The sequence below is a fragment of the Dama dama genome, chromosome 23, assembly GCF_033118175.1.
Source record: "Dama dama isolate Ldn47 chromosome 23, ASM3311817v1, whole genome shotgun sequence".
NCBI lineage: Eukaryota > Metazoa > Chordata > Mammalia > Artiodactyla > Cervidae > Dama > Dama dama.
The window spans coordinates 48,656,081-48,800,259 of NC_083703.1; the positions used below are offsets into that span (position 1 = coordinate 48,656,081).

At 40.5% G+C, this 144,179-nt stretch overlaps 1 protein-coding gene and 1 non-coding gene across 4 annotated transcripts; one reads left to right on the forward strand and one right to left on the reverse strand.

The window, feature by feature from the left end:
- Nucleotides 1-16,310: 16,310 nt before the first annotated feature.
- Nucleotides 16,311-72,155, reverse strand: FERMT1 (FERM domain containing kindlin 1). Of its 3 annotated transcripts, none has more exons than XM_061126662.1 (15): nucleotides 72,141-72,155; nucleotides 63,558-63,726; nucleotides 61,028-61,261; nucleotides 58,000-58,146; nucleotides 56,380-56,593; nucleotides 54,497-54,599; nucleotides 41,722-41,829; nucleotides 41,211-41,342; nucleotides 39,632-39,681; nucleotides 27,018-27,142; nucleotides 25,954-26,060; nucleotides 24,587-24,808; nucleotides 23,636-23,760; nucleotides 22,406-22,547; nucleotides 16,311-18,953 (listed from the first exon to the last, which is right to left on the reverse strand). In XM_061126662.1, exons 2-15 carry the CDS (start codon nucleotides 63,706-63,708, stop codon nucleotides 18,780-18,782), a joined length of 2,034 nt encoding a protein of 677 aa, XP_060982645.1. In that variant the 5' UTR covers nucleotides 63,709-63,726; nucleotides 72,141-72,155; the 3' UTR covers nucleotides 16,311-18,779. The 3 variants fall into 3 exon arrangements, with proteins under 3 accessions (XP_060982645.1, XP_060982643.1, XP_060982644.1); XM_061126660.1 differs by lacking the exon at nucleotides 72,141-72,155 and adding an exon at nucleotides 71,910-71,928; XM_061126661.1 differs by lacking the exon at nucleotides 72,141-72,155 and adding an exon at nucleotides 71,390-71,511.
- A 756-nt stretch (nucleotides 72,156-72,911) lies between these two features.
- LOC133045293 (U6 spliceosomal RNA) lies at nucleotides 72,912-73,019 on the forward strand. Its single transcript, XR_009690173.1, has one exon. It is a non-coding gene; the product is annotated as a U6 spliceosomal RNA (small nuclear RNA).
- The last annotated feature ends 71,160 nt before the right edge of the window (nucleotides 73,020-144,179 follow it).

Sequence of the window (144,179 nt, forward strand, 5' to 3'; positions counted from 1 at the left end):
CTAGACAGACCTTTGTTGGCAAAGTCATGTCTCTGCTTTTTAATATGCTGTCTAGGTTGGTCATAGTTTTTCTTCCAAGGAGCAAGCTTCTTTTAATTTCATGGCTGCAGTCACCATCTGCAGTGATTTTGGAGCCTCCAAAAATAGTCTGTCACTGTTTCCATTGTTCCCCATCTATTTATTTGCCATGAAGTGACGGGACCAGATGCCACGATCTTTTCTGAATGTTGAGTTTTAAGTCAACTTTTTCATTCTCTCTTTCACTTTCATCAAGAGGCTCTTTAGTTCTTCTTTGCTTTCTGCCATAAGGGTGCTGTCATCTGCATATCTGAGGTCATTGATATTTCTCCTGGCAATCTTGATTCCAGCTTGTGCTTCATCCAGCCCGGCATTTTACATGATAGTACTCTGCATACAAGTTAAATAAACAGGGTGACAATATGCTGCCTTGATGTACTCCTTTTCCTATTTGGAACCAGTCTGTTTTTCCATGTCCGGTTCTAACTGTTGCTTCTTGACCTGCATACAGATTTCTCAGGAGGCAGGTAAGGTGGTCTGGTATTTCTATCTCTCAAAGAATTTTCCACAGTTTGTTGTGATACACACACAAAAAATTGGAGAATAGATACATAAATCATGGTATAGTCATATGATGGGCTATAGCGCTTAACTCTGAAGAACATCCCAGCCAGAGGGCCCAGAAATGTACAAAGAAATGGAGTTTTGACAAGGCTTGGTGTTATTGAGGGAAGGGGCAACCTAGTATGGCAGGAGGATTGCAAGAGCCAGGAAGGAGGCTTGTAGGGAGAGAGTTGGAAGGTTTTTTGGGTCATTTTTTAAAAGGCTCTGTGGTAGCTGTTAGTGCTATTAGCCACATATTTCAGGTTCTCTCCCTCTGGCCACTTGGTAAGATTTTACTCCTGGCCCTTTGTGGTTAAGTGGGACCATGTTTCCATGTTTTCTTCCAGTCAGTGGATTGTAACAGGAAGCAATGTGTCACTTCTAGGCAATGCATTTAACTACTATAGTGAGAACTTTCAGGGAGTTCTCTCTTCCTCTCTTGCAGTTGGCACTGTTTGGGAGGTGGTTGCTCCATCAGCCTGGCCCCTAGGAAGACCAGAATTCTCTTGAGGTTGAACATATGTATGCGTAGTGTGAGAAATAAACTTTGTAGTTTTAGGTTGCTTGTTACTTCTGCAGCATATTTTTTATCTATCTTGGTTGATACAGACCTTGGTTACGATGTCAGTTTCATTTGTTCATTAATTCGTTCAACACACTGAGCTTCTGCTCTACACTAACCTCTATTCAAAATGCTGGACCAGATATAGTCTCTTCTTTTGGAAACTTTCATCCTGTTGGGGAGTATAGTAGACATGCGAATTCATGGATAAGGTAATTACATATTGCAGTAAGAGCTGTAAAGATCACTGTTACATTCCTTTACAATGTAAAGGAATCAGGGAGAAGAGTGGAGATGGTCATCAAGAGGGGTTGCTTCATTTGAACTGAGACCCAAGGATGAGAGGGATCTGTCATGCCAAGAGCCACAAGAATAATGTTCCAGGGAAAAGCCTTCAGGAAAGGGCCTGCTGGATTTGAGTCACAGAAAGCAGATCTTTGTGTCTGTAGGAATGTAGGGGAGGGGAGAGGAAGGCAGGGACAGTATCTTGCAAATAAATTGCACATGACCTGCTTGGTGTGTTGAAAGGTCACTGTCTTTGCTTTGTTGTAGATAAGAGCAAAGCTGTTAGGGAACTGTTGACCAAAATGCTCTCTGTGGCCAGGGTTAGGGTTACAATGATAACTGCTTGCTTGAGTTGTCTCAGAACAGGAGGTCCCAAGAAGGAACTTGATGCTGCCATTGGAAGACTAACCAGTAGAATTCAGGAGGGGCCAAAAGGAGGGAGAAGATGACCAATCTCCTAGAATCCTTGTTGCCAGAATCCATCTTGGCTGAGAGATGTGCACACTACTAGGAAGGACCCCGAGTCAGACTATGGGCCAAGCAAGATGATTGGCCAGAGACAACCTGGAAACTAACCCCATCACCATAAAACCTGAGACTGAGCCACGTGGCAGAGCAGTTCTCCTGGCTTCCATTACTCTGCTGCTTTCCGCCTGGGCTCTCCTTTCCAATTAAGTCTCTAGCTTTGTCAGCATGTGTGTCTCCTTGGATAAAAGTCCGGTCTTGAGCCCTAGAAGGGGTCCCCCTTCCTGCAACAAAGCTAAGGAGTTACATTAGTAGGGTGTTGAGTGTGTCCAAGGGGGAAGTGATGATATTGGTTTGAGAGTGTTGATAATAAAAGTGGAGGCAAGTATACATATTTGATATGTATGAAGTAGAATCCACAGAATTTGTTAGTGGATTGAAAATGAGGAATGGTAGGCTGAATAATGGCCCTCAAAGATATCCATGTCTTAATCCCTGGAACCTACAGATGTTACTTTATATAGCAAAAGGAACTTTGCAAGTGTGGTTAAGGTAATAGATCTTGAAGATGAGATTATCCTGGATTATGTGGATGGGCCCTGAATGTAATCACAAGTATCTTTATTTATTTATTTAGAAGATGGAGGCAGAGAGAGATTCTGCTGCAAAGAAGAAGGCAAAGTGGAGACTGAAGAAAGATACTACACTGCTGGCTTGAGGAATGCAGCTTTAGAGGCTGGAAAAGGCAAGGGAGTGGAGCCTCTCCTAAGTGCTCTGGAGGAGCACGGTCTAGCTGACACTTTGATTTTGGCTCAGTGAATCTGACTTCAGAATTCTCATCTCAAGAATTCTGAGAGAACACATGTATATGTTATTTTTTTTTATTGTGGTAAAATTTACACAACTTAAAATTTATCATTTTAACTATTCATTAAGTGTACAAACCAGTAGCATTAAATACATTCACAGTGTTGTATAACCATCACCACTATCTTTGGCTTAAAAAACCTTCATCATCTCAATAAAAACTCTGAACCCATTAAATAATAACTCCTCATTCCCCCCTCTCCCCAACTCATGGTAACTTCTATTCTACTTTTTTGTCTCCATATTTGTCTATTCTAGATACTTCCTGTAAGCGGAGTTATACAATATTTGTCCTTCTATTCTGGCTTATTTCACTAAAGCATAATGTCTTCAAGGTCCATCATGTTGTAACATATATCAAAATTTTACTCCTTTTTAAAAAAATTTCATTCCTTTTTATAGCTGAATATTACATGTGTTGTTTTAAATCACTGAGGTTGTGGCAATTTGTTATAGTAGCTGTCGGAAACTGATACATGAGGGGGTGAAAAGGTGTTAAGGATGACCCGCAGGTGGTGCTAGTGGTAAAGGGCCTGTCTGCAAATGTAGGAGATGTAAGAGATGTGGGGTCTATCGCTGGGTCGGGAAGATCCCCTGGAGGAGGGTATGGCAACCCACTCTAGTATTTTTGCCTAGAGAATCCCCTAGACAGAGGAGCCTGGAGGGCTACAGTCCATAGGGTCACACAGAGTCAGACGCGACTGAAGCGACTTAGCCTGCACGCAGGCTTTTGGCCTGAGGACTGAATGGATTGAGATGCCATTTACAGGGAAAGAGAAGACTCAGAGAACAACAGATTCAGGGTAGGAAAATCACAGGCTCTGTTCGGGCCATACTAACTTTGAGATGTCTGCTGGACTTCCAGAGCTGTTGAGGAGATAAGTGGACATCCGACTATGGAATTCTGAGGGGAGGGCAGAGCAGGAGAGCTACACTCTGGAGGTGTCACCACATAGAGATGGTGCTTAAAGCCAGCAGCATGGTTGAGGCTTCCCAGGGAATGTGTGCAGAGAGAAAAGGAGGGGACTCAGTTACCAGCACGTGAAGGTGGAGGCAACCTAGCCGGCTGAGAAAGATCAGCAAGGGAGGGGAGGAAAACTCAGGAGTTCGGTATTATCCAAGTTTTGGTGAGGAGGGCACGAGCAGTCAGACTTGGAGAGACCGAATAAGGGGAGGATATGACCTGGGCGAGAGCAGAGTTTGGGGTGGGGAGAAAGGGACAGAAGCCAGAGAGAAAAAGTTAAGGTGCAAGAAAGAAGTTTTTAGCCTTCTTAACGCTTGGAAGAAATTTTACTGTGAGAAGGAGCAGGAAAATGGGGTAAGGTGGAGTTCAAAACTTTTTAAAGTTGGAAATATTGTTGTAGTTTTCAATGACTGCCTAGCAAGTACCCTATAAAGGGTGGCTTTAAGCAATAATCCTTATATTCTATTCCGTAATTATTGTGGGCTTGGTCAGAGCTTGGCTGGATGATTCTCTTGCTCCAGTTTGTATTGACTGGAGTCATTGGTAGTATTCAGCTGCTGAAGAGGTTGGTTTTGAGGGTTCAAGATGGCTTCACTCACAGGTCTGGCATCTGGTGGGTATGGGCTCCACTCGCATGTCAGCTGGAGTGCCTGCTTGTGGCCTCTCTAGTATGATGGCCTCAGAGCTCCAAGAGGGAGCATCCCATGACAAGATAGAAGCTACCTGGCCTTTCATGACTAATGTTTAGGAGTCAAAGACGATCACTTCAGCTGTACTCTATTGATCAATCTAGCCAGAAGCCCAACCAGATTAAGGGTTGGGACATAGTTCCTGCCCTTTGGTGGAAGGACAGTCAGAGAATTTGCAGCTATGTTTTAAACCCCCACAGATCAGAATATGTTTGCAGGCTGGGTGGGAGTGTACCATGAGATGGGGAGAGGTGAATGATGTGAAAGAGAGAAGAGCAAACTTTAGGAATCAAGTCCTTCACAGGTCACAAGGGGACAATACTCAAAGGCTCGAGATGGAGCACTGTTCTCACCAGGACAGGGGGGAGGAAGAATGTGGTGAGGAAGGATGTGGAGTGAAAAGATGAGACTGCTCCCCTCTGATGACTTCACTGTGCCCAGTAATGTATAAGTCATTACATTACAAATCATGAGCTAAGGGTAGGTGCTGAGGAGGATTGAGAAAAGAGAAGCTGTACAGAACAGTAATTTCAGAAAGTGGCAACATTAGGTTTTTGTTTGAAAAGCAGATTTTAACAGTGCTACCTTTCTTTATTGCCAAAAAGAATATAGATAATACTCTTTGGGACCCCATGGACTGTGGCCCACCAGCCTCTTCTGTCCATGGAATTTTCCAGACAAGAATACTGGAGTAGATTGCCATTTCCTACTCCAGGGGCTCTTCCTGACCCAGGGATTGAACCTGTGTCTCCTGCGTTTGGCAGGCAGATTCTTTACCACTGCACTACCTGAGAAGCCTTAAGTATCTGATGATCAATCCTGAAAAATATATTAATAACAAAACCATTTTACTGGTGATTATTAATTATGCCAAGTATGTATGTAAACTAGGAGAGATACGCTAAATTCTAGGAGGTTGATGACCAATTCTTATTCACCACATTTGATGGGAGGCATTTGCTGTTTCTGTTTTATTGCTTGGGGGAATTATGATTAATTTCATAAATTAAGTCTGAGGAAGAACCTAAGATTAGAACTCTGAGGTCATTTCTTTTTTTTTAGGAGTATGGAGAAAATGAAAAATACCTGCCTGTTTTATTTAAGAGGATGTTTGGATCACCAACTCCTGAGTGTAATTAAAAAAAAAAAAATCTGGCAAGAGTTTGTCTTGAGTGAAGTTACTTGGTAAGTGGTGTACTTTTGTGAATGATGCTTTCATAGTTGAAAATATTTGTGTTTCTTGTTGTGGAATTGCTTTTAGAAGGACATTATATGCAGAGTACATCATGAGAAACGCTGGGCTGGAGGAAGCACAAGCTGGAATCAAGATTGCCAGGAGAAATACCAATAACCTCAGATATGCAGATGACACCACCCTTATGGCAGAAAGTGAAGAGGAACTAAAAAGCCTCTTGATGAAAGTGAAAGAGGAGAGTGAAAAAGTTGGCTTAAAGCTCAACATTCAGAAAACTAAAGTCATGGCATCTGGTTCCATTAGTTCATGGGAAATAGATGGGGAAACAGTGGAAATAGTGTTAAACTTTGGACTCCAAAATCACTGCAGATGGTGATTGCAGCCATGAAATTAAAAGATGCTTACTCCTTGAAAGGAAAGTTATGACCAACCTAGACAGCATATTAAAAAGCAGAGACATTACTTTGCCAACAAAGGTCCATCTAGTCAAGGCTATGGTTTTTCCAGTGGTCATGTATGGATGTGAGAGTTGGACTATCAAGAAAGCTAAGTGCGAAGAATTGATGCTTTTGAACTGTGGTGTTGGAGAAGACTCTTGAGAGTCCCTTGGACTGCAAGGAGATCCAACCAGTCCATCCTGAAGAAGATTAGTCCTGGGGGTTCATTGAAAGGACTGATGCTAAAGCTGAAGCTCCAATACTTTAGCCACCTCATGCGAAGAGTTGACTCATTGGAAAAGACCCTGATGCTGGGAGGGATTGGGGGCAGGAGGAGAAGGGAAAGACAGAGGATGAGATGGCTGGATGGCATCACCGACTCGATGGACATGAGTATGAGTAAACTCCAGGAGTTGGTTATGGACAGGGAGGCCTGACATGCTGCGGTTCATGGGGTCGCAAAGAGTCGGACACGACTGAGTGATTGAACTGAACTGAACTGATGATATGCACAGAAAACAATCAACAGGATTACTTTTATTTACTAGTGCATTCACAAAAATATTTTATCAAAATGTCATAACTCACCTTGTTTAGTTTTAGATATTTCCAAAAGCTGAATCCCCATGAAAACAATGAAGATTCATCCACAGTCAGGATATCCCAAATAAGGTGAATGAGGCTTTGCTAAGAATTTCCAAAGGGGAGTTTTGAGGATGCACCATTGCAAAGGTCCACACATACTTCATAGAATCACATCGTACCAGGAGTGACTGATATTAGGCTCACCCAAACCAAACTCGTCTGTGTCCACTGATTATTATCTATGCCTTCTCTCCCTCCAGTATTCTTTATATTTATTAATCAACTGGGTTTCTATCCCCCCAACTAGCAAAGTTAGCAACTGTAGGTCAAGCTTGATTCTCTGCTCCACGACTCTACAAATGTACTTGTTTACTTACTGTTTACCACAATTAGCTGCGAATATATTCAGCTGAAAGTTGTGGAAAACCTACATGATAGGGGCTTAAACACATTTGTTTATTTTTTCTCACATAACAGAAAGCCCAGAATTAGGCAGCTGTTGGTGTACCTTCAGCTGTCTCATAATGGCATGCACTCCCTCTGTTTTTAGGCTCCACCATTTTTAGGGTATCCTTTCATCCTGAGACTCGTTTCCTTCAGGTTTCAAGAGGGCCGCTGTACCTCCAGGCATCATATCCACATTCAATACAGGAAAAACGGGAATGGTAAAGCCAGATGCATATCCCTTTTATCAGGATAGAGAAAGCTTTCCTAGAAATCTCCACAGTATACTTTTCTTTAGGCTTCATTGGCCAGAACTGGTCACTTGGCCATTCCTAACTGCAAAGGCTACTGGAAAGTGTGGAAGAGGATAGTTAGATTGGTACAGACCAATAAAGATTCATTCTTGGGGCTGGACACATTCATTCAGCCAAATTCAAGTTCTGTCCCAAGGGAGAAAGGAAAATGGTGTTGGCAGGTAAATAATAGTGTTGGTCACAATTGCAAAGTCTGCTGATTTTAGTTCTGAGATAGCTCACACATCTATCTCTCTCCACTGGTTTAGCTCTAGTCCTGTGTCTTTTAACTCGGCCATCGGAAATGACTCTCCCAACTTCAGTGTGGCCCTCCTTATCCATCCTCCATCAGCTGCCAGACTTATATTTATAAAATGAAAATCTGATTATGGCCTCTCATGTATAAGAACATTCACTGGCTCTCTCTGCTAGTGGCTGCTCTGTCAAGCTTGGCCCAATTTCCAACCTTCTCCTCACCTGGCAAACTCTTACTCATCCTTCAAAGCCAATGCAATGTCCCATGCTCTGGGAAATCCTTTGCTCCTGATCTATCAAAACTAATTTTTCTCTCATTTTTGTTATCATATGTCTTTTTTATATATCAAAAATAGTACCTGTTATACAGCATTACAAAACTGCTCAGAGTCCTGTCTATTGCTAGATTATAAACTCTGTTCAGGAGATTCCTCTTCATAGCTGACATAGTATGGAGCTTGTAGCAGGTGTTTATGGCAGAAGGAGCTACTTTGTCTCCCAACAACTATTCTTACTGTTATAAAAAAAAAAAAACCCTATTTTAAAAAATATTTATTTCTTTATTTGGTTGCACCGGGTCTTAGTTATGGTACACATGGCCTTTTTAGTTGCACATGCGAACTCTTAGTTGTGGCAGGTGGGATCTAGTTTCCTGACCAGGGATCATACCCTGGCTCCCTGTACTGGGAATGTAAACTCTTAGCCACTGGACCATTAGGGAAGTCCCAGAATGCTGATTTTGAATTGAGTTCATGGTTACTTTGAATAAAGACCAAATATCTCAATCTCCCTTGTAGCTAATTGAAGCTGTGTGACATAATGCCTGAAGCTAAAGCAGCCACCAAAGAGATGACACCAAAGTCACACCATGAGATGGCAGAGTAAAGGGTTAAAAGGATGTAGGTCCCTGACATGGTACATACATAATGCCTTTTTGGTCTAGGCTTGCCTTGAGAGTTTTAGGTGGAAGAGAAAAAAACTTCTTGCTTGTTTATGAGTCACTATTATTTTGGGTTTTCTGTCACTTATAGCTTAACAATTCTAACTGAAATATGCAAAAATTGTGTGCGTGTGTGATTTAACTACATTGGCTGAATTATGATTAACTGGACCCTAGCAAGGCTTGAAAACTCTCAGCCCAGTGGCTGCATCACATTCTCAGATACATGGGACACATATTCACGTATCTTAAAGATATGTGCATATTAGACAGGGCAAGCTTCACGAAGCCCTGTGGTTTCACATGACTGGCTGTGACCATGCACATTGTCTGCCCCTGAACACACTTGCATTTATAGCCCCTTATCCTAGAGTATGGTTTCCCAATGACTCAGTGGTAAAGAATCCGCCTGCCAATATAGGAGACACAGGTTCGATCCTTGGATCAGGAAGATCCCCTGGAGAAGGAAGTGACAACCCGCCCCAGTATTCTTGCCTGGGAAATCCCACAAACAGAGGAGCCTGGTGGGCTACAGTCCATGGGGTCACAAAGTCAGACATGACCTAGTGACTAAACAACAACAACAACATCCTAGAGTGGACTCTGCTGGGTTACAAACAACTGATCAGTCAACAGCTTCTTGCAGAGTGTTTGACTGCCCATTTGTTCTCCTGATGTTTACTGGTTTCAAATAACCATCTATAAAGGGAGGCAAAGGTTAGAATAAAAACATTTCACTCAGCCTCTGAAAATGGCGCTCAGTCCCTGAGGAAGGGTCACCTCTCCCTGGTGGAATTGGCATCAATCATTTACAAGCAATGGCAGGAGCTGGGCCAGCCCTGTGTGAGGGTGGGAGTGGGAGTGGGAGTGGGTAGGGTTGTCTCTGGTCACCGTTGGGTGTTTGCTCTATTGGGAAGAAGGCAGAATTCTTTTCCCCTCCTAAACTCCACCTCTGTCCCATTTGCAGTCAAATGTCACATTGAACAAGTAGGTCAGCAGTTAGGTCTAAGATTTTTTAGAAGAAATTTTCATCATTTTGTTGTTGGATGTAACTGGGAGGAAAAAATGTCTACAGAGTTTTGTAGGTCTGACCTAATATGTTCTGGGAAAAATCACCTCAGGGGTATATTATTATGTATAAAGACAGTCTAGGGCTCTCTGCCCACAAGGACTGGCTGTTCACATGGGAATATCAAGAGCTGTACTAAAGTCAGAGGTCTGGGTTCCACATTTTAGCTGGGTGACTTTGATTAGTTGCTTAACCTCTCTGTACACAGTTATGGTGAGTGCTGGAGTCTGCTCAGCCCTGTCAGAGGGCCAGGTGTTTGAATCTCTTCCCAACTCTGATGTTATCTTGGGTCATGTTGGCTGTGGTGGACATCTTTAAACCAGGGAAACTGGCAAATTGGGGCTCCCTCCTGCCCATGGAGTTATTAAAAATTTACCAGGACTCCCTGTACTTTTCCAAGTCTGTGTAATGGGGCTGATAATACCTATCTCACTCAGAGGATGAATGGAATGACCTTGTGGGAAGCACAAGTGATAGCCCCTAATACCTGTTAGTTTCCTAATTCTTTTAGTCATGGATCATTAGCAATGTTACTGTTGAGACTGCTCTTTGGGGAAGCAGAAGCTGACTTCACTGGCTCTAAGACAGCTGAGCCATTTAACCTCTCAGTATTCCTTTGGCCCCTGGGGCATATTTGACTGCCTTGGCAGCTTGTCATCCTATCCTGAAATTTGAGTTATGTAACAATAGGGCCTGGAGAAGGAAATGGCAATCCACTTCAGTACTCTTGCCTAGAAAATTCCATGGATGGAGGAGCCTGGTGGGCAACAGTCCATGGGGTTGCAAAGAGTCAGACACAACTGAGCGACTTCACTTTCACTTTCAACAACAGGGCCTGACACAGATAATGAGGTTGTGTTGGCAGAGTGATGACAGAGTTTTGAGACAAAGGCAAATGTATGGTAGAAAGGCTTGGAGTGTTACACTGGAGTGGGGGATGCACCTTGACCTGACTGAGGAGGTGGGGGGAATGGAGAATAATCACTGAAACCTGGGATAGAAGGGGCTACAAGAAACCACACAGTCCTACACCCTTGCCTTTCAACTGAGGAGACACATGCTCTTAGATTAAGGCTTAATCTTCCTCTACTGTTGTTTTTCCAATTTCCTTTTTGACCAGGCTGATGCTTTTAGCTTTTGATTATGGTGAAAAAAACGACCAAATTCAGACTCTGTAGGCCAATTTTCTAAATGGGATCAGAAAAGCAAGTGGGAAAATATCTTAAAATAGAATATAAACTGGTGTTGCCACTGTGGAAAATAGTACGGAGGTTCCTAAAAAAAATGATAAATAGTATAAATAGAATTACCAGATGATCAAGCAATTCCACTTCTGGGTATTTATCTGAAGGAAATGAAAGCCACCAACTTGAAGAGGTATCTGTACCTTCATGTTCACTGCGGCATCATTCACAATAGCTAAGACACGGAAACAATTCAAGTGTCCACTGACAGATGAATGGATAAAAATAATGTAGTATATCTACACAGTGGAATATTAGTCATAAAAGAAGGAAATGCTGCTATTTGTAACAACATGGCTGGACCTGGATGGTTTTATGGCAAGTGAAATAAGTCAGACAGAAAAAGATATTAATAAATACTGTATAATCATACTTAAATGTGGAATCTACAAAAACTGAACCCCTAGAAACAGAACAAATTGGTGGTTTCCAGAGGTGGGAGTGGAGGATGGAAGAAATGGGTGAAGATGCGGGGGAGAAAAGGAAAAAAAAAAAAGAAAATGTCTTAAAAGATGAAGCATTATGTTCCATTCTGTGGCCCAGGTGATTATCCGGGGGATCTGTTCTCACAGTGGATGACAGGAGTACAAAAGGGCAGTCAAACTGTACAAGCACACGAGGGCCTCTGCTCACATCAATCACCAACATCCGATTAACCAAAGGAAGTCATATGGCCAAGTCCACACAATGGGGCAAGAGGTATGCACTACCAACACCTGGGAGGGGGGCAAGTATCCAAATTATTACACAAACTTCTTTGAAAATAAATACATAAATATTTTATAACTGAAAGAATGTTCTCATTAAAAATAATAATGTTGGAACTTCCCTCATGGTCCAGTGGTTAAGTCTCTGCATTCCCAATGCAGGGGCTGAGGATTTGATCCCTGGTCAGGGAACTAAGATCCCATATGCCACACAGCATGACCAAAAAATAAAGATTTAAAAATATAAAAAAATAATATTTTTATCTTTGAATTGCATTTTATAGTTTTTTCATTAATATTTATTTGCTTGCACCAGGTCTTAGTTGTGGCATGTGTGATCTTTAGTTGATGCATGTGGGATCTTTAGTTGATGCATGTGGGATCTAGTTCCCTGACCAGGGATTGAACCCTGGCCTTCTGAGTGGGGAATATGGAATCTTAGACACTGGACCACCAGGGAAATCTGTGTTTTATAGTTTTTGAAACATCTTTGCAGTCATTCTGTCATATATTCTTTCCAGTAACCCAGTAATATGGTGGGGAAAGCAGCACCCCCATTTTTAAAGATGTGAAAATTCTGGCTACATTATTTTCCTAGAACTGCCATAAAATTTTACCATAGGCCTGGTGGCTTCAAATAGAAATTTGTTCTTTTGCAGTTCTGGAATCTAAATGTCTAAAATTAAGATGTCAGCTGGACTGTGATCTCTCTGAAGGGTCTTGGGAATAATGTGTTCTTGCTCTTGTGGTTGCCAGCAGTCCTTGACTTGCAGTTGCATGTGTGCGTGCGTGATAAGTTACTTCAGTCATGTCCAACTCTCTGCGACCCTATGAACTGCCAGGCTCCTCTGTCCACGGGATTCTCCAGGGAAGAATACTGAAGTGGGTTGCCATTCCCAACCCAGGGATCAAACCTGCATCTCTTATGTCTCCTACATTGGCAAGTGGCTTCTTTACCGCTAGTGCCACCTGAGAAGTTCTGGCTTGCAGCTACACCACTCTAATCTCTGCCTCAGTCATCACAGGGCCTTCTTTCTCCCTGTCTCTGCCTGGCTCTTCTCTTCTTATAAAGCACCCAGTCATACCGGATTTAGGGGCCACCCTAAATTCATCCTAACCTGATTACATCTTCAAAGACCTTATTTCCAATTAAGGTTCCATTCACTGGTTCTGGGTAAACATGGAGTTTTGGGGGAAAACTAGTCAACCCATACCCTGGCAATCAGGTTTTATGGTATTTGTGTCCATAATTCCTCAGTGTTTGATGTCCTCTCCGCCAAATCCATGCCATGTGTCTTAGGCCAGAGCTTCTCAGACTTTGCTGTGCACACATATCACTTGAAGGTCTTGTTAAAATTCAGGAGGTCAGGGTGGGCCTCGGAGCTGGGACAAGGATGAGATAAGGAGGCCCTGGTGGTGAGTACCTCCTTAAATGTGCCCTGGGTGACTTGCTTGCTTCACCCTGTTCCCGGCCCTGTGGATTTGGTATCTCTAACCAATGCTGTGGCTCCAATAATACACTTTCACCAGTATTCTTGCCCGGAGAATCCCCACGGACAGGGGAGTCTGGCAGGCTACAGTATATGGGGTTGCACAGTTGGACACAACTGAAGTGACTTAGCACTTATGAACACAAGCTGCAGTGTATGTGGGTTTAATGCTCAGTATCTGACCCTCAATAGCAAAGAGCGTGCTTTTCCATTTTGAAGCTGAGTGTGTGGGCTAAGTCCTAGAAAAGAAACACTGATTCTACTGTGTTTTTAATGCTGGTTATGTGGACTGACCTGGCTGCTAATATTGATTTTTGGGGAACTCTGCAGGTATCTAGAGCCCATTTGTAAGCCCCTCATCAGACCTCCATCCCTAAGCCTCACCTGTTCCTGGAGGACCTCACTATTTCAGCACTGGCTTCCCCACTCTCCACTATGTTGCCTGAAAGAGCGTCCTTGTTCTCTCCCAATAGTCACAGTGGGCACAAGTCAGGGCTTCCTTTATAAGGCAGATGCCCAAATCAGCCATTCCACCAGCAACCTCTATGTGTGGGGCCCTGGCCCCCAGGCTCTGTTGCATTCCCCATCCCCTCTTTTCTCAAAGACATACAGTTCTTTCCCCCTTCCGGAACCTCATTTGCCATCCTTGCTTCGCTGTTATGGGCCCTATTTGGTGCCAACAAGGACACAGGCTTGGGGCTTTGGACCCTGCTCTCCCCTGAGGCCCTGGGTCCCCTCACAAAGGGCTCTCCCCCTCCCCTGGCACATTCCTGCCTCTGGGGATCTCAGAGAGCAGCCAGAGGCTTGCCGCCCAACTTTCATGGGAGGAGGAGAGAAACAACATTCTGCTGGGCCCTGGACAGCACTGTCATTTGAGGTCCCCTGTAAAGGAGGGCCTGTGGGATTTTCCCTCTGTAACCACTGGAGAAACCAAGGCCGGCAAGGTCACACAGCGGCGAGTCAGAAGGAAGGAAATTCATTTAGTTGAAAATCTCTTTTGACAGTTGTTAGTGAGGAGCATGAGCAAATTTGAAGAGAAACCTTACATTCCCATTCTGTTTACATGTGTTCAGAAGGGCTGCTCTGAGGCAACTGGGTCTTCATGCAACACGGATGTCTGGGCATATGTGGGGAGGCTCCTGGAGGTGCTCTCTAAATCTTCTGACCTAGTGTCATGCGAAGTGGCTTCTGGGAGCTCTAGGCTCCAGGGTGGCTTATTGGAATTTGACCTTTCACTCAGAGAACTTCCACTCTGAAGAAATCTGAGAATCCATCACCCCAAGGCCAGCAGGAGTTGAAGGCAGTGCAGGCATTTGTAAGGAGGGAGAACCCACAGGCTGGTTTTGTTCTCTTTGCTGGGGCTCAATATTTCCCCTTGGCTTCAGGGAGGAACCTGCTATTGAGAAAGGGGATGGGGAAACTTGAATACAAGGAGGGGCCACGTGCGGACTGTCAGCTTTTCTAGGATTTTCAGGGTCCAATGGCTCTTGGAGGAAAGGGGCATGAAGAGGCAAAAGGGGGTGAAAAAGAAGAGGAGGCAGCTCTCTCCCACCCCTACCATCTAGAGAGATTTTGGGGTGATAGGGATGAGGAGGAAGCAGAAAACCACATGCTGTGTGGTAAAATAATGAAAATCATATATATGTCATTATCTCACATGATTTATCTCCTGTGATTTAAAAATCATGTGTTTGTGTGGGAAAATAATGAAGAATGTATTTCATGTATATTTCATTATTTCACATGATTTTGCTGCCTCTTCTCTTCCTCCTGTTACCCTGGAATCTCTTAGGGAGGTTGGAGGGGTGGAAAGGAGCCTCCTTTTGTGTTTCACTCTTTGCTGAATGTACTGAAGTGAAAAAAAAGTCTTTGCTTACAGGTGAATTAAAAAAAGTTGTTTAAAAATTTTAAGCAATTTCAGGATGTCTTGCTTCTAATGCCTGCAACTCAAAGATAAGTTTTCAAATGAGAGACTCAGCTGCTTACTTTTTTGACCTTGGGACTGAAAACAAAACTTTCCCAGAATCAAAATACTTGTCAGGCAACTTACATCTCTGACTCCCAGACTTTTCTGATACCCCTGCAACTCCCCAACTCCTCAGAGGCAACCAATCCTCTTGCTTCCCTGGCCCTCCCCCACCGGTGTATGAAACGGGGACATTGAACTCAGGAGAGGCCTGCATTGGGGCTGAGGCTGGGGTAGGCATTTCAGTGCTGAGCAGGTTTTGGGGGATTTGCTGGGCTAAGCTCAATGGTGTCTGCAGTTAAGACCTGCCTCTCAATCTTGTTCCATTGCTTACTCTTGGTGTGACCTTGGGCAAGTTACTTTATCTTCTGAGCCTGGTTTCTCCTTTGTGAAATGAGAAGGCAAGTCATTCCTGCCCCTTATGGGTTGATGTGAGAATTGCACAAAGGGTGTACCTGAAACCATACTCAATATCTTATAATACCTATAATGGAAAAGAATCTGTACCTGAAACTAGTACAGTATTGTAAATCAACTGCAGTTAAAAAAACAGAACTGCATGAAAGGATGTCTACAAACTCCACATCCCTAATCCTTATGGACCATCTAAATGAAAGATGTGCCCTTGACTACTGCTGCTAAGTCACTTCAGTCGTGTCTGACTCTGTGCGACCCCATAGATGGCAGCCCACCAGGCTCCCCCATCCCTGGGATTCTCCAGGCAAGAATACTGGAGTGGGTTGCCATTTCCTCCTCCAATGCATGAAAGTGAAAAATGAAAGTGAAGTCGCTCAGTCGTGTCCGACTTTTAGTGACCCCATGGACTGCAGCCTACCAGGCTCCGCCATCCATGGGATTTTCCAGGCAAGAGTACTGGAATGGGGTACCATTGCCTTCTCCGGTGCCCTTGACGTTTGACCATAAATCAGAGGCCTTCTGATGCCTCTGGTCATTTTTGCTCTATGGTCCTTTTTCCAAAAGGTAGACCTGGATAAAAAAAAGCTCACTATATGTCAGAAAATCTGGTGATGATCAATTGGTTTCAAAAAAGAAGTTGAAACCAATGATTAACTAACATTTCTAAGTCAATCTCACTGCAGAGAATATGCTCAAATCTTGGAATTGTGAGCAAAAGCATATGTTAAATCTGAAAGTTGCACTTCTCTTTCAAAGTGGAGAAAATATTCACCTTTTTAGAGTCAATAGACTGGAGATGACACAACTAGACCATATTCAAATCTGTAGAAAACTTTTAAAAAGTCATATAAAATAACAAAACAATGCAGATTTCCCCATGTACCATAGATAAGGAAGCAAACAAGGTTGAAAGCCGCACATTAATTTCAAATTTCATCATAGGAAGTCAGGTGACCTTTGCACCCAATGTAAAAAAATCCATAAGTTGCTCTTTAGAATAGTAGTGTTTATGATTTTCTTATTACACTTGCTTTTTCCTCTGGGATGTTGCTGTGTAGTCATGGAAGAAATGCTCCCTTAAAAGTCTGGTTAAAACCAGTCAACTCTTTTGAGTGTTTACATGGAAATATCAGACAACTAGGAAAAGCTGAGGAAGAAAGTTGAACCAAAGGTCTAGCTTTGGTAAATTAGACAGAGCTGTATTTGACAGTAGACAGGTAAACTGTGACATCAAGGAGTACTGTTTTAATGTAGGGCCCAGCTAGGTTCTAAAATAATGGGGGCCCAGGACTATAGAGAAATGACCACCAAGTTCAACACAGTTCACTTGGCACTGGTTTCTGTATAGAATGTTTCAAACTCAGTTCTTTATGACATGGACCAGATTAGTCAAGTGCTTGAGGCACAATTAATCTTTAAGCTAGGGCTCAGAAGTTCAGGTATTGCCTGAAGATTCTTCACTAACATTTCACTTCTAAGGTGAGGCTGGAAGAAGAACTTCCAGTGACAATTTCTGCCTCAGGGCCGAAGAGTCCCCAGCCAAGGCTGTCTTGAGGTGGCCCCCAGAATTGCAAAGATCTGTCTTCTCAAATAGCTCTGTTGGAAAATAAAGCAACAGTGGATGTCTTCGGGCATCTGAGTCCAGCCAGGCCCCCTGAGGTTTGCATCCTAAAAGAACGTCAAAGTGGAAAGGAAGTCTCGGCCTTAACCTTGCAACCCATATCCTTTGTGTGACAGAAGAATATTTATAAAAACATAATAAAATACATCTCATATTTCCTTCTATCCCCAGTACTGCTTTTTACTTTCTTAAAACTGACTCATCCCAACAGTGACAAACCAAAACAGAAAATGACAATTGAGGCAGCTGTTAATTGGCCCATGTTCATGTCTCATGGCAGAGATGACAAAGCAAAAAGCAGAGGAAAGAAAAAGTTTGTTATCAGCTTTTGATTTACAAAAGTCAAAAGCCTTTAGGGGAAAGGCCATGAGTCATGTTGTTGTTCAGTTGCTAAGTCATGTCTGACCCTTTGTGACCTCATGGACTACAGCACGCTAGGCTCTTCTGTTCTCCACTGTCTCCCAGAATTTGCTTAAATTCATGTTCATTGAGTTGGTGATGCTATCTAGTCATCTCCTGGAGTAGGAAATGGCAACCTGCTCCAGTATTCTTCCTTGGAAAATTCCATGGATGGAGGAGCCTGGTGGGTCACAGTCCATGGGGTCACAAAGAGTCGGACACAACTGAGCAACTGAGCACATATGGTCATGTAAACAGACACAAATCTAGGAGAACACTGTTGAGTGATTACAGCAAGGCTTCCCTACCCCACCCACCCACCAGCCAAAGGCCCAGGAGACAGAAGTCTCCAGGGGTGCCAAGAGCTCTTAAATTTGGTGGGCTTTGGGGATGGGCTGTCCTGCTGTTCTCTCCCTGACTGGCTGCGATGGAAACTTTGCTGGAAGCCTCGATGCATGAGGTGGTTTTATGAAGAGAGAACTGGACCCATCTTCTTGAGCCCCAACCCAGAGTAGAAGCTTTGGAGACATGAAGCAGTTTTGAGGAGTTAGGATTCCCAGAACCCATGTGTTATCACGTCTTTAGAAGGACTTAAAGGTGGCTGGAATGGAATGGGACTTGCAGCAGGGTGGGGGCCGGTAACCTGTGTCCAAGACAAGATGGGTCAATGATCACCTTGGCAGATGTCACTCTGGACTCATGACACCAAGGGCCACTACTCTGACACCTTGTCACCAACTAGTACCAGGTAACCCCACCTTCTCCCAGACCTTGATTCCCAGGACATAAGTATATTCAGGGCTCCCTCTACCATTGTCACAAGATGACAGTTAATAGCACTTCTGTTAAGGAAAGACCTATTTCTTTTCATATCTGAGTTTGGGGAATAAGATTTTTGCTTACTACATGTGCTACCTGGCTTTCCTCTGACTTAACAGCAAAGCAGATAAACACACGAGCAGCTTCCAACCCGTAGGCGAAGGCTCTTCAAGTCACAGAACTGTAGCTACAGGCAGGGCCTTAGAGCAACGCCAAGCATGGTGCTCTCTCCCACCCCACATTTTAAGTTAACTGAGGCTCCTTCCACCACAGGTGGCAGAGGGAAGAGTTGGGGGAGGGATGAGTTAGGCAGGGTGTCTGAAATAAGGAGAGGGTCTGGGTGTCCATGGGAATATATGCTGTCAGCCTGGAGCGTACACTATTTTGGGCCATGGACCCAGTTCCGGGGAGGCTGCCCTGTGTAGGCCCAGCAGGCCTGCTTTGCTCACTCCTGGCCACCGGTCAACTTGTGGAACAGGTCCTCGTCAAGCATTTCATTCTGGTCCTTGGAGCGGGTGGACAGGAAAATGTAGCCTCCGATGTACTCATGCACGACTTTGCAATCCGCACTCAGGCAGGTGAATGCAATGGAGACGTTCTGGTCAAACTCAATAGCCACCTGGAAGGGGAAGGCACAGGTACGCTTAAAACTGACAAGGATGGATCGAAAAGAAGCCGCTTGGCTGGAGATGGTCCAGAGCTGAGGACTGCTGAGGTGCTGACAGATGTTTCCCCAAACCCCACAAAACCCCACTGCTTGCATCAAAGCTTACAGAAAATCATCTCTGCTCTCCGTGCGCCCTCTTGTGGTGTCAGCTTTGCCACACACCTGGCAAAACACTACGACCTAATGCAAAGATATTTCCTGTCTGTCTCTCTTCAGATGAAAGAACTGTCTAAACACTCTATGTGTGGAGGGACAGGATGCTTTGCAGAGTTTTGAGTGGAGAGGAAATGGCTCATGTGAATTTTTCTATGGCCACAGCCCTCAGTCTTCCCAGCTGGAAGTCATAAACTCTACACTAGAAGAAATTGAAGCTTCACAGGTTCTCTACCTTGGCTGCCCACTGTAATCAGCTGAGGACCTTTAAGAATTGATGATCTACATAGAAACATTCTAATCCAGGATGCTTCATTTCTCCCAATTTCTTCTTTCCATCATCCACCCAACAGTGGGCAAGTACGGGCACATGTGTCACGTAGATGTGACTTACAATTTCACTTCCAAAGGTCCCTTTCAGAAGATGGCCTTCCAATGAATTTTAACACAAAGTGTGCAAAATGTGTTAGTTTACAAACTGTACTTTTGTCATACATTGGCTACTCTTTAATATCTAGAGACTAGATATTATACAATTGGGACATATTATCCAGTATTTACAAAGAATATACAGTAAAGCTAAAATGCATGTAACTTATACAACAATGGATATGTTGAAATGTTCTTGTACACAAAGCAAAACATCTTTGCGAAGTTCATTCTCTATTTGCAACATCTAAGCCTTTTAGATGTCCTGAGGTGACAACACATGATAAAAAGTAGAGCTAGTGAATTAATCAATTTGTAAATATTTTTGTTATAATTGATAAAAAAGTAGCATCTTGGACATGGACTTATTAATCCATCTCTGAGAAATGTATGTCAGGACTTGTTCATTAGGTTGGCAGCAGAGAGGCAGGAAGAAGTATCAGTGGAGGGATATATGTGTATGTGTTCATACTTATATTTTGCTTCATGTCTCATTTTTAATGGAATATTAAAGGAATGTAGTATTTTAATCATGACTCTGCCAACATCTTTATCTAGAGGTCTGTTGCCATTTTTTACTTTTATGAAATTTTTGTCCCAAGAAAGGCAGGACTACATTTTTTCCTTCTAGACTGAGTTGGTGTAGTGTATCCTTGGTTATCAAATACTCACATAGCTTTGGGACTTTGAAATGGTAAATATTCACGTTGTGTGAAAAAGCATGATATGTAACTGTGTGATCTTAATTATATAAAAATAGATGCTTAGATTTATAGATACACAAATGAAACCTAGAAGGACACATCAAATGGTAAACTGCTTGTGATTATGGATGACTTTGTATTTTGCCTCTTGTGTTTTTTGGTTTCCTATTATGCACATGATAACTTTTAAGAAACGTTATTTTAAAAACCTTAAAAAAAAGAGTTGCTGACCTCGGCAATTCCCAGAGTTTGATTTTTTTTCCAAATGGTGTTACTGAGGTATAACTGATATATAATAAACAAACCTATTTAAGGTGTACAGTTGGGTTATTTTTTTAAATTGTAGTTGATTTACAATGCCATGCTAATTTCTGCTGTACACCAAAGTGATTCAGATATATATATACAGGGTTGGCCAAACTGTTCGTTCATTCTGTAACATCTTCTGGAAAAACCCAAATGAATTTTTTGGCCAACCAAATATATATATATATGTATACACATATATATATATTTACAATAAACTTTGCTATTATGGTTTATCATGGGATATTAAATATAGTTCTTTGTGCTATACAGCAGGACCTTGTTTATCCATTCTATATACAAAAGCTTACATCTGCTAAACCCAACCTCCCACTCCATCCCTCCCTCAACTGTCTCCCCTGTGGCAAACATCAGTCTGTTCTCTATGTCTGTGAGCCTGTTTCTGTTTTGTAAATAGGTTCATTTGTACCATATTTTAGATTCTGTATCATATGGTATAACCATATAAGTGATATCATATGGTATTTATCTTCCTCTTTTTGATTCGTTTCTCTTAGTATGAGAATCTGTAGGTGCATCCATGTTGCTGCAAATGGCATTATTCTGTTCTTTCTCACAGCTGAGTAGTATCCCATTGCATCTATGTACCACATCTTCTCTATCCATTCATCTGTTGTTGGACATTTAGGTTGTTTCCATGTCTTGGCTATTGTGAATAGTGCTGTTTTAAACATAGAGGTCCACATATCTTTTTGAATTAGAGTTCTGTCTGGACATATGCCCAGGCGTGGGATTTCTGGATCATATGGTAATTTTGATTTCAGTTTTCTGAGGAACCTCCATACTGTTTTCCAGAGTGGCTGTACCAACTTACACCAACAGTGTAGGAAGTTTCCCTTTTCTCCACACCCTCTCCAGCATTTAGTGTTTGCTGATTTTTCTGACTGGTGTGAGGTGGTACCTCATTGTAGTTTTGATTTCCATTTCCCAGAGGTGGATTTATATGGCCTTGAGGATATAGCAAGGCTTTCAAGCCGCTCCTTAGAGGCCATCTAATCTCAGACCTTCATTCTACAAAAGAGTTAAGACTGTCAACAGCTGTGCTGAGAGGAATCCATGGTTCTTAAAAAAATGTGAGTCACTTAACCTCCCTCTACATTGACAGCTTTCTACCGGAAAAATGGGAATGCCAAAGGAATGAGGAAAAGATCCTCTATCATCATCAGAAGAATGTTTTAAATCATTAGGACACTCAAGTGTCTCTGACTCAGTCCAGCACAGCCTGCGATATAGTTGTGGCCTGGTTCCTAGGGCAGAGATGATTGGGGCTGACGGCTCCTGAAGTCAGAGGCTGAATTCTCCCCTGTCACCTCTGTGTACCATGCTGGCTTCTTTGGTACTTTTCCCCTTTGGGACTAGAATGATCTCCATGTGGGCAGTTGAGCCTGGGAGTCCTCAACCAGTTATACCTCTTGGCAGTCAGTCAGATGAGGCCTGTTTTGGATTTATTCTGTATGATACATACAACTCAGGTGGCTTCTGCTAAGTAATTATCAACCTAAATCTTATATAATCATACATGAGTTGAAGGAGATTAAACTACTCCATAATTTTAGAGTCTGTCTGTATGGAGACCAAGCCAACTTATGTTAATTCAAAAGCATTTGGCCTATACTTGTTAGGGAACTGCCGAGGACTGCATGTAATTATTTTAGCAGAGAATTACCACATGCTTGTGGTTTCTAAATGCTAGGTATAAGAATACCTTCTGAAAACCAGAATAAGCTGCAGTTCTGAGGGAACACAGGTTTAATAGGTTCAACACTGAATATATCCAGACTTTCACTTTACCTGCCGGATTTCCCAGTTTACATTCCACTGTTTCATATTTGTAAATCTCCATGTTGTAATTGGGATCCCAGTGGTTGCATCGATTCTAATCAACCTATTATATGAAATTCCCAGAATGTCATCTTTTTTGCTTCCTTTAAATCTGAAAAAATTTAATTAAAAGATGTAACTGCTTCCTGTGACATGATGTTTATTCACACACAACTTCTTAAAAATAATACCAACATTTCTAAATCATTTCTGAAGAGTAGGTAATGAGGGATTAACTTTCTGCAAAGGGCATTATTATTGTGATAGAGAGAATATGAAGGCTGGAGAGAATTAGGATATCCCGCTGACATTATTTAAACAAAATTGCCATCAGAGGAAAGCAAAATAAGAGGTAGTCAAGTCAGTTAGTTCAAATTAGTACCAACTGTGTATGCCAGGCACCCTTCTAGGCACTGCTTAGGCACAGCGACCTAAGCAGACAGACAGAATATTCCTAACCTCATTGAGCTTATATTCTAGTTGGGGGAGAAGGTCATGAATAAGTGAAATACATATGTCAGATAAGATCATGAAGGAGAATAAAGCACAGAAGTGAGACAGGGAATAATGGCAAGGAGGTTGTTACAATTTTAAATAGCGTGTCAGGGAGATCTTAGAGAGAAGGAAGATTTGATTGAAAGAACTGGTGTCTGTGAGGGCGTGAGTTATGTGGATACCTGGAGAAAAAGTATCTTAGGCGGAGGGCACAGTGCAAAGGCCTGAGCTCTCCTTCCCCCACCAGCCCCCTCAGGCTCAAATTCCTGCCAGGAAGCCAGCGTGGCTCCCTGCCAGGAGGCCAGGGCAGCATGAATGAGGGGAGAGGAAGTGAAATTCCAGAGTTAAGGTCCTGCAGGGTCGCTGTAAGGATCTGGCCTTTACCCTGAGTGTGACAGAATGCCTTTAGATGGGGTGAGAAGAGGCCTGACAGGATTTGACTTAAAAGGATCACACAGGCTGCTAAATTGAAAACTTAGGGGACAAACAGGAGAAGCAGAGAGATCAGGTAGGCACTCTGAACAGAGGTATGGAAGATTGTTATGAGCAGCCAAAAGCGATGGCCATTTGTGAACAGACAGTATTCTAAAATTAAAAAAAGAGAGAGAGAATTTTATATTCTAGACCAAATGAGAACAAACTGGATTCCAAGGAAGCCACTTAGAATTGAACAGAAAGTAAGAGGCAGGTGAGCATTATAATCACCTGACAAGGTAGTAGGTGAGGCCGAATTCAGGTAGAGACTGCCATGCCTGGATGAACCGCAGCTTGGCTTCGACCAGGGGCATCTGGGCCACGTTCTGGTGGGCTTCCAGAATGCAGGCTGCCAGCTAAGCAGAAGAGGGAGACGTCAAATTCCCTTTAGCAGACACTGACTCTCTACAGCAAGCATCCTGTTGGCTTCAGGTCTCCAGTGAGAAGAACGAACACAAGACACAACTGCAGCTTCACAAAGCCAATTCCTTTCCATTCACTCACTCATTCATTCATTCTCTCTCTTTTTCTATAATACATACAAATCACTGGGGAGAAGCAGGATGATCAGGTAATATGTAGGCCTGCTTTTTTTCTGGGGTCTGTGGAGTCTCCATGGACAATGGTTCTACTCTAATCAGTTTACTGCGTAACTTTCAACCCATTCTTATTTAATTTGTGGGGACTAAATCATTCTTTTAAAATTTTTATTCCGGGAATATTGCCATGTGCAGTTAGCAGTGTAGTCATTGCTATCAAAATTAACAATAATTTGGGACTTCCCTGTTGGCCCAGTGATTAAGAATCTGCCCTCCAATGCAGGGAACATGGGTTCAACATCTGGTCAAGGAACTTAGATCTCACATGCCGCAGAGCAACTAAACCTGTGTGCCACAGTGACTGAGCCTGCATGCTCTAGAGCCTGTGTGTTGCAATTAGAGAGAAGCCCACACGCCACAATGAAGACCCCTCATGCTGCAATTAAGACCCAATGCAGCCAAATAAGTAAATATTTAAAAAATTAACAATAATTTCTTAATATCATCTGACACCCAGTTCATAGTTAAATTTCCCCATTAGCTGATTTTTCATGATGATGATCTCAATCAATTTAATTCCTTATTCTATTTCAGAAAATACAGAATGTACTGCAAATAATCACCGCAGCCAGATTAGCAGTACCTGTTTAGACTTGTGCTTTTTTGCACACCGAGGTGACACAAAACATTCTGGGTTCAAGTCCATGTTTTCGAGACCAGAAGCCACCTGAGATGCTGAGTTCCGGTTTTTCATCTTCAGAAAAGAAAGGATGTTGAGGACCTCTGGCTGGTAGGAGCTGTCTGCCATGGTTTTGCCCTTTGATGCCAAGATGCAGGCAGCCATCCATTGGGCATACTGACTCTCCTGCAAGAAATACCAGAGGGCTGAGAAGCAAGTTCAAGTGTAAAGCTGCCATGTTGGGAACAGAGCAGGATTTGGACTATCATTCCAGATGATGTGGGGTGGCATGCATTTGAACTGTTGTTAATCACCTAATTTAACATCATATGAGAGCTTTTGAGTCCTGTGTTGAGTTTTTAGATACCAAGGGGCTAAGGAACAGGAATGTGGACTTTCAGAAATTCTGTGTGGAGAACTTCACATTTAAAGATGAACCAAGGACACAAAGGAGCACAGACAGGTGAAAACTCAAACTACTGGGGAGCGTCCTTGATGTGTATTCTCATTTTCATATCAAGCCTTATCTCTATGACAGAAGACAGTGAGGAAAAGTCATTAACTGACTTCTCATTTCTCTTCTATTTCTCCCCCGGCCTGTCCTCAGCAAAGCTTCTAATCCTATGATAGGAATCAGGTCCATTGGTGGATGTGAACCAGCTAGTTGTGGCTTCTACTGTTCTTTAATGTCTGTGCTCATTTGCTACCTCAGGGAGCAAAGGGGGAGTGGTCCCAGAAGCCAAGGGGATGTGGGTAAAGAGGGAAATTAATTCTTCAGGGCAACAGTAGGTGTGGTTCACTGAATCACTGGCCTCAAGTCATCATCTTTCTTGTATCCACATCTCTAGCCGTGTAATTTTACAGTCCCTCCCATCAGAGCCAGAGTGTAATTTCCCATCTTTTGACTTTCAGCCTGGCCATGGATGTGCTTTAATCAACGGAGTGTGGGTGGAAATGACAGCGTACCTACCAACTGACTCCAAGCTTAAGCGTTAGGAGGTCTCACACATTCCCAGTTTCCTTCTGGCACTTCTGCCATCACTATGAGAAGAGCCGCCCCAGGCAGCCTGGGGCCCAAAGTAAAGCCCATGAGCTCAGCCAGTGGAAAAGAGCCAGCTGAGCCAGGTGGATGGCTTGGAGCAGATCTGTCCAGCTGCCCACAGCCTGAATCATCCAATCCCTAGTCATCTGGCAGAATGCTTATTGGTATGTGTCTTTATGATTTTTGTGATTGTTACAAAGCAGGAGCTGACTGATGAGTGCTCTGATTTGAGAAAACAACTGAGATGGTTTGTCTTGAGGCTTAATAAAAGTGAAGTGATTTTACTTACATGGTCACATCTCAGATACACTTCGTTCATACCATCAGCAACTGGGATTAGTAATTTGATTCCAAATTTTCTCCCTGCTACATTTACATCTGGCACAACTTCACAACCTGAATGATAGAAGGCAGGGAAAGAACTGAGTTCTGAGAAATCTCTTAGACAAATATCACATGTGCATCTAAAAACAAAGAATCTGAACATAAACTCCTCAGATTTGACTCTCTTCTGAAAAACTGAAGAGGAGGCTGATAACATTAATTAAAGCAGGGGTCCCCAACCTCTGGTATCTAACACCTGATAAGCTGAGGTGGAGATGATGTAACAATAATAGGAATAAAGTGCACAATAAATGTAGTGTGCTCGAATCATCCCAAAACCATCCCCCCCACCCCGAATCTGTGGAAAAACTGTCTTCCATAAAACTAGTCCCTGGTGCCAAAAAGGCTAGGGACGGCTGAATTAAATGATTACTAGGTAAGTTATGAACTTAGCATGGATAAATAAAAATATTTTATTTTATGGATTTCTTAAATACATCATCGATTGACTTCCTTTTCAGGCTAATTTGGCTAACTCATATGATCAGTTATTGAACATAAACTTTGAAAGAATTAAAGGAGAGGGAATTCTCTGATTGTCACAATGATAAGGGAATTGAGTGCACTAGTTAATTAAATTTTTAGTTAATGAGTTACCAGTACACTCACAGCCACTTTCAGAAATAAAGCCCAAACATGACATTGAATTAAACATAATTGTTTTGGAATTCACAAAGCTTTACAGGATCCAACAATGTCTCATGTATTATATTTATGACAACAATTACCATCACATCAGAGACTTGGACACACTGGGAAAGAAGGGACGGCATAATAAATGATTGTTTTTTCACTGATTTGCATTCCAGGTTCATACTTGACGGGGAGGAGGAGCTTCAGGCAGGTGGCCATTGACAGCCCATGACAGACAGAGGTTTCTCTGGGAGTGAACATGCTTCACTGGGTGAACATGCTTTCACCCTTTTGATGGGCCATGTCAAGCCATACTGAGATACTGGACTCTCTTACCTCTAAGGTTTAATTTTTCAACTGGTTCTCCTTGTTCAAGTTCCTTATTCTTAAAGTAGGCTATAGATGTGTCTTTAAAGACAAACCAATATTGTTTGAAAGCTTTTAATATAAGCTTTTTGGGCCTGCAAATTAAAGTACAGTAAACATTTGAAAAACCATCCAGGAATGTAGGACACATTGCAAATTCAAGTTAATCAAGATGCTCTAAAGATCCTTTTGGACAACATTCTCTTTATTTTTTAATAATTTTTAAATTGCTAACTCATTTCTAAAAATGGAAAATGGGGGTTTTGATATGAGATGTAGAAGTTAACACAAAATCTCAGGAGCTAGACCACTCAGTGCTACACTTTAGCTCTGCTGTATACATGTGTGACCCTAGGAAAGACTGTGTCTGTTTGGGCCATGTGTCCTACTTCTGTGTGATGGGAGAGTATCAGCCTTGAATTCACAGGGCTTTTGTGAGGGTAGAAAGAGGTAATTTCTGTAAAGTGCCTGGCAAACTGAAGTGCTCAACAAATTATTATTATTACTACTGTGATGATGTGAGAAACATCCATGAATATGGCGACATCTAAAATTTCAAGTTATTTCTTGATTCTGAAAAAGCTGTCCATATGGACAACAGAAGCTTCAAGTTACAGACATAAAAATCAGACATAAAAGTAAGCAACCTTTTCTGTATTTTCCTCTTGACCCTAAGAGAAACCAATCAGAAAATTCCCAGTGAGCCACGGAAATCACCAAAATCTATAGCTAATCCATGTAGACCCCACTGTTATTAAAAAATATTTTGAGGGAAGATTTCTAACCATGGTATCTGTTTAGGCCAGAAAACTGTACTCTGGGCTAGACAAGGTTGGCAGTGCCAAAGGAAGACCTCAGCTGAGTCATTCAAACTAGGAAACGAGAGAGCAAGCTGGGGAGCAGGGAAGAGGGTACAACTAGACAGAGGAAAGGTAGTAAATTTTATATGTGGTTTAGTGGGACAATTCCAGCTTTGGGGGTGGATCAGGGTATCTTGTGTCAGAGAGGTGGGTTTCTGCATTCAAGAATGGGAGGAAGACAGGAAGCTTGGGGTTGGCTGCACTCACATATGCTTCTAGGCAAGTCTTTTAACATGTCGGTACTAATATTTTGTCAGCTAAAAATGTGCTATCCTCAACACAAGGATAAGGGAAATGTTAATTTAAAAAACCAGCGTATTACAGGAGATTGTTACATAACAATTATATAATAAAATTGAAAAACATTATATGTAGTTAATATTTCCAGGATTTAAAAAACCACTACTTAAAAAATAGTTTTATCATGTTGAGAGTTGTAAGGTAATTTTAAGGGACATATTTAAAAGGTACCTGTCTAAGAATCAGATTTTCCAAAGTTAACAATGTTTTCAAAATAAAATCTAAGGACACAGCCTACGAACAAAATATAGTGAAGTCTTGGTTTAGTCTCAGGTATCTAAATATTTCTAGTCAGAATTAAGAATGAAACTCTGTTTCTCCATTTTAATTGGACTTGAAGAGTATCAAAAGATTTTAAACTCTTTCTACTATCTTCTTCCAGGTTGGTTCATCCTCAACTGCTTTCACACATCCCCAAACTCTTATTCCATGTTCCAGAGACTGAGAAAAGGCAGGGAAAGAAGAGTGGAGAAGGTATCAGAATGGGGAATGATGTACACAAGAATGAGACAGTCCCTTGTACACTGGAAACTATATGACATTGTTGAAAGAAACTGGAGAAGACACAGATAAATAGGAAGATACTCCAAGTTCACGGACTGGAAGAATTAACATAATTAAAATGTTCATATTACCTAAAGCAATTTGCAGATTCAATGCAATCCCTATCAAAATCCCAAGAATGTTTTTCACAGATATAGAGCAAAAATTTCTAAAGTCTATATGGAACCACAAAAAACTCTGAATAGCCAAAGTAATCCTGATGGGGGTGGGGGGACAAAGCTGGAGGTATCACACTCCCTGATTTTAAACTATATCACAAAGCCACAGTAGTCAAAACAGCATGGTATAGGCAGAAAAACCCATGCACATATGGACAATTAATTTGAATAAAGGAGCAAAAGCACATACAACGGGGAAAGGATAGTCTCTTCAATAAATGGTGTTGGAAAAACTGGACTGTTACAGGCAAAAAAATGAAATGAGATCACTATCTTATTGTTGTTGTTTAGTTGCTAAGTCATGTCCAACTCTTTTGTGACCCCATGGACTGTAGCCTGTCAATCCACAGGATTTGTCCATGGATTTTCCTCTGTCCATGGGATTTTCCAGGCCAGAATACTGGAGGGGGTTATCATTTCCTTATCCAGAGGATCTTGCCAACCCAGGGATTGAACCCACGTCTCTTGTATTGGCAGGTGGATTCTTTACCACTGAGCCACTTGGGAAACTTATTATCTTATACCATACACAAAAAACAACTCAAAATGGATTAAAGACTTGAATGTAAAACTTGAAACCATAAAACTCCTAGAAGAAGAAAACATAGGCATTATGCCTATGTTTGCCAACATTGCTTAGACATCGGTCTTAGCAATATCTTTCTAACTAAGTCTCCTCAAGCAAGGGAAAGAAAAGCAAATTTTAAAAATTGGATTATATAAATCTAGGAAGATTCTGGACAGCAGAGGAAACCATCAACAAAATGAACAGAAAAGCTACAGAATGGAAGAAGATATTTGCAAATGATATATCCAATAAAGCAAATATATATATCCAAAATATAGAAAGAGCTCATATAATTCAACAATAACAAAAAATAAACAACCCAATTAAAGACTGAGCAGAGGAGATGAATAGCCACTTTTCTAAAGACATAACAGGTGACCAATAGGTACATGGAAAGATGTTCAATATCACTAATTATTAGGGAAATGCAAATCAAAGCCACAAGGTTAAAACCACTTCATGCTTGTTAGACTGGCTATTATAAAAAATACTAGAAATAACAAGTGTTGGTGAGATTATGGAGAAAACAGAACTCTCACACACTGTTGGTGGTAATGTAAGTTGATATAGCCACCATGGAAAACAATATGGAGATTCCTCAAAAAATTAAGAATAGAACTACTATATAACTCAGCAATTTCATTTCTGTATTTATCCAAAGAATATGAAAACAATAATTTAAAAAGACACACGCACCCCTATGTTCAATGTGGCATTATTTACTATAGCCAAGATATGGAAATAACCAGACTGTCCATCAATAAATGAATAAAGAAGATATGATATGAACATGTATATGAATATTATGTAATTTTCAATATATATATTCACAATGAAATATTAGCCACAAAATAGAGTGAAATTTTGTCATTTGTCATGGACTTTGAGGGTACTACATTAAGTGCAATAAGTCATACAGAGGAAGACAAATACAGCATGATTTCATTCATGTGTGGAATACAAAAAACTAATTAAAAACAGACAAAATAAATGAATAAACCAAAACAAACACATAGATATAGAAATGAGAGTAGTAGTTATTAGAAGGGGAGGATTGGGGAAAGGGGTCACAATGGGTTAAAGGGATAAACTATATGGTGGTGGTGGGTTGTGGTTTAGTTGCTTAAATTGTGTCTGACTCTTGTGACCCCATAGACTGTGGCCCACCAGGCTCCTCTGTAATGGGATTCTCCAGGAAGTATACTGCAGTGGGTTGTCATTTCCTTCTCCAAAGGATCTTCTGGACCCAGGGACTGAACCTGTGTCTCCTGCAATGCAGGCAGATTCTTTACCACTGAGCCACTGGGGAAGCCCATGGTGATAGATGGAAACTAACTTTTGGCGGTGAGCACACTGTAGGGTACACAGAAGTAGAAATATAATGCTGTATATATGAAAATCACATAATGTTATAAATCAGTTACCTCAATAAAAATAAATGAAAAAGTAATCCATAAATTTTACCTGAAGAATGACAAAGAGAAATAAAAGAAAAAAGAATGAGATAGTCTCAAATCCTCATGGAGCTTCCCTTTTAAAGAGGGAAATGTGTAACTAAATAAATATAAAAAAATGTGGTAAGTCACACAACAAGGATATAGGAGTTGTAACAGAGGACACAATGTTTAAACTCAGAATGAAGGATCAATAAGCATTTGATGGGAGGAACAGAAAAGAAATTTCAAAAAGAAAAGTGGAGGCAACTGCATGTCCAGAATGCAGAGGTGAGTCAGAGTTGGGTACCTTGCTGGTAGAAGTTGGGTCAACACTTCCTGGACATCTCCCTTATGCTGGGTGCTGGGGTGAGCCATGGAAATGGGCTGAGGGGCAGTTTCTGAAACTACGTCATTTCCATGTCAGGGCTGATGAAGACAAGAACAGCAAGCAGGCTGGGGCCACTCTGGGCCTCTAGATGTATGGCTAAGAAGTTGGACTTTATTTTCTAGAAAAATGGTTCTCAAACTCTGGTGTTCATAAGACATGGAAGGGAACTTATTGGAGATATATAAGCCTTATTGGAGATATATAAGCCTGGACCCATTTCCAGAGAGTCCTATTCAGCAGGTTCAGTTTAGGGCACAGGTGTCTGCAATTTAGGTAAGCTTTTTTTAACATGGTTTCCTAGTTTGCCCCATAATCTCCAAAATAAATCTGGGCACAATCTGTCTTTAAAATATTTTGAATACCTACTTCCTAACATATTTACAGTTATTGAAAATTATATATGAAAAGTTCATTTTGTTTCAAGAAGGGAGGTTATACAAACCCCAGTGGAGGAACCACACTGTTGGCTGTGTTTACTAATTACAATATTCATATTTTAATGCCGTCTATCTGTTTGTGAAGGTTTTTGTTGAAGCAAGGCTACTAATTTTCATATTCCTTGATGTCAGTCACTCACGCAAATTAATCAGGATATATTGTAATTTAGTATTTTTAATAAGTGTGTTTCAAATACACTATCACTCAATTTGGATGTTGTTTAACACAGAAAAATTCTGTTTCCAAGTTTTAAGGTGAGCAGATAATACTGTTTTAATAGGCAGGATCATTACCGGCAACACAGTGGCAATGGAAACATTTCCAAATAACTCTCAAAATGTTCTCTTCATAGCATTAATATCTTTCAAAATCTGGTTCCATACTCACTCATTTTACAATCACCTTTAAAAAATTACAGATTAAGTGTATTTATTATTTTTAAAGTATCTGGAGACTCACTATCAATGGCCAATTATCATCACAGAAAAGTCACAGATTTGGAACACTGTTTTTTTAAGTATAACACTTATAGGTAATTTTGCATGTGATAACCAGTGAGCCTTAAAGCAGGACCAAAGATATTCATGGTCACCCTCCATCTTTTTAAAAGTACTGTAAAGAGTCTCATTTATAAATTGAATCAAACTGTCAGTTTTCTATAGCACATTGTGTATGTCTGATTGGAACTTCTTTGCTATAGTAACTTCACTGTGACTAACTCCATGAATGAATTTTATGTATAACCTCTCAGCTATAACCTTGCTGTGGAGCCATTTATTCCAAAGCAGTTTCTCCAACAGTGGTTATACCTCACAGTTTGGGAATAAATTATTGTTTTTCTTAAACATATAATTGACTATTAGGATTGTGTCTTGCCTGATTTATATTTAAGGGTTTGTAGCAAGTAAAATTTTGAAGAGATTGGGCATAAAGTTCTAGATTGACTTATCTTCTCGTGTGCTGTATGGTAAGTCGCTTCAGTCATGTCTGACTCTGCGACCCCATGGACCTGGGTCGGGAAGATCCCCTGGAGGAGGGCACGGCCACCCATTCCAGTATTCTTGCCTGGAGAATCCCATGGACAGAGAAGCCATAGGGTTGCAAAGAGTTGGACATGACTGAAGTGACTGAGCACGCACTCATGGATGATAGCCTGCCAGACTCCTCTGTCCATGGGATTCTCCATGCAAGAATACTGGAATGGGTGACCATGTCCTCCTCCAGGGGATATTCCCGACCAAGGATCAAACCTGCATCTTTCATGTCTCCTGCATTGGCAGGCTGGTTCTTTACCACTAGTGCCACCTGGAAAGCCCTTATCTTTCCTTAGTCCTTTCAAAATATCTTCCAGCCAACAAGATATCTGCTGCCCCTATTTTCCTTTTGTAGGAAATCTATCTTTTCTCTCTGACTTTAACAACTTTCTCTTACCAATGTTTGGCCATATCAAGATGTATATTTATATTGATTTATTTAGTTGGGATTTGAGATTTCTGAATTTAAGGATTTTGTCAACAATTATGAAAAACTCTCAAGCATTCTTTTTTTATAAGTGATTTTTGCCTTATTTAAAGACTTTTTTGTTTGTTTGTTTGTAGCAGCTTTATTCATAATTGCCAAAACTTGGAAGCAACCAAGGTGGCCTTCAAGATATGAAGGGATAAATTATGGTACATCCAGACAATGGAATATTCAGCATTAAGCCTAAAACTGCTAAAAAAAAAATCTATTAACTAAAACAAAACCAAATTGCATTCTATCAATACACAGCTAGTAACAGTCACTTTCAGGTAAACCTCAAGTACAGAATACAGACATTCCCATCTGTACTTAAGGCATCAGGCCACACTGAGGATGGTGAGGACAGAGCATAGCAATCATTGGGATGTGAGTCACTTTAACTGTGGGCTCTCCACCATTTATCCTTTTCCCCCTGATCATTGGTAAGGAGATTGAAACAGTAATCAAAAGCTTCTCAACAAGCAAAAGACCAGATGGCTCCAGTGGTGAATTCTAACATTTTAAAAAGTTGAGGCAAAACCAGTATATAACATTTCGTTACAGATGTACAGGGCTTCCCAGATGGCACAGTGGTAAAGAATCCTCCTGCCAATGCAGGAGATGCAGGTTTGATCCCTGGGTCAGGAAGGTTCCCCTGGAGAAGGAAATGGCAAGTCCTCCACCAGTATTCTTGCCTGCAAAATTCTATGGACAGCAAAGCCTGTCAGACTGTAGTCCATGGAGTCCCAAAGAATCAAGCTCAACTGAACAACAGCGATTGAGCACACACACACACATAAGCAGGCACACACCACTACAGATATATAACACGGTAATTCGATATTTGATACTACAAAAATCTAGTTACCGTGATTACCTTAAAACTACCCCTATCACCCATTTCCCCACTTCCCACTCCTTCCCCTCTGGTAATCACTTATTCTAAGACACGGCCCATTTAAAAGCAATGATGATGACGTATCCAAACCAGGTTCTTCCTCCTCCCCACTGCGATTAATCTTTTCATAATCTTCTCATTCCTCTTAACACATTCAGGGCATAACATGCTATCTTCCAGGTCTGGGGGTGGGAAAGTGCAGGCAGCTTACGTGAAGAGAGAGGTCATCCTCCTGGGGGTGTTGGGAACCCAGGTCGGACCTGCTTGGAACCGCAGGTGAACTCAACCTTCTGTGTCTGCCAAGAGTGGTCTGCCGTGGACCACAAAACACCGGATGCCTGAGGCTTGGGGCAGAAAGGACTGAGAGGTAAGACGGGCACACGAATTCACAGCCTTCGGCTGAACAGCCCTTGCAGCAGTTCTTGACCATGCTGCCAGCCTGGCTACCCCAGCTGAAGTTACCACCTCAACCATGGTAGTCTTTTCCTCACTGTCTCTCATCTTTCTTTTCTGTGTACTTCCTCTCTTGGTCACCATGTTGTATTTCCTTGAACATGAGTGCATTTGGGCCTCCCGTGATGATTTAGGAATATACTGATCTTTTTCAGGATAAGCATGTTCTTGGAGTCTCCGATAACTATTTTCTGGCCATCGGTACTCAACTTAAGTTGTTGGCACCAGTACCACAGTGTTCTGACTCACATCGTTAATTGGAGGCAATGTGGTCGGCAAGGGACAAACTGATCTTCTAAAGCTAGAGCCCGGACAAGCTTCCTCAAGCTCATTTGTTTGAGGAGGAGGAACTTGATCATTTGTATTCAATGCCTCCTCTTTGACTTCTGAAGTTGAGGAAACACCTGGTTCCACTTGATGGAACTGGATACAATGTAAGAATCATTACTGGATGATTTCCTTATTAACTGGATACAATATAAGAATCACATTTTCTTCATCTAATGGCCCTTCAAAGAAAGTCTTCCTGTAATTTGCCTATGCCATTTCAAGGAATGCTCAGAGAAAGGCAGAGCCGCAAAGTTCAATCTCTGCAGTTTAATCCTCTTAACCTGAGAGTTTCTCATTTGTTGACTTTTTATTTATTTATTTGGCTGTGCATGGGCTTCAGTAGTTATGACTCACAGGCTTAGTTGCTCTGCAGCATGTGGAATCTTCCCAGATCAGGGATCGAACCTGTGTCTCCTACAATGGCAGGCAGATTCTTATCCACTGTACCACCAGGCAAGTCCAGGAGTATTCTCTTTTGAATGCTTGCTTCTCCACCCTTTTTTCCTTCTTAAACTTCTAGTTGAACCCTCTTATTCTACCTATATCATATCTTCCACTTTTATCTTTCTAAGTCCTCTCCTTAACTTTTTTTAAATTTTTGGCCATGCTGTGCGGCTTGTGAGATCGTAGTTCCCTGACTAGGGAATGGACCTGGGCCCTTGGCAGTGAAATCTGAGTCTTAAACACTGGACTGACAGGGGATTTCATTAGCTGTGTTTTGAACTTGATGTTTAACACATGTATTCAATTTTCAACTTCTATATTTTTCTTTTCTAGAGTTTCTAGAATTTTATTTAATTAAACCTTTCAGTATACTTAATGATTCTTAACATACTCATTTTATGGTTTCTTCAGATTGTTCTACTATCTAATCCTCTTATTTATTGGGCCTACTGACCTTTCTTTATGGCAGTTCATGAACTCATATGGTTAGCAATTTGTATTGGGAAGGTTTTTATTTGTTTGTTTATTTGAGGGGGTTTACTTTCTCTGTAGCTCTCTAGGTATTTTTGCAATTACATTTGCCAGGGTTTCATAGCTTTTGTGGTTTTGGACCAGTATGTTTTATTTTTCAGAATTCTTTTATCATATAAGACATTTAAATTTAGATCTACATCTGTGTGTGGCACAGACCATGGCTCTTATTTTTCAAAGGACATCGCATTTCCCCACACAGAACTCCATGCAAAGATGAACTTACTCTTCCTTCCACTGATGGGCAGTTTTTCTATTCCTGGTTAAGCAGAGAAGGCAGCTCTTACGAGTTTCTGCCTTTAGGCAGTGGCTTCAGTCCTGGCTCACTTTCTCACAGGAGGCAGCCCCAGCCTTTCATCTGTATTAGGGAAAGGGAGGGAAAACCACTAGACCATTCAGGTATGGTGGTGGTTTAGTTGCTAAGTCATGTCTGACTCTTGCAACCCCATGGAGCCTGCCAGGCTCCACTGTCCATGGGATTTTCCAGGCAAGAATTCTGGAGTGGATTGCCATTTCCTTCTCCAGCATCTGTATTAGGTTGGTGCAAATGTAATTGTTGTTTTGGATTGTGAATTTTAAATCATCTTAACTAGGCTCAAACACATCTTTAGTAATCAAACTGGGAACCATTACAATCAACACATTTTTGCTAGCGAGAAATAAGTTTGTTTTTTCCTGTAGCATAAAAAGTCTGTGCTTTGAAATTTGATGAACTCTTGGAAAGCATTTTCTGCCTCCTGCTGGTTGTGGAAGCATTTTCCCTGCAAAAAGTTGTTGAGATGCTTGAAGAAGTGGTAGTCCAAGCTTGGCAAGAGGTCAGGTGAATATGACGGATGAGGCAAAACTTTGTATGTAGCCCAATTTGTTCAACTTTTGAAGCACTGGTTGTGTGACATGCAATGTGGTTAGGTGTGAAGGACTGGGCCCTTTCTGTTGACCAATGCCAGCTGCAGGTGTTGCAGTTTTTGGTGCATCTCATTGATTTGCTGAGCACACTTCTCAGATGTAATGATTTTGCTGGGATTCAGAAAGCTGTAGTGGATCAGGCTGGCAGCAGATCACCAAAGAGTGATCATGACATTTTTTTGGTCGAAGTTTGGCTTTGGGAAGTGCTTTGGGGCGTCTTCTTGGTTCAACTACTGAGCTGGTTGTTACTGGTCATCATATAAAATCCACTTTTTTCTCGCATGTCACAATCCAATTGAGAAATGGTTGGTTGTTGTTGTATAGTATAAGAGAAGACGACATTTCAAAATGATGATTTTTAAAATTTTTGGTCAGTTCATGAGGCACCTACCTATCAAGCCTTTTCACCTTTCCAATTTGTTTCAAATGCTAAACGATTGTAGAATGGTCGATGCTGAATTCTTTGGCAAATTCTCCTGCAGTTGTAAGAGGATCAGCTTTGATGATTGCTCTCAATTGGTTGCTGTCAACTTTGGATGGCCAGCCATTACGCTCCTCATCTTCAAGTCTCTCATCTCCTTTGCAACACTTCTTGAACTGCCATTGTACGTTCATTAGCAGTTCCTGGGCCAAACGCATTATTGCAGGTTTTATGTATCATCTCTGCTGTTTTATGACCCATTCTGAACTTGAATAAGAAAATTGCTTGAATTTGCTTTTTGTCTAATATCATTTCCATAGTCTAAAATGAATGTAAAATACACAGCAAGTAATGTCATTAGCAGAAAAAATAAAGCGAGAAATAGGCATTAAAATGATATATAACATAACCACATTTATTTAAGGATGTATTCCAACATCAAATGGCAAAGTTCAACAATACAAAACCACATTTACTTTTGCACCAACCTAATAGAACTGGTTCCCTCTTCATTCCCTACAAGCTGATGAAGTCTTACTTGTGACTTCCCAGTCTCACTTCAAGATCAATTTTGTATAGGCAAGCAAGATTGAGATTTGCATCAGATCAGATACCACATTGCTAGGAAGAGAAGTTCATTATTTACATGTGGGTTCAATAGATGTGGTTTAGGAAAGAAAAAGGAGCTTCACTGTCAAAGAAAAAAATTTAAAACCAAAGGGCTAGTTCAATGCTCTTCTGTTGAGGACAGGAGGCCCAGAGAAAAGAATGGCCTATAAGGGTCACACACCCACCAGCAGCAGAGGTACACCCGCCAACCTCCTTCCTCCTTTCCCTTCTCCTTTTCTGTGTCATCAGCTCCACTCTCCCTGCTCCCTTCCTCCTCCATTTTTTTCTTCCAGAAACAACATTATATATTACATTCAATGCACTGAGAACTTTGGTAGACAAAGTGTCCACTGGCCAAATATGAGGACAACGTTGTGTGTTTTAGCATAAAAGTCACTTTAAAGTGATATGGATGTGGGGCTTACTTCCAGAATATCATCTCCTTTTTAGGGTTTATCATTTATAGGAAGAATATTGTCATCATTTGGTCTGTGAAGAGCTCAGTTTGCTCTCTACAGAAGCTATAGCAACCAAATTTCTCTCAAGAACAATTAATAATTTATAAAGATAGATTTGTGAATTCAAATTGTTATTTTTTTTCTGTAATTTTGACTGTAATGATATGCATGGTTACAACTATTTACGCCACAGAAGATAAACGAATGACCCAATTGTTAAGATCATCTGCTAAGATGGACCATCTGCTAAGATCACATTAAAAAACCCTGTAGAAACCCAGTGACAAATACTATTACCTTTGGACTCTTATTTCTCATTTATATCCGATTCATTGCTCATTCTTTCCAAGTTTTTCTTTGAATTGTGGTAACAAAAGCAACCAGTGTTTCTTTTCAAGCCAACTAAGTGAAGTGTCAGTTTGTTAAGAAAAGTCAACAAACCATAAAGTAACTGATAGAACTTCAAAAGAACCTTACTCCTTTCATCCTAACCCACCTTGGCACCATCACAAATGTGGCAGTCCTTCATGAAGAAAGTAAAAAACTTCTATTCCTTTTAACAGTTTCAGAGTCATCTGAGGTGACTGGGGGGTTTATCAGAAATACTTTAACAGGTGAAGGTAGATAAACTAAGGTGTGTATATGTGTGTGTTAGTCACTCAGTCATGTCTGACTCTGCGACCTCATGGATTGTAGCCCATCAGACTCCTCTGTCCACGGAATTTTCCAGGCAAGAATATTGGAGTAGGTAGCCACTCCCTTCTCCAGGGGATTTTCCTGACCCAGGGATTAAACCCACGTCTCTTGCATTGCAGGCAGATTCTTTACTCTCTGAGCCACCAGGGAAGCCAACTTGCTATAAGTCTGGGATCAAAGCTCTAGAGACCACTTGCTTTAAAACCATAAAAGAGCCTTCAAATGGTATGAGGGCCCTGAGCAGGTGGACCGTAAAAGTCTGGCATATGTGTTCACGATCACCAATACCAACCATATCTATACCAGCATTTAATGAGCCAGGAACCATGTTTAATGCTTCATACACATCATTTAATTTAATATTTCCAACATGCTCAAGAGGAGGTATATCCCCACCTCATAGATCAGGAAACTGAGGCTCAGAGACATGACAACAATGCCTGAGATCATCCAGCTGTTGTGTGCTAAGGAGCTAGGACTCCACCCATTATCTGTCTGATGCCAAAGCTTGTGCTCTTACCTTTGAACCATGAACCAGCCTAATGGATATTCAATTTAAACTCCTACACTCTTTACCTGCAAGATTTTGCTATGAGTAACTTCTTTCCTCTTCAAGGGTGACTTACCTAAATAATCTGAGGTTATCTGCAAGTTTAGGGATATCAGTAATGTCCTCCTGAGGAAAAGCAGATAACATTTGACAAGCAGTAATTAGACAGGTGGTGCTGGTACGCTATCCCACACTGGCACGTGGAACTATTTACATAAGAATTAATTAAAATGAAATAAAGTGAAAAACTCACTTCCTCATTCATACTAGCTATATTTCCAGTAGTGACCTCAGGGGTAGGGTGGGAGAGGGCTGGGACTGAGATTAGGCACCTGTGGGGATCCTGGGGGTAACTGGTGAAGTTCTATTTTTTGATTTGGGTGGTAACTTGGCTGGTAATTTAATACTGATTTGTTAAGCTGTACATTTTTGTATTTTTTCACTTTCTGTGTCATATATTACTCAAACGAAAACAGATTACAAAAAACTGACCATACAGTATCATTCAACTTAAAAATCTGAGTTAGAAACTACTGCTTTTATGTACAAAATATTTCATAATTTTTACATCAGAGTGTATAAGACTAGCTATATCTAGTTTACTGATTTATAGAATCCTACTGATTCTCAGAAGGAATCTGGTTCAAAGTTCATTCTATGGTATAGGTTGGTGCCTATTTTCAAACTGAAAATACTATTGTTTGGCATCACATAAAAATATTGAGGGCGTTGAGAGGGAATTTTCCATTTGTTCTAAGAAGGATGACTTTTCCATTGTAAGTATTTAGTGGAGGAAGTAAACAAAAGAGAAATCCAGTTTTGTGGGGCCCAAGTCTCATAAATGTGGTTCAGGGCCTGGATCTCTACAGAATCTGAGAATTTCATTTGTATGAGGTAGTTGCTTTTGCATTATACCAATTTCCTATTTTAAGGAATTTAATCATAAGAGAACACACATTAAATACAATACAATGCCTCATTACATCTATTACTATTTATACCCAATTACAATGAATCTACCTCTCTGATTCAATGTGATTAAACTAGTGATTGAAGAAGTTAAGCAAAAGGCTGGCTCCCAACAAATGAATCAAACAAGGCAGGGCACTGCAATTATAAAGCTGATAGTTCAGCCACATTTGCTGGATAAGAAGCAGGAGTGTTATTACTTTAGGTTTTACTGGAGAGTTTTTCTTCATTTCCTAAAGTCAAAAGGGTTCAGGAACTTTTTACAGCGTACAGTCTTGCCCAGAGAAATGCATGACTAGGTCAACAGATCACATGGTTTTGTATCTGAGAAGCAATCTCTCTACTTTCACAGCTACTTCATTCTAGACTTCAGTTAAAGGGCCAATTTCATGTTCCACTCTAGTGAAATGGAGACCGGACCGGTCTTTCCCTCATACCAAGCTCGCTTATCTTTAAGAAGAAATATAATACAAAAGAATTGTCATTGGGAGTGATAAAAATACTTTACAGTCACTTACAGAGTTGATCCAAGAAAAGCTAGTCAGGTTTAAGTTTGTCCAAGGAAGAGAGTATTTTCTTTTCTTCAAAATCAGACAAAATATTCCCTTATTTATAATAAAAAAAGCTCATTTATATTTCTCAATCAGAGCAAAGCCACAATTCTGACTTATTAGAAATATTCATACCAAAGTGTTGTCTGCTTTTCCGCCTTCCAGGGTCACTTCCAAATTAGAAAGTGCTGCTTCTACTTCGTCAACTTCAGACTCATTTGTAAAATCCTGTATTTCAGTGGACAGTGACAGTTTGCTAATGTGATACTACAACAGAAACAGAGTTTTTAGGACTATTAGAAACACAAATGAAGAAAGAAAATACTGAACATCTCCTGGAAGGAGATCTCCCAGGTATGCAGGGAAAATGACATTTTAATGTAAATTATTTTATGGTTAGTCATGTTCCAACTCAGTTCTTCTCCATCAATGATTGACCTTATAGTGTGGAAGCAGTGAGGATAGCAAGACTGATGCCTTATAAGATGTATACATGGGTTGGTTATGAGGAATATTTTAAACTTAAATTTACTACACTAAATTTCAACTCCTTTTCAAAGAAAAAATCAGTAGAAAGAAAATGAAACTTTAAGGAGAACAAATTTTCTTTGTTTCCTTCCAGAGGAAGGTACCAACGTTCTCATACCTGTAGTGCTGCAAAGATCAACATTTCTTCCTCTGTGCAGTCAATTTCTTCTAAGAGAATGGCCCACCTAGCTTGTTCATAGAGTTGGTTTATTCGGACAGCATCATACTAGAGAAAAGAACAGGTATGTGCATATGCGTGTGTGATGGGGCATGTTTACATCCCATAATACAAAAGTTTTAGAATAACTGAGGTCAATTCTTGTTAACCAGATGCAATAAATTTTAGCTCAGGTAACTGAAAGAAACCCCTCTATTTTTCCACTACCCCAGTTCATTTTACTTATGAATTAAGAACTTTCTCAAAATATTTCCCAGAGCTTCTTTAAGAGGCCAAACTGACCCATCTTAGTTAGACTCCATTACTTTCCCTTTGTTATCATACTTCTGTTGGTGGGAAACACAGCTAATGGAATGGTTTATGTGGTAAGTAAAATAAGGAGAAGGAATCCCCAGGCTGATCTGTAGACTCTGTGTAATTCTAAGCAGAATCTTAACCACCCACCCTCTGTATTTCAGTGGACAAGGACACAGGTTTTTAGTGGAACTTCATGCAAGCTGTTCAAGTTGGGCTGGAAAAGACAATGTTCAAATATCTCCAAGGACATTTTGAAAAACAGCAATGTGGGGAAGATACTTTTCCTCTCAGTTATTGAAACATATAATAAAGTGGCAGCAACTAAAATAGTGTGTTATTGCTATGGCAATGGACAAAATGTCAATAAAGCAATATCTAGCAACAGACCTAATGAAGGTGTGTAATTTAATATAAAATAAAATGGCATTATATAAGCAAGAGAAGCTTTCTTTCAACACTATAATAGTGTTAAAAATGCCTAGCCATTTGGAAAACAAGATAGAAAAATCACAAAGCCTTACACATCCAAAATATACAGATAGATTAAAGAATCCAAGCATGCAAAACCACAGAGTGATACCACTTCACATCCACTAGGATCAATCTAACCTAAAAGACAGAAAATAACAAATGTTGGCAAGAATGTGGAGAAACTGGAACCCTTATGCATTGCTCATGGGAATGTAAACCGGTGCAGCCTCCATAAGAAACAGTTTGGCAGTTCATCAAAAAGTTGAACATAGAATAAGATCCAGCAATTTCACTCATAAGTATATACTGAAAAAGAATAAAAACAGGGACTTGAATGGATATTTGTACTGCAATGCTCACAGTAGCATTATTCACAATAGCCAAAAAGTAGAAACAACCAAAATATCTATCAATTGATGAATGAATAACAAAAGGAAGTATATACATACAATGAGTATTATTCAGCCTTAAAAAGGACAAGAATTCTGATAAAAGCTATAACATATATGCATCTTGAAGACATCAGTGAAAACTCAGTAAAAACAGACAGACACAGAAAGACAACTATTGTATGACTCCACTTATATGATGAAGTGCTGAGAACAGACAAATTCATACAGACAGGAAGTAGAATAGAGTTTACTAGCTGCTGGAGGAAGGAGAAAATGGGGAGTTTTGTTTAATGTGTACAGAATTTCTGTATAGGATGATGAAACAGTTCTGGAAATAGTGGTGATAGTTGCACAACACTGTGACTATACTTCTTGCCACTGAACTGTGGACCTAAAAATGATTAAAATGGCAAACGTTATATTTTGTATATTTTAGCACAATTTAAAAAAGTCAAAGGAAAAAACCCCCAGATGTGCACATGAATGGTTACAGCAGCATTAGTCATAATAACCAAAAAACAGAAATAATTCAGATATCCATGATAAAATGTGGCATATACATATAATGGAATATTATTTGGCAATAAAAAGAAATAAAATACTGATACATGCTACACTACAGATGGACCCTGATAATATGCTAAAGGAAAGAAACTGTCACAAAGTACCATGTATTTTGTATATTGTATAATTCTATTTACATGAAATGTCCAGAACAGGCCAATCCACAGAGGTAAAAAGTAGACTGATGGTTGTTGAGGACTGGGAGAATTGGAGGGAAATGGGAAGATACTTCTAATGTGTGATAAGGTTTTTTGATGGGGTGATGAAAATACTCTGAAATTACACAGTGGTGATGGTTGCACAACTCTGAATATACTAAAAATCACTGACTTGTACATTTTAAATGAGTGAAATGTTGGTACGTGAAATGCACGGTATATGATTTTATATCTAAAGGCATATTATATTTAAAAATCTAAAGATAACAATCAAAGCTATTAGAAGGAAACACAATAGAAAACTTTGTTATCTTTCAGAGAGGAAGCCCTTTCTAAGCAAGAGAGGAAGCCTTTAGGTTATGACACATAAGGCTGACTTTACAATCATTTTTAAATCATTTAAATCATGTTTAAATCATTTAAACATTTTTAATGGCAAAAAATACCCTAGAGAAGATTATATGTTAAGACAAGATATAGATTGAAAGAAAATATTTGCAATAAATAAGTGCTCCTATAAATCAATATGAAAAATATAAAGAATTCAATAAAAAATGGGGCAAATACATATAAACAGGCAATTCACAGATGAAACCAAAATGGCCACATAAATATTGGAAAATATGCTCAACCTCACTAATAATCAGAGAATTAAAACTAAAACCAGATGACATAATTTCTATTTTCCTATCAGATTTATCTAGGTTGTAAGTACTGATAATGTGTGGTGTTGGTGAGTATGTGGTGTAAACTGGCACTTACACATATGTCAGTAGGAAGCACTTTGGCAGGATCTTTAAATGTCTTTTTGCCCATTCATGAGCATGTCCATGGTTACTATTCTAAAGAAATACAAAGCATTTATCAAAAATACTTGAACAAGAATATTCAGTTTTTGAAACAGCAAAAATTCAAGCAACCCACAGGTCCTGATAAACTATGGTTTAGCCTTTTCTTTGATTATTTTGTAGTAGTTAAAAAAAGTGAGTCAGACACATATATGCTGACATGAAAATATGGCTGATATATTATAAAGTAAAAAGAAGCAAGCTACAAAGCAAATACATGTTTATAAATGTATGTGAAAAAATCGGCAAGGATGGTTAATCATTAAGCTGTTAACCATGGCTACCTCTCAGGAGAAAGATCATGGTAAAGGATTACTTCCCATTTTTACTGTAACTACTTCCTTTTTATGTTTGATTTTTAAAAATTCCTTTTAAAAATACATATGAAATTTACCATCTTAACCATTTTTAAGTGTACACAGTGGCATTAAGTACACTCGCATTGACCACCATCTGACTCCAGAACTCATTTCATCTTGCAAAACTGGAATTCTGTTCCGATTAAACAGTAACTCCTATGTTTGATTTTCTTTTTTTTTTTTTTTTCTTCATATTGAGTTTATACTGTATCCTTTAAAAAAGATAAAAATGTTGAAGAAAATATGGCGGAGAAATAGAAAGACATTCAGAGTATGTAAACAGGTTTACCATCGGTTGGTTAGCATGTGTCCACTTTTCGTTTTGCATTAACTTTATGCACAGTAGGGAAAAAAGTGACAAGGAAGGACAAAATCCACAGTAAGGCAAGCCTGGGAAGCAGCGCTGCTCTCAGGCCAGTGGGACTGCGACCTGCCCGCAGGCTTCCTCCTTCTCACTGCTTTTAAAACTGCTTGGAAAGGAGGGCAAATGCAGATCCAAGTGTGTGGTTTTCAGGAGGCTGGAATAATAACAATCTCAAGAAAGTCTGTCCTTGTTTTCTTAACTTTGCCAGGTGTCATGGAAAGCCTCAGGAGCTTGCCCCAGAATCCTCCAAAACCAAACTGAAACATGACCCACATGAAAACATTCACGGCAGCATTATCCATAACAGCTCCAAACCAGAAACACTCGAATGTCCCTAAAACTGAAGATGAATGAACAAAATGTATCCACATGTATCCATCCACATGATGGGACACCACTCTGGCAATAACACAGATACACATCAAAGCCATCATGCCTAGTGGCTTTGTAGCTACACACTGTATGATTCCATGTGTGAAATTTCTAGAAAAGGCAAAACTCAAGACAGAAAGCAGATCAGGTGCAGGCTGGGGCTGGGGACAGAGACTGACCACAAATGGGTATGATTGGAAATGTTTTTGCGTGATGCAAGTGTTTTAAAACTAGATTGTGGTGATGGCTACACGACTATGTAAATTGACTACAAATTACACTGTACACTTACAATGGGTGCATTTTATGGCATGTCAATTATACTACCATCCAAAGACATGAAAACTAAAAAAACCACACATACACCCAGTGCACACCAAAAACCAGGCAACCAACTCCCAACCTTCTCCCCACAAAAGGCCCCTGCCCTTAATTCAAGCTGACACACACAATTTAAATAGTACGTGCAGTTGCTGAAATCTGAATTGGGCTAATAAACTGTCATTTGTCATATACATATTTATATATATCTGTGTGCATGTATGTATCTATTGGTCTACCTATCACTCCTTCTCTGTCTGCTTAGTGAAAATAAATTAAATCACCCAATAAGGCTTTTCTCTCAAATGCAGTCAGTACAGATCTAAAAAATTGAATAAGCGCTTCCACACCTAAAACTACTTATCTCCTTTCCATTCCCAAGTCTGGTAAAACAATTCTTTGAAAGTACTGGTTAACAAGAGTTGCCTACTTTCCCAGACTGACATCAGGAGAACAGGCTGGGCCAGGCCTGGCTCTTGCTGAGGAACCCCAGATGGTCTGCTGCATCCAGAGAGCTCTGGACTTTCCTCTTTGGATTGTTCACATTCCCACTGAGCACAGGGTCCCAGGTCTTTTGCAGGTTCGTTTACTAACAGGGGCCCCAAAAGGTTTTCCCTGAGAACTCTTTCAGGGGTTTCAGTGATTCAGAAACACGTTTTTCCCTGGTAGAGACTGGCTACTGCTGCCCTCTCCTTGGCCCTCGATTTCCTTTGTCTCCTGGTTAATTGAAAACAGAAATCACCGAAGCATGTGGCCTCTGCCACCTCCATTGCTCAAATCCCTGTTTCTCCCCATCTAGTCAGTTCAATAGACCTCTCTCTCCTTCCACCAATCAACAATATGAAAAAATAATAAAGTCTACCTCCCATAGTTTCCATGCTCTCAGGAGAGGATTACTATTTGATCTAATCATTCAAGATTCTCTGTTAGTTGGGTAGCAACTTTTAGTATCTTTTAAGCCTCTTAATAAAACTGATGTGCCTTTTCTGGAGAAGGAAATGGCAACCCATTCCAGTATTTTTGCCTGGGAAATCCCATGGATAGAGGAGTCTGGTGGGCTATAGTCCATGGGGTTGAGAAAGAGTTAGACATGACTTAGTGACTAAAATACAACAACAAACCCTGTGAGACACCATCCTGCAGGTTGTTGTTCTCTTTTTTGCTGCATAGCATGCATTCCTTTTTTTGTGGTTGCTGGCTGGATGCTGTATTTAATGAAGTAGATATGAGTACATGCTAAAAATATAGCCTCAATACATAGAGATTATCATGCAGTTAGTATAATTTGGCATATGTGCTAATGTAATGAAAATAAGATTACTTCAGTGAACTATTTTGCATTTTACTTAAAATGAAACTAATTCATGGGGGATGTGTAAGACCCAGCATAAGGATAAAAGCAACATATTTCTAGTTATGTGACGATCAAGATTTATCACGTCTGTGTTGCTATATGGCCTCTGTTCAGTAATCTTAAATCTAATTTTAGGCCTAAAATTCCCATTTTACTCCAGAGTATAAAATGATTATATTGAAGCATAGACCTTGACAATGTAACTTTAAAGAATTAATAGAACTCTGTAAACATTGTTATATTATTTTTGTAAAAAATAAATGCAAATGTGTACATATATGTGTGTATATATATATGCATCTATATATCTACATAGGCTTCCCTTGTGGCCTAGACAGCAAAGAATCTACCTGCAATGCAGGAGACCTGGGTTTGATCCTGGTTGGGAAGATCCCCTGGAGAAGGAAATGGCAACCCACTCCAGTATTCATGCCTGGAGAATTCCATGGACAGAGGAGCCTGGTGGGCTACAGTCCATGGGGTTGCAAAGAGTCGGACATGATTGAGCAACTAACACACACACACACACAGACACACACACACAGACACACACACACAGACACACACACACACACACACACATGTATAAAGTATGGAAGGCCCTGGTTGATCACCTCCTGCCTTGACAGCACTTTTCTCTAAGATGTTAGACTTGACTGCTGCTTGTAAACCACATACTGCAGGCCTGAGGACTGAGTGCAGTTACAAGTAGAAAACACATCTTTCAAGGACAGAGTTTGTCTGCTTCCTAACAAGGAAGTTAATAACAAAGAAACATTTTTCAAAGAGGTTGGACTTTAAAAACTCCAGGTGAGCCTAATAAAAGGGAAAGTGTTGCTTTGAAGTCATAAAAGCTTTTTTATTAATGCACACATTTTAAAATGCCCTTAAATGGGGCAAAAGAGTATATAATGATGAAATTAATTTTGAATGAATTTAAAAGAGACAAAAGGTATACAATAAAAAGTTTAAGGATTATTTGATGCTTATCCTGTAAGAGTACCAAAATAATGTTAGCCTATTGGACTTTCTAAAACTTCCTCTGTCATAAAACAAAAAAAAAAGTCAATCTCTCTTTCTTCCTTGTTCCGCACAAATGGTGGTTTCCCTACTGACTGTTTTGTATCTTGTTCCTTTTTACTCAATAATATTCCCTGAACATGTTTCCCATCAAAAGGAAGCTGACTCATTCTTCCTAATCACAACACTATATGAATGGATCATAATGTATCTAACCAGTTCCCTACTGATAGATGTTTAGGTGGTTTCCAATGTTTTCCTAAAACAAACAATGTAATAATAACTATTCTTGCATACAGACATATTGATTCACATATTTGAGTATAACTGTGGTAAAAATACCAAAGGGTAGATTTGCTGGGTCAAAGCTATGCAGCATTGTAATTCTGACAGATACTGTCAAATAGTTTTCCACAGAGATTTAATTTGTACTTTGACCTACAAGCAGTGTATGTATGAAAGAACCTGTTTCTCCACACTCTAGATAAATAAGATAGTGTATGGAACTTTTTGTTCTTTGTGGACATAAGACTAAGAGCTGTTATAGTTCCTTTTCTATGAACTATGTGTTCATGTCCTTTGCTACTGGGTTGTTGCTATTTTATTACTGATTTGGAAGAACTCTTTATATATTAGAGAGTCTGGTCTTTTGTTTGTAGTAAGTATGACAATAACATTTTTCTACTTACTTGTAGTTTTTTGCCATGTATACAATTTTCATTTTTAATTAAAATGTATCAATCTTTCCTTTTATGGATCCTTTTTGCATTTCTAAAGTAATATTTGAAATGTTGTATTCTAGTACTCTCATACATCTGAGATTTTAATCGGTTCCAGTAGCCTACACCCTGTAGCTTGCTTGTATCTCTCCTCTGAAAGTCAGAGTAGAGAGGCTCCCTGGTCCAATTAACTGATTTAGCTCCTAAATACAGGATGCCTTGTATATTTGCAGTGGTTTCTTGGGTGCTATCTTTGCTCTTCTTAATTTGATCGTAGATTCTTTGAAAACATGAACTCTATCTTCAGCTTCTGTATCCCTCTACCCAGTACACAGTAGAAGCCTTAAACTTGGTTTCATTTACAGCACTCTGCAGTTTAGGAGGGGAAGGGAAGGAGGGCTGCCACAACTCTAGGTGGCTGGGAATCATCTTGCGCCGCAGTCCTATCCTGCCAGCCTGAATCTTCCTGTCATTTTTGGGTTAGCAGCTGCTATTTGGCTGTTAGATTGAAATACACTTTGTTCATGGGCTGTGGACAGAGAATTCCTTACTAATTAAGCAAGCAGAGACTGGAGGCAAAGAGCCTAGGACAATGGCCCTGGTGACCTTTGTCTTTGGTGTGCTTGCTCCCTTCTGGGATTATGATTCCTTTTAATCTTCCACTTTTTAAATTGTTTTTATTTTTTTCAAAAAAATTTGGCCACACTGAGAGGCATGTGGGATCTTAGTTTCCCAACCAGGAATCAAACCTACACCTGCTGTATTAGAAGCATGGAGTCTTAACAACTGGACCATCAGGGAAGTCTCATAATTTTCCACTTTTTAGACAACACATATTTAACACTGCTCTTCCATATTTGTTAACTTAGGCTGATGATCTGACATGTCTGAATTTTTTGACTGTGATGTCATTCACATGTTTCTGACAAATTTTTTAGAAGTAGATGACTGAGTTTATTTTCAGCAATGAGCTCAATTGCCAAAGCAAGGAATTTAATGTAGAATCTCTTGGCAAGGAAACTGATAGGAGGGCCTTCAAGACCTAGCTGATCCAATCACAGAGCAAGTGACCAAGGATCACTCTCCTAGCATCCTTGCAACATGTAGGGGTGGAGGGCAAAGGATATATCAGAAGTGTTCCCTATTTTCAAGGAGTCTGCATTTTGTGGAGAAAATTCGTGAATGTGGTACAATTAGAGGTAGGAGTCCTAAAATCATACTCAGTTGTGACTCAGAAAATGGAAGGGCCAGCATGACCAAGAATAGAGAAAAGCTCTTATTCTAGAAGGAATAAGACCTGAGTGTGATCCTGGGGCAGGGTTTCTGAATCTGGGAGTCTAAATCAGGTAGTCCATAAGCTTGGATGAGGAAAAACTACACCTCCATTTGCATCAACTCCTAATGGAAATTTAGCATTTCCATCCATGATGAATGGAGGCAACAAACTACAGTATTATAGAGCACTCATGACTACCAGAATCACAGATTTTTCATATTCCTCACAGTTGCTATTTTCCAATAATGCTCACATGCATCACCACCACTTCAATATTAAGCTAATTATGAGAATGGCCACTATATATTCTTGTTTATTCAATTAATGAAAGAGATTTACTTATATCCATTTTGAAAAAGATTTTGGTTACAATAGTTCAATATAATTATTCCTTACTGTAATCTTATGTTTTATTTCATAAATTTGAAAACCTTATTCTAATGTCCAGCAGTTTTGGGTCCTCAGCTGCTATCTTAGTTCTTGGCACATGGGTTGTTGTTTGTTGTTTAGTTGCTAAGTCATGTCTGACTCTGTGCAACCCCATGTACTGTAGCCTGTCAGGCTCCTCCGTCCAAGGGATTTTCCAGGTAAGAATACTGGAGTTGGGTTGCCATTTCCTTCTCCAGGGGATCTTCCTGACTCAGGGACCATTTCCTGCATTGGCAGGCAGATCCTTTACCACTGAGTCACCTGGGAAGCCCTTGGCACACAGTAGTTGTTTGACAAATAAATGAAAAAATAAACAACAGGGGTACAAGTCTGAAGAGACAAGATGGAGCCACATTCCTGACTTAGCAATTAGAAAATGCATAAATATGCTTTATTTATGTGTTATCAGATCTCAGAAAAAAAACTTATGTGTTAGAATAGATAGCATACAACAAGGTAGAATAAGCTACCTGGAAACTGGGCAAGGAAAGAGTAAGTTGAATCAGGAATGAGATTAAAAATTGAGGTCATAGAAAATGTAAAGATTTGGTTCTTTGATTTCTTTCATCAATGTCTTATAGTTTTCTGTATATAGCTCTTTTGTCTCCTTAGGTAGGTTTATTCCTAGGTATTTTATTCTTTTAGTTGCAGTGGTAAATGAGATTGATTCCTTAATTTATCTTTCTGTTTTTCATTGTTAGTATATAGGGATGCAAGTGATTTCTGTTTATTGATTTTGTATCCTGTGACTTTACCAAATTCACTAATTAATTCTAGTAATTTTCTGATAGTGTCTTTAGGGTTTTCTATGTACAGTATCATGACGACATAAACAGATGGAGGGATGTTCCGTGCTCCTGGGTTGGAAGAATCAATATTGTGAAAATGACCACACTACCAAAAACAATCTACAGATTCAATGCAGTCCCTACCAAATTACCAATGACATTTTTCACAGAACTAGAACAAAAAATTTCACAATTCTGTATGGAAATACAAAAGATCTCGAATAGCCAAAGCAATCTTGAGAAAGAAGAATGGAGCTGGAGGAATCAACTTGCTTGATTTCAGACTATACTACAAAGCTACAGTCAACAAGACAGTAAGGTATTGGCTCAAAAACAGAAGTATAGACCAATGGAACAGGAAAAAAAGCCCAGAGATAAATCCACACACATATGGGCATTTATCTTTGACAAACGAGGCAAGAATATACAATGTGAAAAAGACAGTCTCTTCAATTAGTGGTGCTGGAAGAACTGGACAACTAGTAAAGAATGAAATTAGAACATTCAGTAACACCATACACAAAGATAAACTTGAAATGGACTAAAGACCTACATGTAACACTAGAAACTATAAAACCTTAGAAGATAACAGGCGGAACACCATATGACATAAATCAAAGCAAGATCCTTTATGACCCACCTCTTAGAATAATAGAAATAAAAACAGAAACAAATAAATGGGACCCAATTAAACTTCAAAGCTTCTGCACAGCAAAGGAAACCATAAACAAGGTGAAAAGACAACCCACAGAATGGGATAAAATAATAGCAAACAAACAACTGACAAAGAATTAATTTCCAAAATATACAAGAGCTCATACAACTTAATACCAGAAAAACAAACCAATCAAAAAGTGGGCAAAAGACCTAAACACAGTTCTCCAAAGAAAACATACATAGATGGCTAATAAACACATGAAGAGATTTTTCAAGATCACTCATTATTAGAGAAACACAAATCAAAACTACAATGAGATATCACTTCATCTCAGACAGAATGGCCATAATAAAAAAAATCCACAAACAACAAGTGCTGGAGATGGTGTGGGGAAAAGGGAACCCTCCTACACTGCTGGTAGGAATGTAAATTGTTACAGCCACTATGGAAGACAGTATGGAGATTTCTTAGAAAACTAGGAATAAAACTACCAAATGACCCAGCAATATCACTTCCAGGTACATACCCTGAAGAAAACAGAACTGAAAAAGACACATGTACCCCAGTATTCACTGCAGCACTATTTACAATAGCCAAGACATGGAAGCAACCTAGATGTCCCCTGACAGATGAATGAATAAAGAAGTGGTGGTACATATATACAATGGAATATTACTCAGCCATGTAAAGGGATGCATGTGAATCAGTTCTAATGAGGTAGAGGAACCTAGACCCTATTACACAGAGTGAAGGAAGTCAGAAAGAGAAAAGCAAATATCATATATTAACACATATATATGGAATCTAGAAGGACGGTACTGACGAATCTGTTCACAGAACAGCAGTGGAGATGCAGACATAGAGAACAGACTTATGGACAAGGATGGGGGAGAAGAAGGAAAGCGTGAGATAAGTGGAGAGGGTAGCATGGATGCACATATACTAACATATGTAAATAGATAGCCGATGGGAATTTGCAGTATGACTCAGGGAACTCAAACTGGGCTCTGTAACAGCCTAGAGGGGTGAGAATGGGTGGGAGGTGAGAGGGAGATTCAAAAGGGAGGGGACATACGTACACCTATGGTTAATTCATGTTGATGTATAACAGAAATCAAACCAACATTGTAACCAATCATCAACAATTAAAATAAATAAATATTAAAAAAAAGATTTGGTTCTAACAGGCAACACAAAAAGAAAATCCTAATAGCTGTATAATTCACACTGCCCTTAGGAAAATTAAAACAATTGGTTAGGAAAAGCTGTAACAGTGATTTCTCCTCAAGATTTAATTAAAGAAGAACCAAAATTTGCTTTCTTACCACAGTTTGATGGAAGTGATGCACTCCAGACACAAGCCAGGTCCAGGGACAGAAAGCTGGATCTCAACCAAAGACCGAGCAAGAGCTCCACAGAAGGACAAGAAAAAGGGCTTATTTTAAAGAAGACACCAGTTAGAGAAGCTGTGAGCCCAGAAGGCCTCTGGAGACCAGATTTAAATTGAGGACTAAGGAGAAGACAATGGCACAAGAGACAGAGACACTGCCATGCATGAGGAAAGGATGGGCACAGAAGGTGACTTGGAGCAGGCTCCTCAAAGAGCAGCCCTTTGGTAATTGGACAAAAGCAGCCAGCACGGTACTGGGGTGGAAATAATACAATCCTTCTGTGCACTCAGGTGACCCAGCTTGTATTTTCTACTTTGGGCCATTTTAAGTGCTGGTTCACAGCTCTCCAAAAGGGAGAGCTGGGGCAAAGAAACAGCAGACATTCAGAGGCCTTGTTTCACCACTCAGCTGTCCTGGGAAACTTCAGGGAGGGGATGTGCACTTAATATGGGAGTTGGCAAGCAGCTGGGTTCTTCACTGACCCAGGTGACCCCTCTGTCTCACCAATCAAGACTCATTCAGCACTGTGGTAGGGAGCCAAGTGTGTGCTATCATGGGGTCCTGGCTTCTTCGCCAGAACCCCTACACCTCTTAATTTGGCCCTGACAACTCCTTTCTTCTTAAGCATGAAGGGCTCCGGCTTCATGCTGTGAGCCACTCACTCTCTTCTGTTCTGGGTCCCTGTGGACAGGGGCAGCACACAGCATGCATGAAGGTCCTTAGAGACTCCCCTAACTCAGGGGAAGCTCACCATTCCCACCAGAGACCAACAGGAAAATCCAGAGACCAGTATACACTTATTGGTCTAACCCTGCAGAGCTAAACAGAAAGTTACAAGAATTAATCCTAAGTTTGGTAACTAAATGATTCAGTTTAACACTTCTACGCATTTACATTAAAAAAGGAGAGAGAGAATAGAGAAAAAGTATCTTACTTTGGGATTCAAGTCAAAGAAAGTGTAGTATTTAAATCGTAACAGCAGCTGCTCATCCTCCTGGACGCCTTGTTCCATAAGGGAACGTGAGGAGTCTAGCCAACTAGAAAACAAGAAGATAAGTTTTAAAAGTCAATCAATTTTACACACATATTTTAGTACTATATAATATGATATATATACATATACATGTAAATGTAGGCATGTATGTCTATATACACCCTTGAACAAAGTCTGGGTGAGTAACATAGTCTAAGCCCAGTAAAGGAGACGACTTGATAATAGCTGTGCCTCCATTTTATCACACAGCTTTCTAAGTGCTTTTTTGTATTTATGTATTTTCTCACTGACACTTTAGAGTAAATCAGTGAAGGAGCCAGGGCAGTTATTGTTTTCCTAGCTTTAGCAATGAGGAAAATGAGCCTCAGTAACATTAAGTGACATGTTCAGGGTCCTGTGCCTCCTGGTGGAGCCAGAATGAGAACCTGCAGTTGCTGACTGCCGCACGTCCTAGTGCTGTGTGTACTTGCTGACTGCTGCCCACTTCCACACCAGGTGATCTGACCCCAAAGTGGCTTTATCTTATCGTCTAGAACTTTCTGTAACTATGGAAATATTCTGTATTGCCCAGTCCAATTGAATAGCCACTAGCCACATGAGGCTACTGAAGATCTAGATGTGGCTAGTGCCATGTTTTAATTTTAATTATATTCAAACATATATGTAAATGTCCGCATGCTGCTGGTGACTCCTGTACTGGGTAGCACAGTTCTAGAGTCTGAAAGATAAATACTGGGTAATGGTGAGAAGAGAATAAAAGTTAACAACGAAATGAGGTGGGAATGAGGGGCCTCCAATACCACTGAAAATGGCTTGAACTTCTATATATGAATATATAGAAGTTCATATTACATGTTTTATATATTTTATATATGTTTATATAAATTGCTTTTATTTATTTACATATAAAATATTCTATTATATAATCATATACTCCCCTGTGGGAGAATAAGAATATCCAAGATGCAGTCTCCATCCGAAAGGAACTGACAGTCAGTGGGGTGACCAAGCCTCATATTAAAGAAACAAGGGTGACTCTGGAGCAGTAGAACAGGACTTGAGGGAAGTGATCGATCTTCTGAGAAGATTGCAAGTGGCTGGGCCTGATAGGACAAACAGGAACAGGCCAGTAGAGCAGGAGGGAAGGAGAGGGTCCTGGAGCAGAGGAAAAGCTGGAGGCGAGGCAGTGACACAGGAATGAGCATGCACGTTGGGGGGACGGGGAGCATGAGAGCACAGCAGGACAGACAGATGGACATACGTGGGGTCTGATCTCACGGGATCAAAGGAGAGTATGAACTAGGATCCGGGGGAGTGGAATGCTAACAAATGTGACTTAACTTGGACAACGGTGAGTGAGATAAGTGGTGGTTTGAGAAATAGTTTGAGTGTATTTTCTGAGACCACGTCAAAGCTTAAGGACTCACTAATTGGAATGCAGAATGGAAAAGAGGTGCTCTACAAAGACAGTGGGGCCACTTTGGTCTCCCCTGCTGCCACAGAGGGGACCAGCCCACTTATAAGCTGATCTACATCTCATAAAATTTGCACACGTGTCCGAACAAAGAATTAGCATTCACATGCCAGTAAACCATTGAGTTAACCCAACCTGTAAATGTCACACTTTAAATGTATGGAAATGACAAACGGCTACATTTTGTCTTTTTTGTTGCTAAAATCAGTGCTGACCTTTGTGAATAGTATACAATTCTTAGGTGTGCTGACTTGAGAACTGAACAGCCCCTCCCTGCCTCATCTCCGCAGCATCTCTCTCACTACATTAACGTCAGTTCACAGAGAAGTAAAACAAGCCATGTCCTTACCCTGCGTTAAGCTTGGCTTTGTCAGCCAGAGACCGAGCCTGGTACATATCAGCAAGTGCTTCTGGTGATTGTGGGGGCTGGCTGAATGCTAGGATGCTGCAGTTTTGTTCTGTCAGAGGGCTGTCGCTGAACCAAGTCATTGTGGACGATGCTGGCGTTCCGTTTATGGGGTCATATGTGGGGGTCATGGTTTTACTGTATAAGCCAGGACTTACTGCAAAGCAAAGGAGAGTATGAACTAGGATATGAGATTTGGGATAAGAATCTTTACTACTATAATTATCAACACTGCTTGTACTAAAATGGATTTTGAACTTAAATGTTTGTATCATTTAGAAAAATCAGATGAATGATGGCAGAAGTTAAACACAGGTAAAACTCCAGTCTGAATATTTAGTCCCTGGAAAGCTTGGAAACTCACAGGTTGTAAAAACTTCCAAAATCAACCCAGACAAATGTGGGACTACCTCCTTCTCAGTAATTCAAAATTCCCTTATATCAGTAGTGAGTTCTGGCACTATTAGAAAACTGGAGCTCTCACAGAATACATGCATATACTTTATTTTTTGGCAAATCTCTTAAATTGCAATGCTTACCACTTTAAAGAACTTAGCTAGTTGATGGTTTATAAATCATCTGACTCTAATTTGCATAAGGGAAGTATAAGTAAACCCTTTCATTCTTTGTACTGGAATATACTATGCAAGAAACTCTCAGTGCTGCAAGCAAGCTAGAGATTCATTCTTATATATAGGTATATCTCATTTCACCATGCTTCAAAGATATGTTTTTTTGTTTTTTAACAAGTTGAAGGTTTGCAGCAACTGTGCATAAAGTAAGTCTCCTGGCACCATTTTTCCAATGGCATTTGCTTACTTTGTGACTCTGTGTTACATTTTGGTAACTCCTCCAATATTTCAAACTTTTTTTCATTACTATTATATTTGTCACTGTGATCAGTTATCTTTCATTTTACTACTACGACTTGCTGAAGGCTCAGATGATGTTAGCATTTTTAGCAATAAAATATTTTAAATTAAGGTATGTACATTTTAAAAAGACATACTGCTATTGTACTCTTAATGGTAGCAATATAGTGTAACTTTTATATGCGCTGGGAAACAAAAAAAAATTTATGCAACTTGCTTTATTACAGCAGTCTGCAGTATCTCTGAATATGTCTGTAAAAATAAAAGGATGACACTTTTCTTGAATTTTTACTGCCCCTCCTGTTACATACACAATGCAAGATTTAAACTGAATTCAGTAAAGAGTCATGTGAAGGTAGACTCAGGAAGAGAAGTATATTTGAGTGATCTAACAAATTTCCTTATCCCACAAATCCATGGTCAATTCTGCTAAAGTTTTTCATTCATCAGCAACATAATATATACAATTAAAATAATGAGCTATATAACATACCTTATTAAAAAATTTCTGTTCTAAAATTAGTTGGATATTCTTTCCTTATCACTGGAATCCTTAGTTTTAGTCCTTGTTTAGGGAGAGAGGCAGGAAGGCTAAGTAGAGGGGAAGGAGAGTTCTTGGGACTTAAGAATTTAAGAAATTCTTGGATTTAATAATAAATTAAAATAATGAAACACCTATCATGAATCTTACCAGATGGACCTGAAATTGTTGGAGAACCCTCCAGGTTTAAAATATCTTCAATTACGGGCTCCTTATTATTTTTTTCTTTTTTCTTCTTCTTTTTAAAATATTCACCTGAAGGCTTTAATAAAGATAGTTCTTCTGCTCTTCTAATATCTAAAAATAAATATAAAAAAGAAAAGCAAGAAGTAAAAAGAAAATTCCTTCTAAGACTTTGAGTCATGTTGGGCATTTGAAACCATTTCTCAAAAAACTCCTGAGAAGTAAATGGAACTAAATGACATTCCTTTTGAAGAAATTGAAGATCAGTGACCCCCAAAATGGGTGTGTGGGGATCAAACAGTGGAGGGAGATTCATTCTAGGAAAATTTCTAGTTTTTTTTTAAATCTGTTGTGAAATTATTTCAAACATATTCAATGCTAGTATGGTGGCCCCTTCCCATGCTCGGATTCCTAGTGTTTCACTGTTCTTGTGTCATTTACTTACTAGCAGTTTTCCCCTCCCTCCTTCCTTCTTTCCTTTCTCCCTTCCTTTTCTGTTTTTAGGTTTTTAAGCAACCAGCAAGGACTCCATCTTTTTCTTTATGGACCAGTGGTCCTCAGAGCCCTTCTCTGCCCTGTGGCTTCTTCCATCCTCGCGGCAGACATCCTAGGCACCTTGTCCATCTCCTGACCCTCCCCATTTTGGTGCACCTCCCTCCAATGGTAGCTAGGATGTATTTCTTTATCCAAGGGCCTGATCTGGATGCCAGAGTCCTCACTCCCCAGAGATGCAACAGGTCACATGAGTTCAGAGAGTTAACATTCCCCAAGAGCAGCCCTCAATGACTCAGTGATTGGTGGAATGGTATATTAACACCCCAGCTCCCTCACCCCTTGGTTGCACAGCTCCAAGGCATGACCACACTGCTTCCCAGAGGGCCCCAGCTGTCCACAGTGTGAGCTGATTAGTGACACTAGCTTATTAGCAGCCTTCTCTTCCCAGTCTCATTTTACCACTCCCAGCCAGTGTTTCCTGGCATAACCTTTCCAAATAAATAATATTTGTACTTGAATTCTTAGCTCTGCTTCTGGAGAACTCAAGCTAAGAAGATAGTCCCCACTGTCCTCCATTACTCAAATATACTTCTAACTGCCATTTCCAATTAGAACTGATTGTACACTGGGCTGTTATGATCCCAGGCAAAAATCAAGGAATGTGGATGTTAGAATCTCTGGGCAGCTTTCCTGGAGGTAAATGCACTAATTCCACAGGTATTCCCACCTCTTAGTTCAGCTGAGGTTGAATCTGGCAGTTGCACTGCCAGTAAACAAAGTCAGGTTGCAACACATACCTGTAACCATTCCAAATGCATAATTTATACACAAAACCAGGAGATGAGTAAAAATTCCCAGTGGAAGCATTAGTAACAAAACAAAACAAAAACCCCACTGATATCTAAGCCCAAGGTTTGTATCTTGTCTTTTCTTTGAGAGAAAAAAAAATCATTCTATTGCTAGATTTGATTTAAGTTCAGTTGGTCAGATATAAAAAGTGATTATTAGGGAATTCCCTGGAGTTTCAGTGGTTAGGTCTTGGAACTTTCACTGCAGGGGGCATAGGTTCGAAGTTCAATCCCTCAATGAGGAACTATGATCCTACATGCTGTGCATCTTGGCCAAAAAAAAATGTGATTATTAGAAATGTCAAGTTGAGTTGTTTAGAGTTACCATGAAGGTGTAATCTGGAAAGAAAAGAATGTATGAATGCTTCTGTTTATTTAAACACTTCAAATTTTTGAACCCAGCTATAATGTGTGTTTCTAGTCCACTGTGGTGTCTGAAATGTACATTTTATTTACTCATTTACTGTCTTCAAATTTTCATTAGAATATTATTGAAAGCCAGGTACCTTGTGCTTATATCATTTTCTCCCCATGCATCAAGGACAATTCTGGAACTTACCTTTTGTAATGGAAGCTTCCAATCATTTATCTGGTCAGCAAACAGTTACTAAGCAGATGACATGTGTCGGGCATTGTGCTAAGTGTTAGGAAGAGACATGCTCAAGAAACGGCTGTCTTCATCCTATATAATACCATACCAGCCTGCACCACTCAACACTGGCACTCTCCATACTGTGTACATTATCAGACATTTTCCCTTTTTTTCCTCCATTACCTACCCCTTTAACATCTTATTTTTTACATGATTTATTTTCTGTCTCTGTCTGCTACAATGGAAGCTCAGGGAGGGCAGAAGGTTTGGATTATTTTTATTGCTAACCAATCTCTAGCACTCACCATAGTGCCTGCCAAGTCAAAATATATATTTGCTGAAGGAATGAATAAGCAGTTTACAATTTAATGGGGAAGATAGATCACCTACTCGCGTAGTGTATATACTTTGCTCAAATACTAAATATTAGCCTGGAACTCAAGAATATACCTACACACTCAAAAAATATACTTCCTGACCCAGAGTTTGCTACTATTATGGAAGTCCCAGAAAGAAGAAATGGTTTGGGCAGTGTTGTCCCTAAAGGCTGTTAAAATTTTTGATCCATAAGCAACTGTACGTTTCTGCTTAAAATAAACTCCACAAATGATGTTTATGGACAGAGTTATTTACTGGAGCCAAGTGTTAGGGAAGCAATTAAGACATTGCATCACCATTATCTCAAAAACAACATAGACTTATCAGCTCTATGGTGATAATGATTTAATGGAACTCTTTTTGTTTGTCTTCAATATAACAATTTCAGTATGACTTAGGGAAATGAGTTTTGGGGTGGAAATCTTAATGGAGCTGTCTTTTCTGTTTGCAAGTTTCTTCTGAAATAGCTTTAAGCTTTGGGTAAATGAACCTGATTTACTCTGATAATGTTCCATCTGGTTTAACTTCACTTAAATGGCTAAAGTCCCCAGAACTGGGCTTGAAAACTGTGCTCTTAGTAAGGGATGTAAAGGCAACCACTTGTGGGCAGAAGTGCATGTACTTTCTTGTCCTCTTTTGCTGACAGTATAGAGGGTAGGGATGCCTGCCTGCGGGGACTCACTCAGGGCTCTGCAGATGTCGCTGACAGCTCTGAAGACCACAGTCGAGAAGCTGACTCGCAGCCGCACTGTCTTCATGTTTGGCAGGCGGAGGCGAAGCATTTTATGTTGAGGGGTAAAGACAAGCTTTGCATCTGCCTGGACCCCACATTTGTCCAGAGTCCAGTGTGTTTTCAGAAGCCAGCAATGTTTCTGTTCCCACCAAAGGGCAAAGTCTGACCAGTCCTGGGCTATGTCTGCAAGAATAGAGAACAGAGCGCAGTAAAGTGAGAGCAAGCACTTGCACCCTGGAGTCAAGTCCTGCATGTGCAAAACCAAAGCCAATGCTGGTCTTCCACTCTCATCTCTTCCCACAACCCAAGGCTCCATCATTCGTGGCTTCCTGTCAAAGTCCCTAAGACAAGGCAGTTAGAAGACCGACCGAACCTTACCTTCTTTATATATAAATACTATGGAAGGAACAAAAACATACAACTTTTATTCACGATGAAATGTTAAAGTTTTCTTCTCCCAAGTCCCTCAGTGCCACGGTCCTTTCTGGGAAGGCCAGAAGCAAAGCTTTATTTAATCAAGATGATTTCTCTAATAGAAATGAACCCTTCCAGGTGCCTGGTGGTCTGGTGGTTAAGAATCCCCCTTTCAATGCAGGGGACGTGGGTTTGATCCCTGGTCAGGGAACTAAGAACCCACCTGCTCTGGGGCAACTAAGCCCATGTGCTACAACTAGAGCAGCCCATGCACCCCCAACACCACCACAACAACGAGAAAAAATATATGAATCCTTCAGACACCGGCTCACAAGGGAATATCAAAAGCTTCTGGTCAAAGTGCACACAGAACTACTGAGAAGTTTACATTTCACTGTTCTCAGGAATGTCTACCTGTTATCAGTACCACTGCATTACCAGTTTCCAAAACTGTTTACACTAAAATCAAAGCTGAATATTTTCTCTCTCAATGGTAGCATCAACACTGAACCCTTCCACTTCTTCAATGCCCCTTGGCATCAAGATTGAATCTTTCCCCCTTGCCAATGTTAGAGCCATATGCAATCTTTTATTTTGCTAAATTGAGAGCCACCAGTACTTTTACTTAAAAAATGGTTTCTCCCTCTTTCTCTCTTTTTAAATTAGAAAGCCTTTCTCTGAGCGCTATTAGTAGAAGTATAAATGCTGTAGGCTTCCCCCATGGCTCTGTGGTAAAGAATCTGCCTGCAATGCAGGAGATGTGGGTTCAATCCCTGGGCTGGGAAGATTCCCTGGAGGAGGGCATGGCAGTCCACTCCAGTATTCTTGCCTGGAGAATCCCATGGACAGAGGAGCCTGGCAGGCTACAGTCCACGGGGTCACAAACAGTCAGACATGACTAAAGCGACTGTGCACAGCGCAGTGCACATAAACGCTGTAATGCTGTAACTATTTTGGAAAGTCCTACGATTCAGTGACTTTTCTCTGATCTATATACCCAACAGAAACGCCTATACTTACCTAAAAAAGGTACTATCTATAAAAGCCCCCATATGTAAAGAACCCAATATCCATAAACCATCAGGTAAATGGATAAATTGCAGGGGAAAAAAAAAAAATCATATAATGGAATATTATACAGCAATGAGAATCAAAGAACCCAAACTATATGCAATAAAATGGATAAATCTCACAGACATAATGTGGCATGAAAGAAAGCAGATGCTTGAGGGTATATTATCCTGTATAATTCCACATATATACAGTTTGCAAACAAGTAAAATTATTCCTTTGGAGTAACAATTCAGGATAATAGCTAACCTTAGTGGGACAGTGGCTGGGAGGTGTCAGATGTGGGACTTGGGTGGGGGAACAGGTACTGCTTTGTATCTTGATCTGGGTGGTGGTTATATGACTTTGTGAAAATTCACTGAAATATACACTTATGATAATTGCACTTTTTGTATGTATATTATATTCCAATGAAGACTTAACTTAAAAATACTTTATATCACTAGTATAAGTCAAAAGCCAACACTGGTGGTCTTAAATAGAAGACAAAAAAATAAATGCAAAGAAAATAAAACATTAAATTCTAGGTCCATCATGTTGACTCCTGATGTGAAGACTCTGACCCTGAAGACTTCTTTTCTTGTTTAAACAAGGGCTAGTAGCAAACGGTGGGTAAGGGCACTGGCACCAGGCTGCTTGCTCACAGAGCAATCAAGCATTGACAAAAAATCACATTAATAGTCTAAAGCTCCAGGTGTGGTCTAAGGTTACCCTAGATGTCACCATGGAGGGTGACCTCATTCCAGTGCAAATAGGTTATTACACCTGCTGGGGAGCTTCCGTTTGCTACCAAAGACACAAGTTTTGACAGAAGGGGTCAGGGGGTTGTTTGGGCTCCTTCAGGGCTCCCCATTTCTCTTCTTCCTGCAAAAAGGAGCCATTGCAAGATGGATGATCAGAAAAACTTAGTCAGACAGCCTAGTTCAGTCATTCAGTGACGATGCGACATAGAGGGTTTCAAATGTAGAGAAACCATAAATAGGCAGCAACTTACTTATCTGTTCCACTAACTTGAGCATCACTCCCCCAATGTGCAGGTCTCCAGACACTCTCAGTGTGATGTCCTTCTGCTCCTCTTCATTTGGATTATCAACTCGGACCACAAGCTCCCAAGAAGCAGATGCAAAGTCACTGGATGAAAGCATTGTGGCAAATACAGGTGTCTACATGAAAAAAGGCAGACAGACCAGAAGGAAACTGAGGCTCGTTAGGCAGACTCTGCAGAGCAAAACTTTCTTTTCTCTCATTTTTAGTCCCCTCCTCAAAAATGCTGCAGAGTTCCTGATATTAAATTCAGCATCTTAACTTTAAAGACAAAAAGTCTTATAAAAACGATCTCTTCTAAATCTCTTGTACTTTAAACTTTCCACCCTCCCAGGTCCACCTAGCTACTTATTTTCTGTGTCTACCCAATGCATCCATCCCTTTCTACTGACTTTTCTTGACCTTCTATGAACTACTTTAGCAATAGGCAACAAATCATGACAATGCTTGACACACACAAAAAATCACATTTATTGAAGTATAATTTGCATACAATAAAAGGCATTGAATTGAAATGTATACTTTGATGCATTTTATTGTATGCATATTATACTTAAATAGAGTTGATTTTTAAAAGAATATCATTGAAATCTATACATAGATATTATTACATTCCTTCCATAAAATAGTAAGGACATTTTCTGGTATGAAAATTAAAAAAAAAAACAGAACAAAATAGTTTCTTTTTTAGTCATATAACATGTAGTTTTATCTTAAGCACATAAGAGATACAGGTCATTAATAATTTGTTTTTGTTGTTCAGTCACTAATTCATGCCCCTCTCTTTGTGACCCCATGGTCGTATGCTAGGCATGCTAGGCTTCCTTGTCCTACACCATCTTCCAGAGCTTGCTCAAACTCATGTCCATCCACATGTCCATCTTGATTCCAGCTTGTGAGTCACCCAGCCCAGCATTTTGTATGATGCATATAAGTTAAATAAGCAGGGTGACAATATACACCCTTGACGTACTCCTTTCCTAATTTGGAACCAGTCCATTGTTCCATGTCCAGTTCTAACTGTTGCTTCTTGACCTGCATACGGGTTTCTCAGGAGGCAGGTAATGTGGTCTGGTACTCCCATCTCATTAAGAATATTCCACAGTTTGTTGTGAACCACAGAGTCAAAGGATTTAGCATAGTCAATGAAGCAGATGTTTTATTTGAATTCCATTGCTTTCTTCATGGTCCAACAAATGTTGGCAATTTGATCTCTGGTTCCTCTGCCTTTTATAATTTCAGTTGGTATATCTGGAAGTTCTCGGCTCATGTATTGCTGAAGCCTACTGCACAGGATTTTGAGCATAATCTTGCTACCATTGAAATTAGTGCAATTGTACAGTAATTTGAACATTCTTTGGCATTGCCTTTCTTTGGGATTGGAATGAAAACTGACCCTTTCCAGTCCTATGGCCACTGCTGTGTTTTCCAAATTTGCTGGCATATTGAGTGCAGCACTATCACAGCATCATCCTTTAGGATTTGAAATAGCTCAACTGGAATTCCATCACCTCCACTAGCTTTGTTTGTAGTGATGCTTCCTGAGGACCACTTGACTTCGAATTCCAGGATGCCTGGCTCTAGGTGAGTGATCACACCATCTTCTGTGTATTCTTGCCACCCTTTCTTAATCTCTTTTGCTTTTGTAGGTCCTTACCATTTTTGTCCTTTATTGTGCCTATCTTCACAATGAAATGTTCCCTTGCTATCTCCAGTTTTCTTAAAGAGATCTCTAGTCGTTCCAGTTCTATTATTTTCCTCTATTTCTTTGCATTGTACACTTACGAAGGCTTTCTTATCTCTCCTTACTACTCTCTGGAACTTTGCATTCAGTTGTGTATATCTTTCCCTTCCTCCTTGCCTTTCACTTCTCTTCTTTTCTCAGCTTCTGTAAGGCCTCCTTAGAGGTCTCTGCCATTCCCTTCTCCAGTGGACCGGATGTCCACAGGACAACACGGCAGCAGCAGCCTGAAGAGGCACTGGCAGCCTGGGAAACAGCTTCAGAGAGATCACACCGGAGACGGAGATGGGAGCAGAGAGCAGGAGGAGAGGAGAGGAGAGGCTGGGGCCAGAGCTCGGCGGTGGTGGGGGATCGGCTCCAGGGTGACCCTCAGCAGCAGAGAGGCCGAGAGGGGCCCTCTGCTCCTGGGTGGTGGATCAGCCCCATGGTGGCCAGGGGCAGCACATATTCAACTTACTTGAGTTACCATTTTATATTATATATATCATGTAAGTTTTTGGACACACTTTTGGCAAAATATTTAAAACAGGAGTGACAGACATACAATCCCCCTCTTCAAAGTACAGACGGGGTGAGTGCTTCAAACCCACAGTGTCCCATCATTGGAGGAACTGAATGAAGCTAAGCAGTATCAAAACTGAGTGTTTTGAGTAAAACAGGAAGACTGGAATCCCAAATTTGCAAAACTTAAAAATGTCAACTCTCTCTTAAGTAGGAAGCAAATGATAATACCTCTCCTGGCTATTTTAAGATTTGAAATAAAAATCTGTCATTTAAGTGATGACAAATCTGTTTCACTTTGCTAGGTAAAGACAGCTTATGAGAAATCCCTGTTTTCATAAGGCCTGTTCTTGAAAACCATCAGTGTATGCAAAGGGCCCGGGAAAGGGTCTCTCTAGGGGAAAGTGCCCAGGAACCCTGTGGATCTTATTTATACGCAGATTTTATTCAGCAGGATCTTATTAACATCCAGGTTCTAGTCGAAGATCTGGGATGGATGTGGAAACCCTGCATTCATAACCAACTCCAGCTGATGCTAGTCTTCATCTTACACTGTTAAAGTCACAACAGTCACTTAAAAAATTAGCTCCAGTCTCAGTTCCTCCCTTCCACCTAATTAGATCAGTATTAAGCTGCTGCTGCTGTTAAGTCACTTCAGTCGTGTCTGACTCTGTGCACCCCATAGACGGCAGCCCACCAGGCTCCCCTGTCCCTGGGATTCTCCAGGCAAGAATACTGGAGTGGGTTGCCATTTCCTTCTCTAATGCATCAAAGTGAAAAATGAAAGTGAAGTTGCTCAGTCGTGTCTGACTCTTAGTGACCCCATGGACTGCAGTCTACCAGGCTCCTCCATCCATGGGATTTTCCAGGCAAGAGTACTGGAGTCGGGTGCCATTGCCTTCTCCGAGTATTAAGCTAGGAAGTCCAATAGTTTGGCCATCTGATGCAAAGAGCTGATTCATTTGAAAAGACCCTGATGCTGGGAAAGATTGAGGGAAGGAGGAGAAGGGGACGACAGAGGATGAGATGGTTGGATGGCATCACTGACTCGATGGGCATAGGTTTCAGTGGACTCTGGGAGTTGGTGATGGACAGGGAGGCCTGGCGTGCTGCGGTTCATGGGGTTGCAAAGAGTCGGACACGACTGAGCGACTGAACGGAACGAAGCTAGGACCATGGTGACCTCTGAGGAACATTATTTTTAATATTAAGCACTAAATCCTGTGGACAGGGGAGCCTGGCAGGCTCCAGTCCATTTGGTCACAAGAGTTGGACATGACTTGGTAACTAAACCACCAACCACTAATTTTAGTAAAAACTCTCAAGAAAGTGGGCATAGAGGAAACCTACCTCAACATAATAAAGGTCATAAATCAGAAACCCACAGCAAACTTCATTCTCAGTGATGAAAAGGTGAAAGCATTTCCCTGTAAGATCAGGAACAGGGACTTCACTGGTGGTCCAGTGGTTAAGAATCCACCTTGCAATGAAGGGGACATAGGTTTGATTCCCCTGTAGGGGAACAAGATCACACATACCCTGGGGCAACTACTGAGCCTGTGTACTCCAGAGCCTCTGTGCCAAAACTAGAGAGCCCACATGCTGCAACTACTGAAGCCTGCACACCACAACTAGAGTCCCTGTGAGGCAATGAAGGATCCCATGTGTTGCAACTAAGACCTGATGCATATAAATAAATAAATAAAGATCAGGAACAAGACAAGGATGCTCACTACAGCCACTTTTATACAACATAGTATTGGAAGACCTAGCCACACCAATAAGACAAGAAAAAGAAATAAAAGGAAGCCAAACTGGAGAGGAAGCAGAAAAACTGTCACTGTTTGCAGATGACAGGACACTATATATAGAAAACCCTAAAGATGCCACCAGAAAACTACTAGAGCTAATCAGTGAATCTGGTAACATTGCAGGACATATGTTATATATATATATATGTTAGAAACTTATATATAAGTTTCTTATATATGTATAACATATATATATGTTGTTTATGTTTATAACATATATATATTTGTTATATATATATGTTTATATATCTATATAAACATATATATATGTTTATGTTTATATATATATATATATAGAGAGAGAGAGAGAGAGAGAGAATCTGTTGCATTTCTGTACACTATCAGAGAAATTAAGGAAACAATCCTACTTACCACTACATCTAAAAGAATAAAATGCTTAGTCATAAACCAACCTAAGGAGGTAAAAGATCTGTACTTAGATCTATTTACAAGACACTGATGAAAGAAATGGAAGATAATACAAACAGATGGAAAGATATACCATGTTTATGGGCTGGAAGAATTAATATTCTTAAAATGACTATACTATGCAAGGAAATCTACAGATTTAGTGCAATCCCTATAAAAATACCAAAGGCATTTTTCACAGATCTAGAATAAATAATGTAAAAATTGGTATGGAAACACAAAAGGCCACCAATAGTGGAAACAAGCTTGAAAAAGAAGAACAGAGCTAGAGGAACCATGCTTCCTGATTTCAGATTACACTACAAGGCTACTGTACTCAAAACAGCATGGGACTGGCACAAAAACAGACACTTAGATCAATGGAATAGAACAGAGAGCTCAAAATTAAACCCACACACTTATGGTCAATTAATCTACAGCAAAGGAGACAAGAATATACAATGTAGAAAAGACAGTCTCTTCAATAAGTACTACTGGGAAAACTGGAGAGTTACATGTAAAAGAATGAAATTAGAACACTCCCTAACACTATATACAAAAATTCAAAATGGATTAAAGACCTAAATGTAACCAGAAACTATAAAACTCCTGGAAGAAACCATAGGCAGAACATCCTTTGACATAAATGGTAGCAACATTTTTTTTTTTTTCTGTCTCCTACAGCAAATGAGATAAAAGCAAAAATAAACAAATGGGAGCTAATTAGACTTAAAAGCTTTTGTACAGCAAAGGAAGCTATAAACAAAACAAAAAGACAGCATATAGAATGGGAGAAAATATTTTTAGAAGATGTGACAGACAAGGGATTGATTTCTGAAACATACAAACAGCTTATACAGCTCAATTAAAAAAACTCTACCCACTCAAAAAATGGGCAGAAGACTTAAATAAACATCTCTCCAAAGAAGACATATAGATGGCCAACAGGCACAAGAAAAGATGCTCAACATCGTTAATCACCAGAGAAATGCAAATTAAAACCACAGTGAGATACAGTCTCATAACTGTCAGAATGGTGATGATCAAAAAGACTAGAAATAAGAAATGTTGGTGAGGACATGGAGAAAAGGGAACCTTCAATACACTGTTCGTGAAAATGTAAATTGGTGTAGCCAGTGTGGAAAACAGTATGGAGATTTTTCAAAAAACTAAAAATAGAGCTATCATATGACCCAGCAATTACATTCCTGATATATATCAAAAAACAAAACAAAATAACAAATAATCCCCCCAAAGCACCAATTTGAAAAGATACAAAATATACATATTGTAAAGATATTATTTACAATGGCCAAAATATGAAGCAACTTAACTGCCCATCAGCATATGAGTGGATAAATATGTGGAATGGGATATTATTCAACCATAAAAAAGAATGAGATTTTGCCATTTCCAACAACATGGATGTATTTAGAAGATACTATGCTAAGTGAAATAAGTCAGACAGACAAATGCTGTATGATAACACTTATATGTAGAATCTAAAATAATAAACTACTGAATATAATAAAAAGGAAACAGATATATAGATAGAGAACACATATATAAAGAAAAACTAGTGGTTACCAGTGGGGAGAGGGAAGGATGGAGGGGCAAAATAGGGGAAATTAAGAGCTATAAATTATTATGTATAAAATAAATAACCTTTATAGCTTATAGGATATATTGTACAACACAGGGAATATAGCCAATATTTTATAAGTATAAATGGGGTATAGCCTTTAAAATTGTGAATCACTGTTGTACATCTGTAATTTATAATGCTGTACATCAACTATGTTTCATTAAAAAGTAAAAAAAAAAATGATAAAAAGCAATAATTAAACCACCAGTGTCACTGTTCACACTTGTAAGCAAAAGAGAATCACAAGATAAATGCTGCAAATCTGAACAGGCTTAGAACAGATTTCATTTGTTCCACTCAACTTCAAGAGTTCAAGGGTGACTAGAAAGATCCTAATGTTTGCACCTCCCAATGCACAGAGGAACATACAAGACTTCTTGCATGGGCAGTGTCATGCAATGATTATATTGGGTCTAACCACCTCACTGTCATCGTCAGCCTCAGGTGTTATTTATTGTGTACATCATTCAGAGTGATGTACTCTGGGCTAACCACTATCCTTGTGTAATCTCCATCCTCTCAGCAATCCCATTTAGAAATGAGGAAACACAGACTCAGAAAAGCTAGGTAATTTTCAAAAGTCACACAGCAAGTTAGATCATGGAGTGCAAACAGAACTCAGGTTCTAACTCCAAACTCTCAACCAGCACACTGGGACACATTCTCGATAATATTACAAAGTTAATATGAAGTACAACACTTAAAACTATGGGCTAAATTCTCAGTACCTTCACCAAACATTTTAACTAACATAAATCTTTCCCAGTGAGGAGACAATAAGCATACCTTTTTCACTGTCAAATTCTTAGCATGGTATTGAAGTAATCGACTTTAAGGTCCTTACAGCTTTTTAAATGCTATGCTTTGAGGCTTTGTTATTTAAAATGTTTTGTATACAAAATAACCTTACTTTTAAAATGACTCCTCACTGCCTGTTTTGGGAGCAATCAGACAGGATTTTTCTTACCTAACCTGGGCAATCAAAGTATTTCTCATTTAAAAAACAGGCAATAGGTGGTGATTCCCTTACAATGAAATTCTGGCTAAAATGAGACAATCTGGTTTCCCCACATTCCGCTCCTATCTTTTCTGCGCCTTTCTTTTCGAGAGTGAACTTCTGCAGCAAGCTGTTGCTTGTTAAGGAAAGCCTCAGACTTGGTCTGGGAAAGCAGACCCAGTGTGTTAAAGATCAGAACAAGAAGCAAAGCGCCCCAGCACACCTGCCTTCCCTGGGGAAGCCCAGTGGCCCACTTACGGCGGTCCATTATAGAAAACTCAGTCAAGACAGACAGACACAGGCAGACAGACAGGGAAATAGACCGAACGCTTCCTCTGGAAGAACAGAGAGTGAGTGGGTCCGAAGGCCACTGGCCTGTCTTTTGCCAGGTATGCAGGGTCCTGGGGCCCAGGGGAATGTGATGGGTGGGTAGAAACCCCTCCCCACCCGTAAGGTCAGCACCGCTGCTGGACTGAGAGTTTATTTTGCGCAGCCAGATGCTCAAGGTCGGGGAAGGTGGTCACAAGCTGATCACGCGATTTTTAATTCAACAGCTATTTATGTGCAGGAAGCCGCAGAAAGGCAGGAGCGGGGGTCTGGGGAACCAGCGGTGCCCTTCGCAGCCTCCCTTCCCCGCCAGTCTCCAGTCCCCGCCGGGGCCCAGCTCCTGGGCACTCACTTCCTTTCTCAAGCCTGCGGCGTGCGGTCTCGCGGCCGGGCACGTGTGCCGCTGCCCTCCTGGAGACGCGGGCAGACGCCACCCAGGCCGAGCTGGGGGCGCGCGGTGGCGGCGGCTGCTCGGCGAGGCTCTACGGGCGAGTGCTGCGCGCCGACCCGCCGCCTAGACTGGCGCCCGCCCCCGCCGACTGGTCTCCGCCCCGCGCGGCCCTCCGGGCACCGCCGGCCAGGGTGGCGGGCAGGCGGCAGCACGACCAGCCCCAGCCTGCCAGGTCCCGCTGCGCGGGGAGGGGGCGCTCTGCAGACTGTGGACAAACGGTGGGCCCTGGGCTGCCGCGCGGCAGGACAGCGTGGAGAACCGGGGCGGATGCTCAGATCCACGCCCCTCTTGTGACCTCTCATGCTGCCTACCCTCCTCTAGACCGCCTCTCGTTTCCCGGTTCCCCGAGGCCCGCCCGGGACTAGCCTGGTGATTAAGGTCCTGCTACTTTCCCCGCTCTCCGGGTGTACTCGTCACTCACATCCCGGGTGAGTCCACTTCCTCCGAGCCTTGGCTCTAGGCGAGAACAACCGCCTCCGCTCTAGAGAGCCCGGAGGACCTGTGGTTTCCAGCTGGAAGAAACAAAAGTGGTTCATCTCTGAGTAAGAGGGTGTGTAAACCTCTGAGAAGGGCGAGGCGCCCCAAACACGCATGTTGGAAGATCCCCGGGCAACCTAAGGCCGCTCCCCTCGCTGAAGTCTGGGTGGCTCACCTCAGATTCACCACCACCCAGCCTCGCCGCTCACCTTCCTGTCGGATTCACTTCCGAAGGAAGCAGGAAGGGTGGGTGACCTTGGGCAATTGGCACACCTCTCCAAACCTTTCCTTGAGTGTTTACCACGCACCAGGCCTGAGTCTGAGTTTTGAGGATACAGGGTAATAAAACAGGAAATTATAGTTTTCTCATTTGTAAAATGGGTAAAGGGATGGGATTCCCACCACCAGAATTTCAGTCCATGGAGGAGTATCATGCAGTAATACAGTCTTTAGCGATTTTCATCAAGCACATGAAACTTCCGGTAACTTATATTTAATTTAAAATGTTCCAAAATCTGGAAGTGGAACCCTTGTTTTTGCTTGGTATTACCATATTCGGCCGTTAATATGGTTCTGAAAGTACTTTACATTTAATTTAAAAAGGCTAGTTGAACAAACATCAGCAAATATGGGGTTTTAGAATTAAAATGATTAAAAATTTGAAGCTGAATTTCCTAATTTGGTAGTTTGTCAACTATAGGAATGTGGTCAATTGTCATCTGGTTCCACTTTCTTGCATACCTAATAAGGCTTGAGCAAATATGCACTTATTTGGGGCAGAGAGTGTCTAAGACTTGCTTTCTGGAGACTGTGCATGACTGATTAGACTATAGACTGTCTTCAGAATCTTGGACACGATCATAAAGTGGTGATGGCTTTCTCTATACCAAATTGGTTTTCCATTTTAGTTGAAAATATCTGGATTGCACTGAAGAATTTAACTGGTGTGCTGTCTTCCGCAGCACATATACTAAAAATTGGAACGATACAGAGAAGATTAGCATGGCCCCTGTGCAAGGATGACATGCAAATTCATGAAGCGTTCCATATTTTTAGCAACAGACAAAGGATTAATCTCAAAAATATACAAGCAACTCCTGAAGCTCAATTCCAGAAAAATAAATGACCCAATCAAAAAATGGGCCAAAGAACTAAACAGACATTTCTCCAAAGAAGACATACAGATGGCTAACAAACACATGAAAAGATGCTCAACATCACTCATTATCAGAGAAATGCAAATCAAAACCACAATGAGGTACCATTACATGCCAGTCAGGATGGCTGCTATCCAAAAGTCTACAAGCAATAAATGCTGGAGAGGGTGTAGAGAAAAGGGAACCCTCTTACACTGTTGGTGGGAATGCAAACTAGTACAGCCACTATGGAGAACAGTGTGGAGATGTCTTAAAAAACTGGAAATAGAACTGCCATATGACCCAGTAATCCCACTCCTGGGCATACACACTGAGGAAACCAGATCTGAAAGAGACACGTGCACTCCAATGTTCATCGCAGCACTGTTTATAATAGCCAGGACATGGAAGCAACCTAGATGCCCATCAGCAGATGAATGGATAAGGAAGCTATGGTACATATACACCATGGAATATTACTCAGCCATTAAAAAGATTTCATTTGAATCAGTTCTAATGAGATGGATGAAACTGGAGCCAATTATACAGAGTGAAGTAAGCCAGAAAGGTAAAGACCAATACAGTATACTAACACATATGTATGGAATTTTAAAAGATGGTAACGATAACCCTATATGCAAAACAGAAAAAGAGACACAGATGTACAGAACAGACTTTTGGACTCTGTGGGAGAAGGCGAGGGTGGGATGTGCTGAGAGAATAGCATTGAAACAAGTATACTATCAAGGGTGAAACAGATCACCAGCCCAGGTTGGATGCATGAGACAAGTGCTCAGGGCTGGTGCACTGGGAGGACCCAGAGGGATCGGATGGGGAGAGAGATGGGAGGGGGGAACACATGTAAATCCATGGCTGATTCATGTCAATGTATGGCAAAAACCACTACAGTATTGTAAAGTAATTAGCCTCCAACTAATAAAAATAAATGAAAAAAAAAAAAGAATTTAACTGGTTTTAAACTTTCTGCTTGGCCTAAATTCCTTTTTAAGCTTTTAATTGAAATATACTTTTATATGCAAGAACACAATCTAGAATATACAGCTGATGAATTTACACATGCTGGACACATCTGAGAAATGAACATTCAGATGAAGAAACAAGACATTGCCAGTTCTCAGAAGCCCCTTGATCTCACCTTTTGGTTTTTAATACTACCACCACTCACCAAGAGTAGCCGTTATCCTGACTTCAAATCCTTAAATGGGTTTTTGCTGATATTTGTACCATATATAAATGGAATTGGATGATATATACTGTTTTGTGTCTAGTTTCTTTTGTTTAGCATTGTTTTTGAGTTTCATCCATATTGAATGTCTTAGGTTTTTTTTTTTTTTTTTTTAGTACTTCCTTATTATTGTGATAGAAGTTCAATTCATCCTCTAAGGTTCTGATTTAAAAGTGTATTAAAAAGTATATTTTGGGCTTCAAAATTTCATAATATATTAACAAGCAATGCTTGCTTGAATTCCTCTTAAAAACAAGCAGAATCAACACTTTGAGTCTGTTATTTAATTCACACATGTTCATCAAGCAATGAATAAGATTATTTATTCATTCATCCATGGTATTACTGTGAGCTAGACACTGAAACAAGTGTTGAAAATACTCAGATTAGGCACAGACTTTATCTTCAGATCCTAAGGAATATGGAGGAGTGGTATGTACCTCTCCCAGGTGTGTGATATGGTGGGGAGCTTTAGAAAAGTCTTCAGAGATGGGTTTTGAGATGGAATTGGAAGCTTGATAGTTGCCTATAACAACCTGTAGTTTCTAGAAAACAGTTTTAAGGTATATTTTTTAAATAGTAGATAGTTATTGTGCTTCAGGAAACATATTTCCTGATCTCAAAAATTTCCAGGTTCACAATGCAAATATTGAAACAATAACTATTATCGGATACTTACCATACTGCAGAGCTGGACTAAGAATCATTACCCTCAATAGGAAAGTTAGTCAGGTCTGCATTATCATGTGGAATATAAGTGTATAACAGAAAAGAACAAACCTGAAATATACAGGATAGCCCATTTTCAAGGCTCTTCCTCCCTTTAAAGATATAACATTTTTCACTCATGTAGAGACAAAAAGTTGTGGAACAGAGGTTTACAGGAACCTTGTTGGATATTTACAGAAACATGGTGACCTGACTTACTTGGACAGCTGCAAATACAAAGGATTCTGGTACCAAGAAGTTTGAAACAACCAGACACATGCCTCCTCTTTTAGGATAAAAGAAGCCTGAATTCTAATGCTGGGAAGATGGTTCTTTGGATTGCTAGTCCATCATCTTCTTAACATGCTGACTTTCCAAATAAAGTTGCTATTCTTTGTCCCAACAGCTCATCTCTTGACTTATTGGCCTGTTGCATGGCCAGTGGTATGAGCTCAGACTTGGTAACAAATACACTGGAATGGATGATTGATGTGGTCATGTTCTTATTCACTGAACAGAAAAGGGAAATAAACCAGTAGAAGGCCTCTGACCATCCTAGCTACTTTAACTTGTTAGACACAAATGACCTTTTTCTGCTATTACCTTTTCACTTCTACCAAATGAGCCCTCAAAGGCTCACATGCTTGACTTAGGGAAAATGAGAAAACTGCTAGAAAGAGAAAAGGGAATTTTTTTCCTGATTGATGGCTTTATTTGACAAAACAAATAAGCCATTACCCAATGTAAATTTCTGTATTGCGCATTCAGCTCATAAATGTGTCACAGGTCTGGCAACTAAGAAATGGCAACAGTCACTGAAAATGTATTTTTGTTTTCACTGAGTCCTTGAGACTCAGTAGCTGTGTTCATGTTTGTGTTCTATTTAATGCAAAAAAAAAAAAAAAAAAAAAAATCACAATGTGCCTATTGCAGCTACACCCTCCTTTCCAGTTGGCTGGGTAATAAGTGCTTTCTATGCTCAGGCAAGTTCTAAAATGTTCTCCCTGAGTGAGCAAAGAGGTATGTCATGGTCTGTGGACAGGTACCAGGTAAAGACAGTGAGGAAGGGCAAAGGAGATCTTGTTGGAGGCCACCGTTGAGTGAGAGGAGCAAGAAAGATTGTGCTTTCCTCCCTCTCTTTCCCTCCTTCTTTCTTTCTTCTTCCTTCCTTTGTTGTTACTGTTGTTCAGTTGCCAAGTTATGTCCGACTCTCTGCGACCCCATGCACTGCAGCATGCCAGACCTCCTTCCTTTGCGTCCATTTAAATCAAAGGGTACAAAAGAATACACTCTGATAACTGTCTTCATCTTCTCTTGATAATATTAAGTTCCCTTCTCCAGAGAAAACTGTTACTAGTTTCATCTTGAACCTTCCAGAGATAGTCTGAGTGAGTAGACTATTTAGTTTTTATACAAGTGGTGGTATTCTATACATATATTTTTTTTTCTCTGTTTTGTTTTTTCACTTTAAAATATCTTAATAGTGGACATCATTCTTAGTCATCATTGCCTACTACCCTTGGAAAGTCTTCTTTACATTTGTAGAAATTTGTTTGGTCTAGAAATCAGAACTCGAATTTCCAACCTCTTTTGCAGCTGGGGCACAGGCCTGCGATCTAGACCCTTTTCCTCAGGTACACACACGCACAACTTTAATCTGGAAGTGAGTAAGATGCAAAGACAAGATGTATTTGAAGTTTCCACACCTAGTAATCATAGGAAAGAAAGGATTATAAAATAAGTGAGTAAAAGTTTGATGAGAAACAGGATATTTGTAGTTTCAAAGTATCTCCCTACAAGGTACATAATAATTTTAGAGTGGAAAAAACTGGTAGTTATCACCTTAATCAAGTGATCAAAATAAGCATCATCTGTAATAATGCATACTGACCTTGCATACCTGAGAAGACACAGCGTCACTTCCATGGTATTCTTGCCCAAAATATATAACTTCAATTTAATCATGAAAAAATATCAGACAAACCCAAATTGAAGGATAGTTTACAAAATAAGAGGCTTCCCTGGTGGCTCAGAGGGTAAAGCATCTGTCTGCAATGCGGGAGACCCAGGTTCAATCCCTGGGTCGGGAAGATCCCCTGGAGAAGGAAATGGCAATCCCCTCCGGTACTCTTGCCTGGAAAATCCCATGGATGGAGAAGCCTGTAGGCTACAGTCTATGGTAGGCTACAGTCTATGGTAGGCTATAGTCTATGGGGTTGCAAAGAGTCAGACACGACTGAGCAACTTAACTTTCACTTTCACATTTTTTACAAAATAAATCATTAATATTTTTCAAAAGTGACAGTGAGAGACAGAAGAACTGAGACTGTGTCAGGTTGGAGGAGAACAAAGAGACAATTAAATGCTGTGTGAGATTTAATCCTGGAACAGAGAGCAGATATCAGTAGGGAAAGTCTGTGAAATGTGAATAGGGCAGTGGATTAGTTAACAGTATTATTAGAATGCTAATTTCCTGATTTCCATAATTTTATTGTGACTATGTACAAGGGTATACAAGTTCTCTGTGTACTTTTCATAACTTTCCTATAAGACTAAGATTATTCAAAATGAGGAGAAGGAGGAAGATAGCAACAGGAGCACGCTTTGACCCTGAAGCAACTCACTAAGAAGAGAAGAATTGAGGCTCTGGATCCAGCCATGACCTTCCAGTGAGCAGGGAGAGAAAATGTCCTGAGCAGGTGGTTGTTTGTTGTAACTCAAGTGTTTTAAAAAATTAATTTATTTTTTAATTGAAGTTTAAGTGTTTTAAAGAATTTTGCTGTTTTTTTTTTGTCAAACATCAACACAAATCAGCTGTAGGTGTACATATGTCCCCTCCCTCTAGGACCTCTCTCCCACCTCCCTCCCCATCCCACCCCTCTAGGTTGATACAGAGCCCCTGATTGAGTTCCCTGAGACATATAGCAAATTCCCCTTGGCTATCTATTTTACAAATGGTAATGTAAGTTTTCATATTACTCTCTCCATACATCTCACCCTCTCCTCCACTCTCCCCGTGTCCATAAGTCTGTTTGTGATGTCTGTTTCTCTGTTGCTGCCTTGCCAATAAATTCATCAGTAGCATCTTTCTAGATTCCGTATATATGTGTTAGAATATGATATTTATCTTTCTCTTTCTGACTTATTTCACTCTGTATAATAGGCTTTAAGTTCATCTACCTCATTAGAACCTACTCAAATATATTCTTTTTTATGACTGAGTAATATTCCATTGTGTATATTTAACACAACTTTATCCATTCATCTGTCGATGGATATCAAGGTTGCCTCCATGTTCTATTGTAAAAGTGCTACAGTGAATATTGGAGTACATGTTTTTTTTTCAGTTTTGGTTTCCTCAGAGCATATGCCTAGGAGTGGGATTGCTGGGTCATATGGTCGTTTTATTCCTTGTTTTTAAAGGAGTCTCCATACCATCTTCCATAGTGGCTGTATCAATTTACCTTCCCACCAGCAGTGCAAGAGTGTTCCCTTTTCTCCACACCATTTCCAGCATTTATTGTTTGCAGACTTTTTGATGATGTTCATTCTGACTAATGTGAGGTGATATGTCATTATGGTTTTGATTTGCACTTATATAATAATAATTTTTTCTTGTGTTTGTTAGCCATCTGTGTCTTTTTTGGAGAAATGTCTGTTTAGGTCTTTTCCCCACTTTTTGATTGGATTGTTTGTTTTTCTGGTATCGTAACTCAGAGTTTTTAAACTAGATTGGGGTTTGGGGACCATATCTAATATTCTTATCTTGGCAGTGACTTTACAGCGTGGTGGTTCAGAATTTGAAAACTGGCAAATCTGTGTTCACCTGCTGGTACTGCTGACATTACACATGAGAGGGGGTGGGCAAATTTTAGTCTGGATCTCTGAGCTTCAGTTTCTGCTTCTATAAAATGGGACTAATAATACCCATCTCATAAGGTGCTATGAAATGAGAGGATATTCCCCAAGCATAGAGCCTTAAACTTTACTACAGTAATAAGTAAATAAGAAAGACTGGGCTGTTCTCCAATAAAGAGGAGGAATTGGAGACTCTGAAGATGTTGCATCTCATCCCAGTGCGGGAATACTGTGCTTACCTCTCCTGCATTTTTGCTCACAGTTAAGGGATGAAAGAAGGGGAGGAATTGTCACTTAAGTGAATCTGTAGGAATTTATCAATTTTCCCAGACTGTACTACAGGGAAAATGTGATAGTTTATACCACGGTAGTAGGAAAAGGGTCACGGCAATTTCTTTCCAAATCTCAACACATGTGTAAGGTGATATAGAAATATTAGAGTGATTTCTGTCCTACTTTCTAGTAATATATTTTCAATAAACACTAGCTATTATTATAGTAGCAGGTATGATTTTGAAAAATTCAGAATTCTGAGTGTAACAATAGTCATAATCCTTTACTTTTCTAAATCTAAATTTACATTTTGATTTTTGGTTAAAGATAGTTGATTGGCCACTCATCTTTTCATCCTATTGACTCCCTGCTAAAACTACAGTATAGGAATAAAAGGTATAAACATACAGCAACAAAGGTTAACAGGAGAAAGGCCAACAACCAATAAGAGATTTCAAGATTTACTAGAAGATAGAAAACTGAAGGAGTGGTTAGTAATGAAGTAGAGCAGTGAAATCCATAGTCTAGGAGTATGTGAAAATGGGAATGTAACTGTGGCTTTCTAGAATATTCTCAGAGAAATTCAAGTCCTGGAAAATGACAACTACAACAAATAGGTATTAAATATCAAATGTGGATATGAGGTGTGTTACCAAAAACAAGGGAATGAATAGAAAATCTCTATGAAGAACAGTTAGCTGGCTCACTATCACATTCAGGAAGAGTGTATGGCTGCAAGATCTCCACCCTGCTGGGCTGAATTCAGATGGCTCTGCTCTTTAGAAGTTAAATGTCTCCTTTGAAAAGGTCACCTGCTCTAAAGACCAATTTTCCACTCAGTTACCTGAAAGCAAAGTCTATCAGTGAAACCTCCCCCCACCCCCCAAAAAACAAACAAAAAAACTATATCCTCATTTTCAAGTGCTATCAAACATTTAAGGAAACCATGCAACATGAGAGAGAAACAAACTTTTAAAAATTCCTATTTTATTTATTTCCCCCAGTGTTGGGGTCCAGCCCCAGCAGGATCCAGGGGTACCCTCAGGATGAATGGCGTCAATGAGTGAGAGAGAGAGAGAGAGAGAGAGAGAGAGAGGGGGAGAGAGAGAGAGGGAGAGAGAGAGAGAGAGAGAGAGAGAGAGAGAGAGAGAGGGAGAGAGAGAGACCAGACCGGGGTGTGCAGCAGAGTCTGGCAATGTTTTATTTTTCACCGTAGCCTTTATACCCTAAGTTGGTACATTTCTAAGGGGGAGATAAGCACACAGACTTAGTTTAACATTACATCAGCTTGTCCTTCATGAAACCAGGTGTTCTCTGTATATTTTTTGTTTATGAGAGTCTTTTTCCATAGATTTTTTTCTACATTATCTTCTGGCCTTGAGCTTAGCAGAAAACAGAAAAGTGGCAATCTCATGGTACAGCAGGTTGTAACATAGTAGAAATACAAACCTGTTAACACAAAAGTCAGGCTTTTTGCAGAAGTTTTCAGCTAAATTTATCTAACAAGTTTTACCACACAAAGACTCTGCAGCTCCAGTGAGGCATCCTCTGTTTAGCACTCTTGGTTAAAATGAACAATTATCTTATTGTTTTTACACTAGGGCTAAACTCTTATTTTTCTAAATCCTTAACTATATTAACAATAGTTTCCACTGCATAACCTCAGCACATTAACAGCAATCAAACGTTGATCCAATAACCACTTTTAAAACAATATTTTTTGTGTTCTCTAATAGGGCTTCCTCACCCCCCAAGGGGCTCTGTGTCTAGTAGGGCCTTTTTGATGGTTAATCTCTATGTATAATATCTTATGGCCTTCAGGCCTGTTGACATTTTATGGCTTGCACCTGGTGTAACTTTAAGCAACTTCAGTAGCCGACCTTGTGTTCTTTGTGGTTAATCTATTTTCCTTCTATTAGGCGTCATCTCCATGGGAACTAGATAGGATTGCATTTTTACAGAACAGAAACGCGAAGGATTGCAAAAACAGCAGATATAGCAAAAAACAGGCTCTTAGTCTAAAAGTTAACTACCTGCAAGAAGTCGCCAGCTAATCTCTATCTAGAGTATTTTCTATTAGGCACATTTGTGGCTGTTATATTTGTGGAGCTTTTCTCACCCCGCGGAGGAGCCTATGCTTAATGGCTTCTTTTGTTAGCGTACTGTGTTTAGGATGTTTAGAACAATCATGAGCATTTTTTGCAATGAGAGCACACATTTATCAAACAAGCCAGAATGCCAGCAAAAGGGTTTGAATTGAAGCATTTCCTTCATCTCTGGCCCCTTCATAGGGTACCAGCGTCCAGGAGATTTATTAGTTAGGGTTTTAAATTGGTCCTCATTCAGTGAAAGAGGAGCAGGAGAGCTCTCAGCAGGCAACACAAGAATCTGCAGCAGTGCGATCAAGAACAACAGCAGAAAAGGGGGGAGGATACAGGGTGGGGTAGAGGCCGGGGCCAACCTGGAGGGTCCCTTGTATCCTGAACGGCCTTGCATGTCAGGTCTTTTCCTCATGACCTCGTCATGGGTGGGATCTCCCGCAATGGCTCCCGGCACCCCAGTTTTATTGAAACAATTGACATGAAAAAATTTCACACAAAAAATGAGTAAAAATCAGGACTTCCTGGCGGTCCAGTGGCTAAGACTCTGCACTCCCAAAGCAGGGGGCCAGGGTTCAATCCCTGCTCAGGGAACTAGATCTCACATGCCACAACTAAGAGAAGATCTTGCATTTTGCAACAAAGATATAAGACACCTGGTGCTGTGACTAAGACTTGGCATGGCCAAATAAATAAATGATAAAAAATAGGTTAAAAGATAAGAAACCTAGATGGTCAATACAGTTCGGTTCGGTTCAGTCACTCAGTCATGTCTGACTCTTTGTGACCCCATGAACTGCAGCACTCCAGGCTTCCGTGTCCATCACCAACTCCCAGAGCTTGTTCAAATTCATGTCTGTCAAGTTGGTGTTGCCATCCAACCATCTCATCCTCTGTCATCCCCTTCTCCTCCCACCTTCAATCTTTCCCAGCAGCAGGATCTTTTCAAATGAGTCAGTTCTTCGCATCAGGTGGCCAAAGTATTGGAGTTTGAGCTTCAGCATCAGTCCTTCCAATGAATATTCAAGACTGATTTCCTTTAGGATGGACTGGTTGGATCTCTTTGCTGTCCAAGGGACTCTCAAGAGTCTTTTCCAACACCACAGTTCAGAAGCATCAAGGTCAGTACAAGAGAAAAGCAAAATCACAGTGGGATAAATGATCACAGAAATAGTGTGTGACGCTGTCTAGAGTGAGGAAAAAGAGTCACTAGTTTAAAGAGTTTACTGGATATCTATCAAATAAATAAGAAATAGCTATATCAAGGTACAGCATTAAGAAATGTAATATCACTGTGGAAATATACAAACTCAAAAGCTTTTAGTAAGAAAAACCAGCTTATCTATAAAAGAACCCAAATGAACTTTCTATACCACGTCAGACCATCAATCAAATATGTTTCAGAAATGCTGGGACTCATAAAATTTAATTCTCACAAAATCTGTCTTAGAAACATTCTCAAAATGAGTTCAAGAAAGCAAGGAAGTGAGTCAAGAGAGAGGGACAATTAGGATACAGGAAACAGTAGATTCAATCCAGAAAAGCAAAGAAGACCTCCTTTCCGGAGAGGAGGTCTCTAGGGCAAAAGAAAATGTCAAGAATATTTGATGTTATGAGAGGTTTGGAAAAAGATTTGGGATTGGTAAAGGAAAATAGTGCAAGAAAAAATAAAGTCGATTAGAAAATTCAGGAAAGAAAATAGATGTAAAAAAGGATACGCAACTTTTTCAATTTCAAAAATTAATCCATAAACAAAGCAGATAAGACTGAATTATAGTTATGAAACAGGATGTGGGCATTGCCAGTGTGATATAGTAAGAGAGATATTTGGTCTTCATCCGGTTCCTGACACACAGTTCCTAAAACTTTTGGAATTTCCTGAGTGATAAGGGTGACAGGAGTGTCTTTTGTTGTAACTAGTGACTCTTGACAGGGCCCTAGATAGCCTCAGGCTGGGGCTGGTGGCCAGAAAGACCAGGCTTTGATTAAAAACTTTCAGCACCATCCTCTAATCTCCAGGAGCTGGAGTTTGACTTTATCACCACCTGCCGCAATCATGCCTATAAAACCCCTTCAGCAATTGTTTTTGAAGAGGCTCTGAGTTGGTGAACCCATCCACATGCCAGGAGATCCTGCACCCAACTTCACCAAGACAGAGGCCCCTGAACTTGCCACCCTTCTGCACCTCACTCTCAGTATCTTCATCTGCCTGTTCCTTTGTATCCTTTCTAATTAACTGGAGTAGTAAGTACAGCATTTTTCCTGAGTGCTGTGAATCTTTCCAGTAAATTATTTTGCATTGAGGGGAGGGGATTTGTGGGAACCTCTGACTTTGTAACCAAATCAGACAGAGTACAGGTAACTTGGGATGCAATTCTTGCAACTGGCATCTGAAGTGAGGACAGTCTTGTGGGACTGAGTTCTTATACCTGTGGGGTCTGCTGCTACTCCAGGTGGCCAGTGACAGAATTGCATTCACTTGAAGGACACCATTTTGTGTCAGAGAATGAGAACTGGTTGGGGGAAAAAACTTTCCAGTCAACCTCAACAATACAAAGATAAAGGCACAGGTGATAGAGTTTTGGGGTGGAAGAAAGAAAGGATGTTGTTCAGTCACTAAGTCATGACTGACTCTTTGCAACCTCATGGACTGTAGCACACCAGGGTTCTCTGCCCTCCATTACCTTCCAGAGTTTGCTCAAATTCATATCCGTTGAGTCAGTGATGCTTTCTAACATTCTCATCCCCTGTCACCTTCTTCCCCTCTTGCCTTCAATCTTTCCCAGCATCAGGGTCTTTTCCAGTGAGTCAGCTCTTGAATCAGGTGGCCAAAGTATTGCAGCTTCAGTCCTTCCAATGAATATACAGGGTTGATTTCCCTTAGGATTGATTGGTTTGATCTCCTTGCAGTTGAAGGGACTCTCAAGAGTCTTCTCCAACACCACAATTCAAAAACATCAATTCTTCAGTGCTCACTCTTCCTTATGGTCCAACTCTCACATTCATACATGAATACATGAGTCCTGGAAAAACCATAACTTTGACTATATGGACATTTGTTGACAAAGTGATGTCCCTGCTTTATAATATACTCTCTAGGTTTGTCATAGCTTTCTTTCCAAGGAGCAAGCACCTTTTAATTTCATGGCTGCAGTCACTGTCCACAGTGATTTTGAAGCCCAAGAAAATTATATCTGTCACTGTTTCCATTTTTCCCCTTCTATTTGCTGTGAAATGATAGGACCGGATGACATGATCTTCATTTTTTGAATGCTGAGTTTCAAGCCAACTTTTTCACCCTCCTCTTTCATCTTCCTCAAGAAGCCCTTTAGCTCCTCTTCACTTTCTGCTATTAGAGTGGTATTATCTGCATATCTGGGGTTGTTGGTATTTCTCCTGGCAATCTTGATTCCAGTTTGTGATTTATCCAACATGATATTTTGCATGATGTACTCTGCATATAAGTTTAATAAACAGGGGGACAATATGCAGCCTTAACATATTCCTTTCCCAAAATTTTGACCCAGTCCATTGTTTCATGTCTGGTTCTAACTGTTGCTTCTTGACCCGCATACAGGTTTCTCAGGATACAGGTAAGGTGATCTGGTACTCCTATCATTTTAAGAATTTTCAACAGTTTGTTGTGATTCACACAGTCAAAAAACATTAGTGTAGTCAATGAAGCAGAAGTAGATGTTTTTCTGGAAAGTGAAAAGTGAAATTCACTCAGTCATATCTGAGTCTTTGTGACCCCATGGACTGTACAGTCCATGGAATTCTCCAGGCCAGAATATTAGAAAGGGTAGCTGTTCCCTTCTCCAGGGGATCTTCCCAATCCAGGGGTCAAACCCAGGTCTCCCACATTGCAGGTGGATTCTTTACCAGCTGAGCCACAAGGGAAGCCCAAGAATACTGGAGTGTGTAGCCTATTCCTCCTCCAGTGGATCTTCCTGTCCCAGGAACTGAACCAGGGTCCCCTGCATTGCAGGCGGATTCTTTACCAACTGAGCTTCCAGGGAAGCCCCCGCTTGCTTTCTTCATGATCCAACAAATGTTGGCAATTTGATCTCTGGTTCCTCTGCCTCTTCAAAACTCAGCTTGTACATCTGGAAGTTCTCAGTTCACGAGAACTTTCAGAGGCGCTAAAAGCCTCATTACATTACAGAATGCCAAAAGATATGGTTAATAAACAAGTAATCAAGGTATTAATATATTACTTTGTTACTTTGAAGTAACAAAAGTAACCAAGAGAAGAACTAAATTAAAAATATATCTAGATATGCCTATTTTGGGAGGTGGGAGATTTGTAAGAGAACTTAATACTCATCTATTATACATGGAAGTCCACAGATGTCTCAAATTGATAACTTAAGAATTAGTAGTAGAAGCATATTATATACAGCTGAGTCTTATTATTCGTGGGCATTATGTTCTATAAAGTTGCCATGACCATTGAATTAGCCGATAATGAACCATTGCTCCAAGGGAGATATACGCACACAAACACACATACATACGTATTTCCCACAGATCATAATTTTAAATCTAAAAACAACTTGTCCTGGTAGCTTCTATTTTAAAAAATTTTCTGAGGTTCAGAGATGTTGTGGCTAATCTTAGGCTGCTCCACTAATAGATACCAGCGTTGGGATTCACACTACATCCAAATGACCCCAGAGCTGGAGATTTTTGCAGGACATGACACTGTCCACTGATCTCCATCCTCTGGTCATCCTCCATCCTTCTTCCTCTATAATGGAAGAAATTTTCACATATTGAAGTATGGGGAAATCATTTTGGCTTGTAAATGATTTAGCTTAAAGTTTATGCTAACTGAAACAGTCTGTGGTCTATTGAGCATATTTTGTACATCTGCTTTAACTATTAAAGAAAAGGATGTGTTGACTAGAAGAAAAGAATGTCCATATTAAAAATAAATAAATGTGCCTTCTTAGGATGGCAGTGCTGGTATTTCTTCAATTATAAAACACCCTTCCCAGTTGCCAAGGACATACTGACTCACTGTGTATATGCTCTGCTGATCTGTTTGTTTTTGAAACCTTGAAGAAATGTGTCCTTGACTTATTTGATGTTATTTGTTCTGACAAGGTATGATACTGCTGAAAATCATGCTTCTTTAGAGCAGTTCCTCAAATTAATCTGAGAGGCTCTCTCCCACACTATAGTCCTCAATTTGGGCCAAATAAAACTTTTATAGTCCTGTTATAGATTTTTTAATTGATGATTTCCAATGACATTGCTTGGCATAACCCATAGGATATCATAAAAATTCACCTGAGGTTACCTGGAGTCTACTTTGGACCCCAACCCTACCAACTTCACAGCACCTTTCAGGTGCTTCAGTGAGTTTTTCCTGATATCTGGATCTCCTTGCATTAAGTGATGGTCAATGAATTTTATTTGAGCTGCTTGTTATCTTAAGACTTGGAGTCTTAAAGGGATACCAGTATATTTCCTAATGAAAGGCACATAGGGGAAAGTTACTAGGTAGAGAACCTAGAGAGAATTGCTAGGCAGGAAAAGCCTAGAAGGAACTTTGAAGTGAAGCGAGTTGGCTGACTTTTTTAAAAAATGTGGCTTAAAGTGGGAGATATTTGTCCTTTATAGTAAAATAAAATTGGAAAAAAAAAAGGAGGAGGAAATTGTGCTTTTAAAGACTACCAGCTGCTGGACAGACTGATTACCCATTGGAACTCCAGTTAGCTTCATGTACCATTGGTACAGAGCCAATACTTGCAAGTACTTTTCTAGCCCTAAAATGGCAAGAATGGGACACTTTTAACATTCCAAATCTGTTTTTTGTGTGCACAGTTAGAGTAAGCTGGCTTAATAAAACATCTTTTCAAAATTGTAATCCTGATAGTACAAAAGCAGTCCTAGGAGAATATTTGAAATTTTAACTCTTATCATGTCCCTGAAATGTAAACACAGCCCACATTGCCTCAGGCTACAGTTCAATTAGTAGATCCTAAAACTGAAAGAAAGAAAAAATGGGAGAAGAGGTCATTTAAAACTCAAGCAAGAAAACTATGAGATCTCTGTTTGTGTCTAGCTAGACATATTATGTATGTGTACACATTATAACTATGATGTTTCTACCTCTAGATAATATAAAAATTAATTTTTAAAAGAGCTCTATTAATTGGCTTAAGAAAAAAGCACCTATAAATAAAAACAAACCTTTTTTTTTTTTGCTGTTCCAAGTGACATGTGGGATCTTATGTACTCTACAGTGAAAGCATGATGTCCTAACCACTAGCCCTCCAGGGAGTTCCCAAATCAAATGTTTATAAACATAACAAAAAACTCAGCCCAAGTTGTAAAAGAGCATGTGATCTAGGATTAATCTTTAATGAATGAAAACAAGTTTAATTTGTTGGTTTGACTAATGCAGACATGTCTTTAGAGTCACCAACATTAAATATAACACTTTTACCTCGGTTTACTAAAAATCAGTAAACTCATGTTACCTCTGTTACAAAATTTATCAACAAGAAAATAAACTTGGCAATATGAAATTTTCCTCAGTAATGAATAGAAATAAATGGGATAAAAGTTTTTAGGTGAACTCTTAAAGAATGATTGTCTTGCGGATGTTGTTCATTGTTCAGTCGCCTAGTCGTGTCCAGCTCTTCACAACCCCATGGACTGCAGTGTGGTAGGCTTTGTAGTATGTCTATCTAAAAATAGTTTCTCTGAGCTTTTGGTAACTTGAAGCTTTAAAGTTTTTTCTAGATTAAGTTAAATGATGGGAATTCATTGAATATTCAGATCACTTCCAATTAAGGTAAAATACTAAAACATTAATTGCTAAGCAAGTCTAAATTTACCTACTTTTCTCTCCTTATTAGAGAAAAATTAAAGATGTTTGAGTTTATTGGGAACATGTCTTATACAACATTGAGGGAAGAAATTTTGATATAAGTAAATGCATATTTTTAGAGATTACAGAGTACGTTCACAAGTTTGCCAACCAGGAATGCTGATATGACAAACAGTTCACAATTGCTTGCTTTTGTTTTTTGCTAGAGATTCAGGCCCCCACCTTTTTTTGTCCCTCCCCCCACTTTTTTCCTGCACATCCTGTGGGATGTGAAATCTTAGTTCTGGGACCAGGGATTGAACCCATGCCCCCTGCAGTGGAAGCACAAGTCTTAATCACTGGACTGTCAGGGAAGTTTCAGGTTTTTAAAAATATTAAAAATGGTAATATATAGGTAATTAAAGCTATTTGAAATGGGGAAATATTTCAGTATACAATGAAAATAAGATGTGTGTTTTCAGTAAAAGAAGGTATGAAAAATGGAAATGCATTTTGTTAAGACAAAGAAGGTGATTTTGGGGACTTCCCTGTTGGTCCAGTCCTTAAGACTTTGTGTTTCTAATGCAGGGGTCATAGGTTCAATTCCTGGTCAAGGAACCGAGATTCCACATGCTGTGTGGTAAAGCCAGGATAAATTAATAAAAATTTAAAAATACAGAAATAAAAACAAAATGGGGCTTCCCTGGTGGTCTAGTGGTTAAGAATCCACCTGCCAGTAAGGGACATAGGTTTAATCTTAAACCTTTGCTCCACAACTACTGAGCCAGCACTCTAGAGCTCATGAGTCACAACTACTGAAGCCTGCACACGAGGAACCTATGATCTGCAACAAGAGAAGCCATTGCAATGAGAAGCCCATGCACTGCAATGAAAAGTAGTCCCCACCTGTGGCAACTAGAGAAAACCCTGCATGCAGCAACGAAGACCCAGCACAACCAAAAATAAATAAATAAAAAGAAAGTTAAGATTTAAAAAGAGAGAGAGAAAAAAAAGTGATTTTTGTCCTGAAGCATCTTAAAGAGAGATATTAAACTAATTAGGCTTATTCAGTATGTTAAATTATATGGGAAGCACTGTAAAAATAAAAGGTAGCATTAAATCATCTCCACACATGTTATATAGATATCAGTGTATATTGTGTGGGCTTCCCTGGTGGCTCAGATGTTAAAGAGCCTGCCTGAAATTCAGGAGAGCCAGGTTCAATCCCTGGTTTGGGAAGATCCCCTGGAGAAGGGAATGGCAACCCACTCCAGTATTCTTGCCTGGAGAAATCCATGGACAGAGAATCTCCTGAAATTATGTGAATTCCTGGAAGTCATATGTCCTGACATAAAATGTTAAATTGTCATTAAAATTGAAGCTTATGCCAAAGGAACTGAACTCAAATATTAGGAGAATGCCCTAGTTGACTTTCATGCAAAGGTAACAACAGAATCTGTAAGATTATGGCACATATAGATAAAGTCCATTCTGCCTCTGCAAGATTGATCCCTTATCGTCAGGCTTTTGCCATCCTGATGTCCTTGTAACATGGTCAGTCTGTTCCTGAATCAGAGAAATTAAGGTGGGTAAGTGACAACTGTGAGTGGGAAACTCAAGATGGTTGCTGAGTTCTCCCCAGCTCTCTGTCAAATTCCAGTTTTCATTTGATGGGTTAAAACCTTCTCTTTCTGCAAGGCTGAGGATTTCACAATGACAAACTGTTAGAAAATGTGTTTTCCAGTTAGAGAATACCTTCTACAATCTCCAGTGATTAAAACACCACTTCACCAGGCAAATCAGATGAGTATTAACAAAAACCTTTGCAAATTTCTTGAAATTATCACTGACACTGTCATCCTCAATCATCAGGCAAGGTCAATAAAACTAATGGGAAAACTGGACTTGAGTAGAACAAAAATTAATTACATGAGACTGAATGAACTAAATACAATTTTAATGACTTTTTGGGTCTGAAATAGTATAAATTTTTAATTTTTTTCCCTGAAACAAAGGAAACTTTCCATCCTAAGCTAATTCTAACTCACAACAATTTTGTAAATTGTATCTTTGTAAGCAGATCAAAGCATTTATCTTTCCTCTCTACTTGAACCCTCTAGAATTTAGAAACTCTTGGGTTCCCAGCAGCCTATTCAAGAGAGTAAGGAAGGCTACTTCCTAGAAGATGCAGGAACCTCAAGATATTTTAGACCCTGAGAAAAGAGATATACCCCTAAATCTTTAGATATAGCAGGCAGAATCTCATGGCAAGTCCTTGGCATGACTCTCTTGGTCTTCAGAGGACTTTTTAAAAAATTTATTTTCAATTGTAATTGATTTACATGTTCTGTTGGTTTCCACCACACATAAATATGAATCAGTCATAGGTATACACATGTCTCCTCCCTTGTGAACTTCCGTCCCACCTCCCACTCCATTCTATCTCTCTAGACTGTCACAGAGCACAAGGCTGAGCTCCCTGCATAATACTGCCATGTCCCATTAGCTATCTATTTTACACATGGTAAAGACCCTGGTTCTGGGAAAGATTGAGGGCAGGAGGAGAAGGGGACGACAGAGGATGAGGTGGTTGGATGGCATCACCGACTCGATGGACATGGGTTTGGGTGGATTCCGGGAGCTGGTGATGGACAGGGAGGCCTGGCGTGCTGCAGTTCATGGGGTTGCAAAGAGTTGGACACGACTGAGTGACTGAACTGAACTGAACTGAATGTGTATTTTGCAATGCTACTCTTTGAGAGGACTTTTGATTCCTCTTGGAAAGTTCCAGCAAAGCCATATTTAAAAGAGCCTATATGGTCAATTCCACTTATGTAATCAGGCCAAGTTTACTGGAACCAGATTTATTTTGCCAACAAATTAGTCTTAATTTGACTATTATATTTGGTAAAAATGAAGATAATTTAGAGAGAAAAATTATGTTTCCATAATATATCTTTATGGATATTGAGGTTTTGTTTATACTGAAGTTTTGCATTTACTACCTATACCTGAGGTGCCTCTTTGTTGCTATGTTTTTTTTTTTTTTTTTAATTAGTTGGAGGCCAGTCACTTCACAACATTTCAGTGGGTTTTGTCATACATTGACATGTATCAGCCATGGAGTTACATGTATTTCCCATCCCGATCCCCCCTCCCACCTCCCTCTCCACCCGATTCCTCTGGGTCTTCCCAGTGCACCAGGCCCGAGAACTTGTCTCATGCATCCCACCTGGGCTGGTGATCTGTTTCACTATAGATAATATACATGCAGTTCTCTCGAAACATCCCACCCTCACCTTCTCCCACAGAGTTCAAAAGTCTGTTCTGTGCTTCTGTGTCTCTTTTTCTGTTTTGCATATAGGGTTATCATTACCACCTTTCTAAATTCCATATATATGTGTTAGTATGCTGTAATGTTCTTTATCTTTCTGGCTTACTTCACTCTGTATAAGGGGCTCCAGCTTCATCCATCTCATTAGGACTGGTTCAAATGAATTCTTTTTAATGGCTGAGTAATATTCCATGGTGTATATGTACCACAGCTTCCTTATCCATTCATCTGCTGATGGGCATCTAGGTTGCTTCCATGTCCTGGCTATTATAAACAGTGCTGCGATGAACATTGGGGTGCACGTGTCTCTTTCAGATCTGGTTTCCTCAGTGTGTATGCCCAGAAGTGGGATTGCTGGGTCATATGGCAGTTCTATTTCCAGTTTTTTAAGACATCTCCACACTGTTTTCCATAGCGGCTGTACTAGTTTGCATTCCCACCAACAGTGTAAGAGGGTTCCCTTTTCTCCACACCCTCTCCAGCGTTTATTTCTTGTAGACTTTTGGATAGCAGCCATCCTGACTGGCGTGTAATGGTACCTCATTGTGGTTTTGATTTGCATTTCTCTAATAATGAGTGATGTTGAGCATCTTTTCATGTGTTTGTTAGCCATCTGTATGTCTTCTTTGGAGAAATGTCTGTTTAGTTCTTTGGCCCATTTTTTGATTGGGTCATTTATTTTTCTGGAATTGAGCTTCAGGAGTTGCTTGTATATTTTTGAGATTAATCCTTTGTCTGTGGCTTCATTTGCTATTATTTTCTCCCAATCTGAGGGCTGTCTTTTCACCTTACTTATAGTTTCCTTTGTTGTGCAAAAGCTTTTAAGTTTCATTGGGTCCCATTTGTTTATTTTTGCTTTTATTTCCAATATTCTGGGAGGTGGGTCATAGAGGATCTTACTGTGATTTATGTTGGAGAGTGTTTTGCCTATGTTCTCCTCTAGGAGTTTTATAGTTTCTGGTCTTACATTTAGATCTTTAATCCATTTTGAGTTTATTTTTGTGTATGGTGTTAGAAAGTGTTCTAGTTTCATTCTTTTACAAGTGGTTGACCAGTTTTCCCAGCACCACTTGTTAAAGAGGTTGTCTTTTTTCCATTGTATATCCTTGCCTCCTTTGTCAAAGATAAGGTGTCCATAGGTTCGTGGATTTATCTCTGGGCTTTCTATTCTGTTCCATTGATCTATATTTCTGTCTTTGTGCCAGTACCATACTGTCTTGATGACTGTGGCTTTGTAGTAGAGTCTGAAGTCAGGCAGGTTGATTCCTCCAGTTCCATTCTTCTTTCTCAAGATTACTTTGGCTATTCGAGGTTTTTTGTATTTCCATACAAATTGTGAAATTCTTTGGACTAGTTCTGTGAAAAATACCGTTGGTAGCTTGATAGGGATTGCATTGAATCTATAGACTGTTTTGGGTAGAATAGCCATTTTGACAATATTGATTCTTCCAATCCATGAACACGGTATGTTTCTCCATCTGTTTGTGTCCTCTTTGATTTCTTTCATCAGTGTTTTATAGTTTTCTATGTATAGGTCTTTTGTTTCTTTAGGTAGATATACTCCTAAGTATTTTATTCTTTTTGTTGCAATGGTGAATGGTATTGTTTCCTTAATTTCTCTTTCTGTTTTTTCATTGTTAGTATATAGGAATGCAAGGGATTTCTCTCTGTTAATTTTATATCCTGCAACTTTACTATATTCATTGATTAGCTCTAGTAATTTTCTGGTAGAGTCTTTAGGGTTTTCTATGTAGAGGATCATGTCATCAGCAAACAGTGAGAGTTTCACTTCTTCTTTTCCTATCTGGATTCCTTTTACTTCTTTTTCTGCTCTGATTGCTGTGGCCAGAACTTCCAACACTATGTTGAATAGTAGTGGTGAGAGTGGGCACCCTTGTCTTGTTCCTGATTTCAGGGGAAATGCTTTCAATTTTTCACCATTGAGGGTGATGCTTGCTGTGGGTTTGTCATATATAGCTTTTATTATGTTGAGGTATGTTCCTTCTGTTCCTGCTTTCTGTAGAGTTTTAATCATAAATGAGTGTTGAATTTTGTCAAAGGCTTTCTCTGCATCTATTGAGATAATCATATGGTTTTTATCTTTCAATTTGTTAATGTGGTGTATTACATTGATTTGCGGATATTAAAGAATCCTTGCTTTATAGTTTTCTATGTATAGGTCCTTTGTTTCTTTAGGTAGATATATTCCTAAGTATTTTATTCTTTTTGTTGCAATGGTGAATGGTATTGTTTCCTTAATTTCTCTTTCTGTTTTTTCATTGTTAGTATATAGGAATGCAAGGGATTTCTCTCTGTTAATTTTATATCCTGCAACTTTACTATATTCATTGATTAGCTCTAGTAATTTTCTGGTAGAGTCTTTAGGGTTTTCTATATAGAGGATCATGTCATCTGCAAACAGTGAGAGTTTTACTTCTTCTTTTCCTATCTGGATTCCTTTTACTTCTTTTTCTGCTCTGATTGCTGTGGTCAGAACTTCCAACACTATGTTGAATAGTAGTGGTGAGAGTGGGCACCCTTGTCTTGTTCCTGATTTCAGGGGAAAGGCCTTCAATTTTTCACCATTGAGGGTGATGCTTGCTGTCGGTTTGTCATATATAGCTTTTATTATGTTGAGGTATGTTCCTTCTATTCCTGCTTTCTGTAGAGTTTTAATCATAAATGAGTGTTGAATTTTGTCAAAGGCTTTCTCTGCATCTATTGAGATAATCATATGGTTTTTATCTTTCAATTTGTTAATGTGGTGTATTACATTGATTGATTTGTGGATATTAAAGAATCCTTGCATTCCTGGGATAAAGCCCACTTGGTCATGGTGTATGATTTTTTTAATATGTTGTTGGATTCTGTTTGCTAGAATTTTGTTAAGGACTTTTGCATCTATGTTCATCAGTGATATTGGCCTGTAGTTTTCTTTTTTTGTGGCATCTTTGTCTGGTTTTGGAATTAGGGTGATGGTGGCCTCATAGAATGAGTTTGGAAGTTTACCTTCTTCTGCAATTTTCTGGAAGAGTTTGAGTAAGATGGGTGTTAGCTCTTCTCTAAATTTTTGGTAGAATTCAGCTGTGAAGCCATCTGGTCCTGGGCTTTTGTTTGCTGGAAGATTTTTGATGACAGTTTCGATTTCCTTGCTTGTGATGGGTCTGTTAAGATCTTCTATTTCTTCCTGGTTCAGTTTTGGAAAGTTATACTTTTCTGAGAATTTGTCCATTTCATCCAAATTGTCCATTTTATTGGCATAGAGCTGCTGGTAGTAGCCTCTTATGATCCTTTGTATTTCAGTATTGTCTGTTGTGATCTCTCCATTTTCATTTCTAATTTTGTTAATTTGGTTCTTCTCTCTTTGTTTCTTAATGAGTCTTGCTATTGGTTTGTCAATTTTGTTTATTTTTTCAAAAAACCAGCTTTTAGCTTTGTTGATTTTTGCTATGGTCTCTTTAGTTTCTTTTGCATTTATTTCTGCCCTAATTTTTAAGATTTCTTTCCTTCTGCTAACCCTGGGGTTCTTCATTTCTTCCTTCTCTAATTGCTTTAGGTGTAGAGTTAGGTTATTTATTTGGCTTTTTTCTTGTTTCTTGGTGTTAGCCTGTAATGCTATGAACCTTCCCCTTAGCACTGCTTTTACAGTGTCCCATAGGTTTTGGGTTGTTGTGTTTTCATTTTCATTCATTTCTATACACATTTTGATTTCTTTTTTGATTTCTTCTATGATTTGTTGGTTATTCAGAAGCGTGTTATTTAGCCTCCATATGTTTGAAGTTTTAACAATTTTTTTCCTGTAATTGAGATCTAATCTTACTGCACTGTGGTCAGAAAAGATGACTGGAATGATTTCAATTTTTTTGAATTTTCCAAGACCAGATTTATGGCTCAGGATGTGATCTATTCTGGAGAATCTTCCGTGTGCACTTGAGAAAAAGGTGAAGTTGATTGTTTTGGGGTGAAATGTCCTATAGATATCAATTAGGTCTAGCTGGTCCATTGTGTCATTTAAGGTTTGTGTTTCCTTGTTAATTTTCTGTTTAGTTGATCCATCCATAGTTGTGAGTGGGGTATTAAAGTCTCCCACTATTATTGTGTTAGTATTAATTTCCTCTTTCATACTCATTAGCGTTTGCCGCACATATTGCGGTGCTCCTATGTTGGGTGCATATATATTTATAATTGTTATATCTTCTTCTTTGATTGATCCTTTGATCATTATGTAGTGTCCTTCTTTGTCTCTTTTCACATCCTTTATTTGAAAGTCTATTTTATCTGATATGAGTATTGCGACTCCTGCTTTCTTTTGGTCTCCGTTTGCATGAAATATTTTTTTCCAGCCCTTCACTTTTAGTCTGTATGTGTCTCTTGTTTTGAGGTGGGTCTCTTGTAGACAGCATATATAGGGGTCTTGTTTTTGTATCCATTCAGCCAATCTTTGTCTTTTGGTTGGGGCATTCAACCCATTTACATTTAGGGTAATTATTGATAGGTGTGGTCCCGTTGCCATTTACTTTGCTGTTTTGGGTTCACGTTTATACAACCTTTCTGCATTTCCTGTCTAGAGAAGATCCTTTAGCATTTGTTGAAGAGCTGGTTTGGTGGTCCTGAATTCTCTCAGCTTTTGCTTATCTGTAAAGCTTTTGAATTCTCCTTCATATCTGAATGAGATCCTTGCTGGATACAGTAATCTAGGTTGTAGGTTATTCTCTTTCATTACTTTCAGTACGTCCTGCCATTCCCTTCTGGCCTGGAGGGTTTCTATTGATAGATCAGCTGTTATCCTTATGGGAATCCCTTTGTGTGTTATTTGTTGTTTTTCCCTTGCTGCTTTTAATATTTGTTCTTTGTGTTTGATCTTTGTTAATTTGATTAATATGTGTCTTGGGGTGTTTCGCCTTGGGTTTATCCTGTTTGGGACTCTCTGGGTTTCTTGGACTTGGGTGGCTATTTCCTTCCCCATTTTAGGGAAGTTTTCAGCTATTATCTCCTCGAGTATTTTCTCATGGCCTTTCTTTTTGTCTTCTTCTTCTGGAACTCCTATGATTCGAATGTTGGGGCGTTTCACAGTGTCCCAGAGGTCCCTGAGGTTGTCCTCATTTCTTTTGATCCTTTTTTCTTTTTTCCTCTCTGCTTCATTTATTTCCACCATTTTATCTTCTACCTCACTTATCCTGTCTTCTGCCTCCATTATTCTACTCTTGGTTCCCTCCAAAGTGTTTTTGATCTCATTCATTGCATTATTCATTTTTAATTGACTTTTTTATTTCTTCTAGGTCTTTATTAAACATTTCTTGAATCTTTTCAATCTTTGTTTCCAGGCTATTTATCTGTAACTCCATTTTGTTTTCAAGATTTTGGATCATTTTTATTATCATTATTCTAAATTCTTTTTCAGGTAGATTCCCTATTTCCTCCTCTTTTGTTTGACTTGGTGGGCATTTTTCATGTTCCTTTACCTGTTGGGTATTTCTTTGCCTTTTCATCTTGTTTAGATTGCTGTATCTGGAGTGGGCTTTCTGTATTCTGGAGGTCTGTGCTTCCTTTTTATTGTGGAGGATTAACCCAGTGGGTGGGGTTAGACGATTGGCTTGTCAAGGTTTCCTGGTTAGGGAAGCTTGCGTCAGTGTTCTGGTGCGTGGAACTTGATTTCTTCTCTTTGGAGAGCAGTGGAGTGCCCAGTAATGAGTTTTGAGGTGGGTCTATGTGTTAGGTGTGACCTTGGGCAACCTGTATGTTGATGTTCAGGGCTATGTTCCTGCATTGCTGGAGAATTTGCGTGGTATGCCTTGCTCTAAAACTTATTGGCTCTTGGGTGGTGGTTGGTTTCAGTGTAGGTATGAAGGCTTTTGGACAGTCACTTATTACTTAAAGTTCCATGTAGTCAGGAGTTTTCTGGTGTTTTCAGGTTTTGGGCTTAAGTCTCCTGCCTCTGGATTTCAGTTTTATTCTTCCTGTAGTCTCAGGACTTCTCCAACTATACAGCCCTGATAAGAAAACTTCTAGGTTAATGGCTAAAAGATTCTCCCCTGTTAGGGACACCCAGAGAGGTTCACAGGGTTACATGAAGAAGAGGAGAGGGAAGAGGGAGATAGAGATGAGCAGGAGGAGAAAAAAGGGGACTCAAGAGGAGAGAGACAGATCTACGCAGCTGTCTGTTCCCAGAGTGTTCTCCGTAGCCCAGTCACCTACAAAGATTCACAGAATTGGATTGGGAAGAGAAGGGGAAAGGAGGAAATAGAGGTGTTCTGAGGTAGAAAACAGAGAGTCAAGATTGGGAGAGAATAATCTTTGGTTTAAAAATAGGGCTTCTCTTCTTTTTTTTTTTTTTGTAAGGTTATAGTGTATTGAAAATGAAAATTAAGGAGTACTAGAGGAGTACTAGAGGCCTTTAAAAGAAATAAGAGAAAAAGAAAAATAGAAAATAGAAGAGAAAAAGGAAAGAAAAAAAAGAAGAAAAAAGAAAAAAAAAGAAAAAGAAAAAAAAATATTTTTTTTCCCTAATTAAAAAAATCATAAAAATCTATGGAAATGAAAGTTAAGGAGTAATGGGAGAGTAATAGGGGATTTTAAAGGAAAATAAAAGAGAAAAAATAAAAAAGAAAAAAGAAAAAAAGAAAAAAAAAGAGAAAAAGTAAAATTATATCTAGGAGTTTCTCTGGAGCTGTTGCAGTCAGTGTGGGTTCGGCTCAGTTTCAGATAGCTCGTCGTTCCAGCTTACGCTTCTCAATATCTACAGGCCCCTTCCGGTGTAGTCAGTGTTTTCTAGAGGGATTTTAATCTGTTGCACCAGTCCCTTCTGAAGCTATGTTATTTTATTGTAAATTTTATTGAATTAATGAAAGAATATTCTAAGCTTTTTCTGAAGTTGATTATAGTAATCTATCTTTGGATGAAGATTAGATGCCACATGATGTGCATCCAGGAGACCATGCTTACTGAAAGAGACACCATTTAAAAGACTTTCCAACATAGATGAAAGGTATTCTTGATGGCAGAACAAGATGGCAGAGGAGTAGGTGGATGTGGAGTACATCTCTCTCCACAGATACATCAGGAATACACCTTCAGACACAGCAGTGCATGCATAACACCAGCTGAGAGTGGACAGGAGTACTTGACCAGTGGAAAAGAATATATAGAACCACACAAAACTCAGTAGGACAAAGAAACTAGGAGGAAAAACAGGAGTGCTAGTAGGACTGGACCTGCCCTTGGTGGGTGGGGGAACTGAAGCAGGGGTCCAATCCCCACAGCGGGGCAATTGTCCAAGTCAGAGGAGAAACATTTAAGGCTGAGAGTGAAATAGCTGATCTGTGTCAGCCTAAATGGAATGAGAATCAGATGGTCCTTGCCACAGCAATACATATGCCAGGCAGGAATGCGGGTCTCCTGGAAGGGGCAGCGGCTGGGAGATGGAGCTTAGGGGTTGTGGAGCAATCCCAGGGCAAGGGCTGTTGTTGACTGCAGACAGACGGATTGAGGGGATCTGAGGGGCGAGATCGTGGTGGAAAATGCCTGTGGAGGAAAGCCAGGCAGCCATGGAAGCAAGGTGATACTGCTGAGTCACACATAGGGGGTGGAACCATCACCATAGCCTCTCTCTCTCCACATGCCAGCATTGGCAGCTGAACAACAGAGAGGCTGGCCCATCAAAGACCTGATGCACTGAACTACAGAGTAGGACCCCACACAGGGTGTCCCTTTAAGTGCCTGATGTGCCAGTTTACAGAGTAGGACCCCTGTCAGGGAGGCCCCTCTATGTGCATGACGCATGGAACAACAGAGAAGGACCCAAGGCAAGGGATCCCTCTACGTGCTTGAATTGGTGGAGCTAGGGATAAAGACTGGCCAGAGAGGCCTTCTGATCACCGGCTACATGAGGCTTGAAGAAAAAACTCTGATAGGGCCATGACTCCTGCAGCAGAGGCACTCTGTGTCCATGCACACTTGGCACTGCCAGGGTCCCCACAAGCCAAGCAGCTGCACCACCTTCATGCTCAACTCTCACTGGGGCAGAGTTGCTAGAGGCAAAAACAAAACAAAATGAAACAAAAGAAACAAGTGTTGTGTTTAGGCGCGCAGGGTGGCTTTGGTCCTGTCTGACTCTGTGACCCTGTAGACTGTGGCCTGCCAGGCTTCTCTGTCAGAGAAGGGGATCTCCAGGCAAGAATACTGGAGTGCATTGGCCAATACTGGTTGCCAGACCCTTCTAGAGCACTATATTTCCTGCTGCCCTAGCCGCCAACCCCCCTGAGTACCTGGTGCTGCCAGAACCCCTGCGGCCCAAGCAGCTGCACCACCTCCACAGCTGGCCCTCACAGGGGCAAATCCAAGCCCTTAAGGGCAGCTTCAGGAGCTAAACCCCAGTGGAAGACCCACATGCAGAGGTGGAAATAAAATCACAATTGAAACCTAGGCGCAGTGTGGCTAAGGAAGACCTCAAATCTTCTCACCAGCTGTACAAACTGCAGATTAAATTCACATTATCAACTAGGCAGACTCTGTGTCTATGGAATACATAAAAGGCCATTGAGAGCTCCCACAAAAGAAAGCACACTAGGTCTGATAGCTGAGGACGTTGGAGGCAAGAACACACAGGGGTAGGACCAGATTAGAATCTTAGCTGCCCCCACAGCAGGTCCAGAGATCAGCACAGTATTGGAGGGCATCCTAGGGAGGTGAGGTGGACTGTGATTCCCAGCCCAGGAAAGGACTCTGACAGCTGTGACTCAAGAAAAACATTTATTATTCTTATTTTTTGACTTGTTCTGTAGATTCTTTTGGATACCCCCTCCCCTTGTTGTAGTTGTCAATATTATTGGCACTAAGAAATCCAATTAAGCTTTTGAGCTTTTTTATTTCTCAGTCACATTTTTTATTGTTGTCATAAACCTCTACATTGGGCTTTTGCAGTTCTGTGGAGTTTTCCTCTTTTTTTAATTTTAATTTTTTAAACCTGTTATTTTTTTCTACTTTTTTCTATTTTTTTTCCTATTTTTTCCTTTGTTTGCCTTTGCTACTATTCTTTTCCCCTTGCAGTTAATCTTTAATGTATATATATCTTCTTCATCTACCTCTATTTAACTTTGCATATCTATTCTTCCTTTCCTTTGCTCTCAACACATTTGTTACTTTTGTTTTCATTGTTTTATTCCCCACTTGGCACCTTGCTTTAGTTTTGTTTTCCAGTTTGTGCACAAGTTAGTTTTGTTCTTAACTGGTAAATATAATTTTTTGATTTCCTTTGTTCACCGGATCACTACTGTACTTTATTTTTGTTGGACTGTTTTCACTTTACTCATGAGTGTATATATACATGTGTATATTCCATTATTTTAATTATTATTTGCCTGATTTTGTAACTGCCATTGGTCTGGGGTTCATCTTTGGTTTCTCATTTTTGAATATTTGTGTTACTCTCCCTTCATGCCCGAACAAACCACTTGTGGAATCTTCGTTCCAGACCAGAGATCAAACCCTGAGCCTTTTGAGTGGGAGCACTGACTCCAAGACCCTAGACTACTGGAGAACTCGCCCTAGGGAATATCAAATAGTGAGAACTCATGCAAAGGAAACCACCTGAAGACCTGGCATCACCCAACCACCAGTAGCACAAAGTGCAGGATGCTTCATCTAGAAAACAAACAGAACAAAAATACAAACTAACTCATCAGCAGACAGGAGGACTACCTCACTCAGCCTTGCCCATCAGAGGAAAAACAAACAAACAAGAACTCAGCACAAATTTCACCTTATACGAAGCTCACACAAACCACTGAACCAACCTTAGGAGGGCAGAAGCTGAAAGGAAGAAAGAATTCAATCTTCTTCAAGGAAAGAATTCAACTTTGCTTGAAGCCTGGGGAAAAGAGACCTTAAATAAAATAACTTAAAAAAAAAAAAAAAAAAAGAAAAAGCAGAGAAATACTGCACAAATGAAGGAACAAACTAGGAGCACAGAAGTTCAAATAAATGAAGAGGAAATAGGAAAATTACCTGAAAAAAAATTCAGAATGATGATAGCAAAATGATCAAAAACCTTGAAAACAAAATGGAGAAAATGCAAGAATCAATTAACAAAGACCTAGAAGAGTTAAAGAATAAGCATACAGAGACAAACAACATGATTACCGAAATTAAAAATACTCTAGAAGGAATCAATAGCAGAATATCTGAAGCAGAAGAATGAATCAGATAAAATGGTGGAAATAACTTCTGAAGAGCAGAATAAAGTAAAAAGAATGAAAAGAGCTGAGGACAGTCTCAGAGACCTCTGGGATAATATCAAATGCACCAACATTTGAATTATAGGGGGTCTCAGAAGAAGAAGAGAAAAAGAAAGGGTATGAAAAAATTTTTGAAGAGATTATAGTTGAAAATTTCCCCAACATGGAAAAGGAAATAACCAATCAAGTCCAAGAGGCACAAAGAGTCCCATACAGAATAAACCCAAGGAGAAACGCTCCAAGACACATACTAATCAAACTAACAAAGACTAAACACAAAGAAAGGATATTAAAAGCAGAAAGGGAGAAGTAACAAGTAATATACAAGGGAAACCCCATATGCTTAACAGCTGATCTTTCAGCAAAACTCTGCAGGCCAGAGGGAATGACAGGATATATTTAAAGTACTCAAAGGGAAAAACCTACAACCAAGATTACTATACCCAGCAAGTATCTCACTCAAAATTGATAGAGAAATAAATAGCTTTTCCAACAAGCAAAAGTTAAGAGAATTCAGTACCACCAAACCAGCTTTACAACAAATGTTAAACGAACTTCTGTAGTCAAGAAATACAACAGAAGAAAAAAAAAAAAAGATCTACAAAATCAACCCCAATTAGAAAATGACAATAGGAACCTATATATCAATAATTACTTTAAATGTAAATGGATTAAATGTTCCAACCAAAAAACATAGACTCCAACCAAAAAACATAAAATGGATACAAAAACAAGACCCATATATATACTGTCTATAAGAAGCCCATTTCAGACCTAAAGACACATATAGACTGAAAGTGAGAGGATGGAAAAAATATTCCATGAAAATGGGAAGCAAAAGAAAGCTGGAGTAGCAATCAGACAAATAGACCTTAAAATAAAGAAGATTACAAGAGATAAGGAAGGACACTACATAATGATCAAGGGAAGACAATGATCTTCCAATCCAAGAAGATTGGAATGATCAATCCAAGAGGAAGACACAACAATTGTAAATATCTATGCACCCAACACAGGAGCACCTCAATACATAAGACAAACAGTAACAGACATAAAAGGAGAAATTGACAGTAACACAATAATAGTAGGAGACTTTAGCACCTCACTCACACCAATGGACAAACCATTGAAACAGAAAATGAATAAGGAAACACAAGTCTTAAATGATATATTAGGTGAGATGGATCTCATTGATATCTTCAGGACATTCCATCCAAATGCAGAAGAATACACCTTCTTTCCAAGTGCACAGGGAACATTCGCCAGAATAGACCACATCTTGGGTCACAAATCAAACCTCAGTAAATTTAAGAAAATTGAAATCATATCAAGCATCTTCTCCGACCACAATGCTATGAGACTAGATATCAATTACAAGAAAAAAAAAAAACTGTAAGAAACACAAACACATGGAGATTAAACAACACGTTTCTAAACAACCAATAGGTTACTGAAGAAATCAAAAGGGAGATAAAAAAATTTCTAGAAACAAATGGCAAAGAGAACAAAACAACTCAAAACTTATAGGATGCAGCAAAAACAGTTCTAAGAGGGAAGTTTATAGCAATAAAATCCTACCTCAAGAAACAAGAAAAATATCGAATAGACAACCTAATTTTACACCTAAAGCATCTGGAAAAAGAAGAAGGAAAAACCCCCAAAATTAGTAGAAGGAAAGAAATCATAAATATCCAAGCATAAATAAATGAAAAAGAAATGAAATAAACAATAGTAATGATTAATAAAACTAAAAGTTGGTTCTTTGAGAAGATAAACAAAATTGACAAACACTTAGCCAGACTCATCAAGAAAAAAAGAGAGAAGAATCAAATCAACAAAATTAGAAATGAAAAATGCAGAAATACAATGGATTATAAGAGACTATTGTGAACAACTATATGGCAATAAAATAGATAACCTGGAGGAAATGGACAGATACTTAGAAAAGTTCAATCTTCTAAGATTGAACCAGGAAGAAATAGAAATTGTGAACAAACCAATTACAAGCACTGAAATTAAAGCTGTGATCAAAAATCTCCCCCAAAACAAAAGCCCAGGACCAGATGGCTTCACAGGAGAATTCTATCAAATATTTAGAGAAGAGCTAATGCCTATACTTCTAAAAATCTTTCAAAAAATTTCAGAGGAAGGGGCACTTCCAAATTCATTCTATGAGGCCACCATCAACCTGATAACAAAATCAGACAAAGACAACACACAAAAAGAAAACTACAGGCCAACATCACTGATGAACATAGATGCAAAAATCCTCAACAAAATTTTAGCAAACAATTCAGCAGCACATCAAAAAACTCATACACCACGATCAAGTTGGGTTTATTCCAGGTCCAAGGATTCTTCAATATATGCAGATCAATCAATGTGATACACCATATTAACAAATTGAAAGATAAAAACCATATGATCATCTCAATAGATGCAGAAAATGCCTTCGACAAAATTCAGCACTTATTTATGATTAAAAGTCTTCAAAAAATAGGCATAGAAGGAACCTACCTCAATATAGTAAAGGCCATATATGATAAGCCTACAGCAAACATTATTCTCAATGGTGAAAAACTGAAAGCATTCCCCCTGAGATCAGAAACAAGACAAGGGTGTTCACTTTTGCCACTATTATTCAACATAGCTCTGGAAGTCCTAGCTACAGCAATCAGAGAAGAAGAAGAAATAAAGGGACTCCAGATCATACAAGAAGAAGTAAAGTGCTCACTGTTTGCAGATGACATGACACTGTACATAGAAAACCCTAAAGATAGTATCAGAAAATCACTAGAGCTAATCAGTGAATTTAGCAAAGTTGCAGGATACAAAATCAATACACAGAAATGACTTGCATTTCTATATACCAACAATGAAAAATCAGAAAGAGCAATTAAGGAATCAATCCTATTCACCATTGCAACAAAACAATTAAATATCTAGAAATAAACTTACCTAAGGAGATGAAAGAACTGTACACAGAAAATTATAAGACAGTGATGAAAGAAATCAAACATGACATAAACAGATGGAGAGATATTCCATGTTTCTGGGTAGGAAGAATCAATCTTGTGAAAATGACTCTACTACCAAATGCAATCTACAGATTCAATGCAATCCCTATCAAATTACCAATGATATTTTTCACAGAACTAGAACAAAAAATTTCACAATTCATATGGACACACAAAAGACCCCTAACAGCCAAAGCAGTTTTGAGAAACAAGATTGGAGCTGGAGGAATCAAGCTTCCTGACTTCAGAGTATACTACAAAGCTACAGTCATGAAGACAGTATTGTACTGGCACAAAAACAGAAATATAGACCAATGGAACAAGATAGAAAGCCCAGAAATAAACCCATGCACCTATGGGTACCTTATTTTTGACAAAGGAGGTAAGAATATACAGTGGGCAGAGACAGCCCCTTCAATAGATGGTGCTGGGAAAACTGGACAGCTACATGGAAAAGAATGAAATTAGAACACTTCCTAACATCATACACAAAGATAAACTCAAAATGAATTAAAGATGTAAATGTAAGACCAGAAACTATAAAACTCTTAGAGGAAAACATAGGCAGAACACTTGATGACATAAATCAAAGCAAGATCCTCTATGATCCACCTTCTAGAGTAACAGAAATAAAAACAAAAGTAAATGAATAGGACCTGATTAAACTTAAAAAATTTAGCACAGCAAAGGAAACTATAAGCAAGGTGAAAAGACAACCCTCAGAATGGGAGAAAATCACGGCAAATGAAACAACTGACAAAGGATTAATTTCCAAAATATATAAGCAGCTCATATAACTCAATACCAAAAAAAAAAACAAAAAAAACAAAAAAAACAAACAAAAAAAAACAAACAAGCCAATCAAAATGTGGGAAAAAGACCTAAACAGACATTTCTCCAAAGAAGACATACAGATGGCTAACATATGAAAAGATGCTCAATGTTGCTCATTATTCAGATCAGTTCAGTCGCTCAGTCATGTCCCACTCTTTGAGACCCCATGAACTGCAGCACGCCAGGCCTCCCTGTCCAACACCAACTCCTGGAGTCCACCCAAACCCATGTCCATTGAGTCAGTGATGCCATCTAAGCATCTCATCCTCTGTCGTCCCCTTCTCCTCCTGCCCTCAATCTTTCCCAGCATCAGGGTCTTTTCCAATAAGTCAGCTCTTCACATCAGGTGGCCAAAGTACTGGAGCTTCAGCTTCAACATCAGTCCTTCCAAGGGACACCCAGGACTGATCTCCTTTAGGATGGACTGGTTGGATCTCCTTGCAGTCCAAGGGACTCTCAAGAGTCTTCTCCAACACCACAGTTCAAAAGCATCAATTCTTTGGCACTCAGCTTTTTTTATAGTCCAACTCTCACATCCATACATGACCACTGGAAAAACCATAGCCTTGACTAGACGGACCTCTGTTGGCAAAGTAATGGCTCTGCTTTTTAATATGCTGTCTAGGTTGGTCATAACTTTCCTCCCAAGGAGTAAGCGTCTTTTAATTTCAGGGCTGCAATCACCATCTGTAGTGATTTTTGGAGCCCAGAAAAATAAATTCAGCCGCTGTTTCCTTTGTTTCCCCATCTATTTGCCATGAAGTGATGGGACCAGATGCCATGATCTTAGTTTTCTGAATGTTGAGCTTTAAGCCAACTTTCCCACTCTCCTCTTTCACTTTCATCAAGAGGCTCTTTAGTTCTTCTTCACTTTCTGCCATAAGGCTGGTGTCATCTGCATATCTGAGGTTATTGATATTTCTCCAGGAATCTTGATTCCAGCTTGTGCTTCTTCCAGCCCAGCGTTTCTCATGATGTACTCTGCATATAAGTTAAATAAGCAGGGTGACAATTTACAGCCTTGACGTACTCCTTTTCCTATTTGGAACCAGTTTGTTTTTCCATGTCCAGTTCTAACTGTTGCTTCCTGACCTGCAAACAGGTTTCTCAAGAGGCAGGTCAGGTGGTCTGGTATGCCCATCTCTTTCAGAATTTTCCACAGTTTATTGTGATCCACACGGTCAAAAGCTTTGGCATAGTCAATAAAGCAGAAATAGATGTTTTTCTGGAACTCTCTTGCTTTTTTGATGATCCAGCGAATGTTGGCAATTTGATCTCTAGTTCCTCTGCCTTTTCTAAAACCAGCTTGAACTTGCTGATTATTAGAGAAATGCAAATCAAAACTACAATGAAATATCACCTCACACTGGTCAGAATGGCTCTCATCAAAAAGTCTAGAAACAATTTGTACTGGAAAGAGTGTGGAGAAAAGGGAATACTCTTGCACTGTTGGTGGGGATGTAAATTGATACAGGCACTATGGAAGACAGTATGGAGATTCCTTAAAAAACTAGGAATAAAACCACCATATGACCCAGAAATCCCACTCCTAGGCATACACCCTGAGGAAACCAAAGTTAAAAGAGACACATGCATCCCATTGTTCATTGCAGCACTATTTACAATAGCTAGAACATGGAAGCAAACTAGATGTCCATCGACAGATGAATGAATAAAGAAGTTGTGGTATATATACACAATGGATCTTTCAGTTCAGTTAAGTTGCTCAGTCGTGTCTGACTCTTTGCAACCCCATGAATCACAGCATGCCAGGCCTCCCTGTCCATCACCAACTCCCGGAGTTTACTCAAACTCATGTTCATTGAGTCAATGATGCCAACCAACCATCTCATCCTCTGTCGTCCCCTTCTCCTCCTGCCCCCAATCCCTCCCAGCATCAGGGTCTTTTCCAAAGAGTCAACTCTTCACATGAGGTGGCCAAAGTATTGGAGTTTCAGCTTCAGCATCAGTCCTTCCAAGGAACACCCAGGACTGATCTCCTTTAGGATGGACTGGTTGGATCTCCTTGCAGTCCAAGGGACTCTCAAGAGTCTTCTCTAATACCGCATTTCAAAAGCATCAATTCTTCGGCGCTCAGCTTTCTTCACCGTCCAACTCTCACATCCATACATGACCACTGGAAAAACCATAGCCTTGACTAGATGGACCTTTGTTGGCAAAGTAATGTCTCTGCTTTTTAATATGCTGTCTAAGTTAGTCTTAACTTTCCTTCCAAGGAGTAAGCGTCTTTTAATTTCAGGGCTGCAATCACCATCTGCAGTGATGGAATGAAGCAGGGCAATCGACCTTTACTCAGGCATAAAAAGGAACATATTTGAGTCTGTTCTAATGAGGTGGATGAACCTAGAACCTATTATACAGACTGAAGTGAGTCAGAAAGAGAAAGATAAATACCGTTTTCTAACACATATATATGGAGTCTAGAAAAATGGTTCTGAAAAATTCATTTACAGGGTGAGAATGGAGAAACAGACATAGAGAATAGACTTATGGACGTGGGAAAAAGTGGAGGAGAGGTTGAGATGTATGGAAAGAGTAACATGGAAAGTTACTTTACCATATGTAAAATAGACGGCCAACAGGAATTTGCTGTATGGCTCAGGAAACTCAAACAGGGCCTCTCTATCAATCTAGAGGGGTGGTACTGGGAGGGAGATGAGAGGGAGGTTCAAGAGGGAGGGGATATATGTATACCTATGGCTGATTCATGTTGAGGTTTGATAGAAAGCAGCAACATTCTGTAAAGCAATTATCCTTCAATAAAAAATAAATTAATTAAAAAAGTATTCTTAAGTAGCTCATGTACAGTGAAACTGATGGGAATTGACTCTTAAGTTTGTATTTCCTACTTAAGAAGGGCCTCTGCACTGGACTGTTGTATAGAAAGAACTTCTGACCTCAAATGACACCCACGCTAAGACAAAAGGATGACAGCAATGGCATACAGCTGACGCAGGAATTCACACTGGGCCTGTAAGACCCATCCTACTAATTCAGTTCTTGTGTGTACTAAATATTTGTCCTCCTATTCAAAATGGAAAATTATTGTTTTGCTTCTAGCTATACTTTTGTCCTAATGCTGAGAATGAAAATTCTTTAGTAAAATTGTTGCAGAGTATAACTAAAGAGCCTCTTGATGAAGGCGAAAGAGGAGAGTGAAAAAGCTGGCTTTAAAACTCAACATTCAAAAAACTAAGATTATGGCATCCGCTACCATCACTTCATGGCAAATAGATGGGAAACAAGTGGAAAGAGTGACAGATTTCATTTTCTTGGCCTCCAAAATCACCATGGACAGTGACTTCAGCCATGAAATTAAGACATTTGCTCCTTGAAAAACTATGACAAAACTAGACATTAATATATACATATTAAAAAGCAGAGACATCCCTTTGCTAAGAAAAGTCTGTATAGTCAAAGCTTTGGTTTTTCCAGTAGTCATGCACCAAAGAATTGATGCTTTTGAATTGTGGTGCTGGAGAAGACTCCTGAGAGTCCCTTGGACAGCAAGGAGATCAAATCAGTCCATCCTAAAGGAGATCAGTCCTGGGTGTTCCTTGGAAGGACTGATGTTGAAGCTGAAACTCCAATACTTTGGCCACCTGATGTGAGGAACCAACTCATTGGAAAAGACCCTGATGCTAGGAAAGATTAAGGGCAGGAGGAGAAGGGGACAACAGAGGACGAGATGGTTGGATGGCATCATCAACTCAATGGACATGAATTTGAGCAAACTCTGGGAGATACTAAAGGACAGGGAAGCCTGGTGCACTGCAATTCATGGGGTTCTCAAAGACTTGGACATGACTTTATGACTGAACAACAACAACAATATCTCCTGGGGCAGTCTAATTGATTGTTGGATTTGCCATCAAATTCCTCTGTTTGTACAAGACCAATTTGCCATAGTACAAGACCATCATACCTATATCGCTGACTTTTCAAATGTTTCTAACATTACCATCCACCTATACTCACCTCCCTCTGGCCTAACCTTTCAGGTACAAATTCTTCTATATATTAGTGTGTCTCTCCTTTGTTACTATCCTTGATCCTTAGATACTTGACATAACTTACTTTAGGACACCTCATTCTGTTTCTTATTTAATTAACAAATGTCTTAATGAAAAAAACACAAATAAATTATGCCAGTGACTCCCTTATGTCAAATACTATAGAGATGGCTTTTGGAAAGCCTGCAAGAGAAATGACCCATGGCTTAATTTCATGCTAACAAAACTTCCAGCTAATGAGGCTAGCAATGAAAGCACTGTGGGAGAGATCACTTATTCTCACCCAGGTTTTGTCTTTGTATGTGATATTGGAGCTGATCCACCTTCCTAAAGATGGGCACATAGTCTTAACTAGCTGGCAAATAGAAGGTTTCTGTTTACTAGGATAATATATTACTACATTGTCTATACATAAGTAAAGAGATGAATCCATTTTCTCTGTTACAGAGTAAGAAATCCATGTTAGCAAGATAATAAGATATCTCATGTCAAAATATTTTGGCAATCTTGGTTCCTAATGCAGGAGTATGTATAAACAGAGACATGATTAGAAATCCATCAGCCACCATTGGTCAAATAGTTGAGGAAACTGCAAAAAAGCACTGCAGCATAGCAGACATCCCTAAATTCCTTAGCCCACATAATATTGGATAATAGAACTGCCTCATAGTTTTGCTGGTTAAACAAGGAAGCAATAATTCTATTGCTCACACTACTTGTTGCACTTATATCAACAACCCTGGAAAAGTAGACACACACACACACACACCATTTCCCAAAAGGATGAAATGGCTACAAAATTGTCTGATCTTTTTTTTCTTGCTTTGCTTTACAAATGATCATCTTTGTCAGAGTAGGTATAATTATTCTTTTGCTGGCTATAAAGTTATTCAGGATATGATTTAAGGCTACTGCTAAAAACAAGTGTAACAATGTTTATGTGACAATTCAGCATAATTGATAAAATTTATAGCCTATAAAGTCTTCTCTGGTGACTCAGACTGTAGAGCATCTACCTGCAATTCAGGAGACCTGGGTTCGATCCATGGGTCAGTAAGATCCCCTGGAGAAGGGAATGGCTATCCACTCCAGTATACCTGCCTGGAGAATTCCATGGACAGATGAGCCTGGTGGTCTCTAGTCCATGGGGCCACAAAGAGTCAAATATGACTGAGTGACTAACATCTTCACTTTCATAACCTGTAAGGTCTTTCCAGGTGATGCTAGTGGTAAAGATCCCACCTGCCAACACAGGAGATATAAGAGATTCAGGTTCAATCCTTGGGTTGGGAAGATCCCCTGGAGGAGGTCATGGCTACCCACTCCAGTATTCTTACCTGTAGAATCCTACAAACAGAGGAACCTGGCGGGCTACAATCCATAGTGTTGCAAAGAGTTGGACATGACTGAAGCAACTTAGCACACACATGCATGCATGCATCACCTATAAAATGTTCCCCAATTAGCATGCCTGTGCATGCCCAATTAGCTATGTCTGACTTGTATCCCCCACTCTGCCTTCCCCTAATTGAATAATCAGGCAAATCTCTTTCTTTTTTTTTTCTCATAAAAGAAAAATCAAATGTTGGTCACAGCTCTAAGGTAGATGTTACATTTTCCACAAGGATGAAAACCTAACGAGGGGCATTAAGGAGGCAGGTTTCTGCATCACTCATAGCACTGTGGCCTGGACAGTGATCTCTGGGTTCTTGACACTCTTTTCGCTCTGGACCATTTTCAGCTTCAGCTAGGCCAGGCTAGGCTTTGGTCTGTCCCCAGCCTTGGCTTTTGTGCATTTGATCGTCCACTGCAGAACATGGTGCCTGGCAACACGGTGTTCTCACAGACCACCCAGAGATCCTTAGGGTGCCTGTGGGTCCACACCAAGAGCATGGCTGTGAAGAGGCCCTCAGTGCTCACGAAGACTGTGTCCACCTTGCGCATCTCCACATGAATGTGCTGTGTCACCACAGAGCCGTCGGTGGTCAGCATCCTCAGGCTCCCCAGCTCGATTGGGAAGTTGCTGCCTCTTGGGTGACAGCAGATCTGAGGTGTTGATGACCACCATGTTGGGGCCCATCAAATGCAGCATGTGCCTCATTGCTAAGGCTTGTTTCTGGCTATGGATCTTCCTCCTGCTCAGCAACTCAGTCTTGAACTGGTCATTTGTGTGTGTTAAGCTGCTTCAGCTATGTCTGACTCTTTGATACCCTATGGACTGTAGTCCGCCAGGCTCCTCTGTCCATGGGATTCTCCAGGCAAGGATACCAGAGTGTGTTGCCATGTCCTCCTCCAGGGAATCTTCCTGGCTCAAGGATCGAACCTGAATCTCTTAGTTCTCCTGCATTGGCAGGGGGGTTCTTTACCATTGGAAGCCCCAGAACTGATTGGTGGTTATGATGTCTGCAACCAGCATGACCTTCTCTCTGTAAACCTGAAGGAAGTCCTCAAGGGAAGTACATGGAGTCTTCTCCATTCCACTTGTCTCCAATCATGGGATTGCTCACATAAGCCTGGAGTTCTGCTGTTTCATCTTCCACAGGATGTCTACCACCATGGCCAGGAATGATTTGTCTCACATGTAACCTGTGAGCACGTTGTCATATTTCTTCATGTCATTCAGCTTCAGCCATCTGACAGCTTGGGGAGTTCATCTGAGTTCAACACTTGGCCCTTCCAGTGAGACTAGCCTGTGTGGTTTGAAAACTGGACAAAGTTCACTGTGTCCACCTCAAACCCCAAAACCTGCAGTAGGAACATGGCCACCCAGTTGCCCTCTAGCTGTGGATGACATGGCTCTGGATGGAGAGCACCCGGCACTCCTTCATGCCAAGCCTGCCTTGGCAGTGTGGGCCAGGCAGCGTTAGCATCTCCTCTGTGTGCTGGGGCTGTGTTCTGCTTGGCTCCCACCATGCCCGGGCTTCGTTCCACTGCGGCTCCTCTTGGTACAGGCCGCCCCACTTGGATGGCAGGCTATCTCTTTCTTAGGCAGATCTCTATACATATGTAAACAACAAGAAAGGAAGCCTAACACTGAGGGACATGATGGACCCAGGGCAGGCAGCAACCACCCTGGCATTGAGGGGACAAATATTTTGACCATCAGTGCTTTCTATAGAAAGATTTACAATCAAAAGGGAAAAATAATGGATGGAAAATTTCGCCTATTAAGTTATGGGTATGCCTGGTTTCTGGGTTAATCATGATTTTAATTGAATTTTATGTTAACTGAAAGAGCTTATTTGTAGTCTCTTGACCATACACTTTACATCTGCTTTAATCACTAAAGAAAATATTGCATTGACTAGAAGTAAAGAATGCCCACATTAAAAATAAAGTTGAAATGCTTGTCTTCAAGTGATGCCAATGCTGGTATTCTTTCAGTGATAAGACTCCCTTCCTAGGTGCCAAGGACATACTAACTTGCTGTGTATGTGCTGATTTGTTTATTTTTGTAAACTTGAAATGATGTATCCCTGACTTGTTTGATGTTCTTTGTTATGACAAGACATGAAACTGTGCGGAAAACCATGCTTCTCCAGAGCAGTTCCTCAGATTAATCTGAGTTGCTGTCTCCCTGACCATAGTCCTCAATTTGGGTCAAATAAAACTCTTTTATACTACTATTGTAGATTTTTAACTGATAATTATTTTTTAAATTTTATTTGTTCATTTATTAATTTTTGACTGTGTTGGGTCTTTGTTGCTGCATGCGGGCTTTCTCTAGTTTTGGAGAGCAGAGGCTAATCTCTAGTTGTGGTGCACAGGCTTTTCACTGCGTTGGCTTCTCTAGAGCCCTGCCCAGGACAGGCTCTAGAGTGAGCAGGGTTCAGTAGTTGTGGTACGTGGATTTAGCTGCTTAATGACATGTGGAATCTTCCTAGACCAGGGATTGAACCAGTGGCCCCTGCATTGGCAGGCAGATTCTTAACTGCTGGACCATCAGGGAAGTTCTTTATTGATTATTTTTGAAGACATATGTGTGAGACATGAAACAAAAAAACCATTTACTGTCTTGCTCCACCTCAATTGGACACTAGCATGTTAGAGATGACTCAAATTTTTTGTTGTCTGTTGCAAAAGCACCCTGAATATTAATTTTGGAGTTACAAATAAAGTTAGCTAGTAGTGTGTGTTCATTGTTCATTCACGTCTGACTCTTTGTGATGCCATCGACTGTAGCCTGCCAAGTTCCTCTGTCAACGGAATTCTCCAGGCAAGAATACTGGAGCGGGTAGCCATTCCCTTCTCCAGGGGATTTTCTTGACCCAGGGATTGAACCTGGATCTCCTGCATTGCAGGCAGATTCTTTACTGTCTGAGGCACCAGGGAAGCCTGGACAAATTCTCAAATATGGAACTGAGTAATGATGTTCCACTGTATAGAGATATAGATTTAAAATCCAGGAGAAAACAGTAAAAGAATTAGAAATATTTGCCTCTGGGAACAGGAGGACACTGTATGGCAAGGAATGGGGTATGAATCTGTTGCTTTTAATCAAGTATAGATTTTAACCTGTTAAAAAATTTAAAATGAATAATTTTTCAAAAATATTTTAAATCACTCCTTCTTCCTTGCCTTTTCCCTTTTGCTATGCTGGTGGGAAATGTTATCTGTTGTTATTGGATTTCACTTCCCTGACCTCCATCCAGCATCTTAAGAGGATCCCGAGGTTATAGAGCTTTCTGGAAGGGCTCTCTGGGCTCCAGTTCCACTAGTCTCTAAAAATCTGTCTTCTCTAAGTACTTACTTAAAGGAAATGTCTTTTTGAGCCTGAGTCTTGCCCTAAGGCTTCCAGTGCTACAATGAATATCTCTCCTGCAGTTTTCTGGGGAGAGAATGGTTCTTGGGAAGGGAACAGGAGATGGCAATCTCAGCTTCTTAGTAGGAATTGCAAATGACAGCTGCTTCCAATCCTTGACCACTATGGAGGGTAAGCTCCAGTTTGCACTTTCCTGAGTCATGGAGGCAGGCTTTAGCCTTTTGGTGAGTACTTTCTGTGTCCCAGGCACAGTATTTAGTTCTTTGCATGCATTATGTCACTTAATCCTCACAACCTAAGGGGACATTTTATAGATGAGGAAACTGAAGCTTAAGGAGCTTAAGCAATTTGCTCAAGGTCACTCAGCTTTAAGTGGCAAACTTGGAATTTGAACTTGGACCTGTTTAACTCTCAAACCAATGTTCTCAATAGCTCACAATACTATTGGCACACACATGCAGTATTCCTTTTGCAAATTCCAATTCTATCTAGTTTTGAATTTCTGGCAACTTCTGAGAGTTTATTGTCATTTAAGAGGGCTCTATTTCAGCAGGATGGTTTTCTTGGAGTCCACCGAGAAAGGTATGCTCTTTGTTGCTTCTCATCTTTGTTTACACAGTTCTTTCTGTCTGTACTGCCCTCCTCAGACCTTTTTTTGGTGTAAATTCCTACCCCTCCTTTAAGAACTAGTGCTGCAAGTGGTGAAGATGTGGGAAGCACAGGTGGAAGAAGGAGAACTTTTAACTTTGAATGAAGGTTGATATTTAAATTTTTACATGAAACTAGACTATCCCTTACCAAACTTTTTTTTTTTTTTAAAGGACCAGCCAGTGTCAGGAGTACTTTTCATGATCTAAGAAGGCCCAGATAACTTATAAAAGCTGCCCTGATTTTCACCCAAGGAGGGGAAGATAAATACCCCTTCTTCTTGTGTCTACAGGCAGAATGGGAAACAAGTAAAATAGTTTTAAAAGATTATGATGTATGAGTCTTGCTTAGTCATTGTACTAATAATACATATGTTCATATATACTGAACATGATTACAAGCTTTCTACTGTTTGGGTAAGCATAATTTATTTTAATCCATTATCTACTGTTCTGAATTGTTTCCATTGCACTTCAACTTAAGGCTCTGCTGGAAATCTTGCTAAATTTTTGTGCAAGTATGTAAAAATTTAAAGGGTTTTGGGGAACTTCCCTGGTGGTTCAGGGCTAAGACTCCATGCTCCCCATGCAAGGAGCCTGAGTTTGATCTCTGATAAGGGAACTAGATCCCACATGCCACAACTGAAAGATTCTGCATGCCACAACTAAGACTCAGATGTTTAAATAAACAAAAAAGAATAAAAAAAATAAAGAGTTTTGGTATGATTGTAAAGTTTTTTTCACCAGAAAGATTGTATCCATTAATATTCTGTCCAGCAGTATATCAGAACTCCTCTAAGATTATTATTAATTGTTATCACTTTTGTACTAAATATTGTGTTCTATTAGGCCCTTAGGATACCTGTCTTGACACACAAGTGAAAAAGTGAGGGATATATAGCAACAATATAATAATGTGATAATGTCAGTGTGTATGCTTTATAGTTTCATTTACCTTAATAAATGAACAGTTTCATGCACCTTTCACATTCAAGGCTTCTCAAATTATACCTTGCAGATGAATCATCTGTGTATCTTGTTAAAATGCAAATTCTGACTCAGTGGGTCTGTGTTGGGGCCTGAGAACCTGCATTCCAGCAAGCTCCCAGATGATGCCAGTGCCGCTGGTCTCCAGGCTACATTGTGCATTACTAGGCTTAAGAAAGAAAAGTAAAAGAGAAGTCACTCAGCTGTGTCTGACTCTTTGCAACCCCATGGACTGTAGCCTACCAGGCTCCTCCATCCATGGGATTTTCCAGGCAAGAGCACTGGAGTGGGTTGCCATTTCCTTCTCCAGGGGATCTTCTGGACCCAGGGATCAAACCCAGGTCTCCTGTGTTGCAGGCAGATGCTTTATTGTCTGAGCCACCAGGAAAGCCTATTACTAGTCTTAAGTAAGTAAGTAAAGTCACTCAGTTGTGTCCGATTCTTTGCAACCCCATGGACTGTAGCCTACCGGGCTCCTCTGTCCATGGGATTTTCCAGGCAAGAATACTGGAGTGGGTAGCCATTTCCTTCTCCAGGGGATCTTCCCAACCCAGGGATCCAACCCGGGTCTCCAGCATTGCAGACAGATGCTTTAGCATCTGAGCCACCAGGGAAGCCCAGTTCATCTCAATTCCTATAATAACTTGGCAAACAGCAAATACTCAGGTTAAGCAATTGGTCTTCAGCACTGACAATGCAGCTTCTTTCAGTCATTCATTCAGGCATTATGGAGACTTTAGCTAGGGAAATCAAGTCCCCACTTAGGGGAACTTGTCTTCTAGTGGAAAGTCTGATTATAGGCAAGTAAATAAATAAATACAAATAAAATGCAATTTCAGGTAATAAAAATGTTTACAAAAGAAAATACAGAAGGATAAGAGATTGACCCTTAACAGGAGTCTTCTGAATCTACAGTTTACTTTCAGTCCTCATCAACTAAAGATTTGGCCTTCACCGTTTTATAACACTTTGTTGGTCATATTTTGTTTTCAAACCTCTTTCCCCTAGTTAGTTTGCACAATACCCTTATGATAAGTTTAGACAAGGATTCAGCACAATCCAGCTGGTGAACTGTTCAAGATTCTTAAACTAAAATACAGAAGGAGAGGAAAACTGAAACTGTTAGTCGCTCAGTTGTGTCTGACTCTTTGCGACCCCGCTAACAGTAGCCTGCCAGGCCCCTCTGTCCATGGGATTTCCCAGGCAAGAATACTAGAGTGGGTGGCCATTTCCTTCTCCAGGGGTCTTTCCAACCTAGGGTCAAACTTGGGTCTCCTGCATTGCAGTCAGATTCTTTACTGTCTGAGCCACCAAGGTTAAGTAAAATATACTGGAAAAGCCCTTTTGTTTTCATTTGAGTTGACAAAGGAACCCCTTGGCCTCTTCTTGACAAGCTCACTCATCAAGGTCGAAGGAGAGATGACTGTGTGTGTGTGTGTTTATGGTGTGTTTGTGTGTGCACCACACCCAGTCCCTTTGTCCTGGAGGACTGGGTCTAGCTGTTACGATATTTTGGTTGTAGACAACATAAACCGATTCTGTCTTAAAAGAGTAAACAAATAAAATTGATAGAGTTAAGTAGCTACAGTTCACAGATTCAGGGAAAAGCTCCCTGAAAGCACAGGAACCAAGACATATAGGGATCAAATCACTTTAGGCTTCTCTTTTCAGACGAATGGTTTCGGGTTTTGTGTCTGTTAGGCATTGAATTGTATTGGCCAAAAGATGTGGAGGTCCTCCCTTCAATATCTGCAGATGGGATCTCATTGGGAAGTAGGCTATTTGAGTTAAGACAAGGTCATATTGGGGTAGGGTGACAAATCCAACATGACTAGGGCCCTTATTAGAGGAGAAGAGACAGAGACATGGGGAGAAGATGGTGATTGACCATGGAGGCAGAGATTGGGGTGACACAACTAAACCCCAAGGGAGGCCAAGGATTTCCAGCAAACACCAGAAGCTAGAAGAGGCAAGAATGGATTCTCCACTACAGATTTCAGAGGGAGCAATGCCCTGTCAACAACTTGATTTCAAAATTCTAGGTTCCAGAATTATGAGATAAAAAGTCTCTACTGTTTTAAGCCACTCAGTTTGTGATACTTTGTTAAGCAGCCCTAGAAAGGAAATACAGTGTTTTTCTGCTGCAGGTTCAAAATATCTGAGTAGTCCAATTTATGTTATTGTGCACTCATGAGATCATATTTGGAGGGGTGGGTGGTTCTTCAAAGTGTAGATAGATGCTGTTGCCAGGAGTAGGGAGAATGGATGAGGGCAGCAAAATATACCTGGTTTGAACCCATGTGTGCTGCTGGAGCCTCATGACCTGGGTGTGGGGTGTGATTTAGGAATATTCAGGCCATGGGCTGCTCCAAACCATGGTGGTGCTTCTGTGATTTCTTCCTGACTAGAGAAAATTCCTGACTTGAGAAACTTGTATGCAGGTCAGGAAGCAACAGTTAGAACTGGACATGGAAAAACAGACTGGTTCCAAATAGGAAAAGGAGTACATCAAGGCTGTATATTGTCACCCTGCTTATTTAACTTATATGCAGGGTACATCATGAGAAATGCTGGGCTGGAGGAAGCACAAGCTGGAATCAAGATTGCCGGGAGAAATATCAATAACCTCAGATATGCAGATAACACCAGCCTTATGGCTGAAAGTGAAGAAGAACTAAAGAGCCTCTTGATGAAAGTGAAAGAGGAAAGTGAAAAAGTTGGCTTAAAGCTCAACATTCAGAAAACTAAGATCATGGCAACTAGTCCCATCACTTTGTGGCAAATGGATGGGGAAGCAGTGGCTGACTTTATTTTTCTGGGCTCCAAAATTACTGCAGATGGTGATTGCAGCCCTGAAATTAAAAGACGCCTACTCCTTGGAAGGAGAGTTATGATCAAACTAGACAGCATATTAAAAAGCAGAGACATTACTTTGCCAACAAAGGTCCATTTAGTCAAGGCTATGGTTTTTCCAGTAGTCATGTATGGATGTGAGATTTGGACGGTGAAGAAAGCTGAGCGCTGAAGATTTGATGCTTTTGAACTGTGGTGTTGGAGAAGACTCTTGAGAGTCCCTTGGATAGCAAGGAGATTCAACCAGTCCATCCTAAAGGAAATCAGTCCTGAGTGTTCATTGGAAGGACTGATGTTGAAGCTGAAGCTCCAATACTTTGGCCACCTGATGCGAAGAGCTGACTCGTTTGAAAAGACCCTGATGCTGGGAAAGATTGAAGGCAGGAGGAGAAGGCGACGACAGAGGCAGATGATTGGATGGCATCACTGACTCAATGGACATGGGTTTGGGTGGACTCCGAGAGTTGGTAATGGACAAAGAGGCCTGGCGTGCTGCGATACACGGGGTCGCAAAGAGTTGGATACAACTGAGTGACTGAACTGAACTGAACTGAAGAGAAAATTCAAACCTCTTTACACGTTGAACATTATCACAAGAATCTTGGTAACGTACTGAAACTTTCCATTTTTAAAATCAACCACCCACATATGCATCAACCCAACCATGTATCTGTTTACCTCACCTCCTGACCCATCCATCCACTCCTTGACCTTCCCACCCTTTTACCTATTCATCCCCACTGTTAGCTAATCTATATGTTTATCCACTCATCTACTCGGACCACCTATTCATTTAACTATCCATAAAAGAGCACCTACATCTGTAGACAATGTTCTTTCTTTTTTTTTTTTTTTTGCCCACACCACACAGTTTGTGGGCTGTTAGTTCCCTGACCAGGGATTGAACCCATGCCCATGACAGTGAAGGTGCCAAGTCTTAACCACTGGACAGCCAGTGAATTCCCTGTCAGGTAATGTTCCTAAGTCCATTCATTCATTCAACAAATCAATTGGTATTTGTTGAGTGCCCGCTCTGTTCCAGTCAATATTCTAAGTGCTGGAGATAAAGCAATGAATAAAAAGATATAGTCTCTGCCCTGATGGAATTTGCAATACACTTGTAAAGGTAAATGTTAAGCCAATAACTATGAAGACAGTATGTGAGGCAACCTCTCCTTGTCCCCTAATTCCTTCCCTTCTTATATTTCTGTTTAGTGTGTATGCAAAGCTTTGATTCTGGAAAATTTACAGAGCATAGAGCATAGGCTTCCCTGGTGGCTCACTAGTAAAGAATGTGCCTGTCAAGGCCAGAGATGTGGGTTCAGTCCCTGGGTCATGAAGATCCTCTGGAGAAGGAAATGGCGACCCATTCCAGTATTCTTGACTGGCAAATCTCATGGATAGAGGAGCCTAGCAGGCTACAGTTCCTGGGGTTGCAAAGCATTAGACACAACTTAGTGATTAAAGAGTAGCAACAACAATAATAACATAGACAGATGACAGCTGGAGAGAAGGGACATCACTTCTAGAGGTGAGACTGAAGGCTACTAGACTCTAAGCTCCTGGAAGATGAGAAAAGTGTGTATTTTAATTCATCATTTTTTCCCAGGGCTTGTTAAATAGAAGGTACCAAACAAATATTTGCTAAATGATAAAGAGGAACCAGTCTTACTCTAGACTTAAATTGAAGAAAGTAGGGAAAACCACTAGACCATTCAGGTATGACCTAAATCAAATTCCTTATGATTATACAGTGGAAGTGAGAAGCAGATTCAAGGGACTAGATCTGATAGACAGAGTGCCTGATGAACTATGGACGGAGGTTCATGACATTGTACAGGAGACAGGGATCAAGACCATCCCCAAGAAAAAGAAATGCAAATAAGCAAAATGGCTGTCTGAGGAGGCCTTACAAATAGCTATGAAAAGAAGAGAAGCCAAAAGCAAAGGAGAAAAGGAAAGATATACCCATTTGAATGTAGAGTTCCAAAGAATAGCAAGGAAAGATAAGAAAGCTTTCCTCAATGATCAGTGCAAAGAAATAGAGGAAAACAATAGAATGGGAAAGACTAGAGATCCCTTCAAGAAAAGTAGAGATATCAAGGGAACATTTCATCCAAGGATGGGCTCAATAAAGGACAGAAATGGTATGGATCTACAGAAGCAGAAGATGTTAAGAAGAGGTGGTAAGAATACACAGTAGAACTATACAAAAAAGATCTTCATGACCCAGATAATCATGATGGTGTGATCACTCACCTAGAGCCAGTCATCCTGGAATGTGAAGTCAAGTGGGCCTTAGGAAGCATCACTATGAACAAAACTAGTGGAGGTGATGGAACTCCAGTTGAGCCATTTCAAATCCTAAAAGATGATGCTGTGAAAGTGCTGCACTCAATATGCCAGCAAATTTAGGAAACTCAGCAGTGGCCACAACTGGAAAAGGTCAGTTTTTATTCCAATCCCTAAGAAAGGCAATGCCAAAGGATGTTAAAACTACAGCACAATTGCACTCATCTCACATGCTAGTAAAGTGATGCTCAAAATTCTCCAAGCCAGGCTTCAACAATACATGAACTGTGAACTTCCAGATGTTCAAACCAGTTTTAGAAAAGGCAGAGGAACCAGAGGTCAAATTGCCAACGTCCGCTGGATCATCAGAAAAGCAAGAGAGTTCCAGAAAAACATCTATTTCTGCTTTATTGAATATGTCAAGGCCTTTGACTATGTGGATCACAATAAACTGTGGAAAATTCTGAAGGAGATGGGAATACAAGACCACATGACCTGCCTCTTGAGAAACCTGTATGCAGGTCTGGAAGCAACAGTTAAAACTGGACATGGAACAACAGACTGGTTCCAAATAGGAAAAGGAGTACATCAAGGCTGTATATTGTCACCCTGCTTATTTAACTTATTTGCAGAGTACATCATGAGAAACGCTGGGCTGGAGGAAGCACAAGCTGGAACCAAGATTGCGGGAGACAGCTCTATGCCAATAAAATGGACAACTTGGATGAAATGGACAAATTCTTAGAAAAGTATAACTTTCCAAAACTGAACCAGGAAGAAATAGAAGATCTTAACAGATCCATCACAAGCAAGGAAATCGAAACTGTAATCAGGAATCTTCCAGCAAACAAAAGCCCAGGACCAGATGGCTTCACAGCTGAATTCTACCAAAAATTTAGAAAAGAGCTAACACCCATCTTACTCAAACTCTTCCAGAAAATTGCAGAAGAAGGTAAACTTCCAAACTCATTCTATGAGGCCACCATCACCCTAATTCCAAAACCAGACAAAGATGCCACACAAAAAAGAAAACTACAGGCCAATATCACTGATGAACATAGATGCAAAAATCCTTAACAAAATTCTAGCAAACAGAATCCAACAACATATTAAAAAAATCATACACCATGACCAAGTGGGCTTTATCCCAGGAATGCAAGGATTCTTTAATATCCACAAATCAATCAATGTAATACACCACATTAACAAATTGAAAGATAAAAACCATATGATTATCTCAATAGATGCAGAGAAAGCCTTTGACAAAATTCAACTCATTTATGATTAAAACTCTACAGAAAGCAGGAATAGAAGGAACATACCTCAACATAATAAAAGCTATATATGACAAACCCACAGCAAGCATCACCCTCAATGGTGAAAAATTGAAAGCATTTCCCCTGAAATCAGGAACAAGACAAGGGTGCCCACTCTCACCACTACTATTCAACATAGTGTTGGAAGTTCTGGCCACAGCAATCAGAGTAGAAAAAGAAGTAAAAGGAATCCAGATAGGAAAAGAAGAAGTGAAACTCTCACTGTTTGCAGATGACATGATTCTCTACATAGAAAACCCTAAAGACTCTTCCAGAAAATTACTAGAGTTAATCAATGAATATAGTAAAGTTGCAGGATATAAAATTAACAGAGAGAAATCCCTTGCATTCCTATATACTAACAATGAAAAAACAGAAAGAGAAATTAAGGAAACAATACCATTCACCATTGCAACAACAACAACAAAAATACTTAGGAGTATATCTACCTAAAGAAATGAAAGACCTATACATAGAAAACTATAAAACACTGATGAAAGAAATCAAAGAGGACACAAACAGATGGAGAAACATACCGTGTTCATGGATTGGAAGAATCAATATTGTCAAAATGGCTATTCTACCCAAAGCAATCTATAGATTCAATGCAATCCCTATTAAGCTACCAACGGCATTTTTCACAGAACTAGAACAAATAATTTCACAATTGGTATGGAAATACAAAAAACCTCGAATAGCCAAAGTAATCTTGAGAAAGAGGAATGAAACTGGAGGAATCAACCTGCCTGACTTCAGACTCTACTACAAAGCCACAGTCATCAAGACAGTATGGTATTGGCACAAAGACAGAAATATAGATCAATGGAACAGAATAGAAAGCCCAGAGATAAATCCATGAACCTATGGACACCTTATCTTTGACAAAGGAGGCAAGGATATACAATGGAAAAAAGACAACCTCTTTAACAAGTGGTGCTGGGAAAGCTGGTCAACCACTTGTAAAAGAATGAAACTAGAACACTTTCTAACACCATACACAAAAAGTAAACTCAAAATGGATTAAAGATCTAAATGTAAGACCAGAAACTATAAAACTCCTAGAGGAGAACATAGGCAAAACACTCTCTGACATAAATCACAGCAGGATCCTCTATGACCCACCTCCCAGAATATTGGAAATAAAGGCAAAACTAAACAAATGGGACCTAATGAAACTTAAAAGCTTTTGCACAACAAAGGAAACTATAAGTAAGGTGAAAAGACAGCCCTCAGATTGGGAGAAAATAATAGCAAATGAAGCCACAGACAAAGGATTAATCTCAAAAATATACAAGCAACTCCTGAAGCTCAACTCCAGAAAACTAAATGACACAATCAAAAAATGGGCCAGAGAACTAAACAGACATACAAAGAAGACATACAGATGGCTAACAAACACATGAAAAGATGCTTCACATCACTCATTATCAGAGAAATGCAAATCAAAACCACAATGAGGTACCATTACACGCCAGTCAGGATGGCTGCTATCCAAAAGTCTACAAGCAATAAATGCTGGAGAGGGTGTGGAGGAAAGGGAACCCTCTTACACTGTTGGTGGGAATGCAAACTAGTACAGCCGCTATGGAGAACAGTGTGGAGATGTCTTAAAAAACTGGAAATAGAACTGCCATATGACCCAGCAATCCCACTTCTGGGCATACACACTGAGGAAACCAGATCTGAACGAGACACGTGCACCCCAATGTTCATCGCAGCACTGTTTATAATAGCCAGGACATGGAAGCAACCTAGATGCCCATCAGCAGATGAATGGATAAGGAAGCTGTGGTACATATACACCATGGAATGTTACTCAGCCGTTAAAAAGAATTCATTTGAATCAGTTCTAATGAGATGGATGAAACTGGAGCCCATTATACAGAGAGAAGTAAGCCAGAAAGATAAAGAACATTACAGCATACTAACACATATATATGGAATTTAGAAAGATGGTAATGATAACCCTATATGCAAAACAGAAAAAGAGACACAGAAATACAGAACAGACTTTTGAACTCTGTGGGAGAAGGCGAGGGTGGGATGTTTCGAGAGGAATCGGGTGGAGAGGGAGGTGGGAGCGGGGATTGGGATGGGGAAGACGTGTAAATCCATGGCTGATTCATATCAATTTATGACAAAACCCACTGAAATGTTGTGAAGTAATTAGCCTCCAACTAATAAAAAAATTAAAAAAAAAAAAAAAAAAGAATTCATTTGAATCAGTTCTAATGAGATGGATGAAACTGGAGCCTGTTATAGAGAGAGAAGTAAGCCAGAAAGATGAACATTACAGCATACTAACACATATATATGGAATTTAGAAAGATGGTAATGATAACCCTATATGCAAAACAGAAAAAGAGACACAGATGTACAGAACAGACTTTTGGACTCTGTGGGAGAAGGTGAGGGTGGGATGTTTTGAGAGAACTGCATGTATATTATCTATAGTGAAACAGATCACCAGCCCAGGTGGGATGCATGAGACAAGTGCTCGGGCCTGGTGCACTGGGAAGACCCAGAGGAATCGGGTGGAGAGGGAGGTGGGAGGGAGGATCGGGATGGGAAATACATGTAACTCCATGGCTGATTCATGTCAATGTATGACAAAACCCACTGAAATGTTGTGAAGTAATTAGCCTCCAACTAATAAAAATAAATGAAAAAAAAAAAGATTGCTGGGAGAAAGATCAATAACCTCAGATATGCAGATAACACCACCCTTATGGCAGAAAGTGAAGAAGAACTAAAGAGCCACTTGATGAAAGGGAAAGAGGAGAATGAAAAAATTGACTTAAAGCTCAACATTCAGAAAACTAAGATCATGGCATCTGGTCCCATCACTTCGTGGCAAATAGATGGAGAAACAATGGAAACAGTGGCCGACTTTAATTTTGGGGCTCCAAAATCAGTGCAGATGTTGACTGCAGTCATGAAATTAAAAGACTTTTACTCCTTGGAAGAAAAGCTATGACCAACCTAGATAGTATATTAAAAAGCAGAGACATTACTTTGCCAACAAAGGTCTGTCTAGTCAAGGCTATGGTTTTTCCAGTGGTCATCTCTGGATGTGAGAGTTAGACTATAAAGAAAGCTGAGCACTGAAGAATTAATGCTTTTGAACTGTGGTGTTGAAGAAAACTCTTGAGAATCCCTTGGACTGCAAGGAGATCCAACCAGTCCATCCTAAAAGATATCAGTCCTGAGGGTTCATTGGAAGGACTGATGTTGAAGCTGAAACTACAATACCTTGGCCACCTGATGCAAAGAGCTGGCTCATTTGAAAATACCTTGATGCTGGGAAAGATTGAAGTCAGGAGGAGAAGGGGACGACAAAGGGTGAGATGGTGGGATGGCATCACCAACTCAACGGACATGAGCTTGAGTAAACTCCAGGAGTTGGTGATGGACAGGGAGGCCTGGCATGCTGCAATCCATGGGGTCACAAAGAGTTGGACATGATTGAGTGACTGAACTGAACTGCGCACCTATTATAGACCAATATTCCTTAGGCCCAGGCCAATAGCCCATTCATGTATTTTTCCCTCCCCTGGCTCCATCCCACACCATAATGGCCTTCTGTGTACACATCTAAGCCAAATACAAGGTAGGTAAAGAAAATGACCCTGGGTACTCTTCCCTTTCATAGACTGGCTAATTGAAGATTTAGTGCAAAAAAAGGTCATGCAGATATGAGATGACCAAATCCAGGCAAAGGATATTTGCCACGAGGACAAAGACAAACATGTGCCCTGAAGTAGGTTATAATATTGGAGACCTGGGATGGAATCATTCAATTCCCCACAAACTACTTCCATGTTCTCTCTCCCTTTGCCCTTTCCTTCCTCCAAAAAACCCAGAGTGCCTGAGAGGTAGTGCAAAGGCCAGGAGAGAAGAAGATAGACAGCATTTGCAGCAAAGTGAGTTCCCTGGGACACTGCTCAGACCTACAGGAGTACACTCTGCGGTGGATCCACCCTACGGACAAGGGCAGCCTAAGGCACTGCTCAGGGCAGGTTGGAGAGGCACTGAGACCTGGGTGGTCAGAATGCAAAGGCTGAGAATAGTCCAGGCAGAAACATGCTTGGGGCCCACTGCGAGGGGAGTTCCAAAGTCTCGGGTACCCAGTGTAAGCCGTTTAAGGGTCTAAAGGTGGTCTCCAGGGGGAATTATTCTAAGCCACGTGGGCTTCTCAGCCACTGGGACAGACATGCCAGAAAGAGCTGCAGGAGGGGAAAGGGTTCTTGCCAAGAGTTAAGGGTAGCATTGCCCTTACCTGTCCTCCCTTCTGCATCTCCTGGCTGTGATGTTTTCATGACTGTGGCAACTCTAGCCATTCACATAGCCATATGGAAGAGGGGTGAGAAAGATCAACCACATCTCTCTCACAGTGCTCTGTGGTACAGCCCAAGAGTGGGCACCTGCTCCTGCCAGACTGGTGGGAAAACTTCCCAGGACATTGTCAGAACTTTTCTGCATTTCCAACTGTACAGTCATAATGGGCATGGCAAAGTTCATCATTTTCACCTAGTTGAGTCAGCCTGAGAATAATACCATTGCAGAAGAAAACAGAGCCAAGACATGGGGAGAAGGAGGCAGGGCTATGATGAAATCCTGAGTCCTGCCACAGCTCTCACATCTCAGTTATGACAAATACACTCTTTTTGTCCCTGAGCTATTTTCAGATGATCTCTTCTTTTCCTGATTTCAATCCTGCAAGATACAGACAGCAGCTGATTTCAAAATGGAGACATTATTGCTTCTATTTCAAAGGGACGCATCTTCCAGAAGCCTTCCCCAGCCCCTCTAATCAGCAAGAAGCCTCCTGCATTGAAATCTACAGTTCTGGGCAGTTACCTGGTGACCTCGTTGTTATGATTCCTAGTTGTTATGATTCCTGCCTTCGCCCAGGTTCAGGGAACTGAGACCCCACAAGGCACTCAGTGTGGTCAAAAAAGAAAAAGAAACCCATAGTCCCAACAGTCCTGGGCCTCTCATTTGGAATTTTTTATTTATAACCCCATTTATAAAGCATTTTCCAATTGCAAATCCTCTTTCGGATACATAGTCCAGACAAGAAGTAAACTGCCTGTGTTCAAAGCCCACTTTGCCCCTTCTTAGCGATATGATTTTGGGCCAGTTACTTAGCTTCTTTGTGATTCCATTTCTTCTACTTAAGGCTGCTATGATGTTTGATTGGTTGTTGTTTAGTCACTAAGTCATCTGACTCTTTACAACCCCATGAACTGCAGCACACCAAGCTTCCCTGTCCTTCATTATCTCCCTGAGTTTGCTCAAACTCATGTCCATTGAGTCAGTGATGCCATCCAACCATCTCATCCGCTGTTGTTCCCTTCTCCTCTTGCCCCCAATCTTTCTCAGCATCAGGGTCTTTTCCAGTAAGTCGGTTCTTAGAACAGTTCTCAGCACATGGCAAGATCCATATACATGCCTTCCATTACTTACTATAACTACTGATGCTATTTTTATCCCCAAACAACCTTTCGATGTACCTATTACTGTTTTTATCCTTATTCCTATTTTACAGGTTAGTGAAACAGAGCAGGACCCTATAGCTCTTGTTCCCCCACCCCCCCACCCCATATCCTCTGCCTGTCTTTTGTCTGTGGAAAACTTTAATCAAAGAATAAGTTTAACAGAGAAATAATAAATGCAGAAACAAAGGAAAACAGTCAAAGGAGACCAAATAATAATAATGTACTCACTAAACATAGTCAAAGACCTTTAGTTCTTTCTCAAGGGCTATAAATATTCTGAGCCACAGCCCATGAGCTGTCTTATAGAAACTGAAACCCCAAGTGGTGAAATTAACTACCTGATGACCAGACTGTACTGATGACATGAGTTGTGACAATTCTGAGAACTGGGCTCAAAGGAACGGAAACAAGCCGACCTGGAACTGAAGGTTAACTGTACCTGAAACAATTGAGATGATGCTGCTCAGACCACTGATGACAAGTATGAAGATGACTGTGCTATTTCTGCATGTAGCCCTCCTCCTTCTGTCTGTAAAACCTCTTGCCTCCCCTAGTTGCTGGCATCTGAAAAAAAGCAAACTTTTCTTTCCCCAAACCTGGCCTGTTTATTGGCTTTTGAGCAGCTAAGCAGCTGTACCCCTCACCTCTTGGCAACACTGAAAGTGAAAATCAATCAGTTGTGTCCAACTCTTCTATATAGTCCATGGACTACATAGTCCATAGAATTCTCCAGGCCGGAATCTGGAGTGGATAGCCATTCCCTTCTCCAGGGGATCTTCCCAACCCAGGGATTGAACCCTGGTCTCCCTCATTGCAGGCAGATTCTTCACCAGCTGAGCCATAAGGGAAGCCCAAGAATACTGGAGTGGGTAGCCTATTCCTTCTCCAGCGGATCTTCCTGGGGGGTCTCCTGCATTGCAGGCGGATTCTTTACCAACTGAGCTATTATCAGGGAAGTCCCGGGAACATTAGGAGACTGAAAATATTGTGTGGCAAATTCATTTAGTGAACAACACTGCTGAGATAATTTCAAGTCTTCTGATTCTATACACACATCAACAGTCTTCCCAAACTGTAATGTGTGGACTCTCCTAATATTGTCATATTATTTAGCTATTTTATTTGTGTGCCTATTTTAGGTCTTCTCATTAACTAAACTGTAATCTCCTTGATGCCAGAAACTCTCATTAATACATCTTTAAAATCTCTGAGCAAGTAGCACAGTAGCGCCAGGTAGTAAACAAGCATTGCTGTTGTTTAGTCCCTAGGTCGTGTCCGACTCTTTGCGACCCCATGGACTAAAGCCACCAGGCTCCTCTGTCCATGGGATTTCCCAGGTAAGAATATTGGAGTGGGTTGACATTTCTTCCTCCAGAGGATCTTCCTGACCCAGGGATTGAACTTGTGTCTCCTGTTCTGCAGGTGGATTCATTACTCTCTGAAGCATCAGGGAAGCCCCCAGTAAACAAATACCCAGTGACTAATAATATTTAATGGGATACAAATACATTAATACATAATGTGTTATACATTCTTTAGATGGTAGAGGCAGTTTGTAAAGCAGGATGTATATGAATCCTATTACTGTAAAAAATATTTCTTCTATGTATTTTTCTGTATAGAGACAGAAAAAAAATGACTAAAGGAACTTATATCCAAATATTAACAAGTTTGTCACTTCTGGGTAGTGGCTTATGGATAACATTTTGTGTGTTTCTGGGATTTTAATTAATAGATTTCCAAAATTATATACACCCCAGTGTCCATAGCAGAATTATTTATAACAAAAAGATATGGAAGCAACCTAAATGCCCATTAACAGATGAATGGATAAAAAAAGATGTTGTATGTACACACAATGGAATACTACTCAGCCACAGTTTATAAAAAGAAATAAAATTCTACCATTTGCAACAACTTGGATGGACCTGGAGGGTATTATGCTAAGTGAAAAAAGACAGAGAAAGATAAATACTGTGTGTTATCACGTATATGTGGAATCTAAAAAAAAGTTTATGGATAAACATAACAAAACAGAAACAGACTCACAGACATAGAGAACAAACTAGTATTTACCAGTGGGGAGAGGGACAAGATTGGAGTGGGATATTAAGAGGTACAAACTACTGTGTATAAAACAAATAAGCTACAAGGATGTATTATACTTCACAGAGAATATAGTTAGTATTTTTTATAATAATATAAATGGAATACAACCTCTAAAAACTGTGAATCACTGTGTTGTGCACCTGAAACTAATACAATAAATCAGCTATACTTTAATAAAAATAAATCAATGAAAATTTAGAGAGACTTCCAAAGACTCAACAGCTGGCAGCTGTGACGTGCTCTGCTCTCTCACTTCCATCCTCCCCACTGCGACCTGAGGGATGTCAGGGTTCCTGTAATCACCTCAATTGGAAATGGACCAAAGGAACCTTCTCAAGTCCAGAATCTATATTTGTTAATATTCTTGGTGTGACCACCTGTCTCAAGCTCTCCCAGTTGGGTCCCAACAGCTTGAATGAATGCACCACTTTTCAGGGGTGCCTAAAACTCCCTCTTAGTTCTGCTTGATGTCTCCTCAGTAAAGGATTCTCAGAGGAGCATAAAAACTGCCTGGTCTTCGTTCAAGAACTCTCCCAAATAGGGGTTGGAAGATCCCAGGTGATCCTCTGAGCAGAAGAGAGCAAAGTTCCCTATGGGCACTCTCCATTCTACATCTTCTACCACCAACATGCATCTTTTTTTTTTTTTTTTTAAGAAGATAATTTTATTTAATTTTTTAATTTTTAATTTTTTCATTTATTTTTATTAGTTGGAGGCTAATTACTTCACAATATTGTAGTGGTTTTTGCCATACATTGACATGAATCAGCCATGGATTTACATGGGTTCCCCATCCCGATCACCCCTCCCACCTCCCTCCCCATCCCATCCCTCTGGGTCTTCCCAGTGCACCAGCCCTGAGCACTTGTCTCGTGCATCCAACCTAGGCTGGTGATCTGTTTCATCCTTGATAGTATACTTGTTTCAATGCTATTCTCTCAGAACATCCTACCCTCGCCTTCTCCCACAGAGACCCAAAGTCTGTTCTGTACATCTGTGTCTCTTTTTCTGTTTTGCATATAGGGTTATCATTACCATCCTTTTAAATTCCATATATATGTGTTAGTATACTGTATTGGTGTTTATCTTTCTGGCTTACTTCACTCTGTATAATTGGCTCCAGTTTCATCCACCTCATTAGAACTGATTCAAATGAATTATTTTTAATGGCTGAGTAATATTCCATTGTGTATATGTACCACAGCTTTCTTATCCATTCGTCTGCTGATGGGCATCTAAGTTGCTTCCATGTCCTGGCAATTGTAAACAGAGCTGCGATGAACATTGGGATGCACGTGTCTCTTTCAGATCTAGTTTCCTCGGTGTGTATGCCCAGAAGTGGGATTGCTGGGTCATATGGCAGTTCTATTTCCAGTTTTTTAAGAAATCTCCACACTGTTCTCCATAGTGGCTGTACTAGTTTGCATTCCCACCAACAGTGTAAGAGGGTTCCCTTTCCTCCACACCCTCTCCAGCATTTATTGCTTGTAGACTTTTGGATAGCAGCCATCCTGACTGGTGTGTAATGGTACCTCGTTGTGGTTTTGATTTCCTTTTCTCTGATAATGAGTGACAATATGCATCTTATAATAGAGAAAAACACATTGTTAAAAGCATTATAATACATATTGAAAATATACTGAAAAGAGTTATTTGTCCAAGTCTTGTCAAGTTTTCATGCTTTTCCTAGTATTTATTTTTGCTCTTTGGGAGTCAAAACATAATCATCTTTATGAATTGGCAATAAGGAGTTCATGATCTGAGCCACAGTCAGCTCCCCAGTCTTGTTTTTGCTGGCTTTATAGAGCTTCTCTGTCTTCAGCTTCTGAGAATATAATCAATCTTTTGGTTGGTTTTTGATTTTGGTATTGACCATCTGGTGATGTCCATGTGTAGAGTCTTCTCTTGTGTTGTTGGAAGAGGGTGTTTGCTATGACCAATGTGTTCTCTTGACAAAACTCTATTAGCCTTTGCCCTGCTTCATTCTGTACTCCAAGGCCAAATTTTCCTATTACTCCAGGTAATTCTTGACTTCCTACTTTTGCATTCCAGTCCCCTATAATGAAAAGGACATCTTTTTTAGGTGTTAGTTCTAGAAGGTCTTGTAGGTCTTCATAGAACCGTTCAACTTCAGCTTCTTCAGCATTACTGGTCAGGCTATAGACTTGGATTACTGTGATATTGAATGGTTTGCCCTGGAGACAGAGATCATTCTGTCATTTTTGAGGTTGCATCCAAGTACTGCATTTTGGACTCTTGTTGACTATGATGGCTACTCCATTTCTTCTAAGGGATTCTTGCCCACAGTAGTAGATACAATGGTCATCTGAGTTAAATTCCTCCATTCCAGTCCATTTTAGTTCGCTGATTCCTAGAATGTCGACATTCACTCTTGCCATCTCCTGTTTGACCACTTCCAATTTGCCTTGATTCATGGACCTAACATTCCAGGTTCCTATGCAATATTGCTCTTTACAGCATCGGACCTTGCTTTCAGCACAGTCACATCCACAGCTGGGTGTTGTTTTTGTTTTGGTTCTGTCTCTTCATTCTTTCTGGAGTTATTTCTCCAGTGATCTCCAGTAGCATATTGGGCACCTACTGACCTGGAGAGTTCATCTTTCAGGGTCCTATCTTTTTGCCTTTTCATCATGTTCATGGGGTTCTCAAGGCAAGAATACTGAAGGGGTTTGCCATTCCCTTCTCCAGTGGACCATGTTTTGTCAGAACTCTCCACCATGACCCGTCTGTCTTGGATGGCCCTCCATGCCACGGCTCATAGTTTCATTGAGTTAGACAGGCTGTGGTCCACGTGATTAGATTGGCTGTTTTTTTGTGATTGTGGTTTTCAATCTGTCTGCCCTCTGAGGGAGAAGGATAAGAGGCTTATGGAAGCTTCCTGATGGGAGAGACTGAATGAGGGGGAAACTGAGTCTTGTTCTGATGGGCGGGGCCATGCTCAGTGAATGTTTAATCTAATTTTCTATTGATGGGTGGGGCTGTGTTCCCTCCCTGCTGTTTACCTGGGGCCAAACTATGGTGGAGGTAATGAAGGTAATGGTGACCTCCTTCAAATCATCCCGTGCATGCACTGCTACACTCAGTGCCCCCAACCCTGCAGCAGGCCACCACTGACCCATGCCTCCTCTGGAGACTCCTGGACACTCACAGGCAAGTCTTGCTCAGTCTCTTGCAGGGTCACTGCTCCTTTCTCCTGGGTCCTGGTGCACAAGGTTCTGTTTGTGCCCTCCAAGAGTCTATTTCCCAGTCCTGAGTAAGTTCTGGCAGCTCTATGGTGGGGTAAATGGCGACCTCCTCCAGGAGGGCTTGTGCCATACCCAAGTCTGCTGCACCCGGAGCCCCTGTCCCTGCGGCAGTCCACTGCTGACCCGTACCTCCACAGGAGATGCTCAAACAGTTCTGTCTCAGTCTCTGTGGGGTCCTTGTGCACCAGGTTTGCTTGAGCCCTCTTAAGGTCTCTGACCGGAATGGAGTTTGATTCTAAAAGTGAATTCGCCCCTCCTACCATCTTGTTGGCGCTTCCCCTTTGCCCTGGGACGTGGGATGTCTCCTCACAGCCTGCTCCAGGGCCAACAGTCTTACTGGGCTTTCTCTGACCTTGGACGTGGGGTGTCTCCTCTTGGCGCTCAACTCATGTTTAATGACTCTGTCTTTCTGTGCTTATTTCTGTCGGCTGGGTTTCTTGGTAGTATTCAAGGTGCTTTACCACATAGCTCCCACTAGGTGTCACTGTTGTCATGCTTGCAAATCCTATATACCGCATTTCCTCCCGCCCCTCCCCCATCCGGGTTTGGTTTCATTAGATTTAGAACACAAATATGTTTATTTTTAAGTTAGAGGTCAGATTTTCCTAGAATAATTATCAGAATCCTTGCTTTACTTGCATGTTGTCATTGACTTCCTATTACTCTTGTTTTATTTGCTCATATTGTGCACATGAAGATCTCTGTAGGTACTTAATAAAACTTGAATTGGAAAGAGAGGGTTTCTAGGGATTTGAAGAGAGTGGTCTCCTACTTTAACTTAGTATAGTACTATCTATTTTTAAAAGATTAAGTAAATGCCTTGATTTTACCAGGGTTTTAAACCAGATCTTAATCCAAATCCAGTGTGAATTAGAAAAGGGAAAAAATAATTACACAAAAGTATCATTTCCTTTGACTATAAATACAAGCAGTGATAGTTCTTGGAACTATGCCACCAGCAAAATCGCAGTGTTTTATATCACAGTTGCTGCCTTAGGGCTTTGCATTTGATGTTCTTCTGCCTGGAATGCTTTGGCTCCCGATGTGTAGGTCTCAAATGTCATTTTGTCAGATGTCTCCAAATATCTTGTATAACATCGCCCCTCCCTCTCATCATTACTCCCATCTATTTTAGTCATAGGGCTTACCTGACGTATTATGTCATCTGATACATTAGACATTCTCTTGTTTATTGTCGGTTTGTATCCATTAGAATGTAAGCGCCAAGGGGCTGTGGACTTTGTGCCTTTTTTAAAACATCGTATCCCTAGAGCCAAGAACAGTGTCCAGTACAGAGCTCTCAATAAATATTTATTGAATTAATGAATGAGTAAATGAGAACCAGCTTTACATGTGTATCTGTTTCCAGTTGCTGCTGTAACAAATTACTGATAGAAATTTATTATCTCACAGTTCTAGAGGCTGGAAGTCTGAAACAGGTCTCATGGGACTAAAATCAAGGTGTCCTCAGGATTCTATTCCTTCTGGAGGCCCTAGGGAGAATCCATTTCCTCGTTTTTTCCACTTTGTAGGGATTGCCCACCTTCCTTGGTCTGTGACCCCTTATTACTTCCATCATTATATTATCCAATATCTTTGGGGGCCATTGTTCTGCCTACCACATCATCTGTGTTATTTTTTTAAAATGACCTGATTTGGATGATTTCTTCTTTAGAACATCTAATTGGTGGTGTTATAACTAAGGGGGACATCAGTTCAGTTTAGTTCAGTTCAGTCACTCAGTCATGTCTGACTCTTTGCGACCCCATGGACTGCAGCACGCCAGGCCTCCCTGTCCAATGGAGATGTCCATTGATGTCAAACTCATGTCCATTGAGTCAGTGTTGCCATCCAACCATTTCATTCTCTGTTGTCCCCTTCTCCCCCTGCCTTCAATCTTTCCCAGCATCAGGGTCTTTTCAAATGAGTCAGCTCTTCGCATCAGGTGGCAAAAGTATTGGAGTTTCAGCTTTAGCATCAGTCCTTCCAATGAATATTCAGAACTGATTTCCTTTAGGATGTACTGATTGAATCTCCTTGTAGTCCAAGGGACTCTCAAGAGTCTTCTACAACACCACAGTGCAAAAGCATCAATTCTTTGGCGTCTCACAATCAAACATGACTATTGGAAAAACCGTAGCTTTGATTAGATGGACCTTTGTTGGCAAAGTAATGTCTCTGCTTTTTAATATGCTGTCTAGGTTGATCATAACCTTTCCTTCTAAGGAGCAAGCATCTTTTAATTTCATGGCTGCAGTCACCATCTGTAGTGATTTTGGAGCCCAGAAAAATAAAGTCAGCCACTGTTTCCCCATCCATTTGCCACAAAGTGATGGGACCAGATGCCATGATCTTAGTTTTCTGAATGTTGAGTTTTAAGCCAACTTTTTCACTCTCCCCTTTCACTTTCATCAAGAGGCTCTTTAGTTCTTCTTCACTTTCTGCCATAAGGGTGGTGTCATCTGCATATCTGAAGTTATTGATATTTCTCCCGGCAATCTTGATTCCAGCTTGTGCTTCCTCCAGCCCGGCGTTTCTCATGATGTACTCTGCATATAAGTTAAATAAGCAGGGTGACAATACACAGCCTTGATATACTCCTTTTCCTATTTGGAACCAGTCTATTGTTCCATGTCCAGTTCTAACTGTTGCCTCCTGACCTGCATACAGATTTTTTCAAGATGCAGGTCAGGTGGTCTGGTATTCCCATCTCTTTAAGAATTTTCCACAATCCGTTGTGATCCACACAGTCAAAGGCCTTGGCATAGTCAATAAAGCAGAAGTAGACGGTTTTCTGGAACTCTCTTGCTTTTTCAATGATCCAACGGGTGTTGCCAATTTGATCTCTGGTTCCTCTGCCTTTTCTAAATCCAGCTTGAACATCTGGAAGTTCACAGGGGCCATGGGACTGGTTATGAAGCAAACCCTATATGTGTTGTTTCCTTTTTTGTGTGAGAGTTTGACACAAAAAGAAATCCCATGCTATACCCTTCTCTACTTCGTCCCCAACCTCCCTGTTAAGGATATGCCTGAGCCCAGTCCCAGTACCACCTTTGACCTTATCATTTCTCCTCTTCTCCCAAACTGACCTGAGGAAATTCAACAGAGAAGGTGGCTCTGGTGAGGGAGGGAACAATAGGAGGGATCTAATAAAAACTGGAAATGTGCCACTGTAGAGAGCAAGAAAGATTCTGTCTTCATTTCTCCTCCCTTGAATTTGGATCCCATCCATAGTCGACTTATGTGCCCACAACTTTACCTACTACCCACACTGTCCTCACCTGTCCAGCCTTAACTGGCTGCTGAGAAGTCAAATACTCCAGTCACCTACTTGAGCATATCTCTTGCTACCCTCCATCAAGTCTGCTCTGAGCTAGGCAACCTGGCTTCTTTGCTTTTCTTTGAGCACGTCAGACCTGCCCTTAATTCTGCACCTTGTCACGGCTGTTCCCTCTGCCTGGAATGCTCATCCCTAGTTTCAGTCTGACTGCCCCTATGGATGTTTTTGCCTTCATTTGTAAAAGACCTGCCAGATCTCAAAAGACTTTTCCAGGTCCTAGGATTTTGTAACTTCTCTAGCTGGTCATGGAACTTCTTTGGCACAAATGATAAAAGAAGGAAATTCTCCTGTTGTACTGATTATATTCCACAAATTTGATTACTAAGAAATAAACTGGTAAGTAGCTTTTTATATACATTTTCAGCTCTTGAGTATTATAGTAAGGATTTCTTAGCTAAATGGTTTCCTTTACCATTTGTTTGGAAAATGTGGGTTCTAGTTTAAGCACTTGGAGTTTTATTGAACATGCTTATCTCAACTCCATCAACTACATACTATTTGATCTTAGAAAATTAATTTAAGTTTCTAGAAAAGTTAAGACGTTATTTAGAGTTTTTCTGTTTTTTAACTTGGACCTGAATGGAGCATTATGGGGGAATATCATAATAGCTAAAATTGTAAATTATAGTTAATATATTATACATCTTATATAAATCTATTTTTCTGGGAGAACATTCATAGCTTTCATTGATTTCTCTAAGCAATCCACGACCTCCCCAAAGCTACAAGTCACTAGGTTAGATGATTTTCAAGGATATTTCTCATTTTAGACAATTTTTATTGCATTTTACCTGCTAGATACTGTAGAATGGTGACTGAAGAAAAACAGTAAAGTTCAGGCCCTTATAGAAGTCCATGTCCAGAAGGGGAAGCATATAAAACAGAGTAAAAAATCACAATGGACTGACAGGCTGAAGATATTCTGAAGATATCTCTTTGAAGATATTTGCTAGGATACCAGGGGAGATCATTTAGGACACTATCACAAGCCTTCAAACAAGTGATAGTGGAGGCTTAGCCCTCCAAGGTGGTGGTGGAGTTAAAGAGGGAGATGAAGTGAATGAATGTAAGGTGTCTTTTGGAGATAGCTTTGGCTAGACACAATTATGTACTGGATGTACGAGTAAGAGAAACAGCTGGAGACAGGAGGAATCAGCTGAAGGAATCTCAAGCATTCTAGCTTGAAGAATCAATGGTCCCATTTCCTGAGATGGTGGAGTGCTGATGGCATTTCAGAGAGGCATTTCTAATTTGTAGAACAAAATTCTTAAAGAACCAGTGCCAGTCTATAATGGCTTCTCTGATGTGTTATCACTGGAAATCTCCAATAACTGGCCTGATTTTAGATGTTCCCTTAAGTGACCATTCACTCAATAGTCAGTGTTCAGTGATCCCTTCTTGTGTGCCTCCCATATGTTAGGTATTGGAGGAAGTCGTGGAGAGGACATAACCACTGTTGACCCACAATCTGGACCCAGGCAACTGGAGACTCCTCACCCCTCCCCTGTCCTCAGAATGTACATTCTACCCACTGTTCCCACAGTGGGAGCTGGTTTCAAAGACATGGTCTTGAGAGAGCATGTGTTTTGGGATCAACTGAAACCAGTTAAGGCCTCTGTATAAACTTTAATACTCTGGTGGGTGGGTGTGTGGATCTACTTGTCTAGAGGTCACCCAAGACAAGGCTTTCATGTAAGTGCCTTTGCTTTTTAAATCAGGCATGTACTAGTTTGGAGTGCTCTGGCTTTTTCTTTGATCTTTCCTTGCCTTCCATGTACAGGGGTCTCCCTGGTGATGCAGATGGTAAAGAATCTGTCTGCAATGTGGGAGACCCGGGTTCGACCCCTGAGTCAGGAAGATCCTCTGGAGAAGGAACTGGCAACCCACTCTGGTATTCTTGCCTGGAGAATCTCATGGGCAGAGGAGCCCGGAGGAGCTACAGTTCACAGAGTTGTAAGAATTGGACACGACAAGTGACTTAAGACTCACTCAGTGCCCTCTGTGTACACGGATCAGTTTCAGATTTCACCCAAGGAAATCCTGAGGTTGCAAACTAACAATTGATGAGACACCCAAGAAATAGGCCTCAGGAAAGAGGTATTGGGGGAAATCCTGACCTCTGTGTGCGGAGGGGTCACTTGTATATCAGGTGCTGGGGGACCACCATGTGACTACAGGGATGTCCCTAAACACCTGCTGGGCTGATGCATTTGTCTGAGGAACTGTTGAGAATGCACTGCAGCAAAGAAGACCAACGCATGGCTGTCTCTGCTGTGGGTAGGTTGGTGACCTCCGATGTCCAACAAGAGGCTCAGGCTTGAGTTAGAAAGCAAAAGAGCTGAGGTTATGGAAGGATGTGCCTGGTCTACCACTCTGCTAGCTTCAGGGCTGGCCGACAAGGTGGGAGAGCAGGATGATGAATGGAAGAACTTGGCATGTCATTTTGCAAAGCTAGTGAGATAGGAAAGGGACAGGGTAAAACCTTTAAAAGAAGGACATAGCCATTGAGGACATGGCATAAACTGGTTAGAACCAACCAGGCCCAAGATGGTGGAAGATTCAACTTCTGGTAGGCCTTGAACCTCATTATGCACTCATTGTAATACATTAGCATCTAAATGACACCCACAGGCACATAACAGTCTGAGGCAGACCATAAAAGGCTGAAAAGTGGCAATGACCCAATTTCTGGTTATCTCCACCCTTTCCCCAAAACAGTTGGAATAATCCTTCCACTCATTAGCTTATGAAATCACCCAGTTCATAATAACTAACCACCGCATATTTTGGGGGCTTTAGCATTTTGAGATGGCCCATACTCTATCTGTGGAGTGTTTCTTCCAGGGCCACTCTCACTGTCTAAGGCAAACTGCATTCTCTCTATGGAATGTGAGGCTGCTTTCACTTTAACTGCTTTCTCAGTAAACATGCTTTCACTTTACTATGGCTTGCTCTTGAATTCTTTTCCTGCACGAAGCCAAGGATCTACACTTGGTGGCCCATCCCAGGGACTCACTCAAGTCCTGGAACATGACCCTCCTCTTGTGTCCTACTTTTTCCTGCAACACTTGGAGGGCACAAGCTGCCTGAGATTAAAGTCCAAATGCTTTGACAAAACCTGAGTGGGACTCTAAGAGGTGGAATCCCTGGAAAAGTGAGGAAGTGAAGAGGTGGATGAATTAGTGATTGACAGTGAAATCGCCCCATGCTGCCAATCCCCAATACAAAGGTAAATAAAAGCAACGTAGCAACAGCCTAGTCAGCAGGGCAGCCCACAGTTTAGGAAACATCCATGATGAGAGCCTTTGGGCTTATTGATATATAGCGGCCAAGTTCCAGGAAAAGGTCAGGGAAACTATCCATGCATGGTTAGTGCAGTTTTGGGATATGAGAGGTGATGGCATTTCTCTGACCAGTGGAAAGCATAGGACATGAGCAGCATCACCACACATCCTGTCCTCATGCAACAACTGCATGGTGCTTGGATAAATCTAGCCCACAGGGAGGCCTGGCCCAATGAAGCACATGGAATCCTGGAAATCTATAGAGGAGATGCAACAAATTCTTTGTGTGTTGGGAAAGAGATGAATCATCAATGCCTCTGTCTTTGAAGGCCTTGACCAGGCCACTTTCTTCATAGGAATGAGGGCCAAGATAGTCCAACCTGCCTCCAGCACCTGGTATGGGATGCCAATACCATGCTGAACCAGTGGTGGGTTAATACATTTATAATGTTAGGCAATACACTGCTGATCTGGGGGAAACTGACAAATCCTGCATGGGAAAGACCCAAGACAGATAGGGAGCTCTAAAAGTCCAACTGGCTCGAAAGTGTCCTGTAAAAGTAACTTGGAGGCAAATATGCTTTGATCCCCTCGCTGCCAGGACACTGCCTGAAAAGATAGATTTGGCAACCTAACACTGGGTTGGTTGGCCTGTGAAAAATCTTAAAACCTGAGTGACAGTTCAGACCTGTCCAAATTGCCTGTGTCATCCCTAATGCCCTGCCTGCTTCAGCAGAAGCTTCATGGATACAGTCCTATTTGGAATGGGTGCCTCCCTTGCCCCAGGCATAGGACGCAGGCCAAGATCACCTCCAGGTAAGAGCCACTGGAGGCAATCAGAGACCTCATGTGGAGCTCACTATTTACTGGACTCCCAGATATAATAAAAGGTGATGGTTCTGGTTGGTATTGGAGCCTAATGTGCTCTGACACACAGTCACCTGTAGAGATTTCCTTGTCTTCTCACCCATGATTTCAGAGGGCAAATGGTTATGGTTAAGAAGGCCCCTTCAACACTGCAAATTTGGTGTTCTCCCCACAAGAACATGAGGTTTTTATGTCTCTAATACCAGAGAATGTATTGGGCGTTGATACCTTACAAGGTCAAACTCTCAAGCCTTCCTACGTGAGCTCTGCCCCTGGGTTAGAATAATCAAACAGGTGCTGAGGGGCAGCAGCAACTGGGAGCCAGTGGCCCGCTGCTTCTGTGAAGAGGGCTGGTGTGAAACAATGTCAGTTTCCTGGCGGGGTGGGAGGGGGAGGGGCATAAGGAGATAGGAGAAACTGTGCCCAGTGGGTATTGTATGCCCTGCCCAGAGTCCTTTTAGCTGGTATGGTTGGTTAAAAAATTCAGATGGCTCATGGCAACTGACCATGGACTGCCAAGAACTAGAGCAAGGTAGGACACCCAGTCTGTGCAGCTTTGTGACCAACACCACCCCCATCTTAGAGACCTTGGCCATAGTTCTAGGAAGGTACAATGCTGTGTTGCCGTTTCTAGTACACCTCGGGCCACCAAGTCACAAGATCAGTTTGTCTTCACGTGGGAAGAACAAAAATACTTCCAAGTGCTTCCCCAAGGCTGCCTATACAGCCTCACCACCTGTCATGGGATGGGACCCCAAGACCTATCCCTGTTCTCCTTCAGGAAAAGGGGCCCTGGACTACATGGATGATATCCTGTTAACCTGTGAAGACTTGCCTCTGCTGAAGGACACTCTAAAAACTTAGCTGGAACACTTTAGAGGAAAGGACCGGTGGTGAACTCATAGAAAATTCAAGGCCCAGTCACTGTCATAAAGTTTTTAGGAATCATGTGGTTGGGGAAGATTCTCATTGATCCAGAAGCTGTGATTGGTAAAATACAGGCCTGTCCAACCCCTAAGAACTTGAAAGAGGAGCAAACCTCTGTAAGGATTTGGGGTTTGGAGGACTTTCATTCCCCACCTGGCAGAGTGCCCCATCCCTCAAGCCTCCTTGTAAAGAAAAGGTATGTGTGGGACTGGGGATCAGAGCAGCAAGCCAGCTTTGAGAAGGAAGAGCACTAATGAAGCAGATGAAAGCTCTGGGCATCTCCCAAGCAGGGCTGCCCTTTGAGTTCAGTATATCTGTGACTCTGCAAGGTATGGGCAGGTCACTGTGGTAGAGACAGCAGAAGAGAGTATCCCTAGGAGTTTGGTCCCAGCTCTGGGAAGGGGCAGAAACCCCCTGGATCCCATAAAGCAACAGCTCCTGGCAGTGTACACAGCGCTCTTCCAGGCAGAGCCTCTCATGTAGGCACGAATTTCCCTTTCTATCAAGGGATGGGTTGAAAACGTTCCATCAACCCACCTCTGCCGTGGCTCAAACTCCCAGGCTATATGGCAGCTTTTTCACAGCAGAGGAGCACCCTTCTGCCAGCTTAATCTCTAGATATGTGGGTGCTAGAGCCTGAAGACCCTCCAGATGCCCCTCCTCTATTTCTGTGGCAGCCCCTGTGGCCTGTAGAAGTTAATGGGACAAATTCCAGCTTTGCCTGGTGTTCTGATGAGTCTAGTCAGGGCAACCAGTCCAGGTGGATTGCAGCCCAACACTGACACCATCTGGATCAAAACAGGAATGCACCCTAGCAGCCAGTGGGCTGAACTCAAAGCAGTTTGGCTTGTGATCACTCAGGAGCCCCAGCCCTTAGCTCTTTGCATTGACAGCTGGTATATTCTAAAGGGATCAATCCTGTGGCTTGAACAATAGGAAGCTGAGGAGTGAAAGATCATGAATAAGCCCTATGGGGTCAGGACATCTGGAAAGACATCTGGGTTCATCTGCAAGAGCCTGAGGCTCACTGTCTTCTAGCCCACATGGTAAGGCACTGACACCCCTGGCAATTAGGAAACTTGGGTGCAAATTTTAGCAACCTAATCCTGTAGCTAAAGCAGACTGTGTGTATAGAAAGAGCAGCCACCTTAGTCCCTGGGTGACATATTGCCAAGAATGCGGGATTATCCTTGAAATACAATGACTTGTTTAATGCAGTAACAGCATGTCCTGTGTATTCTAAATAACACCCAAGATAGCAAACTGCCAAAGGAGCCTGGAGCCATTCACTGGAGTTCTCAACCAGTGAGGGGTTGCAAATTGATTATATTAGCCCCTGACTTCAAGTTGCTGTTGTTCAGTCGTTCAGTTGTGTCTGACTTTTTGTGACCCCATGGACTGTAGCACATCAGGCTTCCCTGGAAGCCTTCTCCTGGAGTTTGCTCAAACTCATGTCCATTGAGTTGATGATGCCATCCTGTTGCTCCCTTCTCCTTCTGCCCTTTGTCTTTTCCAGCATCAGGGTCTTTTCTGATGAGTCGGCTCTTCACATTGGGTGGCCAAAGTATTGGAGCTTCAGCTTCAGCAGCAGTCCTTCCAATGAATTTTCAGGGTTGATTTTTTTAGGATTGACTGGTTTGATCTCTTTGCTGTCCAAGGGACTCTCAAGAGGTTTCTCCAGCACCACAGTTCGAAAGCATTCATTCTTTGGTGCTCAGCCTTCTTTATGGTCCAACCCTCACATCTGTGCATGACTACCAAAAAAGCCATAGCTTTGACTATACGGATGTTTGTTGGCAAAGTGATGTCTCTGCTTTTTAACATGCTGTCTAGGTTTGTCATAGCTTTTCTTCCAAGGAGCAAGCGTCTTTTAATTTGATGGCTGCACTCACCATCCGCAGTAATTTTGGAGCCCAAGAAAATAAATTCTGTTACTCTTTCCATTTTTTTCCCCATTTTTTTTTTTTTTTTTTTTTTTGCCATGAAGTCATGGGACTGAATGCCATGATCTTAGTTTTTTGAATGTTGAGTTTTACACCAGCTTTTTCAAGTGAGGGTTCTAAATATGCCTTTGTTTGTGTGGCCACTGTATCTGGCCTAATCCAAGTTTCCCCTGTTATTATTCAAACCAGGCTGTCATCCTAAGGGGATTAGAGAAGCTGAGGACCATGATCAGGCAGCTTCGTTGACCAGACAGTGATTGGCTATCATATTTCAAAGGTCATGATGTGCAAGACTAGGCAAAAAAGCATAGCACCAAGTGGAAACTCCATCTCGCCTAGACCCCACAGCAGCAGTGTTGGTAAAAATGATGATTGAAATACTAAAGCTGCAGATTAAATTACTAACAAGGAAAATGCCTTGGCCAGGTAAAATGAAGGACTGCCCTAGGTTTTACTACATTTGAAGGATCAGCCAGTAGGGCCTATTGCCCCATATGCTGACTGGGACCCCTGCTGAGACCAATAT

Coding starts and splice junctions, on each gene's coding strand:
- FERMT1 (XM_061126662.1), bottom strand. CDS start 63,708: ATGCTTTCATCCAGTGACTTTGCATCTGCTTCTTGGGAGCTTGTGGTC. Junction 23,761..24,586: donor AAAAGCACAAGTCTAAACAG/GTACTGCTAATC, acceptor TCTTCTGCTTAG/CTGGCAGCCTGCATTCTGGA. Junction 22,548..23,635: donor CTCACCTACTACCTTGTCAG/GTGATTATAATG, acceptor AAATTTTTTCAG/ATTTAAAGGAAGCAAAAAAG.